The sequence below is a fragment of the Archocentrus centrarchus genome, chromosome 4, assembly GCF_007364275.1.
Source record: "Archocentrus centrarchus isolate MPI-CPG fArcCen1 chromosome 4, fArcCen1, whole genome shotgun sequence".
In the NCBI taxonomy this organism is placed as follows: Eukaryota; Metazoa; Chordata; class Actinopteri; order Cichliformes; family Cichlidae; genus Archocentrus; species Archocentrus centrarchus.
In genome coordinates this window covers 10,122,271-10,266,449 of record NC_044349.1, presented here as the reverse complement: position 1 = coordinate 10,266,449, position 144,179 = coordinate 10,122,271, and the positions used below count along the sequence as shown (strand labels likewise).

At 40.3% G+C, this 144,179-nt stretch overlaps 4 protein-coding genes across 20 annotated transcripts; 2 read left to right on the top strand and 2 right to left on the bottom strand.

Annotated features, from left to right (window-relative positions):
* Window positions 1–324: 324 nt before the first annotated feature.
* dock7 (dedicator of cytokinesis 7) lies at window positions 325–45,790 on the top strand. 13 transcript variants are annotated; one of them, XM_030727180.1, is made up of 52 exons: window positions 325–455; window positions 5,172–5,271; window positions 7,188–7,363; window positions 8,388–8,456; window positions 8,572–8,701; window positions 8,866–9,078; window positions 9,294–9,379; window positions 9,488–9,554; window positions 10,048–10,197; window positions 10,565–10,645; window positions 10,997–11,159; window positions 11,644–11,786; window positions 11,949–12,042; window positions 12,170–12,332; window positions 20,952–21,069; window positions 21,312–21,382; window positions 22,635–22,773; window positions 23,114–23,215; window positions 23,453–23,539; window positions 24,316–24,547; window positions 24,675–24,839; window positions 25,051–25,071; window positions 25,313–25,482; window positions 26,677–26,769; window positions 28,409–28,498; window positions 29,857–29,952; window positions 30,051–30,191; window positions 30,280–30,393; window positions 30,662–30,829; window positions 30,942–31,081; window positions 31,224–31,393; window positions 31,720–31,898; window positions 32,022–32,204; window positions 32,797–32,956; window positions 33,251–33,347; window positions 34,741–34,758; window positions 35,713–35,809; window positions 35,920–36,054; window positions 36,158–36,310; window positions 36,498–36,656; window positions 36,852–36,952; window positions 37,082–37,274; window positions 37,409–37,552; window positions 37,635–37,766; window positions 39,144–39,158; window positions 42,258–42,383; window positions 42,469–42,558; window positions 42,644–42,880; window positions 42,962–43,105; window positions 43,217–43,323; window positions 43,571–43,738; window positions 44,958–45,790. In XM_030727180.1, the coding sequence occupies exons 1-52, from the start codon at window positions 418–420 to the stop codon at window positions 44,998–45,000; spliced, it is 6,471 nt and encodes a 2,156-aa protein (XP_030583040.1). In that variant the 5' UTR covers window positions 325–417; the 3' UTR covers window positions 45,001–45,790. The 13 variants fall into 13 exon arrangements, 12 of the variants coding, with proteins under 12 accessions (XP_030583040.1, XP_030583041.1, XP_030583042.1 ...); XM_030727175.1 differs by lacking the exon at window positions 26,677–26,769 and having other exon boundaries at window positions 418–455; window positions 32,821–32,956; XM_030727181.1 differs by lacking the exons at window positions 25,051–25,071; window positions 34,741–34,758 and having other exon boundaries at window positions 32,821–32,956.
* angptl3 (angiopoietin-like 3) lies at window positions 13,037–17,007 on the bottom strand. 2 transcript variants are annotated; one of them, XM_030727185.1, is made up of 7 exons: window positions 16,397–17,007; window positions 16,051–16,161; window positions 15,802–15,913; window positions 15,579–15,692; window positions 15,295–15,390; window positions 14,363–14,635; window positions 13,037–14,196 (listed from the first exon to the last, which is right to left on the bottom strand). In XM_030727185.1, exons 1-7 carry the CDS (start codon window positions 16,925–16,927, stop codon window positions 14,009–14,011), a joined length of 1,425 nt encoding a protein of 474 aa, XP_030583045.1. In that variant the 5' UTR covers window positions 16,928–17,007; the 3' UTR covers window positions 13,037–14,008. The 2 variants fall into 2 exon arrangements, with proteins under 2 accessions (XP_030583045.1, XP_030583046.1); XM_030727186.1 differs by having other exon boundaries at window positions 13,037–14,193.
* Window positions 45,791–47,298: 1,508 nt separating the features above from the next.
* Window positions 47,299–54,242, bottom strand: usp1 (ubiquitin specific peptidase 1). Of its 2 annotated transcripts, none has more exons than XM_030727486.1 (9): window positions 54,059–54,242; window positions 53,313–53,561; window positions 52,908–53,049; window positions 51,803–51,904; window positions 50,814–50,995; window positions 49,890–50,608; window positions 49,442–49,600; window positions 49,015–49,216; window positions 47,299–48,783 (listed from the first exon to the last, which is right to left on the bottom strand). In XM_030727486.1, exons 2-9 carry the CDS (start codon window positions 53,480–53,482, stop codon window positions 47,964–47,966), a joined length of 2,496 nt encoding a protein of 831 aa, XP_030583346.1. In that variant the 5' UTR covers window positions 53,483–53,561; window positions 54,059–54,242; the 3' UTR covers window positions 47,299–47,963. The 2 variants fall into 2 exon arrangements, with proteins under 2 accessions (XP_030583346.1, XP_030583345.1); XM_030727485.1 differs by having other exon boundaries at window positions 52,908–53,052; window positions 54,059–54,241.
* A 4,352-nt stretch (window positions 54,243–58,594) lies between these two features.
* On the top strand, window positions 58,595–132,417 carry kank4 (KN motif and ankyrin repeat domains 4). Of its 3 annotated transcripts, none has more exons than XM_030726544.1 (10): window positions 58,595–58,641; window positions 112,942–113,015; window positions 113,591–117,028; window positions 122,195–122,288; window positions 126,171–126,434; window positions 128,015–128,099; window positions 128,442–128,661; window positions 128,770–128,912; window positions 129,357–129,557; window positions 130,932–132,417. In XM_030726544.1, exons 2-10 carry the CDS (start codon window positions 112,997–112,999, stop codon window positions 131,049–131,051), a joined length of 4,584 nt encoding a protein of 1,527 aa, XP_030582404.1. In that variant the 5' UTR covers window positions 58,595–58,641; window positions 112,942–112,996; the 3' UTR covers window positions 131,052–132,417. The 3 variants fall into 3 exon arrangements, with proteins under 3 accessions (XP_030582404.1, XP_030582406.1, XP_030582405.1); XM_030726546.1 differs by lacking the exon at window positions 58,595–58,641 and adding an exon at window positions 104,296–104,364; XM_030726545.1 differs by lacking the exon at window positions 58,595–58,641 and adding an exon at window positions 108,960–109,022.
* Window positions 132,418–144,179: the final 11,762 nt, after the last annotated feature.

The window sequence follows — 144,179 nt, the reverse complement described above, 5'->3', positions numbered from 1 at the left end:
TTGGAGTTCAGTACAAATGTGAAGTACTTTACGTCATTATTTTACTTTGTATTTTTACTCCAGTATCACTCAGAAGCAAATATCAAACAAATTTCTTCACTTTTTGTGATACATTTATCTATTCTGACAATGAAATGAATAATTCTTTAGTTAAGAAACATGCTCAGAACTACGGTATTTATTAATAGTATTTTATAAGTACTCTTACTTCATTACCGTATCTGAGTTCTTTTGAAAATGAGAATGCGCAAGGACTTTTCATTGGGTGTGTTCTGTCGCACAGCGTTACGGTCATTACGGTAATGATCCATTCTCCAGTTTTCCCGTTTTTCCCTGTGGCCGTATTGAGTGGAAAACGGAGTCTGCCTGCTGCCTGCCTGCCTGGGAATTCGCCTAAGCACATCAGCGGCCACTGCCATGGCTGAACGCCGCGCCTTCGCCCAAAAAATTAGCAGGTAACGACTTAACACACTGAAACGTGCTCACAAAATGCACACGGAGGACTTTGCGCCTCCCATGTAGGTCGCCCTCAGACCAAAGCTTAGGGAACCCTTAGAAGGAGGCCCAGCCGCCAGCGCAGCCTCGCTGCTCCGAGCTAGCCGCTTGTTAGCTGTAACGGCAAAGATGCTCAGACCCACCCAGACAGACAGCGACACTGCTAGCTGCTGCTGTTTATTTCCACGGAATACCAACAAAGCGATGATATCTTATTTTATGAATGCGTCTCAGATGGAGAGGAGTCAGGCTTTCAGTAATTATACAAACCGAAATGAACGTAGCTACTGTAAATTGATAATCGTTAATTTTGGTTATCTCGCTTACAGGAGCTAACGATGGGCAGCTAGGTACTACTGACACTGGGAGAGATGTGACTGAACTTTGTTTAGCTATGTTTGAAGATTGGCCTCACTGAAAGGAGACTACACATTTCTTACATGGAACAAAAGCCCCCCTGAGCTGATATCAAATACCGATATTATAATCTCTTCCCCGCCCCTCAGACAGATCAAAGTAATCTCTTTAACAAAGGGCTTTGTGCAGGCTGTCAGATGCCATCATCCCAGTCAGTGTTCAGATAGATGGATGGTAGAGATCAGCATAGACATGTTTAATTACTGTTATTGCTGATCAGTTAATGCCCGGACAGCCAAAACGTTATACAAATTGTTGAGCAAGTATGTGCCTGCATGCCTGCTGGTTCAGTTTTTCTCTGTGTGGTGCTGTGAGATGAAATAAGAATTTGCATCTCTCTGGAGAGCTTTTCACGATGATCCACTGTGAAGGGAAAGATGATTACATAAGACCACAGACATGCTCCTGAGTGTTTTTCTATTTTAAAAATCGATAATCTATTTGAAGCAAGTGTGTTTTCATTATTGAACTGTAGTAAGTTCACTATCAGTGCTACATTTTTATGTCGAAGTTGTTTATGTCACAGCTTAAAGAGAATGAACCTGTCATTAATCACATCCACAACAAATTAATGGGATTTGACATTAATTTATGCAGACTGGACATATTGCCTTATTGGATGGTCTGCAGATGATCATACACAGTAATAGTATTTACAGACTAGTGTCACTCATTAAGAAAACTGTGGCCTCCTAATGTTCTGAAATGATAAGGCAGCAGCATTCTGGGTCAGTTTAAATGGAAAAAATAGATTTTCTGTTGTATTTGATTGAGTTGTGTTGCAGTTGTGATATTGCTTGGCATGGCTGGCCTCAATAAAAGTTAAAATGGTTCCGTGTTTGAATGCTGTTTGCCATGCTAAAATTATTCGTCTAGCAAAGGAAAGCAGTTCTCACTGAACCTGTTTAGCTATGCTTGTTTTTTTAATGGAAGCTACTATCACATATTTTAAGTCAAATTTAGTTCCTTTAACAGCTACCTACAAGTTCAAATCTTGCCTCTGGTTTGTTTAAAACTATGATCTTCTTCTGCTTCCAGTTTCTATTTTGTTCATGGGAGAAGTTGTTGCTGTTACCATATTTGTCAGATAGCTTGTTTGGTTTATCAAGTTATTCCTCTGTGCAGTGACCAGTCCTAAGTAGAGATCTGTGGAATGTGTTTGTCAGTTCAGCTGAGCTACTTTTCTCCAGCCATGACAGCACTGCACTACAGAGACCTCCTGATTCCTTCCAGAGAACATTATCTTGTTCATCTTAAGCTGGAAAGTTGAATCATGCTGTTTTCATTTTTTCCTTCGTGCTTAAAATGATAACTGTGACCTTGTATTTGCAACCTTGTATAAGGCTCATGCAGCTCCTGTTTGTACAGCAACAGAGATGATCTTAGCGACCTCACTCACTGAATCACAACTCATGCTTACTCACTGTTACTGTAATTATGGGCCAGAGTCTAAAGTCACCTTCAAGCTAGTCACACTGATATTGCTTTTAGGATGAGGGTGGAGAGAAACTGAAACATTAGAGAGTTTGTTGCTTACCATCATAACCATGGGCACTCATAGACTGTGTTAGTGGTGCAACATAACCTTGGCTCTTTAGTTTGTAGCCTTTTTCCTTGGCTTTAATTTGTTTGTGTCACTTTGGGCTTCTTGCTCCATTGTTTTTCTGTTCAAGGCAAAAATCTCTAAGTGCCTTTGGTGGTTGCTGTGATTTAAGGGACCTTCGAATGTGTGTGGCTACAGCAGCAGCAGTTGAACACACAGAGCTTTGTGCTGACCACTGGGGTCCAGGGATTTTTTTTTCTCTGTGTTTTCATGCAATATATGGTGCTGTCTGAGCTAACACAGTGAAGCTCCTAGCAGAGACAGAACTATCGGCAATGCTTTAAAGTTACAGTGTGTAATATTTTCACTGCTGGATGTCAGTAGATTGCAGTCAGCTGAGTTCTGCTTTCTTACCCCTCCCAATTCAAGTGCATAATCATAGCTACGGTGGCCGCTGTAGGACAAACATGTTTTAGTCAGCCAAGAGAGCTCAAAAACATAAAATTTAGATGGTACCCTGTAACAGTTCTGACTGGCTGGTGTGTTTCTGCTAGTGCTTGGACTGGCTCCAGATCTGCCCCGGAATTTTTCCCCATCCGTGAAAGGCTGTCAGCCCACTGTTTACCTCAGCTGTCAGTCCAGAGTGAGAAGCATCCACATCTATTTACTCTGGAAGAGGCTGTAAAACTTTATGAAAGGAGTCTGATATGGGTCAGTGAGTCAGAGGAGCTCAGTGATGACAGCAATACTGAGGTGAGTTGTTGAGGAAATGCTGAACTTTTCTAGCAGTAAGACTGTGGTTTTTGCTGCTGTTAGGCAGTGTTAGTGAAACTGTCTTTGAAGTGGACTTTGTTGGACTCTTACGCATAGTGAATAAACTCTCATAAATGTGAAAATATAATCAAACTATTTATCAGAGGGAAAGTGTCATTTTTAGGCCTAAAATTAGCTGGCATAGTCTTAGCGTACAACCACTTGATGTTGTTACTTATCCGGCTCTTGTCAGCTGTCTGTAGGTGCAAGGGTTTTCACGTATTAGAGCCCCAACATCAGGAGATGAGGCTTGAGGTAAGGAGGAAGAGGATGACATTTTATTAAGATGCTGTTTGCATTGTCTCTTTCCTTTGTCTTTTCATTTCTTTGGTGGAGGACCCCTTCTCTGAAGATAAAACATAGTTGTGATGTTTGATGTCTTGATGGTGGGGGAACTTGGTGGCTTCCAGAAACCACAAACTCACTCCTTGTATTTATAGGGATTAATTCTAAGTTTATGAGAATGCATCAGTTTGTTTGAAGACATAATTACAAACTATTTTATGTATATTTACAAGTACAATGTGGTTTTTTTCCCTATTAAATAACCTTAAAAAAAATTACTGACTGCACATTAAATTGAAAAAAAAAACAAACATATTTTACTGCAACCTAATATATAGTGGAAATAATATCATGTATTAGATCCAGGCCTCTCACACCTCTTTATTTTACTTGGACCATGTTGTACGCTTTTAAAGTAGAACACTGACTATAACAGAGGGAGTCACTTATTATATATATATATATATATATATATATATATATATATATATATATATATATATATATTTTTTTTTTTTTTTTTTTTTTTTTTTTCTCTCAGAGAAAACTTCTAAAAAGTGCATGAATACGCATGCATGAATAGATTATCATATTTAAAAGTTCCACCTGTTATACTTCCGTGGTTGTAGTGCTGTATTCCCTCGGTGCATCCAGATATTTACGTTCTGTTTTTTTCACACATGCAGATGAACCTTCTGCCCACTGTCACTCACAGTTTGAATGAATCAGAGCTTGTACTGTGAAATCACATGACTTTAGATGTAGCAGCTCCCATTCATTTTGGCCTTATTTTGCACTTTTCTTTTTAATTTATGGGTTATTCCACAATATTTACAATTTAGCCACTTTTGCACTAAAATATTTGCATGCAAGAATAAATTTCATATGTTGGAGACCTTTGAGAATATGAGACACACTGTCATGCTTTGTTGTATCCCCTGCAGCCTATGTATGCTTGGGTGTTCTTTTGATTCTTAAGCCGCGTATACGCTGGAAGCTATTTGCCTGTCGTGCATCACTTTGAAGCTGCCAGCTGGTCGCTTGCAGACATTCCAGGCTTCGATTGCCTGGGTGACCTTCTGATGTATTTACTAGCAGGTCATATGTCAATCAACAGTATTTGTCACTCTCATTACTGCCGCCAAGGAGGTTATGTTTTTGGTAGCATTCGCGTGTGTGCGTGTCATTCTGTCTGTAAACGTGACAGCTCGAAAGGTTTTAAATGAATTCTGATGAAACTTTGCACATTTCTACCTGTGGTCACATTCTAAATCTGAAAAGGTCTCCAGATGAATTTGAACCTTTGACACAAACTACGGTTACATTATTTAGCTTTTTTAGGGGAAGGTGTGTTTTTTTTTTTGTCTTTTTTTTAATCACACCAATATTGGGATCTGTCATTCATGACTGCCTAACAATACTGATCATGAGATATTTTAGACTCACTGTATAAGGTTAATCCTATCTTTATTGTGGGAAGTATACTTAGACAGTATTTTACTATGATTCTAAATTCTATTAATCCTGCTGTATCTACTTAATGGATAACTAGAGAAACTTTTCATATTAGTCGTATTATTTCTTGTCTTCTCTCTACCTGTCATTCCTCTGTTTGCAGGACTGTGGCAGCAGAGGTTAGGAAACAGATAGCTGGACAGTATGGAGGCTCCCCACAGCTCTTTAAAAACCTCAACGTTGGAACCACAACAAGTAACACAGTGAGTACCCTGAAAGACCGCTGAGCATTCATTGTGTTTATATGTAAACAATTAACAGTTGGCTTTCTCTGGTCAGCTCATCATTACAGTCAGATACCTCTTTTCTGTAATCGGGGTTAGGGATGTTTTGTGTTGTTTTTTTTTTTTTTGGGTGGGTGAAAAGCTGCGCAACTGTCCAGCCAAATGCCATGAGGGATAATCATTGATTGTCCTGTTCACCACATCGAGCCTTTTACGCAGCCTGTTTAAGGTGTTGGTGTGGTACCATTATTATTATGCCTCTCTGTTTTGTGTCATTATTGTTCTGCTTTTGAGCTGACAGTTAAAGATACTCAGGGCCTAATCAATTATTGTGAAAAGGAATAGCAGGCAAGGCACGATACTATTATGCCTATAATTACACAACAGGTTCATAGTATCTAATATCACATGCTGTAGGTGGTACCATGCTGCCTTTGCTTGGTGCAGCATCTGTGTAAAAGTGGCTTATGTTTGTTAAAGGAGTCCTGCCAATTGACCCTGAGCACTCCTGAGCCTAAACACCAACACATGCCCCCCGCCCCCCTTCTCTCCTTAATTAGGCTACAGTTGGTCTTTAATTAAACTGTGAAAAATATTTCTGTTCAAATTCCTCAAGAGGGAGAAAAACAAACACACACACACACGCACGCACACAATGAAGCAGCTAAAACAGATTCTCCCGGGGTTCCACTTGTAGAAGCAGGCAAATACATTTTTCTTTTAAAACACAAAAACTCTTTAGTGTTTTAGTACTCTTTCCGAAATAATCTTCACCCGTACTAAGATGGGAAAAAGAATATGACGTCACTTTTTACATAAAACAGGCACTGATGCATTAGTGTTAAAAAGAAGTAGAGGACTGGTTGCTTAGCTATAGAAAATGCTGATGCGGAAGAACAGCGTTAGTGGAAAATAAGGCCAGAGATTTTTTGGGGGGGGGGGGGGGGGGGGCTTGATGACCATCGGCAGGGTGGAAATGCAGAATTAATGTGTGCAACAGCTTCTAGCTTAGCCAATAAGGTTAACAAAACCTGTAATTAATTGGAATTTGCCAATAATAGCCAAGAAAACGTTTACGCAACAGTAGTGTGACAAATCATAGTGACTTAGAATAACAATACAAAGTAATTAAAAAGATCTCTGTTTCTGTCATTACAGACTTGCGTGTAGCATCAGACATTTCAAACAAAAAATGGGGTTAGGAGAGGGTTAAACTCTCTGTTTTAGGAGCCCTGAATGGGCGCTAGGGAGAAAATCTAGGAGAGAATGCAGCCACGAGTCCTATTCACATATATAGCGATTGGCTCGTTGTGCATTGCTTTGCAGTTAGCAGTTGGTCCGTGTTGGCTCTGGTTGCATAAGTAACCCTCTTGTTTATTTTTATCACTCCTTCATATGTCCATCAGCAGTATTCTTTGCTTCATCAGGTCGTTGCTTAGCTCTGCACCAACCCACTTCTCATCACTCCAAGTCACAGAAGGAATTTCATTGACATTCATGGTCTCTGGTTGCCACATTGCTACTAGTCTCTTCCTCTGTGCAAGCCCCGTAAAACTCATGAAACCCCTAGTCTATGATAATCTGGCTCCTTGGATCAGCTTGAGGATATTTTCAAATCTCAGATGTAACTTTCTCAGGACTGATTTAAAATTTTTTTTTTTTTTTTAAGATATGGAATTAAAGCTGATCTGAAATCTAAAATTTTTGTTCCCCTTAAAAAAAATTACACAAATAACCTGGGGAATCTGTACCTTAAAGCATTTGCTAAAAAGTAGCGATGACTTTATTAAGACACTTATAGACAATAAAAATAAGTATTAGTGCAAGCAGCAGAGCTAATTAACTTCACCCATCCCTCTGATCTCTCCCTGTCACACTTTCTCATCTCCCACCAGGTTCCGCTCACAGAGGCGGTGGAGCCGGTGGATTTTGAGGAGTACCTTATCACTCACCCTCCCATCGTTGAGTCAGGTCCTCTGAGAGATCTGATTGAGTTTCCCCCAGATGACATTGAGGTCATCTACACACCCAGGGAGTGTCGCACAGTGGTACAAGCTGTACCTGAAGAAGGGTAAGGCTGCTGTGTGGCTGAAAGATGTGCAGCCTCACGCCATATTTTCTTTGGAAATTGTTCTTTGTTTATCTCATTTAATATCATTTGGAATATATATTGTCTTGATCTGGAGAGACTAGTAATTGTAATAATTTGTGTTAAATGTACAAACAAATGAGCTATAAAAGATTATAATATATAAAGGAGTCTGAATAATTAGGTGGATATAAATAAAGTTGGCACTCCATACTTCAAGTGGAAATTGGGACATTTTCAAATTAAGATTCAAGATTCTTTTATTGTCATTGCATATACAAGTATACACAATGAGATTGCGGTGCGCCACTTGAACAGTTGCTCTTGCAGTCAAAAACATAAGTGATAGATAAAGTAAGTAAAATAAGTATTTTAGGTGCAACAACAAAATAGTAAATAGTAAGATAAATATTAAATTAATGTGAAATCACAGGTTTTAATGAATAGTTTTTTTCTGTTTGCTTTTTGATTTAGCACTTGGTTCCATATTTAATTTTCCAAAAAACAATTATCATTTTCTCAGTGGCAATATATTTACATGTCAAGTCACTGTCTTTAAATTGTTTGCTACATTTAAATGAGGCTGTGTTAAGTCCTTGCTGCCTTGTACTGGATTCTGTACACAAAAAATGGAAATAGTAAAATATTAATAAGATAAGCTTACCTACAGTTCAGTAGTGGTACAAAAACTAAGAATGGGAATCAAACACCTACATAGTAGATGTCTGGGTAAACCGTGTGGTTAATAAAAGTTAATGAGTGCCTTGAAATCCTTCAAGCTGTGTGGGCTTGATGCCTTTACTTAATGTAGTGCTGGCTCTTTGTATTTCAGAAGAGATGGCACAAACATTACACGTGTGCTTCACTGTGTGATATGCCAGAAAGATCTAATTATTTCAACACATCCAATGGCCTGCCATCCATATCAGTTAGACTAATGCATTTAGAGTTTGACTCTGCTATTACAATAAAGCTTGTTTGATTGATTAAGCCTGTCTGGCTGCAGGGACACTGATCCTCATGTCAGAGACTGCGTCAGATCCTACACAGAAGACTGGGCAGTCGTCAATAGAAAGTAAGGCTTCACCATGTGAAAATGTTTTTAAGGTTATTTACTCTTAAAATATGCATTCTTGAAATATTATTATTAAATTAATGGAAGTGTTCTAAGTATTGGCTTGTTCCTTCAGATATCATAAGCTCGGTACTGGCTTTAATCCCAACACTCTGGACAAACAGAAGGAGCGTCAGAAAGGCCTCCCCAAACAGGTGTTTGAAGCTGATGAGATGCCAGAAAGCAGCAGTTACCAGGATGACCAGGTATCAGATTTTTCATTAGGAAAATAAATTGACATAAAGACCATAAACATTTTCATATTGAAAACAGTCCCAAAATGAATGTTTGTCTGCCTTTGACAGATGTTTTTTTTTTTTTTTTTTTTGTGCGTGTGTGTGTGTGTGTGTGTGTGTTGGTTGTCTTACAGGATGACCTGAAGCGACGGTCAATGTCTATAGATGACACCCCACGGGGCAGCTGGGCCTGTAGCATCTTTGACTTGAAGAATTCCCTCCCCGATGCCCTCCTCCCTCACCTCCTCGATCGTGCCCCCAATGAGGAGATTGACCGGCATAACGAAGAGCAGCGCAAGACCAACCGCCACCGCGAACTCTTTGCTCTGCACCCCGCCCTCGATGAGGTACAGTAAGCACCTTTCCCTGCCCTGAATACTTTTTTCTGCTAGTCTCCATTAAAGTTACAGTCAAAATGTTATAATGCCTGATAAAATTGTTGTGAAATTCAGCAAATAAAAATAAGACAATTGACCACCTGGTGCCAGTTTTAGATAGTAAAACTGGCACCAGGTGGTCAATTGTCTTATTTTTATTTGCCACACTTGGTGTGAATGTGTAGGAGGAGCCCATTGAGCGCCATTGTGTGCCTGAAGTACCTAAAGAACACTTTGGACAGAGGCTACTCGTCAAGTGCTTGTCCTTGAAGTAAGTGGTAGACAGCCTTTTTCCAGAAAAAAAAAAAAAAAGCCCTGTAGCTCTTTTATTTAACTGCTGCTTTCTGCTGATCCACTCCTTTTTCTCTCCACCTTGAAGGTTTGAGATCGAAATTGAACCCATATTTGCTAGTTTGGCCTTATATGATGTCAAGGAAAAGAAAAAGGTAAGCTGTTATGCTTTCCTCAGTGCCTCCTCAGCTCTGAGTTGTTGGGTCACTTCTGCAAACCGTTAAAATCGTTGAGAGGCCAAACGAATTTGATGAGTGGGCTATTAAATTTTATGTTGTGGGCCTGTTATGCTTTTGGGGATGCAGTTAAATCATACTCTGGAACTATGTATCTATCTGAACAAGCCCATCTAGTGCTGCTTCTTTGTGTTCTCTTTTAGCTAACAAACACTAGAGGGTAGCAGATGCCTTGATAAGTAGATCTCATATATATTGGCCTTCACAGGAGCCCCATTATTTCTCCGGTAGCGCGTTCATCACTGAAATGTTAACATGTTTGCCAGTCCCCATGAGAAAGAAGCCACGGTGCAGTAGTAGAGTCATGCACTCAAAAATTACAATTAAATAAAAATTGTTGTGGTTGTGTAGTGATATGATTTGTTTTGATCAAATAGTAATTACCTGTGTGTCTGTTTCATGTGTCCTTCAGATATCAGAGAACTTTTTCTTTGACCTAAACTCTGAGCAGACAAAAGCAATGCTGCGTCCCCACATTCAGACAGCAGCCATCTCCACGCTGGCTCGCTCTGCCATATTCTCCATCACCTACCCCTCCCAGGATGTCTTCCTAGTCATCAAGGTGAAACAGTCATGCTAGAATTTCATCTCTCTTGTTAATTTTTGTTTTGTAAATGTGTAAAGGAGTAATAATAGTGTGAGTAATTGTGTGTCAGAGATCCACGATTACGCAATGCCACCAGTCTCAGGCCTCGTGTTTTGCTTACAGAAATGACTTTCAGCAAGTCATGTTTTTACTTGTGGTTTATTGTCACTCATTAGATTTCTTTGGTAGCACCAAAATACATCACACAAATCAAAATAAACTTCAAACAAAGATAAAGCTCTGCTTAAAAAAAAAAAGCCTGCTACTCTTTGACATCCAGCTTCTGACCTGTTTGACGGCACGTGAGTGTAGTTGCTGAAAACTGTGTGTGCTTTGTCAACAGCTGGAAAAAGTACTGCAACAGGGTGATATTGGAGAGTGTGCAGAGCCCTATATGGTCTTCAAAGAGTCAGATGCCGCCAAGGTATGATGAGTGTAAATGAAATGATGAATGCTGTGAAAGCTCTGTCTCAGATGGAGTACAATTATATGTGATGTTATAATAAATGTATGCACTTATTAGTGTTACTACAGCTACTACTAGTATACATCTTCAGTTTTAAAAGTACATTCCTTTTTGTGGCCATCTACCAATTTTAGCATAAAATATGTTTCACAGTGAATAAACTCATACAAACTCATTATTAATATATCCTAGATATAATTATGCCTTGCTGTCTGTTTTTTTTTTTATGTGTGTGGACTACGAGTCTGTTAAATAAAATATCAATCAATCAGTCAATCAATAATTAACTTAACATTTCTGTTTATATAGAACAAGGAGAAGCTGGAGAAGCTTCGCAGCCAGTCAGAACAGTTCTGCCAGCGTCTGGGCCGCTACCGAATGCCTTTTGCTTGGACCGCCATCCATCTAATGAACATTGTTAACAGTGCTGGCAGCCTTGAGAGAGATACAGAGCTGGAGATGAGCCTCTCAGGTCTAACCATCCCTTTTAATGCACACTTTTTAACTGTAAATGTAAACATAGACCATGTATCTCGTTATGATACCAACAGTCACAGTGAGTAGAAAAAACATTGCCATGGTGTTTATGCCCACTTTCAGTGTCACATATAGTTATCTAGTTACACCATTACACCATCTAGACACCATAACGGATAATGGTAGTCATGCATAAGGCACATGCACATGTCAATAAATTGCCATGCTTGCAGATAGTACAAAGGACCAACTCAAACAGGGCAAAAGATCCAAACAAAGTAAACAGCCATATTGATCCCTGGCATGTTATTTTTAGTTTGATGCTTGGTGTTTATCTACCCTTTGACCCTTCTAGTTATCTTTGATGCTGACTGTGGCGGCAGCCTTTTGTTGCCGTGGAAGATAAGGAAAAAATGTCTAGTGTGAAAAATAAATGTAGAATTTAAAGTGTTGAATTTGTTTCTGTTTCCTGTGTGCAGAGAGAAAAGGCTCATGGTCAGAACGGAGGAACTCGAGCATCATGGGAAGGCGTTCTCTAGAGAGGACCACAAGTGGAGATGAATCATGTAGCCTGACGGGTTTTAGACCTGCAACTCTTACCATTACCAACTTCTTTAAGCAGGTCCATGTGAATGCACTTGCACATGTAATAATAAATGATAGCGCATGTATTTTAAGCACTGTGTGCAAAGCATATACACAGATAGTTTGCATTAGATTGCAGTAGGTATTTCTTCTCTTTGTTTGTGTTCTCATTTTTGTTTCTGTGCTGCATGTTTTTTAGGAGGGAGACAGGCTTAGTGATGAGGATTTGTATAAGTTCTTAGCTGATATGAGAAGACCATCTTCAGTGCTGAGGAGACTCAGACCTATCACAGGTACTTAAAACACTGGAATGAATGTCCTTTCATTTCACTGTTTGGAAATCTGAAGAAGTCCTCCCTTCTCTCTTTTTTTGTTTTAACATTTCCTTCCCCTTCTGTTCTCTGTGACTGTTCACCACAGCCCAGTTGAAACTCGACATTTCTCCAGCTCCAGAGAACCCCCACTACTGCTTGACCCCTGACCTCCTGCAGGTTAAACCTTACCCAGACAGCAGAGTGCGTCCCACCAGGGAGATCCTTGAGTTCCCTGCCAGGGACGTCTATGTGCCGAACACCATATACAGGTAGAGAAAAACCAATTGTAGTGTGAATGAATTACTCCTAGCTTCTATCTTCCATCCTTCTGCCAATGTGGGCACCTAGGCGGATGTATGCGATCATTGCAGTTTGTTTATCTGTTTGTTTGTTATTAAGATTACACCAAAAATGCTAAGCTCAATTTCATTAAACCTGGTGGAGAGGTAGGGCTTTGGTAAAGGAAGAGCCCATTAAATTTTGGTGTGGAATCATTCTTCCATCCATTTTCTTCTGCTTATTCAATGCAGGATTGCACGGGGGTTCTCAACAATTGTATATCAGTAACGATTTTCAACTTCAATATTTCATTCATGAGCCGATGTGTTCTTTTAATTTTCCTGAGCAGTATATTTTGATAGACAGGTAATGGCTGATTACATCTCTAACAGACATTACCAGACATAGGTGCTGACAGGGCCTCGCTGTCTGCAGATCTAATGGGCCCATGACTGACAGACAGCAGAACTGAGTTAAATGGATTTTATTGTTGTTGTTTGTTTGTTGATTTTTCTGGGATCACAGTCCATCTGTTTTTGCCAAGCAGTTTTATCATCTTTCCTACTTAGGAAAATTGGAAAGGTTACATCAGTTCCATTTCTTAATTTTTTGTTCATGTTTCATAATTTTCTCTTTATTTATTTAACTTTATTTGGTTCGACACAAAGTTATAAAAATAAATAGTACCATGTAATTATTTATACAGGTATATTTATTTTTGTCTTCATAAATATGATTTTTTTTTAGCACACAAAGCTACTTTTCACAGTGATGTGTTAGTATGAGGCACATTTACAGTACAGGTGGTTATGTTGAAATGATGAACAAAAGTCAATATGACTCAGTAATGTGGGAAATACACAGAAATTATCATTTTCTAACAATACCAGCATAAATCATATCATAACATGACCACAGTTTAAATACAGAATAAAAAAATATAAAAGACTAAGAAATAAATCATCAGTGCGCTGCAAAAGCTTTCTGTCTTTCATGTTTTGTACTGAATTTGAATGGTGACGTTGTACCCAATTTGTAGGGCACTTTTTCAGAAGCAGGAGATGATCTCTTTAACTTTGACTTACATAATTTGCATGCTTTATGTAACTGTTGCTATTTGTCCCTTTAGCCTCTGGGAACATGCAGTACATTTTCAAAGATAAAACATTTCAAAATAGCTTGTTTTGCTGTTGACATTAATGTGTCTAAGTTCATCTTAAAGGTTATTAAGCAATCTGGGCTTAAAAAGTGGCTTCTTAGAAACTTCATTTTCTGTCCTACTGCAGTATGTTACTTTCCAGCCAATCCTGAATTAGGTTGTCTATTTTGCAAGCAGTAGCAGATGTTGCATAATGACACTTCTACTGTCCTTGTTGGATCAGACACAGTAGGTTAACAACCTATGTGCCATGGTTGTTTCGTTGCAACAGCTCAGCAGTTGCTGACTTCTGACATTTTTTTGGTCCGCTATCTGATGGTCAGCACTAGCCTTTGACAGAATGCTGTTAGGGAGCAATCAGCTTAATGTTGTGGGTGAGTAAAGAATTAGCATATGTAAAGCCTGTGTTATGTCACTTCCTCGTTCTATTGAATTTTTTGGATATCGGTGTATTTGGGGGGAAAAAAAAGCCAGTAGTATTGTTCTAGAACATGTGGAAAGTGAGGCTTAGTTGGAGCTATCGGCAGTTGAAGCTTGTCGTATGGAGATTTTGGTCGTCTTGAGTGAGTACGAAGAACCTGTGCCATGCCTCCATTGAATACCCTTCCTCCTCATCGAGCGCCCCTTTGGTCTCAGCCACACGTACCTACCATTAAGGTTGTTTTCACCACAGGCATTGAGCCACCAGCCACCTGCTAGAAAGTCAAAATAGGAAACAAGTTATATCAACATTGTCCTTAGCTAAATTATTTTATTGTTTAGAAAAAAATTAATTCCTCCATCACAGGCCATTATTTACTTTATTGCTGTGGTGGTGAAAGATACTGTACTTGTGCTGAGTCAGCTTGCAAAACTTTGTACCTGTGGTATTGCGCGCACAGTTGGAGTTTTGGTGGTTGTCTGTATTTCTGTCTTTTGTGGCGAATCTCATGCCATTGGTGTTGGCCATGGTATCAGGCAGGTCACCCGAGAAATGGCTGACATGAAGAATATAGTCCTTGGAGGGACCTTCCAGTGAGAAGCGGTACTCAGCCCAGTGTTTTTCCTCCTTCCAGTCCTCCAAATCAACACGGAGGATGTAAACGCCCTCCTGTGTAAGGCTGTGAATCTTTTCTAGACCCAGCCAGAAGTCCTCTGCATGACAAATCAAATGTATTTTGTTTATATGTGGGGAAAAAAAAAAATCTCCGAAACGCTGAAGTCTCATTTTATCTTATAATGGATTAAAAGCTGTAATGAGCTTCCAACAGGCTTTGGGTCACCCATGTTACAAAAGGCATGCTGGTAGTAGCAAGTAGGTTGTAATAATTAGGCAGGTAGCTAAAAAAAAAGGGTTGCAACTAATCTTCATAGGTGAAGAGCCTTTTTGTTTTAAACAGATTATGGATGCTTGTCTGAGAATATCAAGTGCTGCAGGGAAGGCTGCCAAACTGGCTGTGTACTCAGATAATACAGGAAGTCGTTTTGTCAGTTCAGGGCTGATATTTAACAGGTACTGTTTACTGTGACCAGGGCTAAAGGAAGCACTTACAGATGCCCCCACAGCCAAGACAGTAGTCACGCCTAATGATACACCGCTGACATGGTAGATTTGTTAATTTAAAGAAAATAATTGGGAATTATTCTGATGAATTAATTGTGGTTTCAGATATTTTCAGTTTTTTTTTTTTGGGGGGGGGGTTAGAATATGGCACAACATTTTTGACAAATGAAATTTTATTATGAGTAAAGAACTGACTCTAAAATTAGGATATTTTATTAAAAAAATAAATAAATAAATAAAGTGTACTCACTTTCCAGATCTCCAAAACCCTTTTCAAATTTTTCCCACGTCTGATCAAAATCCACAGACCCATCAACCCTGCGCTGGATGACTGTTGATCCCCCTTCTATAAAAGAAATAAGAAATATATAAGGAGTTGTACAAAGTGCACACAACTTTATTCATGATTTGTCTAAATAATGTGAGGAGCATGCCATAAATGCCATTTCTCCAAAGCACTAATAAATGTCACTGCTTTTGAATACAGAAATGGTATTTAGACACCTTTGCTGAGAACTCAGAGCGCTCACCCACCTGAACTCATTTCACAGAAAACGTTGAATGGCTCTGATTGGTTTGGCTTGACAACATAGATGCCACTATTTGCTTCTCCTTTGTTAAACAGATCAGTGCAGTCCGTGGGAAAATCTGAAACAGAATGCAGAAAAGCCAAATTAATTTCTCGACTCTCCTTTTATCGAAATAAGTTTAATAGAAAAAAAATTTGGGCTCTTGGTTGTGTAGTTCAAGTAATTACCATTTGTGTCCAGGCCAGTTGAATTTACTGTCAGATATTCAAACATATCAGGAGCTGCATGGTCAGAGTCCATTGGTTTATTAGCTGTATCTTGAAAACTCTCATAGCTGAGCTGCAGGAGAATACAAATGAGTCGTTAATTTATATAATTTTAAATATATTCTTTAAGTAATTTAACAAATCAGATTCTCACAGATTTTAAGTTTTCCCTTTAAAGACACAAACTACAATGATCTCTTGTACAAGTACCTTTTCCTCCAGGTTTTTAATCTTGATTTTCTGGTAGTCAAGCTGATCATGCTGCTCCTTGACAGCTTTCAGAAGATTGGTGATTGTTTTATCTTGAGCTTCAATCACTTCCTGAAAATTACAATAATATTAGAGCTTCTTTGAGATTCATATATTGAACTCAAAGGTTTTCATGAAAAATGTACAAGAATTAAAGAAGTATTATTGTTTGTTATCCAGGTTAGCTCAGTTTATAAAATGCAGTTAAATCCATTTAACAAAAACACTGCAGCTTATCTGCTCCTCATTCAGTGGACATATCTTCTCTGCCTTATGTTGTAAAGTTTTAGCTACAGAAGCTTCTCACCTTGAGAGATGTGATTTCACCGAGCTGATCGGCAGGGGTCATGGTCTGCGACAAGCCCTTCAGCCTCTCTTCAAGGCTCCCCACCTTGCTCTGCAGTTGTGTCCGCTCCTGCAGGATGTTGTTGATCTTAGAGTTGATTTCCAATGACAAATTCTTGATTTCCTCATTGTTGGCCTTCAAGAAGTTGGTGGTCTTCTTCAACTCTTCCTCTTCTTCCTTAATCTCTGATGTGACAACTGAGAGCTGGTAAAAAGAGCGGTCAAAAATATTGAGTTTTTGGAAGATGTCGTTGATCTGTGCCTTGGTCTTATGGACGAACTCCCGTAAACTCTGGCCTAACTGAAGGAGGCCGTTTGCAAGTAGGCGAACATCGTCCAGCATGGCAAAGCGAGACCTGGTCTCAGGTTGGGTCATCGCTGTAGTGAAGGCCTGGGAAGGCTGGGTCGGATGCTCTTGTCTACCTGAGGCTTCCAAGGGGAAAGCAACAGTTGAACTGGCCAGAGCCAGCAACAGGCAAAATAGCTTTATCATGATTTTTCACTGCTTCAGCTTTACGCGTGTTTGCCTCTATGCTCTTCTCTCTACCTCTGCTGCTCAGCTAGACTTCCTAGCTGTTAAAGTGATATGAGAACAGCAGGCTGCCTCGTGTTATATACTGCCCTCTCAGTAGAGGAAGGGGGGGATTAGCCGATCATTAATTCCTACTATGTTTTTAGCTTTGTACCCCACCTCCTCCCAAATCCCCCATGACCCCTCCCTCTCCTGAACAAACAAATCACAGCAGTGAGCAAATGACATGTGTACCTCCCCCACTCTACTAACCATTTAACCCCAATCCCCTCTCCATACCACACCCTACCCCACTCTCCATCTGCGGTGCAGCACTTTAGCTGATCAGCAGAAAGCCAACAATGGCCATCGCTGTTTTGATGGATCGTCAGTCTGATCAATCTCAGACCATATAACCCTGCACTCCCTGGGCTCTGATTGATAATGCTGTGTGTAATTAATGCTCCTGGGTTTGATTTAACATCCTGCTGAATCAGCCTCACACTAGGCTCGCCCCCCCCCCCCCCCTCTCTGTTTTTGTATTGGGATGGGACTGAGTCTGTCATATGTGCCAGGGTCGACCTCTGGGGCATGAATAATTTCAGAGAGTTTGAATAGGATGTACTCACCACAGTTTTATTGCTCACTCTTGTCATTTTTTTTTCTCCAGGTGTGTCATGGCATGTGTGTGTCATGGCATGTATGTGTGTGTGTGTGTTTTGTTTTTTTCTTCTTTTTAATGACACTGGATGTGAAATGGGGGATATATATAGTTTTCTGATTAGCTTGCAGCTTTTAAAGAATTGCTCCTGTGCACTGAGTTCAGTCATAAAAGAAAACAGTCTTTATGGGAAACTCTTAGTAAGTTGTTTCACGCAGTCTTACAGTGGAAGTGAAATATGCTGACCTTCAACTGCAGTGGATGGTGGAACTAATCTGTAAAAATGTCTTGCTGTAATATTTTACTAGAGTATAAATATTGTAGTTTTGGCATAGTTATGCATTTCTGTGTTTAAAAAATAAAGCCAATAGTTTAATGCTTGAAATTGTCCATAAAAACATACATTTTTACATAGATTTAGTATTTGTCCCCGTTTTGCTTTTTAGCTTTTCTGTTAATTGGTGTTAGCTTAGACTGTTACATTAACTGTTACTGCACATTAAAATACCGCACAGTCATCATAATGAGCTTGCTAGTAATTTGTGGTTGTACGGATTTATTACCTCAGCTTGGAGTGATTGCTGCGGGTGGTGAGGAAATGAAGAACTGAGTAAACGGGCCAGAAATCTGCTTTATTGTCATAAAGTTGGTAACAATATTTAGTCTCCATTCCAGTACAGTGGTTAATGTTGTGGCTTGAGAGTTAACATCTAACCTCCCCTGCTGGAGCCATTCATTTTCATTCTAAACTAGTTAATTGCAGTTTTTATTTTAATATAAATCAGACTTATGCCCACACTAGCATCCTGTTGGATAACCTGCTGGACTGTCAAAGGATGGCCGTTACTGAGTGTTTGCTTTAAACAGTCAGAGTAATGCTTAAATCTTTCATCTGAATGCTTAAATCGTCAAATAATTGTTCAGGTGTTAAGTGTAAAGATTTTGCAGAAACATTACTAGAGCTACTGATGTCTTGGGTTTTTTTTTCTTGCCCACATCTGGTTCTGCGTTAGGGTCTTGTGTGTGATTTATGTTTTTATAGAGGGCAGAAGTGACATCTGATCTCAAATAGTCACTCAAGAGGCATGTAGAGACATATTCTGATGTACCTAAATATCTCACTGTATGTTGGCCTGTGGTTGACAGGACTGCTCTTCTGTATTGGTTAATTAGTAGTATGGGACCTTGGTGGTTAAGTGGAAATTGCCTCCATTTAATGCATTTGGGTTCATTTTTCACCTCTTGATGTTTGTCCACACATATTTTTTTTAACTTATAAAGACCAAGGTTGGGTTATACCAAGAGTAAAAAGGAAACTCTCAAACTAGTCTAGAACAGTTGATTTACTGCATGATTTTATTGTGTTATCAGTCCTGAAGCATATATGAAAGATCTATAAAAGCAATAGACACTGTCTAACAGAGTGAATGTTTGGGACTTGTGGAGTGTAATCTATTTCTACCAGGTCGTGTAGATCAATTTAGTAGCACTTAAGAGTGCTACTAAATTAAACATACTGTCTCTAAGGTGATTGATCTAATGTGCTTTTCATTTGCCAGGATGAAAAATGTCAAATTTGGGCTATTGTCAATATTTATGAATAATTATTCATAGCATAGTCACGTTTTCATGGAAGCTTTCCAAGCCATTGGGACATTTGTACATGCTGTTTTTGTTGGTTTTGCAAAGAAGTTTAAACTTTCTCTTTTTCTTTTGCCATAGCCAGATTTAACACAGCTTATAATGACTTCTTAATACTGCTTCTTTATTGTTACAGGTAAAAAAAAAAATTCTACATGTTGTGACATGTGAATTGTCATCTAGTTTGTTTATAAGAAAACTTCTTATTTTGAGTCTCTAAACAATGACAATTTTCCCTTATAGAGCCCCTCAGCTCAAAATAGCAACTGTGCATAAGTGCCATCTGCATTGTCAAGTTTGCTTGCATGTGTAATTATTAACTGAAGTTGAATCGGATGAGATAAACTGACCAATCAGGGATGCTTCCATTTGTGCTTCATATTTCAGGTTTGGCACAGACATGTTGGGGTCTATTTCAGTTCAGGTTCAGTAGTCTGCTCCAAAACAGCCATGACAATTGCTGTGACATGTTAGATGGATGTTAACAGAGGAAGAGATGGATTCAAATTTTAATCGTTAGACAAAGTTTCCCACGATTCCTTGTAACTTGTGGTTCCAGCTGTGGTCTCTGTGGGACCATCCCCCATAGAATCGACTACGTCATTGTGGTTTGTCAGCTGATCCCAGGTTACTTTACTCTTCCTATTCTGGGGCCTCCTCCCCAGTATGTAACTAGTGTAGTACACTCACTTTGGCAATAATGAATGGGATTGTGAAGTAAAACAACAGATTCATCAGGTGTCAATAGGTGTCATGCATATTAATTAATTGCACAAGACTTCGAATATAAACTGAAGCAGAGTCTCAATTATTGGCAGATTTTATGGTGCATTATATCACATGGAAGACATTCTTATGAAGTGGCAGTTTATAAAATTGCAAAAATAACACCTGAAATTGGAAAGTTTTGCCCAGGGCCCTCAACAGATTCTTCTGGTTTCTTTTTTTTTTTTTGCACTAAATTACTGAGAATAATGCCAAGCTCTCAGTACCCATCTTAAAGGGTTAGAAATAATTTCAGACAGTTAATCTCCTTCTATAGTGATTTATACACTTCTCATTCCCCTCTCATCTAACCCATTTTGAAAAGCAAAGTCTAGCTTTTACCTTCCATGGTTATTGACAGGCCAAGCCTCCCGTATGTACCAATCAGAATATGGTTTACCTACTATGGGTGCCTTGTCCCTTTTTAATTGATCAGTTCATGGAAGCTGATGTAACAGTGGTAGGTAAGTAGGTCAAGCACTTTTCGAGACACTTGGTTATTAAAGTAAAAGGTCATTAATCCTCTTGACTTAGTCAAATGATATGGCCATTGTTATTAGTCATTCTGGATTATTTTTTTAAAATCTGTATCTGATAAGGTGCTATGCAGTATTATAAGATGAGCCGCATTAAAGTTACCACTTTATTTAGATTTTTTTCTAAAATAGTTTACTTTTTAGTTTAATAGTTTAATGCTGCTCACTGAATACATTTTAAGGCCTGAAAAAAAAATGTTAAAAATAAGAGTCTGTATGTTTACATTGATTTCACTTGCAAAAAGATTGCATTATAAAGCTAAATTATTCTGAGATTTGTCATATAGATGATAATTTTTTTCTCTGATTTATTCCTGTCTCTTAATTGCAGTGTGACAACATCTCTGATGTGCCTTTTTTTTTCTTCTCTTTGTGTCTGTGCACTTGAATGTATATTTTTCAGAAATCTGCTGTATGTGAACCCTCAGAGTCTTAACTTTGCCAACCGCCAAGGCTCCGCCCGCAACATCACCGTGAAAGTGCAATTTATGAACGGAGAAGATCCAAGCAACGCAATGCCGGTACACAGCAACTTTCCAAAACATCAGGATTCTTGATTTTGAACTGATCTTAGTCAAATCAGTCATGCTATGAATGTTAGCTCTCAGCCAACGTCTTAGTGCTTTGGCAACTTTAGATTTTGACTATTTTCAGTTTTCTGTTGATGAATTAGGTGACACATATCAATAGGTTGCTAATTATAAGATGGCTTTTTTTTCTTTTTCTTTTTTTTACTGTAAAACTGTTGTTATTTATTCCTCAGGTAATATTTGGGAAGTCAAGTTGTGCAGATTTCTATAAAGAGGCCTACACTGCAGTGGTGTACCACAACAGGTGTGTTTTGGTTTAAACAATTTGCCTAGTGTGCTGTAGCAAAAGTATAATCAAAATCTACTGGAGCTGTACAAAAATGCTCAACATAAGCATAAAGTCTACTCTTTTTTTTTTTTTTTTTTTTTTTTTTTTTTTTTTTAAAGAAATGGGTTAAGTTAATTTTTAGATGGTGTCAAGTGGTGCTCCCTCTGTCTCTAAGGGGTCTTCATTTTATCACTAGTTTAAATAGGTTTTATGACAGTGAGTGGGCTGTCATTTATGACACCTTCAAGGCTAAAATTAATCAACCTATAAATAATGTACCAGTGTGATTAGTAAGTCATTTGCTATTGGCTTTGAGATTAGTAGATTGCCCAGCCAATAACTCATTATCATTTCCAATAAAAGTTTCTCCTGACGCTGTTCTTGTTCCAGGATTTTTCTTTTTCTGGTCCGTAACCAAATTGTTTCTTCCCATGGGAAGTAAGTTCCCTTCTGTGACCCTTTTAAGCAGTTTTGGTTATTTCCATCCTTGAGGCTATCTCGGTGGATCTGTTGATAGGCGTACTGTAGTTGTGGGCTGTTTGTTTCTGAGCAGGCAAAGTTTTCTCCCGAGAGACTCTAAAGAATCCAGCTGAAGTGAATAATGATGTGTTTATATAATTTATTTGTTTTTAGATCACTTGAACCCCTGCTTTGCCTTGAGATAAATATTCCCAAGTTAAAAATTGAGGGATGGAAATGGAATATGTTTACAAGTCAATTGATATAAATATTTGTAATCGCTGGGGTGAAAATTGAGTATGTAAGCCTGTTTAGTCAGTTTATTAAAACAAGGGGCTTACCGTATTCAATTAGCTCTCTAAAAGCCTTCTGGGAAAGCAATTTAAAAATCCTCTACATAATGCTGACTTGTTCTCTGTTCAGAAACATATCCTGGTTACCACTATTGAAGAGGTCTTAACCAATGAGCAGGCACTCAGCAGAGAAACGTACTTGATGCAATTAAGGAACTATTGAAGTGTTACCCATTACCCTTTGCCTAAGTTCTGCTTATATTACATGTTCAGACAGTGGCAGATCCATAGTTATAGTGGCTATAGCTAGAACCGTTAGGCAAGTAGCAGCCTGAACTGTATAACCTGCCTACACAGTTTGATAGATTGGTTGGCAGCCACTCAAAAGAGGTTTGTCCTTAATTATCTGGATATAAAGCAGTTTGTAACACTCATTAATTGTTTTTATGTTTTTTTTTCTTCAATAATTGATGCAGATCCCCCGACTTTCATGACGAGGTTAAGATCAAACTGCCTGCCTCTCTGTCAGACCACCACCACATTCTCTTCACCTTTTACCATGTCAGCTGCCAGCAGAAGCAGAACACACCGCTGGAGACCCCTGTGGGATACACGGTAGGTAAAATAATGATAATGCACAAGCCCACATAAAACCTCCATTTGTAAAAAATAAATAAATAATGAAAGAAATTGAAAAATACAGAATAGAATATTTTACAAATAATTTGAAAGTGTTATCTAACTGAAAATGGCACAAGTATAACATATCAAAGGGTAAAACTGATTTTCTTTTTTTTTTTTTTTTCTTTTTTTTTTTTTTTAAAGAAATTTTTCCACAACCTACAAATCTTTTTCAAAACAGGGTCACTCGCACTCTGGCTCTGGTGAGTTTAGGTGATGTATATGTAAATTTACATGTGTTTTCTTTCTTCTTCAATCTCGCTTTTTTGTGTAGTGGATTCCCATGTTGCAGAATGGCCGTCTGCGGACGGGACACTTCTGTCTGCCCGTGTCTCTCGAAAAACCACCCCAGTCCTACTCTGTTCTCTCCCCAGATGTAAGATGCAATTTTTAAGCTTCTGTTGAATGAAACAAGCATAATGCACAGAGATAATCTAAAAGGGAATTTGTAATAATCTTTTGAGAATCAAATGGAACTAGTGTGCTATACATGGGATTCCCAGAAATCATTATTATATAATACTATATTCGAAGCAAATCAGATTACCTGGCCTTTCCCTTTCGTTGTTATGCAACTGCTACTCAGATTTACTTGCCTGTTATTGTACTTCAGGTCCCTCTCCCAGGCATGAAGTGGGTGGACAACCATCGAGGAGTATTCAATGTGGAAGTGGTGGCTGTTTCAACCATCCACACACAGGTAATAGTACTCAATACAGCAGCTAACAGTGTTATGGACATTTTTCAGGTTTACCTTGTTAACCTGTCATCTGCCTTCATCTTAACCGTCTTTACTGTGATCATCTGTGTGTCCTGGATTGTAAATCCTTATATTACCAACATAACCTGTTATTTCGAAATAAAGAGACAGATTTATTATTGTAATGTGACTTAAAATGTTTAAAATGCTCACCTAAAGTTAAGAGAAACAACCCCACATCAATTTCACATTTAAACTGTAATTTCTTCCCAGCACCAGTTCATTAGGTGGTGACTCTTACCTTGCCAGTAATTTACTGAGGTCTACTCCATCTCTGATTCGACTGTGGCGTTTGGGGGGGGGGGGCTTGACCGTTGCCTCCAGGAACCCAGTTGGAACTAATGTGCTCATAAATCACTGTTCCTGGCACAGCTTAGACTTGCTGGATTCTCCTGTGTACTTGTAGTAATGTTCGCCTTGCGGTTTTTACTCAGTGAGCCAACTTGCTGGTTTAGCAAAGAATACAGACGACTAGATCCAAGCTTACTTTTATCAACTTTCTTCCCATGTAGCTTTTTCAACCTTCTACACGGTTGTTTTTTAATTCTTGCCCTCTTTTTTCTTTTTGTTAATTTTTGTTGCATTTCTCTCTTCTGTCGTTTTTCCATCCATTTCTCTGTGTTTGCCATTTCCATATTTTGGTGCCAACATTAATATTTTTACCCCAAAATTTCTGCATCGTCTGCAACCCCATTCCTCCAACTCTCCATCCTTAGGACCAGTACCTGGATAAGTTCTTTGCACTGGTACATGCCCTGGATGAGCACATGTTCCCAGTCAGGATCGGAGACATGCGCATCATGGAGAACAACCTGGAGGCCGAGCTCAAGTCTAGCATTGCAGCACTCAACTCCTCCCAGCTGGAACCAGTAGTTCGATTCCTTCACCTTCTGTTGGACAAGTTGGTGTTGCTGGTCGTGCGGCCACCAGTCATTGCTGGACAGATAGGTATGATAAAGGGCTGCACTAGATAAAAATGAAAAGCAACTCTTGAGTTATTTTTAGAGACGCTTGTAAGTGATCACCCACTGTATTCTGTGCAGTAGTACTACCAGAAAACTCTGTCTGTCTTTAGTGAATCTTGGGCAAGCATGTTTCGAGGTGATGGCCTCCATCGTGAACCGGCTTCATAAGTACCTGGACACCAGCCAGGACATGCACGGCCGCAACAGCCTGCTGTCCTCTTACATCCACTACGTCTTCCGCCTGCCCAGCACCGACCCCAACTCACCCTCACCAGGTATTTCACAGTGAATACAATCTCCCTCTATTTTTCTTTATTCTGCATCTTTTGTTTTCTCCTTTTAAGTTAACCCCTTTTAACCCCTCAGCTCACCCTCAGTGGGTATCTGTGACCAAATCTTCCTGCCATAATTTTATTTTTCAATTTCTTTTCATCTTTTACTTTTTTCCTCCCACATCCATTTTTGTCTTCTGCCTGCTCAACACAGACACCAACTCATCCTCATCAGGTAGATATGGTCAGCTGCTGTACATTGTTTCACCCTTTGAACAAAAAGTTCATGTATGTAAAGTCAAACGTGGTGGGTTGTACAGGCGTATTTTTTTTGCAGCATCTTTAGTTGTCAAACCATCCACTGCCACTGTATGAATGTGTTAAGAAACTACTCTTAATTAATGGGTTCACTAATGTATGGTTAGGTCTAGTGGCACATTCCAATCCCAGTTTTCTTCCTTTGTGTGTTGCCCAAGGCCCAGGAGGGTTGGGAGGTTCGGTTCACTATGCCACCATGGCTCGCTCAGCTGTTCGACCGGCCAGCCTTAATCTCAACCGCTCCCGTAGTCTTAGCAACAGTAACCCCGACATCTCCGGTACACCCACCTCTCCCGACGATGAGGTCCGCTCCATCATTGGCAGCAAGGTAAGGTCTTCAGTCATACATGAGCCTGTAACTTCTCTTTCTCTCAATGGTCCGTCAGTTTTCTGTTAAATCATTAATGAAGTGCTCAAATTTTTACGTGTGGTTCAAATGTGGGCAGATCCCACGCTCATATTTTTGAGCACTTTGCTCTGAATTTGGCTCATCCATACTCAACGTGAATGTCAGATATTGTAGTTAATTATTTAACATTGCTGTAATGTAGGTGCTCTTGCTTTGTGATGTATTTTTTAGACAGACTCTGAATCTGTATTTCTTAACCTACACAAGGTAGGGGCCTCCCTCTGCTCAGTGACCCAAAGTTTTATCAACATGTAAACCGCATGTGAATTGTGCAAACATGAGCTTGGACATCTTATCTCTCCAACCGCTGTACCAGCAACCTGTCTCACACACATAGACACAATCTCACAGGTTCATTTATACACAAATAATGCTTATTATGCATTGTGAAAAATGTACATTGTATTTAGCTTAAAGTCAAATCAGTCAAGAATATTAATATTAAATATTGTGTCAATAATCATCTTTTTTAAAAACTCTCTTTATTGGTTTTCCTTGTTCCTTTTTATTTCATTTTATTTATCTGATCTCATGTATTTTGTCTCATATAATTTGTGATTTCCCACTTCAAACATTTTTTTTTTTATTTAACCCCCTCAAAAAAAATGTGAACAGTGAGTGAATGATGTAATGTGCCTTTCTAATGGTTTTGCTGTACTTGTAACCATGACATGATGGATGCAGCCCCCTCTTTTTTTGAGGAATGTTCCCTTTTACTGCTAATACTTAACTAAACCTTTCTTCTCTTGTCTCTGAGGGAGGGGTAGTTTTATTTTTTATATATATATATATATATATATATATATATATATATATATATATATATATATATATATATATATATATATATATATATATATATATATTTATTTATTTATTTATTTTTACACAGAGAAAGAAAGGGAAGGAGAGAGAACTTTTGTGCTTTGCTCCTCTGTGGTGTTGATTTTTAATTTACTGACAGCTAACCTTTTTGAGGCCCTTGGCATCTTCCAGCTGTCCTGACCTCTGAACCTCTTTAACTTGTCATTATTCCTTCCCTCCCCCCCCGTGCTGCTCGCTTGTTCCCTTGCTTCCTGCCTGCCTTGTGTCCTTTGACCTTGGCACCCCTAGGGCTTAGACCGATCCAACTCGTGGGTGAACACCATGGGCTCTAAGAGTGCCCCCTGGGGATCCAGCCCTGGGTCCGCTCCAGAAACCATGCAGGTGGTTTTATGAATGCCCCGTCCTCCACTTTGCCTCACTACAAAAACAACCTACACTTAAGGGATACTGATATATTTGGAGTTTTGGCTTATTTGTGTGCTTTGCTGGAATCATTATTAGGGAGGTATATCAGGTACATTGGGCAGTTTTTATCCATTCTAAGGTTTTTCATTTTTATGTCTTTTTTTTTTTTTTTTTAAATTTGTTTGTTTCTTTTTGTCATGCTCACATCTTTCATTTATAGATTCAGCCTGTCCTTAAAGCTGTTTACAGTGGTTTTAAGTAACCTGACTGTGATGGCAACCACATTTTGCTTTATTTATCCAAAGTACAGAGATTTCTAAACCATGCACAAAGTGGCTAGTATCAAAGACACTAAAGACAAAGACAGAAAAGACCAAAACTTCAGAATATTACAGTATTCTGTTTAAACCTCAAGTCACAACCCTCCCATTAATCCCATACGTGGGAGTCACAGCCGCCTCCATGACCCTCCTGTCACGTTAGTCTCAGGTATCAATGCTCTTTGCTTATCACATCTAACACCTCTTTTTCTCTGTACCTGCATGAAAAGTAGTCTAAATCCAGATATTGCAATGCCAATTTTGAACTGAGGCCAGAGCAATCCATGGCAGCAATTTCTCAGAGATTGGTACCCTTCCATCTGGGTTTACAGTGGTCAGGTGTCCCTATACCTAAACCCAACACAGTCTTTCTGTGTGTATGAATTTCACAGAGAATTGTTGGGGTGGTAGAGAAAAAAAGAGTTGCGTTAGAAATCTATCAGCAGACTAGATGTTTTTTTATCTTTACCTTTGAAAACTTTTTATTTCCTTTTTTTTTTTTTTTTTTTTTTTTTTTTTTTTCTTCTTCTGGATTTCCTCTGCTCTCAGCTAGTTAACCTGCATGACCTTCTCCTAACACCCCCCTGCATTTCAACCACCATTCATTTATTTCTGGAGCATGGTATATCTGTGAGTGTGACTGTGTGTCTACATGTGTGCAGTCTTTGTCTGCTCCACTTTCCATCTTAATGTTAAGTCCTCTGTCACTTTACGTTGTCATAACATATTAATTTACACAAAGGTAAAACTAAATTGGCATACTGTAGCCATAGAAGCACACATAGCTTACCACATGAAATGTGGCACATAGAGCACATACATGATAAGCATTTAACATCAGATTTAGTTTTATTTTAATCTACCTATAATAAAACCTTTGATTGCATCTGTAAGGTCTTGTATTTACCTGGAGGGATGCAGAATGGCTCATCATTAAGCAATTAGCTATACTGTGAACAAAAGGATTATTAATGTCGGGACTTCACCTGATCACACTTTATGCAGCCATTTTGCATCTCTACCATAAGATGCTCAAACTATTGACGTATCAACTGTGTTAGATTACGGGTACAACACTTTTCAAGTGTTGCAGCCCTGTCCTGTGTCTGTTGTTTTGTGTCTTCATGTATGAAAATGTCCAACAGTTCACAAAAGTGTGACGTGTGTGGGTGTGTGGGGGTGTGTTACTCAGCGCGCACACGTTTGCCTGTGTGCTGAGAAAAAAGGTGCAACCCCACTCTCTCGTTGCTCCTCCACTAACCTTGCTGTCACCGTTCCATTCATCCCACTCATAGGCCATGGAGCGCTGTGGCAATCGCATGTCTTCGCACACTGAGAGCGCCAGTTTCTTGCAAACTTTAACAGGACGGTTGCCCACAAAAAAGGTAGAGCCACTTGCACTGGGGGAGGAGCCGACCCTCAGCCACCTCTTGTCCTCCTCACCTGTCTTGTCTGTGGATGTGTGCCTCTGGGTTGATTGATGTTGTATTTGGTTGTTGTGGAGTCTTGTTGAATGCTGTATGTCACCGATCTGCCTCTTGTTCTGAATATGTTGGGGAATTTTTGATGTAATGTGAATGTTGGTTGTAATCTGGCTAACACTGACTGTTGTGCAGTGAGCTGTAGTCTCGGAAGTCTTTGTCCACTCAGTCAGAGAGTGCAAATGGTATTTGGTTTTCATTTAAGAAAATCCAATACTGTTTGATTTTCAGTCAGGTGCTATGGTGCCATAGGAGATATTATACCAGCAAACACACAGACAGGTGGGTTGTTTAGTATTTATCAGCATAAATCAAAATATTTCATATTTACTTTGGTTGGAAAAAGTAGATTCAGAAAAAGAGCTTTTAAACCTGGTCTAGTTTAATTGGTGGTTTATACCAAGCAGTTTTCAGATTATACTGACTAATGTGCAGAAGTAAAAACAGATTGTGTCTACTGTAATGACTTTAAACGTTTAAGAAAATGTTTCTTTTCAGTAGGCAGTATGATACACGTTTAAAATGATATGTTTAAAGTTTGACTGTAAGTCAGATCATGCCCCTTTCAAGACTTGCCAGTCTGGTCAAAAGTCAGTATGTTAGCCAGACTTGTGGTGGATGTTAGTGTTGCATTAAACACACAGCTCGATCAATGTTACTTACGCACAATAAGAAGAAGAAGAAAGGGGGGGAACATGTCATCTTTTTTTTTTCTCTTTAAAAGAGAAAAAATGTATTTTAACATACACATTAGGTCAGAAGGTCACACTTCAAAATACTGTATATTTTAGTGGTCCGTGGTGAAAAGAGTGCATCACTTATTAAAAATAAAAATGGTTGCACACATGGAAAAGTTATTTTTTGACTATCTCATTTTGTCTACAATGAAGTTCATTTTCAGCTTTGGGAGAGCAGAAGTTTTACTGGACGCTGCTGTTCTTTCACATAGAGAACGTGGTATCCGTGTTATTATTTGTACTATATTTCTGGTCACAACAGTGGAGACCTGCTAGCAGGTTATGTTAAATTTAGGAATGTTATTTTGTAAGTCATATAAGTTTTTATTTTATGTCATAACCCACAAAAATAAATACATTTCTAAATCTGCCTGACCAAGTGAGCTACGTATAGATTATGCTTGGTTACTTTTTCTGGTGCCTCACATTGTCTCTTTCTGGCTTTATTGCTTTCTATTTCCCTCTCCTTCTCTGTCCATCCCGCTTTCTTTGTCTCTGTTTCGATTTTTTATTTTTTTTACTCAGCTCTTCCATGAAGAGTTGGCTCTCCAGTGGGTGGTGAGCAGTGGAAGCGTGCGGGAGGGCGCTCTGCAGCAAGCCTGGTTTTTCTTCGAACTCATGGTAAGAAACCGAAATTCTTTTTGTGTTAAATAAATAAATAATGATCATAAAACATGTCCACAGCTTATATTTTCTCCCAATAAACACCTTTACCACAGGTGAAGAGTATTATCCACCACCTTTACTTCACCGACCGCTTAGAGTCACCCAGGAAGAACCGTTTCCCAGAACGCTTCATGGATGACATCACAGCCTTGGTCAGCACCATCGCTGGTGACATTGTGTCTCGCTTCCAAAAGGTGAATAATGACCCAGTTAAGTGTCTTTATGAATTGTTGAAACTGTAAAAGTGTAGTCATGTAAAGCATATTTTTTTCATTTATTCAGGATCTGGAGCTGGTGGAGAGGCTTAACATGAGCCTGGCCTTCTTTCTCAATGACTTGCTGTCAGTTATGGACCGAGGATTTGTCTTCACGCTAATTAGAGCATTCTGGAAACAGGTATATTACTTAATTTGCTTTTCTCTGCTTTTTATTTTGTATTTTTGAAATGTCATCGCTATCAGGATCAGTATGACTGAAGAAAAAGCTGATGGAATCCAGTTTCTGATTAGGCTTACAACATAACACTATGACTATAACAAAGACTAATATGTGATGATATTTCAAGACTTATTTTTACTGCACACACGCTCCTTTTTTCTTTAAATAAAGCATCTCAAAATGTTTAAAAACATGTACATCGGTGTTGACTGTTTTCTCTTTTTAGGTGTCCACAAAGCTTTACGCTTTGCAGAACCCAACCCTGGAGTCTTTGCGGCTTGATTTCTTAAGAATTGTTTGCAGCCATGAACACTACGTTACCCTCAATCTGCCCTGCAGCCTGCTCACCCCACCTGCCTCTCCTTCCCCCTCTGTGTCCTCAGCAACATCACAGGTCAGTTTTCCCCCTTAAAATGAAGACACTCTAAAAAATCTCATCATAGAGGTTAGATTTAAGTATTAATGTAATGACAGAAGATATTAATGGTGTCTCTTATTTCTCACAGAGCTCTGGCTTCTCCACACATGTCCAGGACCAAAAGATAGCCAACATGTTTGAGCTCTCTGTGCCCTTCAGAGAACAGCATTATCTAGCTGGACTCGTGCTGTCTGAACTGTCGGTAATACTGGACCCAGACAATGAGGGGTGAGCATGTTTGCAAAAATGTTTTAATTGAGAAAGATTCTGTGTATTAGTGTCCGAATCTTCTTGTAATTGAGGTGAAATAATCCTTTTTCTTCCCCCTTTCTTTTAAAAATGTTTGCATCCTATGTATTATCTACTGTAGGATGTTTGGTCTGCATAAAAAAGTAGTGAGCGTCGTTCACAATCTCCTGTCCAGCCACGACTCTGATCCTCGCTACGCAGATCCTGAAGTCAAGGCCCGTGTTGCCATGCTTTACCTGCCTCTCATTGGCATCGTCATGGAGGCGCTGCCACAACTCCACGATTTTACAGGTATAGATGACAGTAATTTTTAATATGTAGCAGTTTAAAAGAAAACTGATTTATCTTCTAAAATAGAAACAAAATGTCTTCTCAAATGAACAGGCTTTCCAACAGTAGATATTTATTGCCACGAAGCATTGTTACAACAAAGAAATAATCGACTAAACACAAATTCCCTTACTACTTGTGCTAAGTTCACAATTTTGTCCTGATAATTTCACTTTCAAATGGCACACACTTTTTGATTTTTACAGTACAAAAGGAAATGTATTGTTCTCCATTGTTCCATGTCTAATTACTTGGCGGTTTATATTCTTTCCTTTTTGCTTTACTAGAGTCACATAATCAGTGGGGTCGACCGGGCGGCCCTCAGGGGGCAGCAGTAGGCAGCAGCGGAGAAGAGGCAGAGGGAGAAGGTAACAGCATGATCAGTCAGACTGTCGCCATGGCGATAGCAGGCACCTCAACCGCATCTCCAATGTCCCGACCAAGCAGCTTCTTGCTCAACTCGCAGGTAATTTCCCGCAAGACACAGTGACTGTAATATCAGTTAATCGTCAATTAATGGAAATATCTCAGTGCTGTATGCTGCTACCTCGGTTTGTGTTCCTACATTCCTCTTGGTTCGTCTCTCCAGGCGAGTCGCCAGCATGGGAGCTTCTCAGCGGAGTCCAGTCGCAGTCTGCTGATCTGCCTGCTGTGGGTGCTAAAGAACGCCGATGAGCTGGTGTTACAGAAATGGTTCACAGACCTGTCGGTGTCCCAGCTCAACCGCCTGCTGGATCTCCTCTACCTCTGCGTCTCCTGCTTTGAATACAAGGTAACATCAACAATCACAGACTAACAGTTTGAACTAATTAAGCATTAATTAATTGCCTAAGAGCAGACCATGTGTTGCGGGATCTGCATTATGAGGTACGTCCACCTCTTCTGTTTATCGTCTATATTAACGTCCAGCCAACAGGGAACCTCACGAGCCTGTGTGATATTGCTGGCTTATACTCGCTTATACTCAACTACAATACATAACTTTTGCATGTGCTCTAGTACTAACTTAACTAAAAATATTTTCAGGTTCTCCGTATATGTTTGCATTTTGTTTGAAAAGGTGATTCTTCTTTGTGATTAATATGCATTTGCTACTTGAGGGATAAAATGATGAAAGTAGACATTCTTCACACTTTCTATGCTATAATCATCTGTTTCCTTCTGTGTATTTCAAGCTCTTTATGCTATGCTGTATGTTTGGAGTTTGCTCTTCTGCCCTTGCATATTTGCTTTTCATGCTACTAATCCGCTTTGCTTGCTTGGTGCTGCGCTGCAAGTAACTTCCCTGCTGTGTGTGTGTGTGTGTGTGTGTGTGTGTGTGTGTTCTCTGTCCTTCCACTCACCCTCTACCTCATGGATACAAGGCCCATGTTGTGTTCACCATGCAGGGGAAGAAGGCGTTTGAACGCATGAACAGCCTAACCTTTAAGAAGTCCAAAGATATGAAGGCCAAGCTGGAGGAAGCCATACTGGGCAGCATCGGGGCCAGACAGGAAATGGTGCGACGCAGCCGGGGGCAACTAGGTGAGATTGCACCTCAGGTGTGCGCACACAGATGCAGGTAGGAAGAAATAGGAAAGGCTGAACTAAGAAGGAGAATTTGGGAATTACACAAACATTTAGTTACACCTAATTACTGCATTCTGCTTTTTCTCCTGCACACACACCTGTAGGCGCATGCATATATTTGCTTTCAGCTGTATCTTTTGAAAGGACTGTAAAGACAGCTACAACCAGTTAGTCACGTTTTCTGTGTGCAGGTGCCCTCTTTATCACATTTAAAAAAAAAAAAGTAAATAATGTTTCCCCATCATTTAGAACGGAGTCCATCTGGCAGTGCTTTTGGCAGCCAGGAAAACCTTCGATGGAGAAAGGACATGACCCACTGGCGGCAAAACAGTGAAAAGATGGACAAGTACGTTCTTTCGGCCTCTTGAAGTTCACTTTTCTGATTATTGTTTCAGTCACAAAAAATGTTAAAACTTTTTTAAAAATTAAATAAACAGCATTCTGGGACTTTATTCTCTCAAGGAGCACATGCAAAAATCTGGTTTCTTTCCAATTATATTTGAAATTTTTTGTGTTTTTGTGTGCTGCATATTTTCTGCCTTGAAGTTTGAGTAACAAGGTCATAGGCTTCATGGACACAATCATTTATTTGTGAAGTCAGTTTGTCTATACATTATTCCAACTTGATTTGTTTTGATTTAACAACAGTGTAAATTGTTTATGTTTATCCCCTTAACAGGATATCTTTGCTAAGGTATGGTTAGGTACATAAGTTTTTGGACAATGCCTCTGTACGCCACCACAGTGGATTTTAAATCAAGCCGTCAATATGTGATTGAGGTGCAGGCTTTCAGTTTTAATTCAAGGGGTTTAACAAAAAATTTTGTATTAATTGTTTGTGTAAAAATTGCATTATTCCTATAGTTCCCCGTTTTTAGAGGCTTAAAAGGAGTTGACTGACAAGGAGTTCCATAGCCACATGAGAGCAGATAAAAGATCTGGAGGTGATTCCAAGTGTTAAACTTGCATTTGGTAGCTGTTTACTGGAACACTTAATGTACGGTCCAAGGAGATGTTGATACAAGTGAAAGAGGCATCATTAGGCTGAAAAAACAAAATAAACTTATCAGCGAGAGAGAGAGAGAGAGAGAGAGAGAGATCCAGAGAGAGATCCAGAATGACGGGAAGCGAAGTGTATGGAGGAGGAGAGAAACAGCTTATGATCTGACGCATGATATTTTCTGTCACATGTGATGGAGGCAGTGTTTATACGTAGACCCCAATTGATTGGGGACCATGTGTAAAATAATTCCTAAAAAGTTGATGCAGTACTTTTGTTAAACTCTTTGAATTAAAGCTGAAAGTCAGCACTTCAATCAGGTGTTGATTGTTTGATTTAAAATCCAAGGTGGTTGTGTACGGATGCAAAATTATAAGAAATGCATCTGAAAACTAACTGTTAATGTAAGAATACTTGTCCACTGCAAACACATTGTTATTTTGTCACGTGCTTTGGTGAATTTACAAAGGATCAGAATCAGATTGTACGACCATACTAATGTTGCCGTGTTTGACCAGCATCTATGCATCTGTGCAACATGGGAGCTTAAAGCTTGAGGGTTTTGCATCTTTTTGCCAATATTTCTTTGTCAGATAATGACAAAAAATATGGCATTATGCCTTTTTTTCTTTTTTGGTTTAGCATTTTATTTTAATTCCTGTTTTATTTGTCATTTCTGCTCCAGCATTTGTTTTCTGTTAATTTGCATTTGTTCTCTCATGTCACTGTGTTTATGTAGGAGTCACAGATCAGTCAGGTATTGTATGGTCCACATTTGCTGTGTGCTCCTTTAAATTCCTCCCTGCTTTAGTGCCTTTTTGAAGGTGTACTGTCATGCATGTGGGAAGTCAGACAGGTGAAGTGGATGCAAACTGAATTCATTAGTTTGTAATTGATTCAGAGCTGTCACCAAGTCATCATGTTTTTTTCTAATCAGCATAATTTTGAGTGAGATAGCTTAACACTTTAGCAACTAATGCAGTCAGTGATTTGTTAGCAGTAATTTCCTTTCCATTTTAACTTCTTAAGTTCACACATGCACATCAGAGCACCAGCAGAGACCCCCTGACCCTCAAATCCCCTGCCCCATCAGTCCCTCTGTCCTGGTAACAACAAACTCTGTCTCGGGGTTGGTAGTGGTTGCAGTGGGCTTGTTCTGCTTTTTAACCAGTGTGCTTGTTGTTCTGGGGTTCTGACTGATACCTCTCCCTGGCTGCTGTTGGGGGGGGACAAATATGGCAAAAGCTTTTTTGTTACCAATTACTTATTCAGTCCTTTATTATTTCATATGCTCAAAAATAGGCATTTTATTTCAATGTAGATTAATAAAAAAGTACTCCTTGTGTTCCACCTGTAGATCAGGACTGAATTCCTTAGCTGTTCCCTTAGGTAACAGTAAAGAATAGCCTTCTTCAAACCTCAAGGCAGTAAGGAGCATATAGGCTTAGGCTAACTGTCTCTTAGTGTGGGCTGTCTTGGATTTTTACCAGAAATAAAACAAACATTCTGTTTTGTATTTTAGCAATACAGCTGTCTGAGCATCCACACAGCACATAACATGGTTTTCCTCCAAATTGTCTTCATTGTTTATGATTCTGTGCAGTGGATTAATGTGGTGACTGGAAGCTCATGCAACACTCAGTGGTACATCATCGACACCACAATGTAAAAGTTCACTTTGTGACGCCGTCTCCTTGTGTCCTGATTGCAGGACAAGAGCAGAGCTGGAACACGAAGCCCTTATTGATGGTAACCTGGCAACAGAGGCCAACTTAATAATTCTTGATACTCTGGAGATTGTTGTACAGGTATGAAAACGAAGAAGACTTGGAAACTGGCATATAGTCACAGTCATGCTGTGTTCTGTATGCACATGCTTGCTCTTATTACAGCTGCTTGTGTGTCCCTTTCCCTCCAGACGGCATCGGTGACCGAGTCCAAGGAGAGTATCCTGGGTGGAGTGTTGAAGGTGCTGCTCCACAGTATGGCGTGCAACCAGAGTGCCCTCTACCTTCAGCATTGTTTTGCAACACAGAGAGCCCTCGTATCTAAGGTTAGACTATTGGGCTTTCGTTGTGTGCTAAGCATGCTTAATTTTATCTTATCTTTACAGTTTCTTGCAGGGTTACATAGCTTTTTCCTCTCTGCCTGTGTAGTTTCCTGAACTGCTCTTTGAGGAGGAAACAGAGCAGTGTGCTGATCTGTGTTTGCGACTGCTGAGGAGCTGCAGCAGCAGCATAAGCACCATCAGGTCCCATGCCAGTGCCTCCCTCTACCTCCTCATGAGGCAAAACTTTGAGATTGGCAATGTAAGTACTGGGGTGATGGGTTTAAAAATGTTAGACTCCCTGGAATGTAGCTCTGTTATTACAGTAAAAAATTTTGTTGACTTTGATTGCCCTGATTTAGCTTAAAACCAACCTCTGCAACTTTAGTTCAGGTACTGATGAATGCATCATTTGCTTTGTTGCATTTTCTTTTTGTTTGCACTTTTAGAACTTTGCAAGAGTGAAGATGCAGGTGACTATGTCCCTTTCTTCGCTGGTTGGAACATCTCAGAATTTCAATGAAGAGTTCCTCCGTCGTTCTCTGAAGACCATCCTTACCTATGCAGAGGAGGATCTGGAACTGAGGGAGACCACGTTCCCTGATCAGGTACTCATTTATCCATCAAGTTGTTTTCCGTCACTGCACAAGAATTTAGGTTATCCAGTTTATCGGATCTTATTTATCAAATTAGCTTTTTACTTGACACTCCAGTACACCTTGTAGTGCTCAAGCATGTCATCATGACATCTTGGTGTTGGAGAAGCAGCTTTTTCATTCTGAGCTGTATTTTATTCCTTTCAGGTCCAGGACCTTGTTTTTAATCTGCACATGATCCTGTCTGATACAGTGAAGATGAAGGAGCACCAGGAAGATCCTGAGATGTTAATAGATCTCATGTACAGGTATAGAACCATGTGCAATCAAGTAGCTTCTTCTGATTACTTACAAGGGTATTCATTCATTGTAGTCCTCAATATCTTGTCAGTGTGATTTCCTGTATTGTCTGTGTGCGCATTTGTGTCCACTTCCAGGATTGCAAAAGGTTACCAGACATCTCCAGACCTGCGGCTGACGTGGCTCCAGAACATGGCCGGAAAGCACTCTGAGAGGAACAACCACGCCGAGGCTGCTCAGTGTCTGGTGCACAGTGCTGCCTTAGTAGCAGAATACCTAAGCATGCTGGAGGACCGTAAATATCTCCCTGTAGGCTGCGTCACCTTCCAGGTAGGAATGTTCTAGTGGTATTGTTTGTGTATGTCTTTCCTCTACAGTAATCAAGCATCAGAAACACATTTCTGACAGTGACTACGCTTGCACCATCGCTTTCATTTTTTAATGTGTGTGTTTATGCGCTCCAGAATATTTCTTCAAATGTGCTGGAGGAATCTGCGGTTTCTGATGATGTGGTGTCACCAGACGAGGAGGGAATCTGCTCAGGGAAATACTTCACTGAGATCGGTCTCGTGGGTCTCCTAGAGCAGGCTGCTGCCTCTTTTTCCATGGTGAGAGATGGGAGAACGGACGGAGGCGTATTTATTTATTTTTTGACTAATTATTATTTAAACTAATTGTTCATCCTTTCAGGCCGGCATGTATGAGGCTGTGAACGAAGTGTACAAGGTACTGATCCCAATCCACGAAGCCAACAGGGATGCAAAGAAGCTAGCCACCATTCATGGTAAACTACAGGAAGCCTTTGGCAAAATTGTTCATCAGGTAAACACACACACAAAGCAGACTTCTTCTTTCAAACACAACTCCAATCGCTTACGGTGCCAATCTGGCACTGAATTTATGCAGTTCAGCTTAAAGATGAATATTATATACCTCAGTGTGACCCAGATTTATTGCATGCATTGTCAGTCTTCTGCTATGAGGGGATTACATTTGGGATACACAAGATTACATTTTTTTTTTTTTTGTCCTTATGTAAATCCACTAAAGCTGTTTTTACACATGAATTCCAGACAGTGTCAGGAGAATCAGGCCAGGAAATTGTCTGGAGCAGTCCGGGTCAGATACAGTCTCACTGTAGGAGATCCTCACATTTGGTTTTTGTGTGAGGTGACACCTGGGTAGAGCGTGCAGGAGGCAGGGCTTAAAGCAGTTCTTCAGACAGCCATGGGCTCCCTTCAAACATAGGCTCAATTGGACATTGATGGCAAAGACCATCTAAAATTCACGATGCAGACTTTGTGTTTGTTCTCACATACAGCTCATCCAAGGGATTCTAGAAAGGTTCAGGCCCGTGATGTGTGAGTGAAAACAATTCAAGACTTGTGCAGTTGAATTATAGTTGAATAATTACTGAACAGTATCAAGGTCAGCACTTACAGTGAAAACAGAAATTTTTTTGTCACTGTCGTGAAGTTTTGCCCAAGTGCACTTTTCCCACACTGATTAACTGTCACATTAAACAGCCGGTATCAGGGACAAGTACCAAAAAGGGTGTAAGGAGCAAAGCTTCTCATCTGCAGGACCTCTGAAATTTACATTAACCACAGTCTTGACATGAGTCACTACACCGATCAGGAAAAACGGTGGATTTCTGTTAATGTTGCGAACACACCAGCCGTCACGGACACAGCTTTGCATGATCTTATCATTTGGCAATTAAATGCTAGTATATTTATTTATGTATGTCTTGATACCCGCCATGCTTTACTTTCCTGTGAAGTATGAAATTAAGGATGCATGACGTGTTGGACTTCAGTTGATTTTTTTTTTTTGTTTTTTCTCTTGGGTTAAAGGCCAGTTGTGTGACACAGTCGGGTTACAGTTGTCTGGCGTGCAGAGCAACTGCTCTTACAAAGCTTATTTTTTTAATAGTGACAAACACAGTCGTTGTGTGAAGAAAGTATCCCTGTTTTATTAAAAACACTGTTTTTGTCACGCGCTCTGTTCTCCAGCTCGACAACTTGGTAACCTGGATTAGTTTCAAAGCGTTCATTCTCCTTGTTGTAACATCCTCTGTGTGTGTGTGTGTGTGTGTGTGTGTGTGTGTGTGTGTGTGTGTGTGTGTGTGTGTGTGTGTGTGTCTGAGGGCGTATGTGTCTTGTCGTTCACATGTCTTGTATTCTCTTTGTTATGCAGAGTACTGGCTGGGAGGTAGGTGACTAAACAGTTCCTGCTTGGCCCTGCTCATGTTGTTTTTTATTTATTTATTTAATTATTTCTTCTTATTTACTCTCATCTTTTTATTTGCTAGCTGTGGGCATTCTTCTTTGTTACATACATCCAAATCCATTAACATCTGCAGACAATGTCAACTGTCTGCCCCCGCTGGGGACACTTGCTCTCTAAGCAGCGACACCCTCACCGTATTCCTCTCTCCGCACTCCTCTTACACTGCAAGAGGAGCTTGTGTGTGTGTGCCTTCTTTTTTTTTTTTTTCTTTCTTTCTTTATACATGACAGTGGTGACAGGCTGTGCATGGGAGCCACAATGTGTGACACTAATGACAAAAGTCTCAGCGAATGCGTCACCTGCACCCCCCCCCCCCCCCCCCCCCCCCCCCCCCCATCCTTATCTTCTGTCTGTCTGTCTGCTGGTGTGTCAGTCAGCACAAATGCATCAACTGGCACCATCTGCTGTCACACTTCATCTCATCTTCAACCACAGGGCTCGATTTCAGTGCAGTCTTTTGACATGAAAGGTGTCTGTTAGCTGTGGGTCATTCTTGCCACACACAATTAAAGGAGCCTTTAAACACACAAGGTGTTGCAGACTTTGGGTTGAGGCTGGAACCAAATTCCTAAGGCAGTCTGGTGTTTTCCAAGAGGGTTCAACTCACAGTAATCTCAGGATTACTTGATTTATCCCTTTTGATTTCGATTCGTTATTCTTGCCCTTTCTTTTAATAGTTTAAACTAAATCGACCCCTGATTTTTTTTAATTTCATCCATTCTGTTCCTTTGTTAACAGTATTAACCTCTGAGTTCTCATGGTTTGTTGCATGACAGAGCACAGGAAACACACTGAGCGTGCATGGTGTGTTTCTGAGGGTTGTGGATCTTTTTTTCCCCTCACCTTTTTTTTTTTTTTTTTTTTTTTTTTGCTCGTCACTGTCTGCCTTTGCATGGTCTGGATCCTCCACAATGAGTTTCTGTTCTCTCAAAATCAATGGAGATATTTTTGCTGTTGTGTGTTAGTTTGTGTTGTTTTAAAAATTCTCTGGAGGAACCCAATCCTGATTAAAATTTGTTCTGTTTTTTTTCCTTTTTTGATTTCCCCGGTTGCCGACCCTTCCTTCCTACTTTACTTAATTGTGTCTTGTGGTAAGTTTCTTAGTTTACAGGGCTTCCTTAATTACTGCTTTAAAACATTTTTAAATCAGTGGTTGAAGTAGTAATACCTGACTTATGTCTGTTTAGATATTCCCTTAAGTTACCCTGATGCTTTATCTAAACATCTCGTACATTAACTACGAATTATTTGCCTCAAAGTTTCACATGATCTTCCTGTTTCCTGCATACATGCACTTATACACTTTATAACACACCGGGTTATGCCTGCTGTACCTGCTTCCCTCTGGATGTTCTTCCCAAGTAGAAGTCTGAGCAAAAAAAAAAAAAAATCTGGAGTTTCTGGAGCTGATAGATGTTTTTTCTGTTACCAAACTTCAAAGGATTTAACAGGGTGGTTGAGGTTGTTATGCAGAGTCTTTATTTTATCTGTCTCCACTCATGACTCCTCTCTATGACTCCATCTAAAGCTTGTATTTAGAAAACTTTGTGCTGCTTTGATCTATGAGCTTGAGCTGTTATTATTCTTAAAATGGGCAAAAACTGCACACATGAAGAAAACAAGCATTTACAAGCTGGGTGCAAAGGAGATGTCGGAGTTGATGTTAATATGCAGATAGTGCAGGGTATTTCCTGGCTCAGACTGGGTCTTCGGGAGGTGTTGCAACACCAAGCTTATTTGTAAAGCACAAATGTTCTGCAGTGTTCCTCTTATTTGTTATAATTCTGTACATTTTCTAGTTATTTCTGGCTCTTTTATAAATCTAAATGTCTACTATATTTGGTTGAAGTGGATCTAATATGCATTTCCTTATTTGTTGGCATATATACTGTTGAATAATAATTAAACATGACCTAAATTTCAAATAATGGGAAGCTAATAATATGAAAGTAATTCCCCTGAGCCAAAGCTCAGGCTTCAGAAGGATTTTTCCCCCCTCCTCTGCACAGCTCTGGCTGTTCAAACCTTCGGTTTGCAAGAGGCAGCCAGTCAGAAGAAAGTTGACTTAAAGGGAGCGACTTTAAAAGGAGAGGAGCTAACACTGCTGGTTTCAGACAGTGGGTGAACTGAGGGGTTGCACCGAGGCCCAGTATAGGATTAATAATAATAATAGAATCCTGTAAAGCTGCCCTAGAATACTGAGGACTAAAAATGAGCATTATAGGTCCCATTTAAATGAAACTCCAATTAAAAAAAAACCCACACTTGATACAGTGCTGGTGGGGGAGGTCAAAAAGTCCCCTGCAGGACACCCCCTGATAATGTTGAATGAAAACCGGCTCTTGTTTCTTGCTGATCTTTGGCCCACTTTGCTTGCTAATAGAGCCAGACTGATTTATTAGCAGGCCAATATTATTGGCTGATATTAACCATTTGACAATCTATCTGTATCAGTGTTTATAATAACTACGTAATGAAAATGAAAGCTGTAAAGAACAGATGGGAGAAACACCCCTCAGCCATGTTATGTTCACACTGACGGGGCTCTACTTGCGACCCTGCACCTGCCTGTCCTCCGTCAGGTCTGTGACTGAGGTGGAAAAGCTGCTGAACAACAGTGTTTAAAAAACTGGAGGTTGTTGAACTCGACTCCTTTCTGACACTGACCTCCACACTTACATACAGCTCTACTGGTTGCAACATATTACAAAACAAACAGATATAATCACATATTGCATGAAACTGCTAATAGTCGTGGTGTTATATGTAGCTATCTGTAGTTACATATAACATGATGCAGGTATATCTTGATGTTCACCTCTCTCAATGAACTACAACCTTTTCCTGTCTTTTTTACTCCGTGAAGAGAACTGAAAAATATAATAAATTAAAAATACAAATGCTTACTGTTCCACAGTGCATTACCATATGCACCAGCAGGGTGATGGTGTTCTGCCTCTTTTTTTTTTTTTTTTTAAACCCATTTTTCATTGTTTCCCTCTGCTTGTTCAGGATGGAAAGCGGATGTTTGGTACTTACTTCAGAGTGGGATTTTACGGTACGAAGTTTGGCGACTTGGATGAGCAAGAGTTTGTGTACAAAGAGCCTGCCATCACAAAGCTGGCTGAAATCTCTCACAGGCTAGAGGTAAATTGTGCTGCGCGCACTCCCACATGCTCTCAAAATCGTTTTCTGTGGAGAAGTGAAAAGTTCTGTTTGTCTTTTCTGGTAGGGTTTCTATGGGGAGCGATTTGGAGAGGACCAGGTAGAAGTCATTAAGGACTCCAACCCTGTGGATAAGTGCAAGCTGGACCCAAATAAGGTTTAAAGTTGATAAATTAAATGGACTTAAGTTAAATAGATGCAAATGGTATTATCTAAAAAACAAAAACCACTTCTTTCTGTAGGCATTCATCCAGATCACATACGTGGAGCCGTACTTTGACACTTATGAAATGAAAGACCGCATCACATACTTTGACAAGAACTACAACTTGAGACGCTTTGTCTACTGCACTCCTTTCACCCTGGATGGGCGGGCGCACGGGGACCTGCACGAACAGTTCAAACGCAAGACCATCCTCACCACCTCCCACGCCTTCCCGTACATCAAGACACGGATCAACATCATCCACAAAGAGGAAGTAGGTCTACAGTCTGCTGGCACTTCACAAGCAAATTCCACAATGTTTCAGCCTTTTTATGCAGAACTGTCACTTTTCCAGATTATATCCACACCAATAGAGGTGGCAATAGAGGACATGCAGAAGAAGACTCAGGAGTTGGCGTTCGCCACCCACCAGGATCCTGCCGATGCCAAGATGCTGCAGATGGTCCTTCAGGGATCAGTGGGCACAACTGTAAACCAGGTGAGGCTGGTTAGCATGCAAAAACCGTTAGTACAGCATTAATAATTCATAAAACTCAAAATAAGTTGATATTTATAACATTTTATTTATTTGTTTATTTATTTTTCTAAGGGTCCTTTGGAGGTGGCTCAGGTGTTCCTGTCAGAGATCCCCAGTGACCCAAAACTGTACAGACACCACAATAAGCTTCGGCTCTGCTTTAAAGACTTCACAAAAAGGTATGCATGGTGGCTGATCAGTCACATTACTGTGAACAGAATGGTGGAAATTCAGATTTAAATACCTCGGCAGAGGTTGAAACCCTCTCCACTCACCCTGTACAACCTATAAAATTGATACGTGATAACTGATGGTTACCATGATGCTATAAAACTTGGCTATACCGCCTGAAGCAGTTTTCTTTGACATTTGGACGTGCTGTGTAGAGTTTACATGCCAGTATTGCACTATATTTCCCTGCCTAAGGTGTGAGGATGCCCTGCGCAAGAACAAGAGCCTAATTGGTCCAGACCAGAAGGAGTACCAGAGGGAGCTGGAGAGGAATTACCACCGGCTGAAGGAGGCGCTGCAGCCGCTGATTAACCGGAAGATCCCCCAGCTTTATAAGCCTGTACTGCAGGTCAACTCGCACAGGTAGGACCAAGCTGGCTTTCTGTCTGTGTATGTATATTAGTGAGTGTAGATAGTAATTTTGGGTTGTTAAATTAAATTAGTCTTTCTTTTAATTTTTGTTTTGTTTTTTTGCTTCTGTAAAAATCATGCAGCAAACGGACAGCTTGACCAGGTGAAATTTTCAGACTGCATTTTTCGTTGTTTTTTGTTTTCATTTGCATGTTTCTCACTGTTCACTTTAGCAGTAAATGTTCTTAGAGGTGTAATTCTGAAATTAAAAATAAATTGGAACCATACAAATCATACTTTTGTTTTGCAACTTTGTATTTATTTTTTTAATCATTTAAAAATTTACCCGTTCAATTATGTTGCAACCAAAGAAATGACAGAATCTTTGAGCTTTGCATCCATTTGGCTAGGCAACATGGTTATGCTGCCAATGGACAAAAATTATATTTAAAAATGTATTCTTTAAATAGTTTGACTCCTGCACATCCTCTGGGCTTTATTCAGGTTTTAGAAAATCTATCCTGCGACTGAAGACTTTGACCAATCACAGGCAGTGGGCTAAGTGGAAGAGAGCACAGTTCAAATACTACATTACATAACTGAGTCACACAGGCCAAGAGACCAGTTGGCAACTGCCTGGCAACCTCCAGTCACTAGGGGAAAATGTGTTTTCCCTGATCAGTTGGCATGGGAAGCTGCTTGCTGTTGCTAGGTGAAATTGGTTGCAAAGAGGTTGCTGTACCAAAAACCACCTTGTGAGTGTAGATTGCTTTGGTCCCCAGCAGGTTGCCGCAGTCACCTATAGTTTGTATGGAAAACAGTAATTTGTCTGCCACCAGTTGCCATTTGCTCTCCCAGCTGTAGTACATCCTGAAAAAGTGCAGTGCAAAGCAGAAAAAGGAAAACTGCTAACAACCTTGAGAAACCACTTGCCAGTTTCAGAATACACTTTTCCTTTTGCAACCACTGGTTGCCAAATGGTTGCTGACCAGTCTCTAGGCCTGTGATAGGGGTGAGCATTGATTTGTAGCATGCATGAAGCACGTGCGTAATGCTTGTGCTTATCTTGTGAGAGGGGAGAGCTTACAGGACAGCTATCCATTTTCAGATGATATACTTTTCTAAATTTCTGTCTACTGCAGCTTTAAGGTTTCAGGTCAGCTTCTTCTGAGACTTCAAAGTCAGTTTTTTTTGGGTCCCTGTAAATGTCTTTTTTGTCTTTAATTTACAGAGATTCCTTCAGCAGAATGAGTCTTCGCAAGCTTGACATTTGAAGATGAAGAAAATACACACAAACGCACACCTGCACAAACATTTAACCGAAACTGCAATATTAATTTATTCTCCAGTGTAAATAGGAGTGTCTCTTGAAAGTTGATCAGTGTTTGGAAAAGCGTGTTTAAAGAAAAGGCTAAAGAGTTGCAGCTTGGTACGTCATTCCAGTGTCTTAATTTGTTTACAGGCAAACTGTTACACAATCAGAGGAACAAACAAGTGGAACGCAAGATTAAAGAGATACCTTGGCATTTAGAATTTCTCTTTGCTAGTCATTTCAGTAGGTAAGTGCTTATGTTGTCCCCACGATACCTTAAAATAAAAAGCTCATGTTAGCACTCACTCTTGGAACAAACAGAAATGGCTAACTGCATATTAAAGCTAACAAGCCATTTAATATGAAAAATGCTCCGAGATTCCTTTATTTCAATAAAGTGCCAAAACTTTTTTTCTGCCAAATTTTTACAACTTTAAAAGTCAAGGTGTCTTTTTAATTATGTACGATGTGTCAGAGTATCTGTACTTAATTTTCATGTGTGCACTTTTTTTTATTATGGTGTAGCATTGCATTTGACAACTTGAAAGTTTATGTAATGCAAAATGTGGGAAGGGGGGGGAGGAAAACCTGAAAACATGCAAAAAATTGTACCAGTATTTATCACGATGCTTTATTATTGTTTTTAGTTGAGGCGCCAATGTTTTAAAGTTAGGTACTTTAAACCTCATTGTATAATTTTATGTAGTTTTGTTTCTTTTAAATATTTTACTAAATAAATATTTTAATGTTCAGGTGGTGTAATGTCATTTTCTTGCTCTCCTAATGTCTTATTCTTGTGTTTATGCTGGAGTTGAGGCAAGTCAGGCAGAAACCAAGACAACAAAAAGCTTTACAATGTTGCTTGGTGTGAAAAGGATGCAAGAGTAAAAACTTTATTGCTTGCTCACTGGACCCCCCTTCAGCATAATGAGAGCTGGAATGGTACAATTCAAAAGGATATAAAAACATATCAAGGGTGCTTTTAACCAACTGTGCACACATTTAAATTTAAATACAAACTCATCTTTGAAAGCTTACTCCGAAACCATCGCTAGACCTGAGATAAACAAAGTTACCTTTACTGAGTTTATAAAGCTATCAATGTAATACCCAAATCTATGAGCCAGTACGCATGACTATTCAGTGAACTGCCACAAAACATTCAGTCCATCATAAACAGGAACGTCACCTTGAACACACATGGGGACGCGTCCTTTATCAAGTTAAAATGTTTTGTGTCTAGGTCATTTTATCAGATACAGAACATGTTAATGCAAAGGAGGAAAAGCTTAAGTCTGTCATTTGAGACAAAAAGCCTGACATCGGTCTAAACGCAGAAGGATGGTGATTTATTTCAGTATATAGATATGTATATACATATAGACAGCAATATGCAGCTGCAAAACTGAATATTCACTGCTTCAGAGAATTTTAATCAGACCACTTTTAGCCTTAACTCTGTTACTTTAATCAACAATGAACTGGTTCTTGCTCTTGGAAGAGCAAGCATAAAAGCAGAAGTGGAGGTAGGTCGCTTACTGTGGGAGTCAGGGTCTCAGTGGCCAGTTTTTCTTCCCATTTTAACCATAAAATGTATATAAAAAGATGTTTAAACGGGGGTTTTGGACCCTCCTCTCTCCTCACGGCATAAAACTAAACTGCAGCTTAAATCGAGTTAAGGAGTTTTCAATAACAGACCTCAAAATCCTGATTTGTGCAAATATCTGACTTGATCATTGGACATTAAATTAGAGCCCGACCGATACAGGATTTTTAAGACAGATATTTGACGATTTAAAATTCTGGTATTCCAATATTAGTCGACAATTTTTTTTCCTCTCTCATATACACAAACCAAACCGTTCTCTAACATCTGTTAAGTGTACTTTATTATTTACGCTCTGCCCAACTCTGTTTGGATCAGCTGGTGGTTGTATTTGTGGTGTTTGTTGACAGAAGTTGCAGTGCCCTCTGATGGACAGACTATGTCAACATCAGCACTGTGAAGGCCATCTCTCCCGTCTCTTTAAATTTTCCGCCAGGCATTATAAATGTCACACCAGTAGATCAGAAAACAGTTAATATCAGCCTGCCAATAAATTCACTGGACTCCACACAAAAATAGCAAATAGGCATATATATATATATATATATATATATATATATATATATATATATATATATATATATATATATATATATATATATATATATATATATATATATATATATATATATATATATATATAAAATCTGATGGCTGAGTGATTTTCATAAATATCTGCTGTATTTAAACTAGTTTCTGAGAGTCCAAAACCATTGGTTTCACTGTATAAATGGCATCAGTTTGAGGTTTCAGATATACAAATAAATTGCCTGTACAAGTTTCTATGTAAAACCTTCACAAATCAAGGGGTCAGTTCAGAGGTATAGCTTTCAGGGGTGGGTGGGTAAAGGCTTTTCTGACTAACTGGAGCAGATATGATGAGGAACCTTTCAAATATAAACACAGCCTCCAGTAAATAAACAGAATACAGACTGTTAGCTCAAAAAAAACCAAAAAAAAACTCAGTTTTCAATATTTTGATGATTCAATTTTAGTTCAAAGTGCTTTGACATTTTGTAAAAAGAAAAAAAAATGCAAAGTTAATAATGGAGAAAGGCAAAAAAAACCCCCAACGACAAATAATCCCTGACACAGAAAATCCAATCATTCAAAAAAAAAAGTACCTGCATACCAGTATCAGAAGGCAGAAACGGCCGTGATCCCACAATGAGACGAGACTGTTGCAGGTTCAGTTTTCCGTGGCTGAAAAGTAACTTCAGTGTAAGTGGAAGCCACAGTATGTTTGGCACTGCTTGAAGTATTGCAAAAATACATTTGTCTTTTGTCTGAGCTCAGCTTCCTGTAGGTCTGTGTCTATCTTAGTGTCCAGCTTCAGTCATCCTCCTGTAGAACAGCAGGTAAGGTGTTGATGAGCAGCTCCTCTCGGGAGAGCAGGCTCGCAGGAAATCCTCCTCCTCAAACAAGCGCACCTCAGAGTCATCAAACAGCAGCCATTTACCTTCATATTCTAAGAGCTTATTTAAAGCCTGCTGCTCTTTGGCCTCCATGCTGCCACAGGAAGCCTGTGATACCTCCTCTCCTGCCTCAGGCTCCTTTTTAAGTCCAGCCTCACGCTCCTTTTTAAGTCCAGCCTCAGTGTTTTGGCTCAAGGTGTTGTTGGTTCTTCTCTTATTACATCCCTCTGTTGCTCCACTGCTGGCTGCTTTCTCTGTGTGCATACTGCTGCTGTTTCCTAGGTCATAACTGGACAAACTCCTCTGGCCTCCCAAGAGTCCAACACCCCCCTCTGACAGCTTTTTGTTCCCTGATTTGTTGCCAGCCAAACTCTCACGCCGCTGTCCTCTTGTATTCAGGCTGAAAGACACCTCTCCATCATCATAGTCCAGCACTTTCTCCTTCACCTGCACCCCCTCTTTGTTTTCCGTCACCCCATCTTCCTCCTCCTCTTCAGTTTTTGTGTCCTGCAGCCAGAGCTTTGCATCTTTTAGATCAGACATTCGGACGTAGGCAGTGTAGTGGCCACTGCTGATGGTGACACCACTATGCATGACCACAGCAAACAGCTGATAATTCTGACCGTTACTGGATGAGGGCTGGGTACACCACTCCTCCAGGGATAAAGTCAAAGGAGTCTGCAAGGGAGTGTTCACTTTAGAAAGGCCAGCATACGGGTCCAGTCTGAAAAGAAAAACAGAACGTAAAGTCGATAAACTTGGGATCAATACGGCAACTGTAGAGGAGTGATTCTGTTTCATTAATTAAACTGACACTGGGGAGAATTAATGATCATAACTTTTTTAGTGTAAATATGTGGTAGAGTGGTCACTTTTTCAAACACTACTTCAAATTTATACCAACAGAATATACATATAGTGCAGCAGTGCAGAACTCGAACTTTGGTGGACTCACTCTAAGCCGTTGGCAGAGAAGCGTTTCAGGTGAATAGTGATGACTTCAGGAGTTTTGTCAAACAGAAGACTCCTCTCAGCCTCTGTGTAATGATGGCAGGTCTCACAGAAGTACTTATCCTCCCCAAAGATGCGCTCCACTGAAGCAAACTGAGATATGGCCCATTTCAGAGTCTTCAACTCTGGTTTAGGGTCTGGAGAGACTGAGAAGAACAAGAGAATGATCAGCCATTTGCTTTAGTTGTTATAATGTTTATGAGAGTTCATCTGCTTTGAGGTGTGGATAAAAGAGGAAAATAAATAAAAAATATAACCAACATGAATAATTTTTCTGATTTTTTACAGACAACTGTCTCTCAATTTTACTCTCAAGCATTTCAGGATTGGGGGGAAGGGGAAAACCTACTAATAGTTATAAAAATCCTCACCCTCAGAGAGGTCGTCAGGGCTGCTGGGTTGGTCATCGAGCACAGGGACACTGATGTCCTGGAAGTCCTCTCTTCTCTCTGTGAAGCTCTCACACTCCAGACATCGAGTCCTCAGAACCAGCCGACCTAGGAACAAACGCTCCATAAGGCCCAGGCCCTCTGAACAAAAAAAAACAAACAAAAAAACAGAGGTCAGGTGATCCACTGAGAGTAACATCCACAGTCAAATGTGGGTTTGTAATGCACGTTAAACCCCAGAGCAGAGGTTAAAGTGAAGGCCCAAACATCCAATCTGTCTCAGCTTTCCAACAGTTTTAAATAGAGTGCCTTTATTGTCATTATACAGAATGTACAATGAGACTGGATAAATCAATTTAAAATAAGTAATTTCTTCCTTGACCAAAAGTTTTCTGCATGTTCCCTGTCTCTTACAGTTATCACTTCATACCTTGATGTTTGGGAGCCTTGCCATCTCTGGCTGCGTTTTGGGTAGATGGCTGTTGAAGGTTTTCCTCAGTTTGGTCATGTGTCAGTCCACTTTCCTGCTCCGTTTTGTTTTGGTTTTTCACAGTTGTGGAGCTGATCTTTCCCACACTGCGGAACTTCGAGAAAATACTTGGCTGTTTTCCAGATGGCCTTAGCCAGCTCAGCTTAGCTCTCTTCTTCCTCTTCCCATCCGTCTCTTTGCACACCTTTCCCCCTTTCCCCTCATCATCACTCCCTACTTCTCCATTCAGTTTTGTCATCTCTTCCTCCGCCATCTCCCCATCACCTTTATTCTGGGTGCTATCCATGCTGATTTCATTGGTGGACTTCCTTTTGGAGCGAGTGAGAGGTCTATTTCTACTGAGGTCTTCCTCTACAGTGTCTGATTTCTTAGACTTGAGGGATTTGGACTTTTTCTTGGCATTTCCCACTTCCGTGTCACTCTTTCTTTTGCCGTTGACTTGACCGTCCTCTTCTGGGGAAGATTTGTATTCTGTCACAGAGCCACTGGAACCCAAATCAAGACCATTCTCAATTTTGACTTCTGATGCATCATCCTCCCTTTCTAACTTCAGCTCTTTCCTGATTGTATCACAGGCCTCCTGGATATATCCCAGGATGCACTGCAGAACTTCCTGAGCATCATGTTGGAGATAGCCTTCATACATGGGGTTCAGCTGCCTGCGACACAAAAAAAACCCCACATCTCATGTAAAACTGACATAAAACTGTAATTTTGATGGAAAAAAAAAAATCAACTGTTCAAAAACAAAAAAAACCCAAAGTTGTCAGTTTGTAGTTTAAACAACGCAGCATGCTTACATTTAAATATGAGTGTATGATTTAACTGGCAAACAAATAGGTTTCAAAATTGCCATATCTTTACCTGAGCGTGTGCAGAACTTTGCGAGGCGGTGTGGCTAGCTCTCCGTCGCTGAAGGTGTCGGGGTTGAGCAGGAAGCTAGACTGCAGCTGCTCGACTGCAGTTATCAGATTGTTGAAGCTCCCAAGAAGCTCGATGTGAGCTGGCAGAGCCTCCGACACACCGTCTGACTGCTGACACTGTGGCTAAAAAAATATGACACGCAAAATAAAAGGTTATTGAATTATACCTTCATATGAGGCAGTCAAACAGTAAGTGTACAGTAAGTCTGAATGGAATAACTGGAGCACTTGTATCTGAGCGCACCAGGGCTGTACAAACTGGCTGAAACTTATTTTAGAATATTAAAAATAAGAAAAAAAGTTCTACTGAAATGTTTTTGTGCATTATGTCCACAAGAGGGCAAATCAATACACAGATATTGCTGCTAGTGTAGGTAGATAAACATGCATTTTAAAAAACATAACTACACGTCACAAAATAAAATAATTGTGTTTAAGGTGCACAGACTAGACACTTGACCCCCTGGGTGTGCTTTACTGTGAAAAGCATGGGACAATTATCTTCTCCATGAAAGAGTTGATCATTTGCTTATTCATTATTCAGTCAGCACAGTAAATGTTTTGCTGTCAAGTGACCAAAAATTATTTTTGAGTGGAACGCAGAGCCATTTACATTTAGATATTCTGATACTTTCCATCCACTTATCTTCTCTCATTACAGTAGGCTACATCATTCACCTCTCCCTGTACCAGCAGCAGTGTATTCTAAGTCTGAAGCTGGGAAAGCTGCACCGAGACCACATAGCGCATAATATTTCATGTGGAGAGTGCTCCATTTACTCTGTCAGCAGTGCTTGGTCTAACAGCTTTTCTGATGGAAACCCAACTTTATACAGAATGTCAAGTTGGGTCCCATGTATTTAATTACAAGTCTACTGTATTGTACAACAGCTGTAAAATGAAGCGTGCAACAACATCAACAACACATACCTCTTCGCTTTTATCAGTTTCTTCCTTGGGTTTCTCTTTTCGGATGGACAGATCGTACAGCTTCTTTACGCCTTCTTTGAAGCCTGGGCAGTGATAAAGAACCTGCGGACCCAACCAGGCAGCAATATACGATTATTATTTTTAGCCGGTTGTTAACAAGAAATCCACATGTATAGGAAAACTCAAAACATCTTCAAGTACTCGGGTGGCCAAGTAGGATGTTAAATGCTGGTGATATAATGACAAAAATAAGTGAGACAAATGTGTCCGTGACCTTTACACTCATTCATGCTTCAGTACTTAAAGGATACAAATTCCCATTAAAGGCCACAGTGATCAAAGTGATAAATATACTAACAAAAATCTATTGAAAATTCTGGCTCTGTTCAAGTATGAAGCAAAAGCATCCTCCTTTTTTAGTCAGTCACATAGGGCTACTCACTTTTTGATCACACCTTGTATGCACTTAAGATAGATTCAAGAATTATTGTAGTTATTACAATGACTTCTATGCATCAGAAGACCCAAGAATCTAAATGTGTCAAATTTTCATGCAAGTCTGGTTTAGAAACAAATTCAAAAGAGGGAAAAAAAAAAAAAAAAAAAAGATTAAATTGAGGGGAAAAAAAAAATTCTGATTTGGCACTAGGCCTGCAAAGATCAAATAAAATACAGCACGAAAACTACAAACAGTGGTTGCAGTGGATACTTTTCATTGTTTTTAACACTTGTAAGAGCCCACAAACCGGTTGTACCACATATCTTGGACACTACCTCCATCTGACAACAGGTAGAGGGGCAGTCCAACGCTACCACCACTGCCCATAATTCCCCCATCAGAAAGCCAAACATCTCTGATATCACAAGAACATCCTAACATTGTCCGTTCTGGGTGGGATAACATGGGTGAAGAGATTTGTGGATTCCAGTTGTTAAATCACAAGACAACAAACTGAATCCATTATGAAATTTGTGTTCCTTTTTCAACCTACTCAATATATTTAAGCTGGTCCTATTATTTGTAATAAAACACTTTAGAGAGGAAAAAAAAAAAACATCCCTCCAATAAAGATAGAAATCAACCCCATTTCTGGTAACAGCCCACCTGTAAGATGCTGTTCAAATAGCAGGTATTGCCCAGATTGTTGAGCCCAACAAATGGCACCAAGTTCTCTCTTTTCTCACATGACAGGAGGAGGCTGGGTGAGGACGGACACTGAGAAGGACCAGGGACCACCTGATCGCAGCTGCTGAGTTACGAAGGAAGCAAAAGAAAGTCATCAGCTAGTAGTTGCTTGAAAATTTTCACACAGCAGTTATTTTATATTTTTAAAAATGGTTATATTGAGATTAATACTGTAGTTTGACCCCCAGCTTTAGTTCTCTTTTGATCAGCATGAAGGCATGCATTTCAAGATAAATATCGAAATTTAAGGCATTCCCATCTACATGTCCATTATCCTGCCCTCACAAATCCAGTACCTGAATTAAATTGTGCACACACACTCACCTTGCCTCAGGCTCCTCTGCTTCACATGTTTTGGCTTCTTCTGTCTGAGATTCAGAGAAATCCAGAGCACGTTTGGTTTCCTTCTTCTGGAAGAACTTCAGAGACAGTTTACTCTTTTTCACGGGGCTCCCCGGCGCCGCCACAACACTTTCACCCTGCAGACCAGGCATCTTTCCTCCCCCGGTACCTTGAGGGTGATTTTTTTTCCCCCCGACTTTTATTCCTACTGAGACGCAAGAGCGCACCTCACTGGCAAAACATGGAAAGGAAAGAGTTTAATTTCAGCGGGCGCCATAAGAGTTCAGCGAGAACAAACGTAGCTGCGCACTAAAGTTTAATGTGCGCGGTTATGTAACTACACGCGAGCAGGTTGTTTAATCAATGCAGACACTTCTGACTAGGAAAGTCGAACCAGTTACTGACCGAGCCGTGCATTATGTAACACGTTAGCTGGCTAACGCTAACTTAACGGCGGTTCTCTTGTTTCAGTCCCACCCACAAACAACTGGACTAGAACGGCTTTATGTTGGTAACAGTTTTTAGCTTTACGGAGTAGCGACAACGCTTAAATAGCGCACGAAACTCGATGTTTTAAGCACGTTGCGCACAACACAGCGACAAACTGGATGGAGAAGGTGCTGCGAAGAAAGTGGGAGGAGAAAACAGAAAAGCACGCCGTTTCAAACTGCTCCAAAAACGGCTTCTTTGAAATCCCGGCAGCGTCGACATTTTAAAAAATATTTTACCTGAATGAGTCATTCCAGATTTAAGTTTGATATTTTCCACCAGAAATCCTGTCTCTGAATGCTTTACAGAGTGCTTAACGATTCAGACGGTGCAACAGAAGTTGGCGCTTTTTCCTGCTTGAAGATTTGCTGGCCGCTACTTCGCCGGCGACGCTCAGATATCGTATCAAAACATTCGGCCACAATGTCGAATAAACCGCTAAATTTAAAAAGATTCCAGGCGTAGACGTAACATTTGCAAATGTGCGCAGAACTCTGGAAAATTCTATACACTCAAAAATTTACATTCCAGAATTTAGGCTAATATTAGGACACCTATTTCGACCTGGGCCCAACCGGTCGGCTCCAGACGCCATTCTTGTAGTCATTTTCTCCAGCGCCTTCAAATTAAAAGTGGAGCTGTTAACTGAAATGGATCCCGAACAGGTATTTCTCAGAACATAACTCTCTTTGTAGTACTTAGATTTTTAATACAGGACATTTAAAAAGAAAAGAAAATATCTGTCTTTAGTAAATGAATTTTTAAAAAGCACTGTATACTACTGATCAGCTGGTCTTTTGGGACACTGCTATATATTTCTTAAAACCTCTTCACCTATCTGACTCATCACCTAATTGTGATTTACAGGGAAAAAGCTGTTTAAAAGAACATAGACTGTTATGTGTAAGATAAAGTATATTAAAAATCCTTAACTAGAAACAAAATAAATCTGGTCTAACAACAAAAAATATGTATTTATAAACAATTACCAGGAAACAGGCCCAGAGGATATGTATAGTATAGTATAGTATAGTATAGTATAGTATAGTATAGTATAGTATTATGATAGTGAGTTACGATGCATGCTCTTACCATGACATCCAGTTAATGAAATCCCAGAAAGATGATTCTGTTCATCTGCACACAGCGTTTTCAGTGGGAGAAACTTTTCGACACTCATCCAAGTGACTTCCTCAGTCTCAGTCAGCAGACTTCAACAGGTTTCCACAACCATATAAGCAGTGCATTCACATAATGACCGAAACTAGCATTATTTGACTAACAATGGGCTGTAGATCAGTGATAAATGGATCACTGATCAACAGCCATGAGTACCATTTACAGAGAGTTGGGAAATAGCTGCAATCACATCACTGTAAGATGGTGAAATATGTACTCTAAGGCCAACACAAAGAACACCCCACAAACAGTGGTCAAGGAAGCTGAACATCATATCAAAAAAGGGCATGAGTAAATGTGGTTATCCCAGCTGGACATTTGTCAAAGCTGGGGAGGCACCTAAAGACCAGTCCAGACTATCCAGGAGAGAAGAAGAAGGACAAACCACTGCCTAAGTGAAAACCTTTGATGATCCCTGAAGCGTCCCTGTGGCTTTCAAACCCCCAAAACACGCTACTCAAAAGGAAGGGGTCACCAAGGACAAACACAGTCATTAAGTGCATGCAGTTACGTGCCAAGACCAGGACTCCGCAGTCTATTTACACCTACAGGCCGGTGGCCACTCTTTGACTGATGAGGATGTGCAGCCTGGACAGGGAGACTGGTTAAAGGTCATTTATCTGTTATTGGAGCCATTCCCCAATTCTCTCTGTATTCATAGCCATTGATAAGTGGTCATGTCAATTTGCATACTAAGGATCTTTGAAATGGAACTCACAGCCTATTGTTAGTCACTGGTGCTAGTTTCATTCATTGGGCAAATATACTGTTTATAAGGTGGTGGAAACCTCCAGCTCCCACTGAAACCACTGCGCACAAACTTTCCAGGAATAGTGAGTTAGTTTAGCTTGAATGGTGACAATTTTTTTGCACGTAAATCTTAAAGTCTTATGTAATGCTAAACCAGGCAAGTTTTCTGCAAAAACCCTAACATGGTAACCTCAGACTGAATAGCTCGCTATTCCTTTATTTTGAAAAAAAAAAAAAGTAAACGGAAGTTCATTCTTTCCAGCTGTCACAATTAAAATAATAAAAATCTTTTTCACGGAACCAAACCTGGTAAACGTAGATTTGTTGATATATTAATAATAAAGGTCGTCCCACACCGGTTGCTCTTAATTATACGTAAGGAAGCCGTTTTTCTATATTTTAAAAGCGAGATAAACCCGCTCACTGTACAGGCGCTGCCCGCTTTAAACCGAGGGGGGGCGACATTGTCCAGGCCAGCGGAGGTTGAACTGTCCAGCAGTATCATTGCCTCCTCCAGGGGAGCATCTCCTCATTTGACAGTCTCCCAGGCTCTCCCTCCGCGACTGTAACGGTAAGACGCTGTTTACCTTTGCCCCGCTTCCAGCCTCACTTGATAAACCTGATAAATCTGCTTTGAATGGCCGGCCCGCGAGAGCATCTTGTTTAATCTTCTTTGCGGCTTATTTGTATCAGTTGCACTGTTCTGATTTATTAGCGTTACAGTGTTGTTGCTGGCGTGCGTTATTTATTTATTTATTTTTTTTTTACGACACGTAGAGGATCGTATCACCTGAAAGCGGCTCAAAAATGGGCAGGTGTGCCGTTTCATCCATGCATTCAGCCAGTGCAGGCATTTGTCAGTACGACGGTATGGAGGCTGGACGATCCGCTGCTGGTGCTGCTACAGCTGCTGCTGCTGCTGCAGAGTGGTTGCTTGGTCAGCAGCAACGTACCGATGGGCATTGAGCTGCTGTGCCTCAGCTTCCAGAAAATCTTTGTGGTTTTCTGGCTTGGTGATGAAGAGAGGATGCTGGTGCAGTAGTGGATGGGAGTACTTTAGGGTTACGAGACTTCCTGTGGGACTGTAGATGACGTTGTCATCGCCATCCTCAGTCTAATGGCTCTGAATACTCTTCAGTGTCCAGCTCTCAGGTGGCTTTAGCAGCAAATGTCTTAATTAACTTACTGTAGCCTACCGGAGTCCCACACTTCATTTAAAGTGGGATCAGTTTATCCTGAATCATGCTTATGGTGTTCAGTAAATTACTTAGTGAAAATGACTTCATTACAGATCAAACAACCAGCTTGTGATCTCTTTAGATTGTAGAAGGAGGGCTGAGGGGGAGGGAGGTGTTAGATATGCTCTCTCTCTCACTCACCATCTAAATCCTAACCAGGAGATTCACATAAAGGAGGATTACTATGTTTCGCTTCCCTCGTCACCTCCTGATAACATAATTTTTTAAAGAAGGCATAGCCGGGTCACCCGTGTCTGAAACTATATACTAACACGTCAAATCCACACAAGGCCTTATTTTCCAGTATTTCCAGACACTGAATGTGATAACTGGAGAGCTCTGTGCAGTGTAACGTTGGTGGCAATACTCTCTCTCTGGGGACTTTCTCCATTTTTAGCAGGCATAAAACCACTGACTTGTGGACAAGAGGAAAAACGTTCACTTTCACCTGAATGTAAACGATTCAGAGATACTGCCGCCTGTTTACCGGCCAATTTCACAAGAACTTGAGTAATGAGGTGCTTGATTTATGGAAGTGGCCTTTATCAAGGTAGGCTTTGTCCCATGAGGCCCAAAGCTCTCGTGGCCGGGGCAGTAGAGGTGGGTGGTGTGGCAGCCCATGAGACTTTAAACCTCCTGCAGCTTCCTTCTCTCGCAAGAAGAGAGCATTGGAAGGAAAATGAAAGCATGTTGAGCGAAGGACAATGGTGAACTCAAAGGATGAGAAGCATGTCCAAGTCTGCTACATTTCTGTACACACACGCATTCGGAGATTTAATGAAAAGCAGAGATGTTCCTTTCAAATCTGGGCAGCTGGAACAAGGGCACAATGGAGCATTTTAATATGAACTGAAATGATGAATTTATTAATCGAATAATTTAAAAATAATACTCCCCCCCCCCCCCCCCCCCCCCCAAAAAAAAGCAACAACAGCTCAACTGAACAGTTATGCTTCTCACGTTTGACATGTTTTTCATCCGCTCTGGGGGTATATAAGACTATACTATGAGCATGTGCTTTGCTTTGCTTTAACATCAGTGCTTTATTTATTGTCAGTGACATTTATCACAGGCCTCAGCTGAGAAAGGAGTTTTGTGTGTGAGCATGTCAGTAAATGTAAGCTAAAGGGATCTTTTATAAGTATGCATGTGTGCATAACCCTGCATGGATATTTGCATATATCAGATCAGATCAGATCTCAGGCCGCACATAGGATTCCTCTCTCTCTCTCTCTCTGTGCACACTTGAAAGCATCTGAGCGAATCCCGTTTGATGTATGCTGAGGAGGTGGGTGTATCCAGCCCAGCCGCTCTGATGTTGGGAGGCAATAACTTCCATCCTACTCAGTCTGCTCTGTACTCTCACTGCTCTCCTGTTTCAGCCAGTCTGTCTGCCTTCTAGCGTAGTACTCTCCTTTCACTCACCATTATTCATCACCATCTAGGGTATATATTTACACTAACCCACATAGGTAGACAGAGCACCTTCCTAGTGGACTCAGGACTTTTTGGCTGATAGAGATATAAATTTACACCAGCCTGCAAAGACGTAGAAAGTGGGGCTCTTTTGTAGTTCTTCTCAAACTGACTTTTAATTCCCCACTACTACATTTTTTTTTTTTTTGTCACAAAGGATATCACAAGCAGCTGCTGAGGTAAGGGAAAGATAGATTCTCTCCATTTGAATGTCTTTCACTAATTCTCTGTGCTTTTTTTTAAATTTCTTGTTTATTATCTTCTGTCCATTATAGGTTTTACACATGCATTCATCTTCCTTCCACTTTTCATCCTGGTCCTCCAGATTCTGTGCTTTTCAACTCAAGAACATTTTTAGCATCTTCTGTTTAATCAAGTGATTAAAGTTTCCACGCTGTGGAGACCCCAGCTTTTATCATCTTTCTCACTATTTTTTTTCCTCACTTTTTTTTTTTTTTTTTTTTTTTTGCCCTGAGCTTTTGGATAGCATCTGTTTTGTAATCCGATACTGTAATGCGGGCATGCGTGCATTAAGAGCAAACATGCTAACAAATGATATCTTTTTGTTTATCATTACTGCCCTCTCTCGCTTCTTGTCTCTGTTTTTCATGTCTCTCAATAACTGCTGATTCTTCCTCTGAAGCAAATTTATTTATTTATTTTTAGCTAGGACAGGTATCAGGAAAACTCACTGCTGGTCTGACTGACGTCTTTCAGGTGGAGCCTGACATGTGCACATATACATACGGTTACAATGCTGGCATACTGTAGTAAAGTATCCAGTCAGGGGCTGGTGAGAAGGAGTAAAAATGGTTGGATGGTTGTTGTTCAGAGTGATCATATATGCAACTTCTGCTTGGTTGCCTCTGCTTTTACTGTGCCTCTCTTTGCTTTTCCCTCCTCTGTCCTCTCCCTCCCTCTCTCTGCTCTCTTATGGTCTGCTTGTATTCACAGTCTTGGTCACTGCTCTCCTTGCCTGCCACAGACCATTGGCCATGGTTGGATGGCTAACCGTAGCTACACAACATTAAAAAGGCAAAAAGTTCCTATTACATGGGGTATTTTCACAGGGTACCACTTTGTGTGTGTGTGTGTGTGAGTGTGTGTGTGTGTGTGTGTGTGTGTGTGTGTGTGTGTGTGTGTGTGTGTGTGTGTGTGTGTGTGTGTTGCATGCTGCTTTTACTGACTTTTGGATTTCTACCCCGCCGCTCAGGTGAAAGGGTGCGCCGTTGTTCAAGTATAACACACATGGTCCTCAGAGATACAGCTGACCTGCATTCGGTCTGTGTGTGTTCTGTGTTTATGTTTGTGAGTGTGTGTGTGTCAGTGTGATTTCCTTGGAGGTGCAGAGAGGTGAGTCATACCAGCTCAGAGGCTGGTGGCTGTAAGAGTCATTTGTTGTAACGATGCCTTGATGTGTGATTTGCAAATCGACACTGTCTGATGGAACCGTGTATCTGTGAAATGCCAACTTTTCAGGAAATGAAAGCGAGCAGAACGGCCTTTTTAAGCTCAGGCTTCATTCATTTTTAAGCCTTTCTGGTACGACTGGAAATGGTTTTGTGATCTAATAGAAATCCAATAGAACTTCCTCAACACTCCGAGGAGTTTGTAATGTTTTCAAGTTAGCTAAGAGACTGTTCAGTGACAACAAAACACTAACAGCACATAGTGTGGTTCTTTGATTGGGAGTGGCTGTTTGTTGGTTGGTCTAGAACATCATCAAGAACTATTTGTTGGATTTCCATGAAATCTTGGACAAACATTCATGGTACCCAGAGCAAGGATCCTACCAACTTTGATCATCACAGTCACAGTGATGATCAGTGTTTTCCCTATGAGGCTGATGTGACACTGTGTAAACTGTGGATAAAAAGAGAATGCAGTGATTTGCAAATCTCATAGACCCGTATTTTATTCACAATAGAACATAGAAAACATATCAAATGTTTAAACTGAGAAAATGCACCATTTTAAGAAAAATATTGGCTCATTTTTAATTTGATGGCAGCAACACATAGCAAACAAGTTGTGCACCCCCTCTTCGTCAGTCTCTAAAAATCTGGGAACTGTGGAGAGCAGCTGCTGGACTTTTGGGAGAGGAATATTGTCCCATTTTTGTCTGAAAGAGGATTCTAGATGCTCAACAGTCCTGGGCCTTCTTTGTCGTATTTTTTGTTACATGATGTTGATGTTTTCAGCTGGTGAAATGTCTGGACTGCAGGCAGGCCAGTTCAACACTCTTCTACGATGAAGCTGTGCTGTTGCTGAGAAAGCTTTGTCTGGATGGGAGCATATGTTGCTCTAAAACCTGTAAATACTTTTCAGCATTGATGGTGCCTTTCCAGATACACAAGGTACCAATTCCACAGGAACTAATGCATCCCCGTACCATCAGAGATGCACTGAACTGAACACTGGATAGTCTCTCTCTCCTCTTTAGTCCAGAGGACACGGCCTCCATGTTTTACACAAAGAATTTCAGTTCATCTGACCTCAGAACAGTTTTTCATCTTTCCTCAGTCCGTTTTAAATGAGCTTTGGCTCAGAGAAGACGGCGGTGTTTTTGGATCTTGTTCACATATGTTTTCCTCTTTGGATGATAGAGCTTTAACCCGCAGTTGTGGATGGCACGGTGTTCACAGACAGTCATTTGTAGAAGTGTTCCTGAGCCGATGCAGTGATTTCTATGACAGAATCATGCCTGTATTTAATACAGTGCTGCCCGAGGGCCTGAAGATCACAGGCATGTAATATTGATTTTTGGCCTTGTCCTTTGCGCAGAGATTGATGATATTATGTACTGTAGATGATGAGATATTCAGAGTTGAGGAACATTATCCCGAAACTGTTCCATAATTTGTAGATAGTTTTTTGCAGATTGATGAAGCCCTCTGTGTTTTTGATAAATTCTGCCTCTTTTTTTTATAGCCAATCATGTTCCTGACTTGCTGCCAATGAACCTAATTACTTGCAAAATGTTCCTTCAGTTGTTCCTTTTTCAGTACCACTCACTTTTCCAACCTTTTCTTGCCACCATCCCAACTTTTGAGACATGTTGCTGCCATCAAATTCCAAACGAGCAAATATTTTCCATGAAACTTGCTTGAAAGTTTAAACATTTGAGATGCTTTCTGTGTTGTGAAGAAGATTTGCAAATCATTGCATTCTGTTTTTATTTACATTTTTTTAATTTCTTTTTTGGAATTGAGGTTGTTCATTGTCTGGGGTGAACTAAACAGCATGACGGGTAAACTAGTCAAGTTTGGTCTTGCAGTGGAAACCAGACTCATTAGGGACCGAGCCTTAGGTAGAACTGTAAAGGAAAGGTTCAGCAGCTTAATCTGATGGAAAGTCTATTGAAGCACTAAATCTGACACACACACACACACACACACCCTAGGCCCACCCAGAATCTGTAGCCACTTCAGTGAGCATCTTAGCATGGCAGAGCAAAAACACAGAACTGGGAACAAAATCAGGCTACGCTTTTCTTTCCTCTGCAGTTCTGTCGTGTTTTCTGGTCCTGTGTATGTGATGGTCGTGATGATAATCGTTCCAGTTTATTCTTCCGAAGATAGCTTTCAGCAAAGAAGCAGCTCAAAAACACTCCACATGGCACACGGCACGAGGCCCTCGCACCATCATCGCAGTGATGTGTGTGCGTCTGGCATGTTTAGAGGAGCATGCGTAGCGCTGTGATGGGCAGTAACGTGCATGGTGGGAGTGTGCCAGTAGATGCCAGTCTGTGCTCTGTCTCAACTGGCTGAGCGCCCGGCGCTCCCATGTGGTTTATATTCTCCAGACTTTCACATCCAGTGACTTTTCCTCAGACTTCACTGAACCTATAAATGCCTTTGTTGGCCCACACAGCGTGAGCATGTTTGTGTACAAGTGTGTGTGCTAAGTTGATTGCTTAAAGGGATAAAGGTGTCTAATTTCACACTGTAGCAAACAATCCAATGCAAAGATAAAACAGAGCCAGGAAAAAAAAAATCTGTGTGTGTGAGCTGTCAAATACACTTCCTTGTTTGAGGTTGAGCCATGCAGGGGGACACAGAGTTCATTTTTTAAAAATGTTTTATCTCCACAGTATTCAAAGTTTTTAAAAAAAGATGTGTTTTTATCAAACAAGTGGCAGAGTTGTGGGTAAGAAGCTTTAGGGCTTCTTAGCACTGCTGTGGGAGGGAGAGAGACTCCTAAACAGTCAAAGAAGCCAAAAGCCCCGTGCTGAGAACGCACACATATACAGTACATGAGCACCAGAAATCAGAACACACACACACACACACACACACACACACACACACACACACACACACACACACACACACACACACCAGCTGAGCGAACGCCCAGGGACAGCACTACTAATCTCATTCTCTGTTGACATACTATTTCTCAGCTGTGCCACGCTTTCTGAGCTCCTTCTCGCAGCACGTTGATATCCTGACGCTGGAGGTGTATTCCCTGCTATCAGAGTCAGCAGAAGGTAAAGTTCACAGTGGGCCAGCGGTGTGCACACACGTTGTACCCTCAGCACTTCTGATTTGCAAACCACAGCTGTGCACAGACTGCACAATTTTAAAAACAATAACTCTTTGCAAAAGTTTTGATGCATTTGCACTCCAGCCCTCTTAGGAACAGAGTTCATCTGAAACACTGCTGTGAGCAGATTAAGAACAAATGTATTTAAAATTCAGACTTGTCCATAAAAAAAGAGATAAAAGAAGGGGAAAAAAACATCAAAGATTTAGAAGTAAAGAAAAAAATAGAAAAGCACAATTCCATGAAAAATGCACAACTTTATCAACTTTGAAAATGGAGACGTTTGTAGAAATCAGCACGTTGGCCCCAGACGGTTCCTGAGTTTCTTGTGGCTGAGGTGGATTCAGCTCATTTTTGGACACAAGCCAGTTCTGAAGTCAGTGCCAAGGTAGGCAGATTTCTTTCTTTGCCCTGAAAGCACGTTTTGTGTTTAAAGGAATGTTAGCTGGTCTAGATCTGTGGGCAGTCCAGTCTAACTACAGACTGAAATGATTTTCTCCATCAGTGAAGGTCTTTTGGCAAACTAATTGAAGGCATTCAGATCAGTGTTATTCATATCAACATCTGATTACAGACATGACTCATTGGTCACCATCACTCCATCACAGAGTATCACATCTCTAAATAAATCTACTGTTAGCTATTTTATGCTTTATTGGGATATTGTACGGATACAGATTATTTGTGATTAAAGCCCAACACGCATAATTGCCAAAAGTATTTACTCACCCATCCAAATAATTGAATTCAGGTCTTCCAATCACTTCCATGGACACAGGTGTATAAACCCAAGCAGCTAGGCATGCATGTTACAAGCATTTGTGAAAGAATGGGTCGCTCTCAGATGCCACCTGTGCAACAAGTCCAGTTGTGAAATTTCCTCGCTGCTAATTATTCCACAGTCAACTGTTATAACAAAGTGGAAGTGATTGGGGATGACAGCAAGTCAGCCATGGAGTGGTAGATGCTGAGGCTCATAGTGCGCAGAGGTCATTACCGTTCTACAGTCAGTCACTACAGACCTCCAAACTTCATGTGGCCTTCAGATTAGCTCAAGAACAGTGTGTAGAGAGTTTCATGGAATGGGTTTCCATGGCCGAGCAGTTGCATCCTAACCTTACGTCACCAAGTACAATGCAAAGTGTTGGATGCAGTGGTGTAAAGCACACCACCAGTGGACTCTAGAGCTGTGGAGATGTGTTCTCTGGAGTGATGAATCACGCTTCTCCCTCTGGCAATTCAATAGATGAGTCTGCATTTGGTAGTTTCCAGGAGAACGGTACTTGTCTGACTGCACTGTGCCAAGTGTAAAGTTTGGTGGAGGGGGGATTATGGTGTGGGGTGGTTTTTCAGGAGTTGGGCTCGGCCCCTTAGTTTCAGTGAAAGGAACTCTTAATGCTTCAGCATACCAAGATATTTTGGACAATTTCCCAACTTTGTGGGAACAGTTTGTGGATGGCTTCTTCCTGTTCCAACATGACTGCGCACCAGTGCACAAAGCAAGGACCATAAAGACATGGATGAATGAGTTTGGTGTGGAAGAACTTGACCGGCCTGCACAGAGTCCTGAGTTCAACCTGATAGAACACCTTTAGGTTAGAATTAGAGTGGAGACTGTGAGCCAGGCCTTCTTGTCCAGCATCCGTGTCTGACCTCACAAACTCGCTTCTGGAAAAATGGTCAAAAAGTCCCATAAACACTCCTAAACCTTGTGGAAAGCCTTCCTAGAAGAGTTGAAGCTATTATAGCTGTAAAGGGTGGGTTGACATCATATTGAACCCTATGGCAGTGGTAAAGTTTGTGTCCCAGTGGCAAGTGGGTTGGCATTAGCAATTTATATATGACTGGGCAGCATTAATAATTTATAGGCAACAGCCTGTGTTGTTTATGGGTTTTTTTAAAATAATGTTTTCAAAGAAATACACCACTTTCTCTTGTATTCTGATTAGAATGAAGATTTAAGATTGAGTGGGCCTCATGGGATTTTCTGTTTTTTCAGTGGGCCAAGCACTCTTGACTTTGGGAATGGCTGCCATATCGCTTAAGAATGGGATGTCACTCAAGTTCATATGCGTGTGTGAAAGCAGGCAAGTGAATACCTTTAGTAATATAGTGTATTTCTAATTCCAGTGCAACTACTTGTGCACATTGCACCATCTTTAACGCAATACAGAAGAGCCTCTTTTGATGATCGAGGCAATCTGCAATAAATTCAGTGTGTTGCTGATAGGGTTGCAGCAGTAACCGGTTTCACGGTATACCATGGTTTTAAAATGCACGGTTATCATATGTGGGTGTTTGATTATTACCGGTAATAAGGGAAAAAGGTAAGCCAGCTGAGAATCTCGCACACGCAGCTCCGCTCCGTTTCGGCTGCCCCTTGGTCAGTGGCGCCGCTCTCAGGCACACAGCAGATTTAACCTGTCTCCATCCCCCTAAAAAAAATGCTAAACTAAAATCAGCAGTGTGGGACTACTTCGGATACCCACCAAACGTGCGTGAGGATGGTTATCCCTTTTGCAAACTGTGGAATAAAAGTGGCCGCTAAAGGAGGGAATACTTCAAACTTGTTCTCATATCTACTACAACACCATCCCTCCGTGCAGATTAAAGTAGGTATCTCGTTAATACCTGTCTCTCTAACAAAAAAGTGTAAAATGTTAACTATAAACCCCGTCTATGTTTCCTCGTGCTCGTTTCACACGCTAACCACCAGCAAAAGTGCTGAGTCATCCGAACTATGGACACGCCGGTCCCCGTGGCCGTGAAGCGCGCGCTGTGCTGTATGCGCATGTCTGTGTTAAGGGCCTTTTGAAAGACGGCATATTTACGTGCATTTATTTTAAATCTTTGGTGTGTCTATTTTTCATCCCTGAATATCAGGCGCGGCATGAAAGCCTTAAGAGTGAAATCATGTCAGAAATAATCCCCTCTGTCTGCAGTATCTGGTTATTACCCACTAACTTAACAGCACAACGCGTGTTATAAAGCAGTCAACAGTAGTTGATCAGACACTGACCCAGGCTCAGTTTCTCAGATATTAAATGTGTTTTTATGGTGATACATAATTTTACTGAACATTTTAAATGCAGGATGTTTAATTCTAAGAGTACATATAAAGTGTGTGTGTGTGTATATACACCATTTAAATTGTATTCAGTATTATGTATTATTATTATATTATTATTATAAAAATGATTATAAAAATCTGATCTCAGGAAAACTCCTGCACTTTTTCTCACATTTGTTTACAAAGACAAAGAATTTTTTCTTTCTAAAGAGACTCAGAAACTAAAGAGATTCATTTTTATTTAAAGATTTGGCTTTTTCCGCATTCTAATATTGCAATTTTTGCAAATAAAAACAAGAGGTGTATAGCTTTTTTTTTTCTTTTTTTTTTTTTTTAAAAAAAGGAGTCGTTTTAAACAAAACTCATTAAAAATGGTTCCAAGTACAATAAAAATAATTTGTTAAACAAAAAACAGTGTAACTTATAATGATATGTGAAATACAGTGATAACCGTGATACCGCGATATTTTCTGAGAAGATTATCATACCGTGAAAATCTCATACCTTTGCAACAATAGTTGCAGAAAGCCAGGGATTCATCAAACATCTAACGTTTATGCTTTGCTTTCTTTTGTGCTGCCAGTCATACCTAACCACCCCTTCCTATGCATGCTGTATCTGCTCCTTCTTTTACATCTTTGCCATGACAATGTCAGTTTCAAACTGAGATCTGAAAGGGTTTCAAACTGCTGTTAAAATTTTAAATAATACTATTCCTAGAAAATCTTTGTTTTTTTTTAAATATATTATTTTCATAGAGACGGCAATGGTCCAGTCCTGGGAAAACAATGGGTTATGTGAACATTGTTACTGAGCTTCACAATGGTGCGTGTGTTTTTCTGGAGTTTCCATTGTGGATGCCTGAGTGGGTGAGTTTAGCTGGACAGGGGTCAGTGAGGTGGGCTGCAGTTCATTGCTGAATGTGACTGTGGTGATCAGAGGAACAATACAGCAAAGCTCATTCTTGCTCTTTGGTTCCGGGTGGGTGGGGGACACGGGCCATGGTTTTCATTTTCGAGCAAGATGACACATTCAAAACATTTCACAGTGCTGCTGCTTTCCAAAGCAAGTTCCTTCACCCACCACCTGCTAAAGACTTACCCATCTTTTTAATTACATTGTACTTGGACTGTGAACAAGCCCAGGGATAAGGTTTCTAATGTTATCAGAAAGGAAGCAGAAGTTTTAAAGTCATTAGAACACTGTTGGCACCAATAAGAGCTTTCTAAACAATGTGATGATAACATAAGTAAATGCTTAAAGGGATTATCTATGATATGCACTAGCATTTTAGATCTATTACATCAGACATGGCGATGTCAAGAACAAGCCCTAAAAGTTAAGGGTGATGCTGTAGTTACCAAAAAGGCATACAGACAGATTTTCAGGTAAAGATTCAAGGTAAAGTAAGCCATCTGGACATTTCTCAAGGAGCAATACTGACCAACAATGGCTTTGTCCATCCTTGCATTGTTTCCCCCCCAAGTATCCCCACCACTGCTTCTTAATGGGTTCCTGGCATTGGCAGGCAGGAAAAAACAGAGTCTGTCGTGAAGTCAAGAGTGCTGAAGGGAACGTGGGACTTCCTTAATGGAAATTTCATCTCCAAATACTGTGTTTTAATTGGCTGGATGCTGGAGGCAGGAACTTCCTGTTTGAGTGTTGTGAGAAGTGACCACTCCCTGAGAAAAGCCAAAATTTTGTGTGTGCATGCCTTTTTGTTCATGTGTGTTCTAATCCAGAGTTAACCTTTTGTTGTTCAGAATATTTTCATATAAGATATCTTTGTGTAGAAATCTGAGATGCGTTGTGAAGTTCTTAGGAGGATTGTGTTTTTGGTGTGCACAGCAGAGACTGTGAAATAGAGCAACACTTTCCAGCCATTGAAGTTCAGCGGCTATACTCACGTGACACATTCTACTCACTGAAACATGAATTGCCCTTTGATTGCACTGCATAATTTGCAGTACAGTGCTCTGTCTGTGCAGTGCACATGCTGCTTTACTGTTCACTTTACAATTATTGATACCACCACATTACACTGTAATTGGCCGGGTATGCAGGAGGGGCCTGAAAGTGTACATTATCTGCATTTGCACGGTTCATCTTGCTTCACCCCACAGCAGGCTTATTTCAGTTAAGTTTTCCTTTCATTTGTTGCAGTTGCTTTTACCTGTGGCTGGACAACACTTACGAACAAGTTTATTTACAGCCTACCCTGAACCTTTACAGCATGTCATGGGTCTCAGTTCCTCCCCATCAGCCACCTGAAGGTTCTGATTATATTTTTCCTCAAATGGAAGGTCATTGCAGTCACTTCACAGCCTTCACTGTGCTGCACTTCATGTACGCTTACACTGAGTGATGCGGCTAGATTTTAGACTTCACTTATCAGCAGTGTGTATACTCTGCATGCACAAGTTTGCTCCACGTGAGCTTGCTAACTGAATTGCAGTGACTCTTACTGCTCTTGTTGACAGCATGGATGATGGGCAAACCACAGCTATGCAGTGGAAGATTATATGAAAGGATATATGATTGGAATATATGGAAATGTATTAGATCATGTGATTGCCACACTGGTCTCTGGACATTTTTGCAGTTTTAAATATGACTTAGTATGCAAATAACCATTAGTTGTGATACATTCCATAATTATTCCAGTATCTACAGGTGGCTTAAAACTGTGACCAGTGGCAAGCATCTTAATACAGCCAACTGGACGGGTAAAAAGAACAACTAAAAATGTCTTGAGATGCATTTCACAGGTGAGTGAGTTCTTGGAGAAAACCACTCTCTCTCACACGCACACGCACACGCACACACACGCACACACACACACACACACACACACACACACACACACACACACACACACACACACACACACACACACACGCGTCTTTGCAGGCACTTTAAACTAGGCACCACTAGTATCTTCCATTTGCAGAATTGCAGTGGCAGCAGACCCATGCTTCCTGTTGGCAAGAAAAGAAGCAACAGTAGCAGCAGCAGTGTTGTAGCACTGCAGATGGAGACATGTTAGTCGTCATGTATTTTCCTCAGTATATGCATGTTTGATGAACAAATCCGCATCTAAGATATCTCACAGATTATACAGTGTATCACATAAGTGAGTACACCCCTCACATTTCTGCAGATATTTGAGTATATCTTTTCATGGGACAACACTGACAAAATGACACTTTGACACAATGAAAAGTAGTCTGTGTGCAGCTTATTTAACAGTGTAAATTTATTCTTCCCTCAAAATAACTCAATATACAGCCATTAATGTCTAAACCAGCGGCAACAAAAGTGAGTACACCCCTAAGAGACTACACCCGTAAATGTCCAAATTATGCACTGCTTGTCATTTCCCCTCCAAAATGTCATGTGACTCGTTAGTGTTACTAGGTCTCAGGTGTGCATAGGGAGCAGGTGTGTTCAATTTTGTAGTACAGCTCTCACACTTTCTCATACTGGTCACTGAAAGTTCCAACATGGCACCTCATGTCAAAGAACTCTCTGAGGATCTTAAAAGACGAGTTGTTGCTTTACATGAAGACTATATAAGCTATAAGTTATATAAGCTGCACACAGCTCATTGTTGTCAGTGTTGTCCCATGAAAAGGTATACTTAAATACCTGCAGACATGTGAGGGGTGTACTCACTTTTGTGATCCACTGTATATAGGTTCCGTTTGCATGCAAATAACCTTTACATATGTGTTAAAGGTTATTTGATTTTGTTTGCTGCTCCTGTTGTGTCTTCTGCTATTTTCATCCATCATGCCTGCAGGTGTGTTTTTTTCTGACTTTTTTTTTTTTTTTGCTTTCTTGCAGAAATCTTTGAATGGCAAATGTGAAGTTGCCTGAAGTTGAGTGTTTGTGTGTCTCTATGAACCTTTGAGAACTGAGTGATGGTTTTTATGTCTGTCTTGTGCTCGAAATCCCCAACACCACTCTCAGGACAACCACAACACATGCTTTCTCTATCTAACAACTCGTTTTTCTAATGAAAGTTTTATGTCCTCTGTCTGCAAGCCAAAGGGAAAATTGTCTTTATGGCTTCTTCTCGCTGTTCTCTATCCTCTGGTTCTATCTATCCCACACATGCACACATTACAAATGCAGACTCACCTCTGCTGTTTCTAATGTACATATTGCTTTCCCCGGGGTTAAAAACTGACACATTTGAGGTTATAGGAGTAAAGATGAAAGGCATAGATGAAACAAAGATTGGGAAAAAAGAAGCAAGATGATGGGCACCAGGTAAGATTGAAGAATATTTTCTGTGTAAAAGAATCCAGTGTGTGCGTGTGTGTGTTTAAAACAGTTGTTTGATGTTCTTCCCACCTTCCCATCCCGTAATAAGTTGCATGAATCTTAGGAATGTAGATCAACAGATGAATGCCTCACTGCTGCACATGTGTGACTATTTTGGTTGTGTCTGAGCATGTGAAATCACACTGCTCACATATGCAGTGTTAATTTGCAGACACACATGCATAAGCTGTTAGAGGTGTGTTTGTGTGGACGCGTTCGTTGCAGTCAGAACATTTCTCGTGTGAGTTGCAGAGTGTTTGGCCTCAGTGGAGCTGCTGCCTGAGTGGGATCTAATGAGCCCTGACCTCGGTTATCTCCCCCACCTTTGAGCGCCTGTTTGCGCATTTCAGCTTCTTGCCGGAGCTGCTAAAACACTTATTTCCCCATCGCATATAACAAGCGGATGCTTTTGTTCAAAAAAGTGTTTACTCAGGGTTCTGATCCCACATAGCATTGACTGTTTGGGCCAAATGTGGCCCACATCAGCAGTTTTTCTGTAGGCCACATTTGACCTTGATTGATTGTGTTGACTCACAATGAGTCTGGCTTCTGCAGCTTGACCACAGGTTCACCTGTTATAGGCCAGATGTCAGGTGATTTGTCACATTTAGGCCACACCTAGGTCAAGTCTGGCTCATGTTTTTGGGGCCACATCTGGCTCACACATTTACCGGTGCTGTAAGTGAGTTGTAAGTGCCAAAGGTAGTCCATATTAGGCCAAAACCGTGTCTGCTATCAGAAGACACAGTTGTGGACAGCATCATTTGAGCCATAATGCAAAGAGCTCCCATGGTATTCTGACTGAATATTGAGAAAACCAAGATTGCATCCAACTTATGTCATTCTGATATACAAAATTGATATAATAGTCAGGAATGACAATGTTTAGGAAATAAAAACTGACAAAAAAAAAGGCTATTCAAATGTTTCCATATACCAGTTCAATCAATGGAAAGATTTATGTTAGATGCAAGCGTGTTTCTATGTACACAGAGGTAGAATACCCTGTCACTTTAACTCAGAAATAGTGGCAGTTCATAGTGAGTAACACTTTGATTCAGCGACAGGCGGGAGGATCAGGCTAAAAAACACAGCAGGCTTGGCAGGCAGAGCATCAACAGCTGGCAGGCAACAGGTAAGAGGCAGGGAAACCGAAACTACCTTGAATCAAAAGAAACCTGCCGCTGTAGCGACATTAAGCTTATCAAAAATATTTGTAGAAAACTGTGTTGAGAATTCTTAAGCCTCCTGATGCCTGATGTATAGATTGCAACAGGCTGAGAAAGCACTCCCTTTCCAAAGGCCGCAGAGAAATGGAAATTTAAATGAGTGTCATTTACTGCCCTCGCTATCCCCAAATTCATTTAATGCCCCTGATACCCGGATCCTCTACACAGACTCCGAAAAGCAAGTCAGCAGTGTGAGAAGAGCGAGAGCGGGAAGGCACAGGTGTCACCGTGACACAATCAGGCTAGATTGCAGCACTTGAACGGGCACACCCACCATGAATGACTCTAATCAGCAGGACTGCATAAGAGAGGGCCTTTTCTGGCTGTCAGTCAGGGCCAAGAGTTTGAAACCACTTTTCATTTTTAAAGCTAGCTCCTCCAAATATACTAGCAGTAAAACTGAATCCTTTAAAAATATTTTGGCAGCAAACAAAATCAAGGGATAAAGGGATTAAGGACAGGCTAAAATTAGTGGTTAGTTAACAGCTCTTCATGAAGGCACAGAGGTTGCCAGCAACAGATAATTACAGCTTTAGTTAAACATTTGAAAGGCAAATTATTTTATTATAAGTTGCAAGACAAAATAGTGATCTGCAGAGCGCATTGGTGCACTCTCAGCTGTGGCTGCTCAGACACAAGCCAGGACAACTACAGTTGAAAGATATGAAGAGCTCTCTCATCCACCACTGAGGATGATAGGGGCTGTAGCTGTGATTCTGACCAAGTGATAGCAATCACTGTGACTGTTGCTGTAGCCATGGGATAGGTTTTAATACAGTACAGGTAGAGATATGCACAACACCAACGATTCAACCACAAAGGCACACCAAATGTTCATATGCATCACTTAAAATAACTCTCTAATGTAATCTTGATAAATCTGTACAGCAATCATACAAGTTTCCTGCCAACTCTCAACATGACACTTGCAGAAACTGGATGCATTCATTTTCCAGTGTGTTAGAGACTGAAATTCAAATTTCACTTTCCTAAATCTCCAAAAAGTCTCTATAAACACTCACAAGTTTGACTAGCTGTCTTTTTCCATTTTCTCCTGGCCCCCGGAATGCCAGAAGTTGCTGACACAGTGCCATTATCTCCCTGTTCTCCCCGGTAACTAAAATCCACACAGACAGCATAGCCAATCAGATAACAGATAGCCCCTGATTTCAAATCAGCACTGCACGCCTTTCATCCTGCTGCTAGAAAGCATTTTGCCTGACAGATAGGTTCCCGCTGAGTGTTTACTGTAAGCAGCATCTGAAAAACGGACATAACGAGAAAGAAGACAGGGGAAAGGAGAGACAGATGTGTGATAGTGTGCTCGTGTTAAAGATGCGGAAACAACGAAGGGAGGGGAGGAAAGAGCAAGGAAACAGAGGAAGGGTGGGGGGAGAAATAGAAAGCAAAGAGTGAATAGAATGAGGAAGAGGTGATGAGAGGAGGGAGACTAAATCTGTCTTTCAGCTCACCTCACATGTCAGCTGGGTAGAGAGACATTAAAGCAAGGAATGGGTTAAAAAAAAAGAAAAAGAAGGAGAGAGATTGTCATTACTGCATTCCAGAGCCCATGTTTCCCTCTGACTGCCTGTATGTATGTCTCCAAATCAGATATTTCCATCAGTCAGCCATGGGTTCCTGAAACACTGAGGTACCTTTTTTCCTTCTTTTTTTTTTAATCCAGCAAATCAGATGTAGAGAGATAACGGAAGGGAAGCAGGCTGAAAGAGAGACCGAGGATAAACAGAGGAAGGAGATTGGAAGGCGCCAGTGACGGCTGAAAAGAGGAGTGAGTGAGAGAGGAGAATCTGCATCTTTGATATATTTGGATTCTTTAATGAGGGTTCATGTCTCGCCAGTACACGACTCTATGATGTGCATTTCATCGCTCCACAGTCGTATTTCCTTGGTGACATTAATGAAACTCTCATCTGAGCCCGGACCAAACCTCAGAGTAAATTGGTTTCCTCGCCACTGTGATCACTGGTTGCACCGCACATTTGCAGTGGATGGAGGAGACCTTCCTGTTCAAATTAAGCAGCTTGGCCAGCTGTCAGTGTGAATTAGTGCAACCATAAAGTGGAATAAATGTTTCAGACTTTCACGACCAGGGTGCAGACTGACAACCTGCAGTTTAATAGTCCATACAGATGCATGGAGAATTTGCAGGTATAGTGCACGTCATCGTTCACTCCACAAATAGTAAATAGAAAAAATACTTGAAACAATATTTCAACTTTAATCTTGAAATAGTGCTTTGAGATTATCTCAATTTCAACTTTATTCTCAAAGTGAACAATAATAAAAAACAGATCCTTCTAATATTTTTTCTTTAATGTGTTCCTAATATTCTGTCACAATCTTGCCTTACAAGGAAGTCAGAATTTACAGTAAACTTAACACTAGTGTGAGAATGTTAGCCAGCTGTTACCATCAACCCAAAAGCCCCACTGTTTTGCAGTGCCATATGGAGGTTTTTGTACTGACTCTCAAATCACTGTGAGGTTAAAAAAAAAGGCAATATTTGCTTTATAAGTTTGAAAAATTAATTTAACAAATAGTCTTCTCTCACACATAATTAAGGCTGGAACAAAGCCGCTGTTCCACCAAATGACACAAATTTCAAACTCTAGAGATTATTGCATTATACACAGCACATATCAGCAGCAAAACCGGGAAAAAAAAAAAATTGCCACAATTATAGAACGGCTGCTACTGCCATGAGGCCTGAGTACATGACAGTTTGTTCCTGCTGTGTGGCCATGCAGTTTCCCCGTAGACTGCTAAAGTCAACACATGCTTTTCCAGCCTGCATCATGGCACAAAGGAAAGACCAAGAGTGACCCACTGACGCTTTGTTTTTCTGTGTCATGATGCGAGCACTGTGCATTGTCTGCAGCTGACTAAGCCTCTTCAAATCATTCATTGCAGTGCGGCACTTTGGCCACAACCCAGAGCCCCAGATTTAGGCCTAAACATTTCAGCTGGGACACGCTGTGGCTTAATACGGGGAGAAGTAACTAGCCTGAATAATAAACCCAATTTGCCACCAGGAACAAGCAGATGGGTAATATTTAGTATGTCTGTTCGATCCGGTCCTGAAGCGTCTTTATCGGAGCATCTTGCTGTTTTCCACGCTTATCTGGACAATCTTTGTGCTTGCCATCTGTTTGTTTACTGTGTAAAGATATAGACTGCCTAGATAACCTGCACCTCTCTGTCTTTTATCTGCCAGTAGATTTATGGTTGGCTTGCATCTTCTGTATGAGGCATTGGTGTACAGCATGCGTGCGCTTGCACTCATCTGCCTTCTTTATCGACATTGAAAACATGACCCCCCCCCCCCATCCTCCCTGTGAGCTTTAATACCATGCAGACACACATACATAAACACACATGCATGCATACGCAAATGGATGGAGAAAGGTCTGCTGAAAAAAAGCACAAGATTTTCTCTCTCTTCCTGGCTCTTAGGTTATTTTTATCTTGAATGCTCGTAAGCTCGTAAGTCTTTCTTTTTACGTAGCCCTCAGTGGCGTCTATCTTCCTTTCACATCTCTCTCTCTTTCACCCTCTACTTCTTTTCTCTTTCTTTCCATCCATTCATTAGGGCTGTGTGAGAGTGAAGCTGCCAGTGAGGAGATGAAAGACACCAGAGAGGGGTTTTCATCACAGATACACATGAACACACAGGCTGTTCTACTAGTGCCGTGTGCATGTACTGTATGCATGTGCATTGAACTGAATGCATGCATTTAGGTTCATTTCTCCAGCATTCTGCCAGTGTTTTTAGCTTTTAATTCAGGTATATCACTTTGTGTGGTGCTGAGCTGCCTGCGTGTTCAGTAGTACAATTTGGTTGGGCCATTTGTCAAATTCTCTGTTTGTGTGTGCCTCAAAAATAACCAGGATAAGTCAGTTACCATAAAACCGTGAAAGGGAGTATGTGCATCTCGCTCTGATCTGTGTGTGGGTGAGTATGCAGTTACATGAATATAGCTTGTTGGGAATAAATGCTATCCATTTTGTGCTCTCACACACAAATATGCAAGGACTATATTATTAGAGCTGTAACTTTAAAATATTTTCAGTTGTGATCAATCTGTTTTAGCCCAAAAATCCAGAGCTTATCAACTTATACTGATACAAAAAACAAAAACTAGTGGGGGATTCTCATATCTGAGTAGCTCAAGCCAGCAAATGTTTGACCTTTTTATGAATAAATATCAATGCACTATTAAATACTGGTCAATTGCTTTTCTGTCAGTTGATTGGTTGATCAAGTGCACGACATCACTACATCACCTTGTCTACAGTTAAATAAGAGTCAATTAAACTGCCAATCTCATGACTTTATTAAAGGTTTTTGAGCACTATCATGAAGGTAAATGCTGTTTTTATATGAAATTGCATTGCAACAATTAATTTGCCTCAGCAATGTGGAAATCCTGTCTTTATCATCTTGTATGAATTGTTGGTGGATTGGATACACTGTTGCTCGGCTGGGTCCTGACGTCTCCATGCTGAAGCCCAGTTGACTCTTGACATGCAGCTTTATGGGGTGTTCAACATGGTGGTGAATGGGAAGAGGATAAGCTGACAGGCAGAAAGAGCCCTCCTTTGATGGGATTAGTACAGTGGCAGACAGGGACTAGTGCTTTAGATTGATTAAAGTGTAATCCCGGTGGATAATCATGCCTCCTAATGTGGCATGTGTGGCCAGCACCCTCATGCAGCACCCCCCAACCTCTGTCACACACCTATTTTCACAAACAATGTCTTAAATATCATTTGAGCTGTCACTCTCTCTGTCTTATTCAATTTTTAAATTCCTTTTTTTATGGTGTTCCTTGACTTTTGCTTCTTCATAAAGGTCAAGAGGAGATGAGATGGCAAAAAATAGGAAGCACACATAGTGACCACCAGCTGTGAGGTCCTCCATCACTCATCTTAGAGCATTTAAAGGATGGTGTCTATCTTCATTTCATCATTCTGTTTTTGCACATGTTTTGGGAGTTAGTGACTCCCTGACTTGGATAGGTGCACTCCTACCAGGAAAATGCAGCTTTCACAAATTGGAACCGTGTTTCCTTCACTCAAAAAAATAAAATGGTTTCCAAAAATAGCACTACCTGAAGCACAGACTGGAATGAGATATGTAGTGGACATGTATTCTTTAAAGAAAAAAAAAAAGCTATGTAATAAAGAAGGAAAAATGAAGCATTTTACATACTGCTGCACATGCATATTCATGATTAAACTTGTCCTCTAATCACAATCACAATATCAGTGTTTTGTTCCTATATGAGTGTTTCCAAAATGAGCTCCCCTACAGGTGACAGGAGACAACGCAACCTGATATTGTGCAAACTACAGGCCACTTTTTAAAATAACGTTTCATGTTTCATGTCAGCATGTAATGTGGCTGTAGCTCACAAGATAGAGCAGGACACCTACAAGTCAGAAGGTTGGTAGTTCAAACCTTTGGTTTTCCTTGACCTACAGGAGCTGCAAAGAAAGAAATCTGAAGTCAATTTGTGAAAATGGATGCTAGTGGAGCTCTGCATGGTTCCATGCTTTGAGATTGGAACTGGTTCTTCAACCAGAACTTTTCAGTGTGTCCAGAACATTCGTCTCTTTACTCTTTCTTCACATGACCAACAGGCAACCAGGGATGTTTCCAGGATTTTTTAATGGGTTGGCTCAGGTGAGGAATCAAGAACACAGGAAATCTGAATATTTAATCAGAAATAAAATCAGTGTAGAAAACTGGCAGAGAAAACACGATTTTCAGGCTCATGCGCAGCCCCGTGTCCTGTTGCAGATTAATTTTGTGAAAAGTGGTGCTGTATGAGAAAAATACTTGGAACTTTTACTTAATTAAAAGTTATAATCTTACTTAAGTAGTTTAATAGTGCACAAATTGCAAGTTCAAAATATATTTAGAGTACCTAAAGTAAATGTACTCATGTGGAATGACACTTTACGTGATATTATTGGATCATAAGTATTGATCATTGATATCTCTGCAATGTTGCAACTGCTGCTGATTATCCATCCATCCATCCATCCATCCATCTAGGGGTTTGAGCCTATCCCAGCTGTCATAGGGCAAGAGGCATGGTACACCTTGTACAGGTTGCCAGCCTGTCGCAGGGCCAACACAGGGAGACAGACAACCATTCACACTCACATGTGCACCTATGGGCAATTTAGAATCACCACTTAACCTAATTACTTATATATTATGAAGGTAAAATGGTTCTCTTTTATTTTCATATTTAACAACAACATTATATGTTGTTGCATGCACCTCTGTGTGCAACAACTTATAATAGGTATAGCATTTTTTTTAAGCATCACTGTCTACCATATAAAGGCAGTAAAGGCAAAGCACTGTGGGATTTATTATTTTTTTTAATGAAAACAAGCACATGTAGCATGTAGTAGTTGTTAAAGGGAATTATACAGTGCATTCTGCTGTCATGGTGTAAGCACTCTGTTGAACATCTGCAAATTTCAGTTTCAGAATTGAGGTTGTTGGTCCAAGTCTGACCCATCAAAGCGACTGTCAGCACTCACACAGAAATGCCAGATAAATTTCAGTTGTTTGTTGTTAATCTGGAGATTTTGTTATCCTGTCGCAGACCTCTAAACTGCTGCACACATCTCATCACTAGATTATCAGATTAGACTGATTTTTGAAGTCCTGCTTAACAACATAGATGTTAGAAGCTCCAATCAGTCAAAACAGGTTGAGTATTTTATTAATTTATCAGAAAAAAAAGCCGCCAAGTTATGGATGGCTTCTCAAATATGAGGAAATGTGCAAGAGCACTCAGGATCAGAAGTCCTGCTGTTGCTGTTCTATAACATTATAACGAACACACTGAGTTCTTCACAGTTCTAATAATGAATGGCATGATAGAAAAAGTATAACCACATGTGAACTGATAATATACTTAAATAAGCCCTAGGAGACAATAAATGACCATTTTACTGTATGCCTCAAAATGTGCCTTTCATGTGCCTTCTGTCAGCACTGTCAGAGTGCGCTGGGAATTGCTATCGTCTATAGTCACAGAAAATTCTGTCCATTTTTTTCCAGGCATCAGTCCCAGTATGTGATTAATGGGAACACTGTGCATAAGGGGCACTGACAGTATGTAAGAGAGTGGTTACTCAGGCATTATCGTGATGGGAAAGAAAAGCTGTAAGCTCTGGAGAGTCTCTGTGTGGAATGGGGAATGGGAACTTGTCTGCAGCCCAGCAGAAGAGGTACGCTTTATATTTAACAAAGCCACAGTCTGGATAAAGTCATCTTATTTGTATGTGATATTTGGATGAGATTAAAATGTTATTATAGTGTTTTTTTTGGGGGGTGGGGGTGGGGGGTTTTTATTTGGTATGTCTGGAGTCTATAAAAACTAGGTCTTTTATTCATACTCTCAACTATTTATTGTGGCATTTGTAGGTTTTATAAGAAAAAGGAGCCAATAGAAGCATTTGTAACAAATTGGATAGTTGGGGAATGATAAGAACAAAGAACCAGTGCACACTGGCAATTAGGAGGGGGAAAGCAAGGCTGAAAAATAATGACAACTCTTAGGCAACCGCATTACAACAGTCAGGCTATTTATTTTCGTTTCACACAACAATCACACAGACGTACTGGGCGATTTTGCAGACTTAGTCTTGTTCATATCTCCCCCCTAGTCCATTTTTCTCACTTGCACATGCTGTACATTTTTCTCCTTTCTTTTTGCTCAGTGATTTCATTATATCAATGCAACTCAAGTAGTGACATCTTATCCTGGCAGACAAAGCGGGGAACAGGAAAGGAAATCAATTTTGAGAGACTAGATAAGATGCCTACTGTTATGTGGTGAGATGAAAGAATAGAGATGTGGTTGACAGAGATCCTGCAGCTAGTCATAATAAAACCTTGCAGTGTTTTTTTATTTTATTTTGAATGTAACTGAGAGTATTATGAACCTATATATTTAAATTTTACAGACGCATGTAAAGCCAGTTCAGTATTTTGCCAAATGACACTTCAACATGCGGACATCAGAGGATCCAGGGATCAAACTACTGACCTCCTGATTGATAAACTGCCAGCTGAAGCTGTTCTCACGTTGGCATGAAAATGCAAAATCAGAATTTACACAGACTTTTTACCAGGAAGCTGATAAATATAGTGCAAGGACTGAATTGACTGCACTACACATTTGCATTTTCATATCCACCAAAGTTGGGTAATATCTGGGGCTGCAGTGCATGTGTGAAAATGGCTTAAGCCATCTGTACTGTATGTTTCTGGCCATCTGTTCTCTCTACAGTGGTCTAAATGTCAATGCTTTTGATGGCAAGGTGACCAGATTAAAGATTTTGACTTCCCCCTCATTACTAAGCTTGTGACCATGAACTAGTTACTAAGTAACAGATGGTTACTAAGTAACTGACCCTAAGCAACACCAGCAGGTACTTTATTGGTTTGTGAATCAATTACATTCTCTTCTATATCTGAAATATAGGAAAGTTCTGACTTGATTCTGATTAATTCTGGGAAATAAGGACAGCGTGATAGACTGATGATCTATCCACAGTATCCACCGCCTCCTGTTCGGGAAAGCCCAAGCCCAGTGACCTTAAGCAGCGTGAAAGGGCGTAGATGATGGATGGATGGGTGGATCGATGTGTTATATTGCCGTATATTTTATTACCCATGTGCCAAATAGAACAGCTGTAAAGCAGATTAATGTTGTTCCCATTTCTGCATCGGTTATTCTTATTAGCACTTTGCAGGTCTGCATTATCGTAGAGGGATAGCATCTTGCATGTTGTTGATCATTTACGTTTTTGGGAAAACACTTTGAGCAACAAACTCATTTGCATTCTTTCCAAGAGTTATAGGGAGTTGGTGCCACTCTTAGAGATAATCAAGGCCAAGACCTCCAGGAGTCTTGTGGTCAAAATGAGGTTGCCAGATTTGTACAATTATGCCTCTCTCAAAGTTAAACTTGTGGTCATTATCCAAATTTTAAAAGAAGCACTGAAGTCAGAGATCCAAGATGCAGGAGGTACTACAGTAGGTGGTGTAACACCCGCTATGTGTAAAATGCTTTAGAAGTGTCAGTAGTTTCACTTCTAACTGTGCTTTTTAAATCCAAACCATCATTTCCTAAACCTAAGCAACTCATTTTGGTGTCTGTACCCAACCACAAAGTTAGCACAAACTAAACTATACAATGGATGAACTGCTGAAAACTGGCCACTTGAAGCCGTTTCCAAAAGTGAGTCAGTCCTCGTAGATGTCTGTGTTAAAATTCCTAAATAATCAGCATGAAAAAGCAGTCTTACAGCCTAGTAAAAAAAAAGCAAAAGAAAAGGTTTTACTCCTATGAATAGTTTCCTCCTTCATAAAAGCTTTATGAGGGGTGAATTTGTATATGACTCAAACATTTAGATTGTGCAAAGAGTTAAAATTAGGGATGTGGATCCTTTTATTGACAAATGTGCTGACTTACAGTGCATCCAGAAAGTATTCACAGTGCTTCACCTAGGAATGGGGCAAAGTTTCATCTTCCAACAGGACATGACCCTAAGCACACAGTCAAGATAACAAAGGAGTGGCTTTGGGACCACTCTGTGAATGTCCCTGAGTGGCCCAGACTTGAACCCAGGTGAACATCTCCGGAGAGATCTGAAAATAGCTGTGCACCGACGCTCCACATCCAACCTGATGGAGCTTGAGAGGTTCTGCAAAGAAGAATGGGAGAAACTGCCCAAAAATAAGTGTGCCAGATTTGTAGCATCCATCCATCCATCCATCCATCCATCCATTCTCTTCCGTTTATCCTGTTCAGGGTCGCGGGGGGGCTGGAGCCTATCCCAGCTGATATAGGGCAAGAGGCAGGATACACCCTGTACAGGTCGCCAGCCTGTCGCAGGGCCAGATTTGTAGCATCATACTCAAAAAAGATTTGAGACTGTTACAGCTGCCAAAGGTGCTTCAACAAAGTATTGAACAAAGGCTGTGAATACTTATGTACGTGTTATATTTTTGTTTTTTACTTTTAATAAATTTGCAAGAATTTCAAGCAAACTTCTTCAATTTATGGGGTACTGTGTGTAGAATTTTAAGGTGAAAAATAAATTTAATCCATTTTGGAATGAGGCTGTAACATGACAAAATGTGGATCAAGTGAAGCGCTGTGAATAATTTCCAGATGCACTGTAGGAAGCTGCATCTGATCGCTGTCTGCTCACCCCCACCTCTATTAATTTAACTCTAGCTTCAGCTTTATAGTAGCCATGCAACAGTGTTTATAGATGCACTACACAGGAATTATTCACCTCTTCAAATGTTTTATAAGCATCAGTTGCAACTTTACAATAATCATCAAAATGAGGTTCTTAGATGGTTTACAAACCATCTAAGAACCTCATTTATTACTTATTTAACAGCTGCTGGGCTATCAATTTACCTTTTATTAATGATGTTTATTATACCAAAAAGACCTGGTCATTTGCATGCCACAGGTTCTCAAACTTTTAAATAGATTAACTTGCTTCTAATAATTCATGTCATTGTAAATTAAATAATAGTTCTGCAAAATAATTGGAAGATATTGCTCTGGGCTTCTAGGAGGTGGTGGGCATTTATCTTTGTTTGGCATTTTATAGGCTAAGTGATCTATCAATTAATTTCTTGCTGTACAGCCTGATTAAAATGTGGTTAATGTGACACTACAGCTATTTTGGGACATAATTTATTCAAGATTGTTTTATTTCTGCCCCTTGCCATTTGAAATCCAGCCTCTTCTGATTCTCATGTTCCCCTCACTTCTATCCTTCACCGTAGCAAGTGAGAAGATCCAGTAAAGGTACTAAACACAGCCATTGCATATGTTTCCTAGGTCAGTTGCCCAAAGCTGTGGGGGGGGGCATGAAATGTTATGGTTTTGTGGTCACAGATGTGAGAGTGTGTGGAGTGGTAGGAGAAAAGGAGCTGAGGCAGAAAGCAGAAACAAGTCAGAGGAATCAAGGCCAAGCCTGCACTCATCACTCTGAAGCTAAAAGAAGAGCGGCAGGAACAAACATGGCTTTATTCCATCTACTGAAGAAAGAGATAAAGGTGGTGTGTGTGTGTGTGTGTGTGTGTGTGTGTGTGTGTGTGTGTGTGTGTGTGTGTGTGTGTGTGTGTGTGTGTGTGTGTGTGTGTGTGTGTGTGTGTGTTTGCAGCAATGGCCCTTTGAAGAGCAAGGGAATCCCATTGAGGTGACCAGCTCCCAGAATCCTTTGTTCTGCCTGTTTCCTTTAAGTGGTTTCATATAATCAGAAGCTTACTGCTGCCCTCTGACAGACAGAAACCATCTAGAATATACTTCTATGGTTATAATGCAGCAGGTCCAGTATTGTTTTGGGATACAACTAAAGCTATCTCCTTCCTTAACAACTGCTCTTCAGCTAGGAACTTAAACCCCAGCAGCACCAGCTGGCCCTTTATCACAGGGTAGTGAACTGTGGGTTTACTGGAGAGCCCCAGGTCATATATCTGGAAACTGTGTAAAGAAAAAAACAAATCACATTCAATAAAATTCTTCCCTGCATTATGAATTTAAAATGAATTTCATATCCTGCTTTATTTTTTTCCACCTAAATGCACTTTTCTCCTGCACTCTTGGAACTTTAAAATCACATTAAATCCATTCCAGATAAAATGAAATCATCATTAGTGGGAGATAAAGCGATTTTTGCCCATTTGAATTATCTTGATCTTTGGCAAAACAATGTAATGCGGGGCAAAACTGTGCTCCTCGCCAGCACAGAGGGTTGCCTAAATGCAGCCAGGTTTTCACAGAACATGCATGGCCTGTTCTTTTCCCATTTGAGTGCCTTCTGCTACTGCCCGTATTGGAAAGCAGTAAGACTTCATCACTTGGATTTTTGGTTGCCAGAATTCTGTCATTAAAATTTTAAAATTGCCTGTCCTTTGCTCATGGAAATTTGTGTTTCAGTACAGGCTGTCACTGTTGAAGCAGTTACTTTGTGTCCCTGTCTGTTGTCCTCTCTGTGCTGGCACTGGGAAGTATATTAAGGGATCAGCAAAATATGCTACACTTTGTCTCCTATGCTTCGTGTATAACATATATTTTTATTTGCTCTGTATTTACCTCAGTGTACAGTTTGTATATTTGTGTGCTTCCTCGCATCCGTTTCCCTCTTCTTTCATGTGCATCTTTCATAAACATCAAAACTGCCTCTGAGCATTGTGTGTGCCGCGAGTCAGTCAGCTAGCCAGCTAGCCTCTTGTTTTAGAGTCCTCTGTGCTGCCCGAACAAAGTCTGTGTTTCTAAATGAGCTCCCTTCAGGCCAAACCATATTGTGTTTTCTCCATTTGGTTGTTCTGGCCACGACTGCGTGTGAGTGTGCAGTTGAATGACCCAGTACCCATCTGTCCTTATCTGACTGTGGCGCTACTTTTATAGACTGTTACTGTCTTAAACTGCGATTCAGTTAGAGGCTACTAGATTATGGTTCCAGTGAAAAATCTGACTGCACTTGAAGTGACTTATAAAAGTAAAAAAATTGTTTTTTTTCTCTTCCAGAATGAAACCAGAAAGCTTTCAATATTGACAGTTCTTGTCCCTTCCTACAGATTCTGCATATCCCTGTGCGGGTATCTGTTTATACACATTAAGAAGTGGTTTAATCCCAGACCACAATTTTATTAAGAGTTTCCATCCAAGGAGGAAAGAAGTTCAGCATCTGTGTGCGTAAATGTGCTGTAAGGTGTAACGGTGTGTGTGCATCTGTACCACTTTTGAGTCTCCTCCCTTTGTCCTGAAGTGAACCCAAGTACACACATTTCATCTCACCAGAGTGCAGTTTGAGTCTATTTCAAGAAGATGGTAATTTGGGATGCTCTGGAAACAAAACAATGCTGGAAGAGGAGTGTTTTACTCTGTCTGCGTGCTCTCTCGCTCTCTCTCTCTCTCGGCTGGCTAATGTGAGAGGAGATGCTGGAGGAGGCTGCAGTCTTTTACTTCAAATGGAGAAAAATACGGTCTGTGGAGCAGTGTGGGATTTATTAAGCTTCAAAAGACAGAGTAGAAAGTGTTTTTCATAGCCTTCAAAATACTGATACTTTCACATCCTGGCTCCATCATATGCAACTTTGTTTCCACTAACCTTTAACCTGTGCTCTTTCGAACTTCCCATGCTTTGTGATTGTACTGTCTGCTGCGTGTATTCTCAGGTGATTAATGTGCGGGTGGTGTGTGCATGCTGTATGCACTCATGTGTTTATCTTCCAACAGAACTGATCTATATTTATCCTGACAGTAATGAGACACTGCAAACAGTTGAAACTCAACTTTTCTCTTTCCATTTTTCCTTCGCTCGCTGTTTCTTATTTCTATCAATCTGGTCATGTGTGTGCAATTTTACAAGTTTTGCTCTATTTAGGTCTTTGTGGTTAAGTAAAACTAAGCATTTGGTCTGATCTTTTGATCAAGTAAATTTTGACCTGATGCTGTCACCTACAGTATAATTCAGTCTTCATAACAGTCGTCAAAAATGGCAAAAATGTTAACCTTATGGTGGCCCTAGATTAGGTAACTAGTTCACCACGTTTAGAAGATGTTGTGTTTTGGGAAATATGAATGTGTGTTTAACATTGAATTACAAATCCATTGTATATCTGTTACGGTACCTATAAGGAATTTAGAAGAAAACCCAACAATAAACACAATAAGCCTGCAGCAAAAGGGTCTGTAACCTGACAGCAGTGGTTGTCTGAGCACACTCTTCACAGCATGCATATATATATATATATATATATATCCTAATACCCTTTTGATACTATTATAATGATTTCAATGATTTCATACATGCCAGTCGACAGGACTGATGGATAAAATGCTTGACAAGTGCTCACTTGTGTATGTTGCAGTCACATGACTGCTGCGGTGAATAATTGAGCAGTAATCCCAGAACGGAAATGGTATCTATCTCGTCTTATGTGTCTGTGTGTGTGTGTGTGTGTGTGTGTGTGTGTGTGTCGTATGAAAGGGAGCGAGAGAGTAAAAGAGAATGAAAGTGACCTTGGCAACCCTTTCTTTCTCTCTGTGATTTCTCCTTGTAGGAAAGTGTGTGTGTGTGTGTGTGGGGGGGGGGGGGGGGGGGGGGGGGCAGATTTCATTTGATATTGTTACTTTGCTCAGGGAATACTCCCTCCTTCCTCTCTCATGCTGCCTATGTGTGTTTCTTTCTTTGGTTTTACAGCTGAATAAAAGCTGCCCTTGGAATTAATGGCTTGGCTCTTCATAACCATTAACATGGAATTCACACACGATCTGCTTAGGGATCATGGAATAATTTCGTGTTTATTGACTATCAGTGTGTCTGACCTCTGTTAGGATTAAGCTGAGACTAGGGCACCTTGTCTATCTTGTTAAACTGGGCTCTCCACTTGTGTATTGTTGTTGTTTACACCAATTAGCTAAATATTTCAAGGAGACTTTCAAACCTTCCAAATTTTTTAATGCCAAATTCAGAGTTATGTTTGAATTTTCACCAGCTATCTAACATGCTGGCATTAAGAAGGTACTGATCCATGTTTCCCTTCTCTTCATGTACCTGTGACTGGGAGATAAATTGGCTAGAAGCTAAGCCAGCCTGAACGCAATTAATTTGGACTTCTCAGTAGTATAATGGCACTGTGTGCTTGTAGTGCTGTATGCTACACACTGACATACCTAAACAATAGCACCGATTGGATGCACAGTTTTTAAATTCCAGAAGAAATAATTTGATCTGATTGAAGATGATTTAGTAGGAATTGATGTTTACATGTACTGATAAATTTAATTAGTGTGAAATACAGAAAAGTGATAAATAAGCCAAGCATTCCTTTTCCTCAGGAGCTAAAGACAAGTTTATCTTGAAAGCTGCTATTTTTAGAAAGAGGAGAAGTGTACATGGCTGCACAGTGGTGCAGTAGTTTGCACTGTCACCTCACATCAGGAGGGTCCTAGGTTTGAATCTGTCAGCCACCTGGGGCCTTTGCATGTTCCCTGTTTTTCCTCACAAAAACACACATGTTAGGTTTTCGGTAATTTTAAATTGGTCATAGCTGTGAATGTGAGGGTGGATGGTCTACTGTCTCTATGTGGTGGCCCGTTGTCTGCTTTGTAATGGACAGGTGATCTGTCTGTCCTTCCTCTTGCACAAAGAAAAGCTGGAACTGGCTCCAGGCCTGCGTGACCTTGAATTGGATAAAGCAATCAAGAAAAGCAAACGTGCCCATGTATTTGCATCAGTTGAAGGCATGCACAGGAAGAAAACAATTAGATTAAATAATTTACCTGGTGAGACATTACTATTGAATGTAAGTCTGTATTACTGAATACAGCTAAAAAATGTCATGGGTTATATTTTCCCCAGAAATGTAGAAAATGTACCTTTTAATGTTGCCAGTTTCACTTCAAACCTTGCACATTTCTAACCCTTAATAGGTTTTTGTGCAAAAAATCTATTTAAGCTCGAAAGGAGCCGGTTGAGGTGGTTCGGGCGTCTGACTAGGATGCCTCCTGGGTGCCACTTGGGTGAGGTGTTCTGGGCATGTCCTACTGGGAGGAGGCCCTGGGGCAGACCCAGGACATGCTGGAGAGATTATATCTCTCTTGGCTGGCCTGGGAATGCCTTGGGGTTCCCCCGGATGAGCTGGAGGAGGTGGCTGGGGAGGCCAAGGCTTCTCTTCTTAGGCTGCTGTCTGCGTGACCTGACTACCCGACCCGATTACAGCTGGATTACAGCAGAATCCAGATCGACTCCAGACATCCACTACAGTCCACGTCACACCGAAACAGTGATCCTTGATTAGAAATATGATAACAACCTTTTTGCCAGCTAGGAGGTGGAGACGGCCCCTCCTGGCCCTTAACTATGGGTCTGATAATCGTTGAGAACGTGCATTTAATGGACTGATAACATTCGACTCACAATATTCAGGAATAAATTGGAGCAACAAACCATAACAAAACTAAAAATCAAATTCAAACTCAAAACATTGGGGCCACCCAGGGATATTGGGCTTTCTGACCAGCATACCCCAGCAGGTCAACAACACCACTTCAACCATCATTCTGAACACCAGCATGCCCCAAGGCCATGTGCTGAGCCCCTTCCTCTACTCCCTCTTCACCCACAGCTGTAAGCTTATATATGGTTCAAACACCATATGGGGGTGGGACTTTAACGCGTTAATTTCGATTAATTAATTACAGGGAAATTAACGCGTTAAAAATTTTAACGCATTTTAATCGCACTTTGCACCGTGGAACGTTTCTCAGTGCGCGAGTTCCCGGCATACAGATTATATCGACGCACAATGTCCAAATTAGGGGCCGCATCCTGCGAAGGACCAGGTGTTACACCAAATTCTGCGACCCATCATATTCTGCGACCACAGGGGGCGATAGCGTACATCCCTCTGCATGTACGTACTGAATGAGAGCTGAGCTGGGTGGCAGAAAATCTTATTAATCGTAATAGTGTCCTTCTCGCTCGTATTCAGCACGTACATGCAGAGGGATGTACGCTATCGCCCCCTGTGGTCGCCGAATATGATGGGTCGCAGAATTTGGTGTAACACCTGCCGACGTCTTTCGCAGCCCACGAACACCACAAAGGCCGGAAGTGAGCGGCTAGCCTTCATATCAGCTGCCGTCACCTCTGCGTAGCTCATGTCGCCTAGCAACCGTGAGTGCGAAGCACAGCTGTGTAAAAACAGCTGGTTAAACGGAGAACGAACTTTTTCTCCTTTTTGTGGTTTAATTTTAAGTCTTTAATTCAAAATAAGCTGTTAAAACAAGCATAACACATTTCAACATCAAGGAATACAGCTGAGAGAATGATTAATTTCCAACTATAACAAGTGAGACATTAATGTTGAATAAAACTATCCAGTTATGATGCTTAACTTTAATTTCAGGTGTTTGCTTATCACAGGAGCACTTCCACCCTTCATTGGTCTGTGTAGTAGACTGGTGGGAAAATAAACAAAATTTTGAAGTTTAAGCTTATGTATATTGATTTATTCATCAACTAAACTTAAATTAATATTTATCATGTCAAATATTGAAATGCCATTAAAATGCGATTAATTTCGATTAATTAATTACAAAGCTTGTAATTAATTCGATTAATTTTTTTAATCGAGTCCCACCCCTAATATATATATATATATATATATATATATATATATATATATATATATATATATATATATATATATATCCCAAATCAAGCACCCTGAGACTGTACGCTAGGTGGAAGGAAGGAGTCTGAGGACTAGTGAGTGTTAGAACCACTATTAGATGAAACAACAAAGATTCATGAATACATCAAGAAGATGGCCACAAAAGATCATGTGTTTAGTGAGTACCTCAGGCAGCAGAAACCCGAGAAAGAAGAGGACGAAGAACAGGAACCATCACTGAAGGACAGGCCTCTGCACGGCATGTACCACCGGCAGATCAAAGAAGTGGTGGATATAGAAAAAGCCTACCAATGGCTGGACAAAGCTGGACTGTCAGACAGCACAGAGGCACAAATCATGGCAGCACAGGAACAAGCTCTGAGCACAAGATTGATAGAGGTTGGGGTCTACCACACCAGGCAAGACCCCAGGTGCAGGCTGTGCAGAGATGCCCCTGAGACAATCCAGCACATAACAGCAGGGAGGGCATACATGGACTGCCATAACCAAGTGGCTGGCATAGTATACAGGAACACCTGTGCCGAGTATGACCTGGAAGTCCCGAGGTCAAAATGGGATATGCCCCATAGGTGGTTGAGAATAACAGAGCTAAGATCCTGTGGGACTTCCAGATACAGATGGACAAACTTGTGATGCCTAACCAGCTGGGCATCATAGTGGTGGGCAAACAAAGAAAGAAAGCCGTAGTGATAGACATTGCAATACCAAGTGACGGCAACATCAGAAAGAAGGAACATGACAAGCTTGACAAATACCAAGGGCTCAGAGAAGAGCTAGAAAGGATGTGGGAGGTGAAGGTAACAGTGGTCCCCGTGTAATCAGACCACTCGGGGCAGTGACTCCCAAACTGGGAGAATTGCTCCAGCAGATTCCAGGAACAACATCCGAGATATTTGCCGCAACAGAGCGCAATTAAGATACTGCGCAGGACCCTCAAGCTCCCAGACCTGAGCTTGCAGGACAAAGACCGCCTCAACTCATTTGCATAGCCATGTATATAACTTGTAATTATCCATAGTTATTGTTTATTCCCCATATTATTACTATTATTTGGATTTATTTCTCACATTGTGTATATAGTATTATACTCATATTTGTATTATATTCATATGTCCTGTGCATTTTGCAAATGTTTTATGCATCTACTGGTCCTGCAGTTTCTGGTTAGAGGCTGACTGCATTTCGTTGCCTTGTGCTGCAACTTGCGCAATGAAAATGAAGTTAAATCTAATCGTGCCAGTTTGTTTATATTAAAATTATGTTCAGTAAAAGGAACAATGTAAAGAGCTGCAAAGAGCTTGCCATTTGCAGCTCTGGTTCTGTTAAATTAACTTTCACAGTGGACACTGTGCGTGTCAGATGTGTTAGCAAAGGTAAAACAGTTGAAGTAGATAATTTTCTAAAAACTTTTATTTCCTATTGTGGTGTTTTTCCTCAAATCAACATTTTCACACTTAACCACAAATCTTCTAGCTGGTGTTTGGCTTAATTTTCTTATTCTAGTTTGATTATTTCACTCTCTCTGCTTTTTTGAAACATCATCAATTATCCTGATCTCAGTGCTGTTTCTTCCTTGATTAATATAGGTCTTTCTGCCGTTGGCCTGGTGTTTGTTGGTGTTTTTCCAGCCTGTTACTAATATTCTTAAGCAATGAGGGAGCGGACTTACACATCTGCTGCCCACCCATCATCACTTTTTGTCCCAAACCCTTCACACCCACATGACAGATGGCAGCCTATCGCTTTCACCCTTTTTTTTAAACTATACATTAGCATGCTTAATCTTCCTAACAGGCCTAAATATTAACACTTTAAAACAGAAATGAATACCATATCAAAAAATATAAGATATAGGAAAGCCCTAATGCAGTTAGGACCCTCTGACTGACACTTTCTTTATCTCAGTTCAGCAAGAGGGATGGATCATGCCACAGTGGGAAAATCAATTTCCCTTGAGAAAACTTTTTCTTATTTACATTATCATATTTCACGCTGTGTGACGCAGACTGAAATGTTTTATTTTGAGATTTTCGATTTTGCTCACGGCAAAGCAGAAATGGTCTGGTGATTAAAATAGTTGGAGTTAACGAGGTGGGGAAAAATAGTACTTCAAAGCCGGAGTCGGGTGGTACAGAGCTGTTTTTTTTTTGATCTTAGAAATATCTCCAAACTGACACACACAATCTCCGATTACGAAGAAAATGAGAACTTTGGAAATTTTCTTTAATCAGTGGACGGAGATTTTAAAATCAATAAAATAAATGAGTGCAACTTTGGCACAAGAAAAACAATCTTTGAGTTTTAAAAATGGTTGAGAATATACAAAGAATACACACACATTATTATTAATGTATAGTAATAATACATTATTATTAACATTAAAACCAGCTCCCTAATATTGTGAAGCTGTGTTGCCAATACATCTGACTCATTGGGGCATGGACACAGGAGAGTCAATACACTTCAGTGACTATGATATAAAATGTACCCACAATCTAATAAATGGACTCTTTCCAGTAGAATTTATTTATTTAGGTGTCTCAGTAGTGAATCATCTGCCTCCATCTCACCAACTCTGCATGTCCTCCTTCACTACATTTATGAATCTCCTCTATGCCCTTTCCTTTCCTTTCCTTTCCTTTCCTTTCCTTTCCTTTCCTTTCCTTTCCTTTCCTTTCCTTTCCTTTCCTTTCCTTTCCTTTCCAGATCCATATTCAACATCCTTTGACCTTTGTCCAACCCATCTGAACTTTTTCTCCAAACAGCTCAACCTGAGATTTCTATTCCTGCCCGTTCTGGTCACTCCCAGTGAAAATCTCAGCATCTTCAGCTCTGCCGCCTCCACCTCCACCTCCAGCTCGGCCTCCTGTCTCTTTGTCAGTGCCACCGTCTGCAAACCATACATCATAGCAGGTCTCACTACCACTTTGTAAACCTTCCCTTTCACTTTTGCTGCTATCCTTCTCTTACAAATCACCCTTTACACTTGTCACCACCTGCTCCACCCTGCCTGCACTCACTTCTTCACCACTCTCATGCACGGTCTGTTGCTTTGGATGGTATTTAAACTCATCCACCTTCACTACCTCTGCTCCTTGTAAAGCTCTTAAATTCACAAAATGAAAAATTGCCATAGCCTATTTTAACACTAAAAGTCATTAAAGTTAATACATAAAATATGGAAAGTTATAGATATGTAACAAAGCCACTGATGCTGTTTCATTTTCACTTCTGTGTAGCTGGACAGTTCTGGAAATACTGCCACATTATCAAGTCTGTCAGGAAAAAAAAGTGAATGATGAAATGCACAGCCCTTGTTTTTCTAACAGACTGAAATTATAAAAATTAAGTGACTCTCTTACATGGTTACAATGTTTTTTTTTTTTGTTTTTTTTTGCTTGAAATTGGGTCCTTTTGTTCCCTTGCTTTACAATGACAAAAAGAATACATTTCATACAAAAAAAATTTCTGACTTTGAAAGAAACTTTTTTTTTCCAGTAAAAAATGCTGAAGCTTGACATCAGCATCAGATAAACTGTGGGCTGCATCTTTGCTAACAGCAAGAACTGACTTTTTTTTTTTTAACATTGAAAATGATTTTGTAATAGCTTTTCTGAACCAGAATGGTTGCAGTGAGTAAAGCGTGTTTCAGTGTTTGTTTTCAGCTCACTTTAATTTGTGGTCATTTTCAAATACATTCTACAGCTGCTGTGAAGGGTGTGGTCTCAGTAACTGTAGTATTCTGAATGTGCTACAGCTCTGATTACTGCAATTTGGCAGCTTTTTTGGGGTAGTGGGGCAGGGTGGGGGGGGCACTCAACAGAACTATAAACAATTCTAAAACTTTTTACCCCGTATTTGCACTCTTGTCTGTTGAGATCTGCTGGGGTCTGTTATGCTCCTCACAGTTCACAGATCTGCTTTGTAAACTCTGTCCTTTGTACTTTGCACTCCTATCACATTTCAGATTGTGAACTTTATCTAACAGGATAGGCTGGCCTGTTCGTGACCACACAGATGGCGAGCCATTGTCTCAGACCTTTGTATCTGCTGTGAAATATTTACTTTGGCATAAGAAAACTGGGAGTGTTGGCAGTTTTCCAAATAAACATGTAGATGTCTTTATTACAGCATTGTCTCTCACTTCCACTCCACCCCTCTGCATGTCTTTAAGAAGGGATAAAGCCTTTTTTTTTTCCTCTAGCAGTAATTTCATGTTCATTCCCGGTTCACCCCATGGCACTGCAGAGATAGACAACTTCTGTTAGACAGGGAGAGACAGAATGAGGCGAGCCGCGCGGGGGTTTAGCTACAGAGAAGCAGGTACCCCTGTAGGACACATTGTTTTGATAGATTTGGGGTTGATGATATTTTGGGATTCAGCTGCAGGGGACTGTGAGGTGAAATGATGTCCCCATTGTTTGACTGTGGCTCAGATCCTCAGCATCTGTGAGTTTGTTCCTCTTATTTATACACGTACCGCTTGCTCTCAAGCAGCTGTTTGTTTTGGTTTATGATGGTGTGCTTCTTTTTTTTTTTGTTTTTTGTTTTTTTTGAAAACCCGCACACAGCTAACAGACAGATGGATGGTGCAGCATTTTAAAATCAAGTTGCTACATTTTGCCGCAGGGGCCGAATGAGGGTCGGTCAGGACCCACTGAAAGTGCTTACAGCGCAAGATCAAAAGCACTTACAAAAACTTTGGTTAATTAAAACGATTGCATGGACGTGATCAGAGAGACAAAAGTGGAGAGAAGCAGTACATCCCTCACAGAAATTAATAAATTAAAAAAGTGTGCTCAGAAGTCCCTTTGAGATGCTCTAGAAAATTCAAAACACACCATGCTGTCGCCCCACCATTATCTCGGTTGGCAGTGAGAGGGGAAGAAAATTAAAAGCTCTGCTGTCAAAATGAGTCCAATCTGTGCATTACAGGCATGGCCAATAATCAGTATCCCCTCATCTCCAGCTTGTCAGTCTGTCATTTTATTTCTTCCTTTCCCTATTTAGCATGTGGTTTCATTTCCCTTCTATGCTGTGGTTAATTTCTGTTCTTGTTGAACCGTGCTTGCACGTTCTGTTTCAGTTTGATAACTACTGATTTTGAGAATAAGTTCAGAGAAGAAGCATTTGCACCATTAACTCCTGTCTTATGAATGTGTGCTTCTCATATGCAGTAGTTGATACACCAGTGGAGGGTGCTTACAGTGATTCCCTACTTCAGAAAATAGTATTATTCAATTTGATGACAATTCCACTACTTTACCCTACTGGACATTTAGGGTTGTAGAAGGGTACGCTACCATCAGATTTACAGACATTTGAGGTCAATCAGTGTCTGTTAGTCTGTGGTTTCAGATAAATTAACATCTTTTAGAAAGCTTTAGTAGCATTTAGGGTAGTAGTAGGGTACCCTACTACCATGAAAGCACCCTACTGCTACCCAACTACTACCTTAGGATTTAGGGTAGTAGCAAGGTTCCCTAGCTTTAGTAGCATTTAGGGTAGTAGTAGGGTACCCTAGGGTAGTTGTAGGGTAACCTACGACTACCCTAGGTGTTAATTTATCTGAAGCCATTGACTAACAGACACTGATGGATCCCAAATGTCTGTAAATCTGATGGCAGGGAAGGTACTTCTGGCTAGCTAGATGAAAGTTAGCTCTGCTACTTCATCAGCTGGTGTTTATGTCCATCTGCATAACCCTTTGGCTGCTATGAAGACAAAGTCCTCCAAAAAAAGCACTGTGTTGCCCATTGATGATGATGCTTTGGATGTGGTAAAATGCTGATTAAAAGTTGGCTTGAACAAGAAAGGGAACAATAATGAAGTGTACTGCAGAGTCAGAAGCCTGAAAAGAAAACATGGATGAGAAGCACAAAAAATGGTGGCAATGGATGGTTTTACTCATTTTCACTCCACTCCAAAGAGGTTCTTTGCCTATTATGACTTCTGTCTTCTCCACTGTGTGGTGCCCCCTTGTTCCTAACTCCTGTCAAATATCTTGCTGTTGCTCTTTGTGCAGCCCCTCTGCCTGCAGCGTTCGGCTGTACTTAGTGTGCTTCCCTGTGTGGCGAGACATATAATGGAAAAAGAGAAGAAAAGCACAGAAAGAAACACAGGTGGAGAAAGAATGAGGTTGAAGAAATAGAAGGGTTCGGCGCTGACTCAGTGTTTTATAGCTGTTGGCAGCTGTTTCTCTACAATGCCAATAAACAAAACCTCTCCCCTTGGTTGCACTTCATCTTCCAGATTAGTTTGACACTCAGGCGTTTTAAGATAGGGAACCATGGAGAGTGTCAGGAACGATAAGAGAGCGGGTATGACACGCGAAAAGGGCTGTGAGCCAGACTTGAACCCTTGAAGTACATGGTGGAAAGCTCAAACAAGCTTAGTCACCAGCACTGCCCCCTTCAACATTCTTGTTTTTTCTAGAGTTTCCTCATCTTGACTGAAAAATTTCTCCCTTACTCTCCTCTCCTCTCCTCTCCTCTCCTCTCCTCTCCTCTCCTCTCCTCTCAGCGATAAAAAAACCGTGAGTGGGAGTAAAACGCCCGAGTCCACGTTCTTCTTGTTTGCATGTAACTGGAACCAGACCAGAAATAAATTCCCAGAAAAGACATTTCATTTACTCAAAGAAATTACTCCCATTGTTATCAACAATTATGCAAATCCCCAAAGTCATCCCAACATGTGGCCTCAGTTTTTTTTAATACAAAGCATTTTGTTTGAATTAGAGATTTATGTGCATGCTATCTCAGGGTTTTTCCCTTTTTAACTCAAAGGAAAACATTACATTCACACAAAGGATTCCCTTAGGGCAGATAAAAATGGCTCTGCTTTGTGTGAGCGGTACTCAGTGGTCTGAAGCAGAGAGATGCTGACTGTGAGATGAGTATATGTTGTATAACATGATGTTTGTCTTTATAATCGTTTGGCCTGATTACTCTGTGATTAAGTGCCACATCTTGTTTTGTTGAAACCTTTTGATGACGATCATGACATTTAGTCATCCTATTTGTAAAATCTTAGCACATAACATGTTACTCTTACAGAATGAAGACCAACCAGATAGATTTAACCCCTTTGGCATCAGCACACCATTGACCCACACATAACTCAGCCCCCCATTTTCGCTTATGTAAGGAGAGATTCCTGGGAACTGTGGAGACAAGTTTGTGACCCCGTGTAGCTTCCCATCAGACTCAACAACAAATTGCATGTGCTGAGAGAGTTGCTGCAGCCTCCTGGTTAGGAGCACTGGTTTCCACATGTACAGTGTGGCACAGCGTGAGCTCAGATGAGCTTGGTAGCAGTTGGATGAATAGAAAAAAGGAATTAGCAGCAAATAGTGAACAGTGATTTTTATATTGAATATAATTTCATTTATGGATGTTTTTGATTGAGGGGCATTAATCGTGTTTTTGTCCATTGTTACCTGTGGTTAGTATACCATTATAACACTTCTTCTCTTAAGCTGCAAACAGGCATCACGAACTGGCTCGTACGATAAATGCTGTGGCGTGGGATGGTTCATATAACAACTTAACCCTATGAAATAAAACTAATAATAAATAAGTAATAATATAGATTTAGTTAAGTCAGTTAAGTCATCATAAATGTATATGATACATTCACTACAATATGAAATTATACCTTTCATACTTATCATCAAATTACTCACCTTACTTTCAGGCTTCATGGACTTTAGTGAGAACAACATTACACGGGGCAAATTTTTATATAATACAATAATCTTACTTCTTGTCTTCTTGTCACAAAGCCCTTTTTACAGAAGTAGTTGCTATAATGGGAGCAGAGGAGGATTTGTTTATGCAGCAACAACATCCACATTGTAGGAGGTTTAAGTGGATGGATGATTTTCTTTTGAATTGAACCATACCGAGTCTTTATAACTCAACCTTAAACATACTGTCAAAAAAAATAGATTTAGAACAGTTTTGGAAGGCATGGGCAAATTGTGTCCCTCTAATACGGGGGTGTCAGACTAAGAAAAAAACAAACTTAAATAGCTTTAATGTGCCGTTCTAGACAGCGTGGACAAACAACATATTTTGCTGTTTTCTTTGGAGGGCTTGCTGCAGATCAGCCTGCCAAATCATTTCCCAGATCTCTGCAACATTTAAACCACGAACGGGTGAAGTGAATAGTGTTCATCATCTTGTTTCAATGTAATGTTCTGCTGAAAAACCTTGGGTGCTGGCATTCATGTGGTTGTTACTTTTTTCATGTACCACCCACCTTTATTGTTGCAGATCTAACACATTCCCCATCGCAATGGCACGCATTCAAGGAATGCCACTGCAGGATGCTGAGGAGTGCCGTAACAGGTGCTGCATCCTGCCACACTGGCAGTGGCTCTATAACCATGACCTGAACTGGCTTCCTAACTCCCCTCATCCCAACAGAATTCCGTACGCCGCTTGATGTGCCAGAATAATCCTGATCCACAGAGACCCCACTCCACAACTCAAAGGGCCCAACAGGATAGCTTGCTAATGCCCAGTGCCAGACAACCCAGGACAACCCTGAGGTTCACTGTCCGTTCCCCAATGGGTCAGAGCTCTTTGGCTGTATTTTTGTGATTCAACTGATTCCCAGTCATTATTCTGTGTGTTTTTAGGCTGATAACATCACTGCAAAGCATTCTTCAAAGCATATGTTCCTAAATTGATTTCCTACTTTCCCAGCAGCTTTTGGTTTCTGTCCATCTCATAATGAGCTGAAAATCAACATGGAAAGACTTGAAACCTGCTTTGATTTATTCCTGAAAATAAATCTAAGTGCAGACTGAGACTGATTTGCTGTTATACAATCACCATGTGTTAATATTGTCCACAGCACAGACTGTTTTCATCTCTACTGCAGGTTCACCCCTAACTGTTATCATATCATTGCATTTGTGTACGTTCGTACATAACCTACAGCTTTCCGGTGATGTGCTGGCTGTCAGTTCTGATTATTGTTTAAGTTTTTGTGGCTTTGACACTGATCCATGGTCAGGAATACATTTGGCTAGATACCAAGAAAGAGAAATACAAAACGCACTGTGATTCTACAGAGAAATACAGATGAACACATAAACTACTGCATAACTGTACTTTTTCTATCATCCTTTTGTGCTCCTTAGATTTGCTTTCTTGGATGTAATGCTAATTAGCGATATTAGAGGCCAGCATGTAGTTTGTATAGTCCTTCACCCACACAGGTCGGCAGAGTTCAGGCCTTTAGAAGAGACTGTCTGTGGGAAGCAATCAGCTTCTTGCTCGGCCATGCTTCACCCACACTTCTGTTTCTCTCCTTTTTTTGTTTCTCTTCTTTTTTTTTGGCTTATGCTTTTCTTTTTTCATTTTTCACAGTTTTAGACAGATTTCCTTAGTCCTTTCAAATCAGAAAACCATCTCAAAAAGTCATAGAGAAGAACTGAGTGACACTGGGTGATAATTCAAAAAAAAAAAAAAAAAAGTTGTTTTTTTTATGGCAGGGAGAGAGACAACAAGAAACTAATGTTGAAGTTTCACTGTTGCCAGCAATCACTGGAGAGTGCCTCCTCAAAAATCACTGAAAGCTGGACATGTAGCGGGCGAGCTGATGGAAACATGTGAGCTCATAAACTGCCCATGTTAAGTTTATGATTACCAATAAATACTGTGTATTGCACTGGAAAAAAATGATTTGGGTGATTTGTGGTTTATTAAGGATCATAAAATGAATTGAAATGAAGCTATTATCCTCACTTATATGTACAGTAACACAATAAAAGGACTACAGTCCTTTTAAAGTAAACATAATCCAAAAATAAAGTTATTTTAAATGCCTGACTGTAGTTTGTTGCTTCGGCTCAGTTGTTTAGCATTTACAGACAGTTAAAAAACACTAAAGCTGTTGTTATGCACTTGTTTGACTTTAGTACTTGTGCATATGCTTCCCCAATTTATTTGTTCTAAACAAGCCTCTATGTGGCAGCCAGAAAGGATTATGGATTTAGCAAAAACTCTGGATTGTAGTAACTCTTTTGAGGCTCTGATGAGAGTGTGAAATGAATGGGCAAACCATGGAAATATGTTCTTATGGCATACAAAGAAAAGCATCTGGGCAAATCTAAATGAATGAGAAAGTATGTCAGTGATGCTCAACCTGTTGTCACTGTTAGCTGGCATATTAACATAGCAACCACAGCTACATGAAATGGTGAAGAAGATGAAGACTGAAGTAAGGCATGCAATATTTCTCTATCATATTTTGTATTCTCTCAGTATTCTCACCATATTTTATTGGAAGGTCAAGAAAAGAGTGATAGTGATTGATTTTAGTCTGCAGTCTTTATTATTTTAGGACTCTCGTTCGCTCTCATACACACACAGTGTTCAAGATAGCTCAGATCATTTCCAGTTGAGCAGTGATGTGTGTTCTGTGGTCAGTTGTGTGGGTGCCTGTTACAATATATAAACAGTTTTTTCCCCGCCTAACGGCCTTATCAGAAACTGGCCTTCCTCAGGATGTCTGTCTGCTAAGCATAGCCCAGCAACACAAACACACGCACGCGCACACTTGTTTAAAGTGTAAAACCCTGGTCATGGTCGTTTCACTCTTTTTATGGATATTTGCTGCTACTCCTGAACCAACAGAATTTGCTCACATATTGCTTCAGTCAGGGAACGACCTGCATGATTCAGCCTAGAACTGATCACATTATTGCAAATGCTTCATATGGCATGACTCGTTTTGCATCCCGACCTGTAGGCGTAACACTTGCTTTTGGTTTACTTTGTGTCTTTTTAACTTAGGTTGGCAGAAGAATTCAGATTTCCGAATGTCAAGAGCGCTGCTCTGAATGATTTTTGTCTAGATTTTGAAATTTTTAGTGTTCATGAATTTAGATGCCTCTCTAGACTCCTCCTTGTAATACACAAAGTAACGCACACTCACCTACACACAGAGCTGAATTTATGACAAGGAAGATGTTTTGTGGGGCTAAAAAGGGTGCACTAGTAGGATCTTCCTGCAACACTTCTCAAAGTGTTTATCTTGGGTGTTATTCTTGTGTGTGTCTGCATGTGTGATTTCCATGAAAGAATGAGAAAACAGAACAATGAAAACAACGCACACATTCTTTTTGGTGGGGGTCACCACCTTTAATGTCATCAGCTGGTGCTGCAAGGTTAGTCTAGACTATATATGGACTGGAGCTTCATACTGTGTGTGCACTGAAGCACACTGAGTATAAATTAAAATGTGTTTGAATGTTCTGGTGAGCCAAGATATTTGCTAAATACTGTAACTCCTTCTTTGAATGATGAGGGATACTCAAAAGAACTGCAAGCCTACCCATGATGCATTGATGCAAAATAATATTTATCACGTATAAGCAAAGCAAGGCTTCATGAATAGTTACATTAACTGGATGGAACCTCCCCTGACAAAACAAATGTCTTCGGACATTTGAGCAAACTGGATTTGTTTTTTAATAAATCATGCATGTGTCTTCAGTTTCTTATGCATACTCTTTGATTTCTTGATTTGCTCCCAGGTTACATTTAATAATTTAGAATTTATCTTCTTGCATGTCAGCTCCACTTTTCAATGTAAAAACTGGAATCAGACTTCCAGACCCTGGAGCCAAAGTATAGTATATGAATAAAAACTGAAAAATTTGTGAGTAGATGACATCTTTTTTCTTTTTCTTTTTTTTTTAGTTTAGTTTTAGTTTATTTTGAGAAGAAAACTTTTATTTCCAGAAGGCTTCAAGCTGCTGGAAGTAATGTGGTTTGAGAACTGTGAGCTTTGCCAGTGAAAACTGTTTTCGGGTTTTTCACACTTGAACCCACTCAGACGCATGCATGCACATACTGCAGACGGCACTTGCACGGATAATTGTGTATTGCAAGACTTGGCCTAAATCCCAGGCTGCCAGTTTGCTAAAACTGTAACAATATTATACAAAATTATGTTGCGAGACATAGCAGGCATTTAAAGTGATTAGCAGGAATGTTCCTAACAGTATAATACAAATATTTTAATTGCTGTTCCCAGAACTGAGATGATGAAAAAAAAAAATCAACACTAAGTCAAAATATTTGACAGCGTAACCCAATCAGAGGTGAGCTGAAGACTTGCATGAGTCTTAGGTAACGGTGAATGATGACTTCAGTGCCTGGTGGTGACCACTAACCATTAGATATAATTAGATGCTGCACATTACAAGTACTTTTGTTTGCAGAGTTTGTTATTTTTTTCTTTATAACTCCCACAGTTGTGAAAACATTCTGTATATGACTCCAAGCTGTTAATGCTGAACAGCGGAGTGCAGCAGTTCAAACATTTTTATGTTCTCACACTTACACACAGCCGTACATATTTAAACATATACATTTGCAGATTCCTGGGGTGTCAGACTTTACATAATGCTGCCTGCTGTTATTTTAACATTTTAACTGTGTGTTTTTGCCTGAGCTGGAATACTGAGGCTGTTGATATACAAAAGACTTTGTCGCAAAATGGCCCACACATGAATGTTGGCAGCTGAATTAAAACGGTCCACGCCAGATTCTGTAGCTTTATTATTGCAGGATTTTAAATGACTGCTCAAACCCTCAAACTGACTTTAGTTTTTTTGTTTGTGTGTGTGTGTGTGTGTGTGTGTGTGTGTGTGTGTGTGTGTGTGTGTGTGTGTGTGTGTGTGTGTGTGTGTGTGTGTGTGTGAGAGAGAGAGAGAGGGCCCAGCATCTTTACCAGAAACTTTATTTCCCAACTTGTCTTCAGGTATGAATAATGTGCACTTCATTTATGAGGGTGCTGCACATATCCACTTGTTGATGTTAGGCAACAGCTCACTCCCAACTGTTGTCTGCTTCACTACACAGCGCTTTGAGTTACATTTTTCTTTTTTTTAAACGCGAGGAAACAAGATGGACAGACAATATCTATCTGCAACATACAAGGAAAAGACAAGAGAGGAGTGATTCTCGAGAAGTCCTTAGGGTCTGAGGTGGGATCTGATACCTCCTGACAGGAGAGGTTCATGTGATTGGGAAGAGAGAAGCTTAAACCCCCCCAGGCCACATCACACCCTCTTTCAGTCCGCTGCTTTGGATGAAAGGATGTGAGCTGATTGTGTGCAGTGTGTTAGACATATAGCGAGAGGGGAGGATTTAGCCACAGAAGCTGTAAACATTGTTTGAGATTATGTCTGACAAAGGTTCCTTGTGCAAGTCAACACCTTTAAGGAAGGTGAGGAAAAGGAAAAAAAAAAACATTAACTACACTATCAACAAAAAATGATACAAATCATCTCCCATGTTGTGCTTCTCTTAAATCCATGTATTCATTTCAAACAGCATTGTCAAAACAAAGTGGTTCAAAGTCCACATTAGCATTTTACGTGTCCAGAATTTAAAAATTGCCCTTTTGGCCTGAGAAAAGTTTGCACCGACACATGCAGGGTGGTGTAATTTAGAGCCCTAGTGTTGCTACTCCTGTGCTATATATCCCCATTAAGATTATGGAGCTCTCAATACCTTTGTGTACTCTTGTGCAACGTTAGGGTCATTACTTTAAAAAAAAAAGTAATATATTTCACAATACTAGTTACCATTTTAAAAAAAATAACACATTAAATTACTCAAAGTAATAAGAAAGTAATTTATGATGATGAATTAATGAGGATACCGAAAAGATCTCAATTTTAGTGTTTAAGTTTTTATCACCAAGCCAGCAGCAGAGTTGGGGGGAAACTACCCAAAGAGTATTTCGCAGAAGGATGTTGTAATCACAGCGATTCTTACTTCAGAAACAGGTTCAGGCAGAAATAACGGCCGCAATGCTGAAAACCTGACTGCTCATCACTGCTTTTGTCACCTGCTGAAAATCGAGCTTCGGCTGCTTGTTGGAAAGTAATATTGATTTCTCCACTCCTGGAAAGGTGTAGCCTTTTGTCTCCGCACTCCACACCAGCTGAAGCCAGCTGATTGTTGCACGAGTGTGCAGGAACAGGTCACATTTGATGATATTTTATTTTATAGATAATTGATAAACTTATGTAGATCAAGTGACAACATAATCGTTTGACTTAGGATTTATTATCCTAATTACATTTATTATAAACGCTGTGTTTCTCTGAGTTACAAAATAAATGTAATCTGATTACTTTGTAACACAATACACTCAACATTGCTCATATGACATGTCATTTGAAGGTGTGGAGGCTGTTTTTTTTGCATGTGCTGTAATTAGAACTGCTCTCGATTAGGAGTTTGCTTTCGAAATGTTATATACACTTGCTTAGAGGGGAATTAGCATTGTTGGTCTGAGGTCTGAGGAATCGGTGCCGGAGTGAGATAAGAGATAGGACCCATTAGCCTGGGCAGTTAGACTATTTAAAGGCAGTTAATTATTTACCTCATTTACACTACAGAGCCAGCTGGGCTAGCCTGGGTTTACTCATTAGACTGCTTTCTGTTATTGAGCCAGACTGAGATAACTTGGGGGTTTACTCAATAAATTTCACAGATATAATACCTCAGCACCACCAGTCTGCGGAATCTAAAAAATCTAAAAAGTATTTTGATCCAGTGTAAAGCCCAACCTGGTCAAAGCCAGTCTTGTGTGACCCTTTGGCAGCATTGTGGGGGGTCATTTTAAGTCCTCCGGTAAATATTATAGTAGTACACAGTGGGTGATCACTGCAGGGTAGGCCTTTGGCCAACAGGCAGAGCACACAGACACTACTGCACATGCACACAGCCCAGAACTACACATGTGTGCGCGCAACAATAGATGCATGAATGAATACAAACCTGTACATAAAAAGCTGCATAAATTAAAAAACAGACAAGACTACTCTGCTGTTCTGTTGTGTTCATTTGCGCTCTAGGAAATCCCGAGCTTTACGAGCAAGCGTCTCTATGCCCACTTGACATTGCTGCACTATCAACACAGGCTGTGGTGGTTGATTAGCATGTACTTGTGTGTCTGTATGTGTGCTTTCTGCTGGGCCCATTTATCTGTTAGGGTGTTATTTTTTTCTGGGCCAGTTGGTTGCACCAGGGAGGCTGGTGAATCTATCACACTGAGACAACTGATCTTCTCTTCTCTTCTCTTCTCTTCTCTTCTCTTCTCTTCTCTTCTCTTCTCTTCTCTTCTCTTCTCTTTCTCTTCTCTTCTCTTCTCTTCTCTTCTCTTCTCTTCTCTTCTCTTCTCTTCTCTTCTTCTCTTCTCTTCTCTTCTCTTCCTCTACCGCTACCGCTACCTCTCAGCACCTGACACATATGCCAACACATCCACTCTTTCCCACCCATCCTCCCCTCCTTTTTTTTTGTGTTTTTTCTCTTTCTTTTTCTGCTGATATTAAGAGAGACAGGGTCAGTAGCATTCATAGAAACAGGAAGGACAGGAGGTGAGAAGAACTCCATGGCAGGTGAGAGGAAAAATGCTCCCCTGTGAATTAACTCCTTTTTTTTCCTGACTTATCCTTTAATAACTTTTTTTTTCTTGCTGCTCTTTATTTTTTCTTCTTCTCAGCTTTTATGTCTCATGAACAATTTGCCATTATTCACTATTGTTTGCCTTGCTTTTTTCGTTCCATTTGAACTGCAGCACCTCACCTTCTTCCTCCTTCTCTCCCAGTCTATTTTTACAGTAGAACACAGGTCACATGTGTTTGAGCCGGGGATGTGTGAGAAAGAAAGCGTGGAAAAGGGAAAGGGGGAGTGCGAATGTGTTTGCATGTAAAGAATGTGCATGTGTGTAACAGAGAGAGAGGTAGTATTGTTCTGGTCAAAGAATGCCAGCACTCCACCACACAGCATTGACACATGCACACAGTTAAATAAGCAATGAGTTACTCAGCCTATGTGTGTTTTTCTGTATGTGCAAGGGGAAGCAAATCTGGAAGGTTTACCTCATGTTAAGACTGATAGGGTGCAAATTTGTAAGTGTTGATTTCTTTCCAGAGACCTCCTGCTTGTGCTGCAGAATGTACTGCTATACCAAACTCAGTTGCTTTCTTGCACTTATATTCTGCTGGTATCAGGCAGACTCTTCCTCGCTGGCAGAATTGTGTGTTTGCACGCATGTTTGCATGTGATTCCATGCACCACTCGCTTATTTCATGATCGCCAGACTGTGTTAGAATTTCCTGATTACACTGCATGTGTGCTTGTGTGTGCGTGCCTTATGTATTTCTGTGTAAGTAGAAAGCCATGATTATTGAGCATAGGGACCCATATTTATTTATAACTCATGTTAACACACTCACAGAAATGCATCTCACACTGCTTACACTGTCACTAGAGTATTTTACGCATGTTGTGCTGTGTGTGTGTGTGTGTGTGTGTGTGTGTGTGTGTTTGAGAGAGAGAGAGTTTACCTTTTACCTGTCAAAGGGAGGGGAAGAGGATGTAATGTGACATGACATCATTGTAAGTGATCTCCTCTATGGCAATACACAGCACACCGTTTTTAAAATTTTATTTATTTATTTTATTTAACCTTTATTCGTACAGCTAGTCTCATTGAGATTCCATTTTCTGCATAGCTCTCTCTTTCTGCCTTTTTTGTCCTGTTGAGCAACTGTTGACATAGCAATAATCAGATGGCCCAAATGCTAATTAGCTTCACCACCATCATTAACATCCATGGGCGGAAGTAACCATAATTCTAACGTATCTCCAACTAGAATGAATAATAGATGGTACGGCACCTCCTTTATCGCTAATGAAAGCCTGCAGCTGTTCCTCGCTTTGGAATACCACTACAAGATGTGAGGAGAGCTGTGTTAAAAGAGAAGCTGCTGTCAGTATGTATATGGAAGCATACAGAGCTCCTAAAATAAGAGACAGAACAAATATGGAGATAGAAGAGATAAAAAGCGGTTGCATTGAAGGCGTGGTGTAAGCGTTATCTGTCCTTTGACAGACAACGCAGAAGCGGGAGCAGAGGTGGTTGCAGTAAGGTCATGTCCACATACAGATAAAATACTCTGTAAGCCCCTAACTCTATCTGTATATGAAAACAACTAAGTATGTTGTAGACTAGAGTCATAAGACTGAGTAAAAATGGAACCTTGTTTCAGGGCCTTGATACCATTTATTACAAATGGTTAAACTGCAGTTGTACTCTTAAGTAATTAAGAAACTTAAGAAGGACATTGCATCATGGGCTACAGTATCCATGGGCTACAGTATCCATTGGCTACAGTACATGTATCTGAAAATACATTTATTACATCTAGAAAGGGCTGCATGTGAGTGGACCTGTTTCCAGGACATTAAAACAGTCCACTTACTCAATCCGTGCCCAATAATTGCACCAGTAAAAACAAACAGTTTTTTCTCAGATCATTTTATTAGACTGTAAATTATGCGATTTGCACGTTTTTCAGGAAACCAGATGATCAGGTATGCTAAGACTTCTTAGAATTTCATTTAGTTTATTTACATGGTACAAAGCAGCAAGGCAGTAACATCTGGCAGATTGGACAGAAAGATCATTTGGAGGTCTCCTTCAGTATGTGTCAAATACATCCTGACTGATCTTTGTAAATAATAATACTTGGAGTCTGCAGTATTTGATGCTTTTTAAACAAATTTATGTGGAGCCCTAAAAACTGGCAAATGTAAAAAAAAAAAAAGACATAAAAAACATTGCTTTGTGCCTTTTGGTCTTTTTTGTGTAAAAAGCAATTTCTGTTGTTTGCCCAGAGCTTAGAAAATATGCATTATTATTATTATTATTATTATTCTGTGAATAACTGATAACAAAGACGTTGCAAGGACTTTGTTGATAACCAGCCAACAACTGGAGGTAACTATTCTACTCACTATTGTACAGACATCTGCTTATTACGGATACATTAAAATTCATGCTCCATTCAAAGATGGATTCTTATTAAACGCCCAATAAAGCCCATATCCTGAATTTGCAGTTCTTCCACAGAAAAAAGCACTTTTAACTGACCTATAATAGCTTGCTCACTGCAGCCCTTTGGGAAAATTTTGCCACTGTTTAATGAAGGCCATAGACAGAAACTCCCTCTCTCATTTTCTCTCTGGAGTTGAAAGCCAGATGTTGTTTAGCACAAGGGGAACAATTTGGTCCCTGCTGAATGCAGACACTGTTAAACTGAACTTGACTAGATCACACAGGATTAGGACTGAAGATGAACTAGAATGGACCCAAAAGCCCGGAGTGAAGTAAATTAAAGACAAAGATCTAGTGGGATGGCCCAGACTGTACTCAAATAGCTCTTGTAGAGCAGAAAGATTGATCTGTTTCTGCAGAGCACAGACAGACAAAGCTCTGCAATATCAGATAAAGATCTCCCAATTCACTCTTTATAATCTGGATGATAACTGTATCCTTTGATCTGGTTCGGAAAGCCTAAACTTTACAGTTCCCAGTTGACTTGTCAGTGAAATTTGTCAATTTTCTCCCTTTGTTGCACAGTGGCATCTTCGTTCTGTAGTGTGTCATTATGCAAATGTGTTATCCACACCTGCAATTCACCAGATTGAACTAATTGCACCATCAGCTGCGTCCTTCGCTCACATAGGGAATGTATCTGTGATGTGCCACAGATGAGCACAAAATGGGTAACATCAGATTTAATGAAACCTCCTGAAAAAAAAAAAAGCAGCATACCTGATGACAGCTTTCATAACAGCAAGACGAACACTGGATTTCCAACAGAGATGAGACAGAGTGTCAGTGAAATAACTTGGCGATGCCAGGTATCAAACCAAAGTGAAATTAGCTATGATAAGCTGCTGGTCAGACCAGAGAAGTTAAAGTGACATGTATGTTTTTTTTCTAGTTACCCCTGTGTTACATGATGCAAAACCATGGGCCATGCCATGGGCACTTAATTTTAGTCCAAATATGGAAAAGAATATGTATCTCTTATTTTCTGTGTATACAACTTCTTTAAACTCATATTATAACTAGAAAAACTAGCTGGTCATGTACAGGGCACCTCTCTTTCCACACTAAATAATACAGCTCACAACGATTTAATATTTGATTAGTATTCATGTGATATGACTCCGTGAGTGAGAGAGGAAGATTAACAGCATACATGCTGATGTGCATATGTGCCATTAAATGCGGCTTTTAAGCAAAACACATTTTTAACTGAGTTATACACTGAGGCGTAAATGGTGCTTCAGTGTATAACTCGCTATAAATCCTCTCTAATCAGAGCCTGATTCTCTTTTAATGATTATTTGGAATCCTTTTCAGCAGCCTGATGGTAAAGTCAGCTTTATTCAGTTCTAATTACATTTCTCATGCTTTCCCTGTATTGTAATAGTGATATCAGTGGAACATACAGACATATGAACGGTTGTCAATATTGATGAAGAACAGACAGACACACAGGAAGTTATTGATATATTTGTGAAATTCAAATAAATGTTCTAATGTCAACGTTGGAGCCTCTTAAATCTTATCTACTTCAGTTTGTTTATCCTGTTAGGAGAACAAAACCAGAGCAAATGCATTTGTGGTTGAAATTAAAAACCACAGCTAGATTTTTACTTTAAATAGTAAACTCATTTTCCAGTAACCTTGAACGATAATATGGCACTTTTAAACATCTAAATAGGGTTGCAAATTCATCTCTGGGTGTTTCCCCCGTGGGTTCCTTCCCCTGGCTATATACTTGTTGAAACTGCGCTCTGGCAGCCTTGTGCTGCAATAAGCTTTTAACAGAACAAGTTTGTATGTGCACGTCTTTATCTCCGTCCCCGTGTTTGTCTGCACATGTGCTCTTGCTCAAATTTGTTTCCATCTCAGGCTGAGAGTTGGCATATTAAGCTGGACAGTCCTGCTTGCGTTCTCAGGGTAGTTAGTACAAGGGTAAACAGAGATAGCTGGTCCCGTGCATGCCAGGGCTGTGATAAGACCTTGGGACCTGTGTTACTGTTGCTCAGCCTGCCCGTTATTCTTCCATCTGCTGCCGCTTGCAGTTTCTTTATTGCCACTTTCTCACAGCTGATGAACACTTGTGCTTGACGCGGCAGCCGCAGTCAGTGCACAACGCTTCAGACTATATGAGAGATTGTAATGAATTCATGGGTGAGTTTTTTTTTCTTTTTCCTTTTTTAATGAGATAGAGTTTGAGACAGAAAATGAGAGAAGGGACGCTGGGAGAGCTAGAAGAGCGGGAAACATAAGAGTAAAGCTGCTCTGCCTGTATGAGATACGAGCACAGCTGCCACTCCCATCCTCTGCCTCTTTTTCACCCTCTCACCCCCTTTCTCTCTCTCCCCTCCGCCCACCTCTTGCCTCCTGCTCACTCCCTCCAATCTCATTTCCTGCTGTTCTGTCTTCTATCCAGTCCTGCTGTGTGTCAGTGTATCCGACTAATTCAATCTCCAGTACGCAGGCACTCCAGTGTAATGACCCATGACATTCAATTAATGCTTCTTGGTAGGTTAAGTCACCAGTAATTGTATGTGTGTTTGCCTGATGTGCACGTGTGAATCCCTCAGTCAGTGCTGTGTTCATAATTGGACAGGGACGGCAGTCAGCGTCCACGTATTTGATGGTCCCACGTGAAGTAGTTGTAAAAACTTTGATATCACTAAATAAACTTTGGTGTGTTTTGTTTTTTTTTTTCCCTTTATTTTACAATTTTGCATTTGTAAGCATTTGTTTGCTCTTCTGGGTCTGTGCAGAGAAACCCAACTATCTCAGTGTGATTGGGGGTTTCCATACTGATATAAAAACCCCCAGCTGTCAGTACGGGCTTATTTACTGTACTGCCATTACTCTTTGTATTACCGGCGTCGCTGCCTCTCGGCCAGCTGTCACGCTTATTGAATTGGTGTTGAGAGATTGCAGCGCGTCCTTTAAAGGGTTACACGCATGTGAGAGACATGGAGTATTCAAACACAGTGACTCAACCAGACACACATGTGAACCTACACGCTGAAAGGAGTGCTAGCGCACACACATAAATAAACACCGACAAAGAGAGTGACTAAATTGGTGCTGACACACACAAACAGTTTTGAACGCTCATACCCGTGGCCTCCTTTTAGCTTTGTGCAGCCTCTAGCAAATACTTTCAATTTAGATTAGCATAGCCTTTTGGAGCTTTCAGCTCATACTCATTGTGACTGTAATCCAGTGTGTATTGTGCATCATCAGTGTCACGGTGGTGTGTGTGTGGGGGGGTCTGATATTTAATTACTAGTCTAACCTGGATAATCTTCTAGTTATGCTGAAATAGCAGTGTCTGCAATTTATAAACTTATGCATTAAACACCATAGATAGTTATTATGGCTTATCATTTATGGTAATCATCCTTAGTACACTGCTTAATGCAACACGATTCTTCTGTTGCTCTGAGACCTGCATTAACCACACACATTAGGAATGACTTTAATCAGAAGAGGAAACTTTAAAAATCCTCTCAACTCCACTGTAGGGAAGGTCAGGCAGACTCTGTCTCATTAGGGAAAACCGTTGAAGTTCTTTAAAGTCTTTTTTTCCCCCACATCGGCCCTCTCCTCATCCCATCTTGTCAAACCTGTCTGACATTTTGAAGCTTTTATTTTTCTTCTTTCTCCTTGTATACTTCATCCTAACTCGCCCTCCTTTATTTTCTTCCACTCTAACTCAGTCTCTCTGTAATGATCTAATTAAGGCGGGTTTTGTTGCCTGCCCACTGTGTATAATTGCCACTGGGGTGTGCCTGTACTTCACTCAGCAATTATGAGCATCATTCTTTTGCTCCCAAATCAGCTAATTAAGCCTTATGGACAGAGAGGTGATCGTAGCCGCGTTAAGCATCACGAGGAGTCGGGAATGCTTATGCTGTTTTCTCACTCCTGGGACACAGACAGAAATAGTGGATTTGTAATGGTTGCCATGGTAGCCATCATCCTGTCAGATCGTGCGCAGCGGCTGTCAGTCAGATGATCAGTGTTTCTGTTTGCGCGTGTGTGTTTATCTGTTCATCTGTAACTGAGACAACAACTTTGCTCTAGGTCACCTATTCTTTTCATTATTAAGGCTCAGTCTGCAAAGAGGGGACAGGAGGCCAAATAGAGCTTGTCACAGTTCCTGTTCGGGTCCCCGGGTGGACTGGCTGTCATTTTGATTGATTATATTGCCATCTCGTGTAATGCTTGCCTTGCAGTATGTCCCCACACAACACTGCATAACATACAGCTTTTTCCCATAGAAAAGAGCATGCACTTACTTCAAAATAATCTTAGCACTTGGTGGTGCCAACATTTAATTTGGTACAAGGTTACTTGAAAAATGTGATAAGCTAAAAAAAAAGAAAAAGAAAGAAATAATTTGATTTGCTGCAGCAAAAATGACAACTGGTTATTCAGTACTGGGATTCTTTGAGTGTGTGTGTGTGTGTGTGTGTGTTTTGTTTTTTAATATCATGGGTTCTCATCCACACATCAAAGCCATCACAAATGGGAAAACTGCCTCTTAAATTACAACATTTCCATATTCCCACTAGATTATTATCTTCTTTGAGTCTAAGCACAGCTTCAAAACAAGAAAAAGTACATAGTGTTGCACTGTTGTAACGGTTTCCATTGAATCAGTTACAGATCTGCAGCAACATGAAACTCAGGGCCAGGAGTATTAGACAATACAGTGCATTAGTGAGGGGTATAAAACACTTATCTGTAGCATCCGCTCTAATACATATACTACATATAATGTTGTGGATCTCCTAAATATAATGAAAATGCTAATTTGAGCCTCTCAAGCTACCTCACATGTTGATGTTTGAACTCCAGTGCTTATTAAACCACAGCCTCAAGCACTTTTGTGCTATATGTCTCCTACATAGCAGGTATTCTCTGCAGTGCTGTAAATTTGCATGGAAATTGGGTGAATAATGTGTGCCTATTTGCTAAATAGCCTTAGAGCTGATATTTGGCTGGAAGGGCTTAAGTGTTCATTTAATATGGATTTGAACTGTGCAGCTCACTCAAAGTTGAGCAAATTGCCTGGATTTTTACTGTAAGTATTGGATATTTTATTAGGAAGATTTAAGCCCTTAAAAGTTTTGACTCCACATTCTGAATTGTTTTCCTTTTCATTTAGGTCGACTCTGCAATAGACTAATTGTTAAAAAAAAAAAAAAAAAAAAAAGATCTCAGGTTTCTTGGCTTCTCCATGTGGAACAAATGATGCAAAGTGGCCACATTTGTGGGCCTGTCCTCAAGGGTGATGACCTAAAGCTCTCCTAAAGGTTGAAAAGGCAGATTAAGCTTATGGACATAGTCGCACTGCAATTAACTTCACTGTGCTATTATTTTTTTGCTTTTTCTTGGTATACATAAGTGTGATTTTTGTCTTCAACAGAATACCCAAGACTGTACAAATTTGATGGCATATTTCTTTTTAAACATGCAATGTTTCAATAAGTGGCTTTACCTATTTCCTATTTTCCTAGCAAAGTATCATGAAATGAGGCACAGTACTGTAGGAATTAAGGAATTTTTCCATTTTACAAAACATGGGTTTTTTTTGTTTTCCCTTTCACATATCTGACTGTAGTTACAAACATGCCCATTCAGCTGGACGTCATGCATTTGACTTCTGAACCAGAAAAATATGTATTTAAAAAAAAACAATAACACAAAATGATATTGCATCTTCGGATCCACTGTCGCTACTGTTAGTATTGACTAATCCTGATCCTGTTAATTACATCCAAACAACAAATAAAAATAACAAAAACAACTTCCAATGACTGGCCAATATGTAGCAGTGTATGGGATGATGCACAAGCAATCCACTGTGTTGGCTGATATGCAACTATAACAACAAACTGCATGCATAGTGGTGGTAGTGACCACTGAAATGCATGAAAGGATTTTCCTGATGTTAAAAATTATGCAGGCATGGTGTAAATGCCATAAATTTTACTCTTGTAGAATTTTCTTCTAATCACATGATAATGATGGGCAGTATTTCACTTTCTCACGTTGCTTCCATTTCTGTTTTTTCCAGGCTGCTAGGTCCAACTGTAGCAAACACAAATAGATGACTGAGGACTCTGCCTCCCATGATGGACAAGAAAAGTGGTGAGTTTCACCAAGCCTGTATTTAAACAAACAGTCCCCTTTGCTTCTAACACGTGCAGCAGCTTTTTTTTTTTTTTTTACTACTGTGAAAAGTGCAGCAAGACTCCAACTCAGGTTTTTTTCAATATATAATCTAGTTCCTGACGTAAAAGGTGAAATCTTTAGCTTGCTCCTTTTATGTGGCCAAAAACAGCTGAGGACTTATTTCCTTCAGGTGATAACCACTTCCTATCTTATACTGCATTCACAAGTTGACACAGCATGAGCAGCATTTTACATGCTGATTAGTTTGTTTTGGCGCAATCACTGCATGATAATTACTTCCCAGTAAGTGATCAGGTTTTGCATAATGAAGCACTGTGTGTTCAGCACAGTACAGCCTGCTTGCACAAGGGGGTGAAAAGAATTAATAATGCTGATGATGTGTGATTTGGTTCATATTTTTATTGTCAACTCATTGGACATTTTTAGTTCTCTCATATCAGCTACTATGACTATTACTTGTAGCTGCAGTATGAAAATCAGCGCCAGCTAATGACTTATTTAATAAATCATTTCATGTTAATTCTTTACAGCCAATGGCTTTCAGTCCAAGGCCAGTGAGGGTGGTGTTCAGAGGAAGCAGCTGCCCTACTCAGTGGAGACTCCCTATGGCTTCCACCTGGATCTTGATTTCCTCAAGTATGTTGATGATATTGAAAAAGGCAACACAATCAAAAGGGTCCACATTCAGCGCAGGGTAAAGGGCCCACCTAAATTCAGCACTCTACCTAGAAATTTTAGCCTTCCTGGGCATGGAGTAAGGCCTACCCCGAAGGAAAAGGACAGTACATGGTCTGGGACATCTACCCTGGGTCCCAAGCCTAAATCAAGAGTGTCAGAGGTTCAACAGATCTTTGACTTCCGAGCAAACGAAGGAGTGATTTCCAGCCAGAGCAGCAGGGGGAGCACCAGTCAAGGAGCTGGCTATGTTTCAACTAAACCCAGAGATGACGTAGGCACAGGGGCTCGTGGTGTTGAAGATAAAACTGGAGGGATTCAGAGTCGGCCAAATCTGCTCAGAGCATCAAGCATGCCCATCACTCTACAGCAGCGTAAAAGTTCAGATTCAAGCAGTCCAGATCGTATCGTGGGAACACCAGAAAACGGCTCAACAGAAAACATGTTCAGGGCTTCACCAGATGTAACAGAAAGACGCTGTGTCCCCCAAGATCGGGCAGGTCTTCACCAGCAGATTACTGTTGCACTGAAGCGGGTTCGAGAGCTAGAAGAACAAGTCAAAACCATCCCAGAACTAAAAGCTCAGATCTGCTCTTTGAGGGAGGAGAGGGAGCAGCTGCTTCTTCAACTACAAGCCCAAGCCCAAGCCCAGGTTTCCAAATCCTCCACCACAGTACCAACAGGTTATGATCCTAGGACAAATAATCAGTCACAAGAACAGAGACCTTCAGAGGAGCTCAAGTTAGTTCTAAAGACTCAACCTACTGGAGGTTTAGAAGATTCAAGGCTTGGGCCATCAAAGCAAGTAACAGGCAAGGAGGAACAAAATGGGGCAAAGAAAACTAAAGTGTTATCGTCAGAGGTGGAGAGCTCAGCACAAGGAGAAATTGGTGTGTCGTCAGCACAAGAATTGGAGCGACACTCACTGGAAAAATCAGACAAGCAAAAAGACACAGAGAGTCCTCTGGGGCAGGCAGTGGAAAAACTGGCACAGGACATTGCAGGGGATGAATTAATATCACTTACCATGGCTTTAAAAGAAACAGAGGCTGCAGCAAAAAAAGGAAAACCTGAGGATCTGGATGGTATGCAGAAGCTGCAGGAGAGGCTAATGATACTGGAAGGTAACCTTATTCAGGCTAGCCAAGAGCTGGAGAGAACAAATGCGCTTTTAAAACAACAAATAGAGGAGAACAAGCTAAAAGAGGAGAGAATACTACAATTGAGCGAAGGAATGAGAGTTGAGGTTTGTACCTCAGAAGCACACAGACATCCAAGAAGAGAGAGCATTGACACAGGGACGGTGACAGAAAGAATAGACTGTGCCAACCAAGAAACAGAGACAGAATCACCTGGTACCATTGATCAGGGGACAGACACTGATAAAATCTGCATTGAAGTGTGTGTACCCAAACCACAGACTGAAAGTGTAGCTCAAGGACCAGTGACTAGAAATGTTGACGTGCATGACCAGGTGACAGAGGCAGAGATAACAGCAGTGAGTCCACCAAGGCCCAGAGCCAACAGCATGGAACGGGGCACATTAACAGAGAGCATCATCACTCAGGATCAGATGACCGAGACATCAACGGCCGAAAGGGTAAACCAAGTCACAGAAACAGAAGGCGAAATGGTGACAGACCATCCGCAGAGGCCGAGGGCCAGCAGTGTGGACAGAGGGACTGAGACAGAAAGGGTGGACACTGTGGACAGAGTAACAGAGACAGAGGTAGCCCAGAGAGCAGACCAGCAGACTGAGACGGAGACAGAAAGACGTCACGACAACAACCCAGCGAGAGGCGCAGAAGCAGAGAGTCAAGTGAGTGAAAACTCAGGCAGCCAAAGAGAAGAAGTAGCGGTGAGCGAAAGAACAGAAGACAGGGTAACATATGAAAGAATTCAAAGAGAGAGTGAACGTTTGGTTGTTGAAGTTTTAACAGAGAGCGCAGCTGCAGTTGTAGAAAGCACACAAACTTTAGATGTAAGGAAGGATGAAGAGTGTGCCAGTTCAGTTGCTAAAGCGGGAGAAAATGAGATTAAAGTGAGTCCTGGACACGATGACTCAGAAACAGAAAAAGTTACAGAAGTTGTTGAAACAAGACCGGCTGCCCCTGAGACTACAGAGAAGAAAGAAACAGGAGAAGGAGAAATTGTGTGTGCAACAATCAAAGAAACTGTAGCCGCTGACACTGTTGCAGTGACAGCTGAGAATACAGCTGTGAAGACAGCAGCTCCTGTAAGACCACAGAGAGGCAAGAAACCCTCAGTGGAGCAAGCACAGCCCGCACCTCTTCAACTTCAGGTGGTGCCTGTGCGTCCTCGTAGGGGATCTAGTGAAAGTCAAGTCCAGCAGACCCAGCCCCAGGCAAAAACCCAGCCCCTGGTGCAGGAACAGAGTGCTGGTCAGCTTGCGGCTCGGTCACCAGAACAGCTCTCTGAAACACAGGTAAAACATCAAACACCATCTGTGCCTGAGGTTGAGGACCACACCATAGCAAAGAAGCTTCCTGGGGAGTCTGGTGAGAAGCAATCTGAAGCTCAGCTTCAGGCTGAGACTCAGAGTGTGTCTCCAGGCTCTAGTGAAGTCCAAGTTAGGCCTAAATCAATTCAAGCCCAGTCTCAAACTTCTGCAGCCCAACGTGACTCAAAAGAACTGAAAGCACCACAGAGGGTGTCTGGTGCCTCACACACTCCTAGACGTGGATCAGGAGAAGCCCAGACCCACCCAACTCGCCAAGGGTCAAGTGATGTTCAAACTCAACCTCAGGGTTCACGTAGAAGCTCCAGTGAGGCTCAGGCCCCTCACAAAGATGCCAGTGAGACACAGTCACTGCGCAGAGGCTCCAGTGAAGCAGGTCAACGTCGTGGCTCAAGTGAAGCCCAAGGCTCACGTCGTGACACTGGTGAGGGCCAGCCTCCTCGTAGAGGCTCCAGTGAGTCACCAACATCGCCTGCAGCATTGGGTCAAGTTGTAACTCGTCTAACAGGGCTACTAGGAGAGCAGTGGGCACATCTTGGAAGCAGCTCTGGTGCTCAACAAACAGCCAGCCAGCAGGAGATCCCCAGCGCACAGAAAAAGACGACAGGGAAACGAGCAGAGCCTGGAAAGGCAACATCAGCCAAGCCTGCAGGGAAAGCAGCCCCAGCAGCAGCAACAGGGAAACCAACAGGGAAACCTGGTCCTTCCAAAATGAGCTCCATTCAGAGCCAACTGGTCAGCTCCCTCAGCGTCCTCTCTGCCTTCTACTCCCCAAGCCAGAAAGCGGCTGCTGCCAGCAAACAGCAAGAACAAGGTAGGCCTGTGGTTCATTTGTCTGTCTGAAAGCTGCTCACCTACTTGTATTAGACTCAGTGAGCTGAAGCCATTTCTCTCTGATAGTCACTAAATGGATCCCTTTACAAAGCAAAAACGATGTATTAGCCATGCCACTTAATTACAACATGTCCCTTATGATCTCCAATTGTCATGAAGTATTATTAATGTGTACAGCTCAGTAGCTTGGAACATTGATTTCCCATCCTTACTTCTCTCCCTTGAAGGAAATCCTACAGGAACAGCCAAACATCTTCAGTGTGGTTAGACACATTTCCATGCTTTCACTCGTATAGGTGGAGATCTTACAAGCAGCGTGTTCACAGCATGCAGATCTCTCTCTTATCGTCTCGCTTAGAGTTTTTTTTTTCCATTGCAACTTGAAACCATACTGCTCCTATTCTTCTGCTTCTATGAATAGCACTATAATAGTACCACAAAAGTTTTAGTGTGCCTCAATTTTTAGATACGCAGTACTGGGATTGAGATAGAAATAAATGATATTGCATGACTTCTTTCAATGATAACACCTTGAAATTGATGTGCCTTTTCTTTCTGGAGAGCACAGACATTCTTAATATAAGACATATTGCGCAGAACACAAAACACACTAAGCACTGCCAGTACAGTAAATGTCAGTTTTACTCTGAAGTGTAATGATGAGGGGTGGGGGGTGGGGGGGGGGGGGGGGGGGGGTAGGCTTTTTTCTGTCATATTATAAGGTTGGAAAAAAAACACATTACTAAAAACTGGCAAAATGACATGGTTCAGTGACCTCCACAGCACATCAAACACATTTTTTGTTCCACATATTATATGCATAGACAATCATACAGCAAAGTTCACACGTGTATCTGCACATAAGCACCAGTCCTCACACATATATCAAACTGATGGTGACTCTCTCCCCTAAAATATTTCCTCTCCTGTTTCTGGCCATGATACACATTCACTCTACTATCACACACATATTTTAGTTTCAAAGTTCACGTAGAGTTCAGTGCTGGGAGCACAGTATGGTACAAGAGTGTTTTTAAGTGTGGTTTGAGGTGTGTTTCTGTGTGTGTGTGTGTGCGTGCGTGCGTGCGTCTGTCTGGTGTCAGACTTATACTGTTTATGAGGTTCCTATGGCTGACACAAAATTTCCCAACCTGGCTTTTTTAACCTCATGTTACTCCAGCCATCGTCTTCTTTGTATGTTAAAAAAAGAAGAGAAGTTCTCTCATTTCAGTCCTCCGTGACTCAAGTGAAACTTTGGAGATATGCAAAAATTTGCAAACTATCTCTGACAAAGTGAAGGAAGGTTAAGTCACACAACTGTTTTATTTATTAGGAATTAGCAAGAGGATATTTTCAAATTCCAAATATGTGCCCAGCCTCCCTCTTTGTTGTTGTCTTCTGGGACAGATTTAAAAGATCTATTGAGATCATCAGTCTTCTTAGATGGTGGTCTCTAGGACTTTTTTTTTTAACTGGTGTTTTTTGGCTCAAAGCTATGGTCTTATGTCCTTGCATAAAACATTACAGATGCTCTGCACCATGTCTGCTGTCACGCACAACTAAGACAGCTATACTGGGCTCAGAGCCAAGGGGAGTCAGCATAGGAGCCCACACAGAATCAATTCTTTGTACAGTTACATACATTAAGTAGGCCTGACAAAGGCAAGGTTGGATATTGTCAATAAGGTGTGTACTCTCGACCGGTGTATATTTCCATGGAGAATACTTTGAGGCCCTCATGTGTACTTGGAGAACTTGAAATAAGTTGAATCTCTTATAAACTGAAATATGTGCTTGAGATTTCAATTCAAGAGTCTTAATTGTTTTAAGTTTCATCATGCAAGCAATGTTGTTACATTAACAAATTCATTTTGTCATGCACTTCAAATAACAAAAGTCATCTTTCTCCCCAGTGTGATACTGTTCTCTCACATTATACAAGGACAACAACAAAACTAGAGTATAACCTGCAAATGGAGCTCTAGATTTTCTGTTCTGTGTTAACACAAGGTTTCCACATCATTTGATGATCTGCACTTGCTCATTGCATCCAGAGTTATTTTTTTTTCAGTATCTTCCAGGCTCAAAATCACTGACATTCACATAGAGACACAAAAGACTGACATATAGATAACACTGGCCCAAAGAAATCCACTCAGCTTTTGTAAATTATTGTTGTCTGTAGGCTAATGAGCTACCACTCAGTTACAACCCCAATTCCTGACACATTTGACTATTCCAAGAAAAATATTAACTCATTTTGAATTTGATGGCAAAAAAGGTTGAAATGGGAGCAACAAAAGGTTAGAAAAGTGGTACTAAAGAGAAACAGCTGGAGGAACATTTTGCAACTAATTATGTTAACTGGCAGCAGGTCAGTACAATGATTGGGGTCTAAAAAGAGGATCTTAGAGAGGCAGAGTTTCTTAGAAGTAAAGATGGGCAGAGGTTTGCCAATTTGAGATTTCAGAATAATGTTCTTCAATGTAAAATTGTGAGGCCATCATCTACAGTGCATGACATCATCAAAAGATTCAGACAATCTGGAGAAATCTCTGTGCACAAGGGACAAGGATGAAAATTAATATTGGATGCTGGTGATCTTCAGGCCCTCAAGTGGCACTGCTTTAAAAATAGGCATGATTCTGTCATAGAAATCACTGCATGGGCTCAGGAACACGTCCAGATATGACTCTCTGTGAACACAGTTCACCGTGTCATCCACAAATGCACACATTAAAGCTCTATGACGCAAAGAAGAAGCCATATGTAAACATGAATCAGAAACACCAGTCTTCTCTGTGCTAAAGCTCATTTAAAATAGACCAAGGCTAAATGGAAAACTGTTCTGTGGTTAGACAAATTGAAATTTGATATTCTCTTTGGAAAACGTGGACGCTGCATCATCTGGACTAAAGAAGAGAGGTACCACCCTGCTTGTTATCGGCATTCAATTCAAAAGCCTGCTTCTCTGATGGTATGGGAGGGCAGAATTAGCAGCTTAGGGCACCCCATCAATGCTGAGAGGTAGATGCAAGTTTTAGAGAAACATATGGTTCCATTCAGATGATGTCTTTTTCAGGAAAGGCCTTACATATTTCAGCAAGATAATGCTAAACCACATACTGCAGCTATTTCAAAAGCATGGGTTGGTAGCAGAAGCGTCCGGGTGCTGAGCTGGCCTGCCTTTCTCCAATTTAAAACATTCGACACATCATGAAACAAAAAATCCAACAAAGAAGACACATGACTGTTGAGCAGCTAGAATCCTATGTCAGACAAGAATGAAGATTTCAGCAACTGGTCTCCTCAGTTCACTATTAAAAGAAGAGGGGATGCTACACAGTGGTAAACACGGACCTGTCCCAACTGTGTTGCTGCCGTCAGATTCAAAATGAGCTAATATTTTACATGCAGTAGTGCAATGTCTCAGTTTAAACATTTTATATGTTTTCTATTTTTGATTGTGAATGAAATACGAGTTTATGAGATTTGCAAATCATTGCACTCTGTTTTTATTAGCAACATTTTTGGAATTGGGGTTGTAGAATTATCGCTTTTATGAAACTTTGGACTTTAACCCCACAGTGCCAGGATCCGGTGATTCTGCCATGCTTTGTGGTAGTCACCCATGATCCAGTGATCAAACATCTCCATCCTGAGGGGACTGGTCTCTTCCAGAGCCCGGTCACCAGACCTCAACTCAACTGAATATTAGTAGGAGATTTTGGTCTAATGTAGTGGCTGAATACCTTGCAGTGATGCTTCATGTTAGTACCTCCTTTAGTCTGTTCTCTAACTGAAGACAGTTGAAATGGTAACAATCTTATTGTGTCTTCAGACATCTTTTGGAATAGTATGACTAAGCGAGGGATATGAAATGCTTATGAAATGTTACTCTGTATCAGAAGAGTCAAATTATTGGCCCACATCAAGCAAAGAAAACAAGTGAGGAGAATGCTGAAACTACTAAAATTAGGCTAAGAACTATCCAATGCATTATTAGAGCTTGGAAGGATAGTGATGCGAGTTCATCTTTGAGGAAAAAGAATGCATTTGGGAAAAAAATCTTTGTGTAAATCTTGAATGACTGTGATCAGAGATCATTTAAACAGTTGGTGAAATCAAATTGTAAAATAGTCACAGTAGCGCTCAGAGCTAGGTCAAATAAGAGCATTTCTGATGCACGGTGTGAAGAGAGCTCACGGGATTAGAACAAAACAACTGTGTAGCCTTAAGAAATCCACTTATTAGAGAGACTAATTGAAAAAAAAAGCCTTCAGTTTGCTAGATGGCATCACAATTGAACTGTGGTTACTGGAAAAACATCCTGTAGTCTGATGTGTCCAGATTTACCCACATCAGGGTAAGAAGAGAGGTGGATGGAGTGATATACACTATACAAGCCTGTGGGGGCAGTGTTGTGATCTGGGGTTGCTTCAGCTGGTCATGCCCAAAAAATGAGGTCAGCTGACTACCTGAATATACTGAATGACCGTTTTTTTTTCCGTCAATAGATGTTTTTTCTTCCCTGATGGCATGGGCAGGGCATATTCCAGGATGACAGTGCCAAGATTCATCTGGCTCAGACTGTAAAAGAGTGCTTCAGTGAGCATGAGAAATCATTTTCCCTCATGAATTGGCGACCACAGAGTCAAGACCAATGAGAATCTTTGGGATGTGCTGGAGAAGACTTTACACAGTGGTCTGTTTCTCCCATCCATCAGTACAAGTAAAAAATGAATGCAAATGTTGTGAAATTATACGAGTTTATTCAAACACTGCCACGGAGAATGCCTGCCATCATCAAAGCTAAAGGCAGTCCAGCGAAATAAGAGAGCGTGTCTTTTGTGTTTTTTTTTAATAGTCCGTCACTATTAGATTCTTTAAATTTGAAAGCTTTATTTAATTTAAAACTAATCATAAGCTTGTAAAGTGACAGATCTTAAAATAAGACACTACAAGGTCCTTACTAACATACTGTTTAGTTGAGAGGGCATTTCAGATCACTTGAACTTCAATATACACACACAGAAAACATGCATACAGACTCCCAAATTCCACAGAAACCTAATTAATTTTTGCTTTCCTCATTTTTAATTTTCAACTTCCCCTCTGCCTCTCCCTCTGTCCTCCTCTTCACCAGGTCTCAAATCCATCATGAAGAAAAATGGTGCAGCTGGCAAGCCGGGGAACAAGGGAGCCAAGAAAAACCTGAAGTTTGTCGGGGTGAATGGAGGGTAAAATCTTCCTTTTAATCATCGTCCAATCTTTGTGATTTATATCTTTGTGTGGGCTGAGGTGTGTTTTGTGCACTTGTATTTGTAGGCTTTTGCCAGTCTTCATCCTTACAGAAGTATTAATGCGTCACCGTTTCTGATTGATGTCAAATAATATTCCCTTTTATCTTGATTTAGTTTATAAAAAAAAGTATTGGTTATTAGGTTAAAATTGTTACTGTATGCAAATGAGCTTCAGTTTGATGTATTACTCACAAAAATCAAAAAGTTTTGTGTGTAATCCACATAACCCCGCATTATGTGAAACGTGCTTTGATCCAGAAAGACCAAAAGATGCAGGACTGTCTGAGAAATTGACTTCAATTTGAATATTTGTGATAATGATATCTCAAGTCTCAAATGCTTAAGAATAGTACGATAAGCTTTTCATTTAAATATAAGGTATGTCTAGTTCATCTTGGAAATTTTGCTGAGTTAGTCGGCTTGATTTATTTTATTGTATTTGTTCATCCTTATGTGTAGAAATCCACAGGCTGCAGTTTGGATTTTTAGGCAGCTGTATCTCAGGCTACGTAAGGTCCATTCATAACAAAGGCTCTATTCATTCAAGATAAAAACTGTCTGTGCAGCAGTGTTACTCTAAATTATTTGTCATTTAGCCATGTATGAAAGCTTTGTCATTGTTCACTCGATTTTAAACTTGTACGTCAAGCTGTGCTTCAAACATCTGCTTCTTGCTGTGAGTCACTGAGGCTCACTAAAGACAGACTGACCTGAGTCTGACCTCGCTGCTGCTTCTGCTACTGTGCAAATGTGCCTGCATTACTCTGTGTTTGAAATTATTTGATATGTAGGCATAGTTTCTGTTGATGGCACCTCAGTGATTTGTGCTAGCGTGCTTATGTCAGCATTTGCTGATGCTGGATGCAGTGGGTGTCTGTGTGAGTTTGTGTGTATGTGTGCTGATGAATTTTAAGTAAAGGGGTGGCAGTGGTTCTCAAACTTTTTCTGGCACGCCCCGCACCCTTCAGTTTCCAGTCATTAAATCTGAGAAAGGAACTGAAGTTTAATAGAATAAAGCTCAGAAGGCTAACGTCAGTTTTTCAAATCCGTATATCTTACTATAATGATCATAGTGTATGTATGTATGTATATATGTATGTACCCTTTCTCCTCCTTAACAGGTGGGCCAGTCTCAACAAAACATGAGCATCTTCACACATTATTAACATCCGTATGTTTTTTAAAATTTGTTATCATCCAATTCTTTGTATTTTCATACATATTATATTCATTTCATCATCTCCCTGCGAATGCAATGCTATGTTTTCTGTTTGCGTTTGCTTCATGTGTCACATTCAGTGTACGACACACGTAAGTAACTTAATGGCCACAAAAAATTGGTATCCATGATGGAATTTTGTTCGACTCACCAGTAAATGTGTAATGAAGAATTTGAAAAATGCCACGGGCCTAAGTTAAATGAACTATCTTAGCTTCACTTTACATTCATCCACCTGTCACCCACGCCCTCCTGCAGTGGCCTCATGCCCCCCTCATGTTTGAGAATTACTGCTTTAAGTGCTTAAATAACATGATAAAAAGCAAAATGATTTTTTTTTATATTTCTGCGATTGGTAATTCACCAGTATGCTCAAGCTCTTTAATCGGAGTGATATTTTCAATGCTAAAATATAACTGTCATTATCCATGAATTTTCTAATTTAATTTTTCTAATTAATGTGTTAGAAAAAAATGCAGGAAAAATAGTAAAGCTTTTCTTGATTAAGATACCAAATTACAGTCATTTACTTGCGTTCCTCAGCAGAAAAATTAGTTTTAGTGGTTGAATGTTATACTTAAATTTTATGCTCCATGTGTCATCTCTAGTTTTTTTGACAGATTTCTAAAATATTTGTGTTATCTTGTTTTTATGATCAGAGGTGGTGAGATAGGCTGCCGCTGTTTCTGTGCTGTTGCTGGAAGACTTTTCTCAGTATCAATCTGGGACTTTGAGAGAAACAAAACACTTTTTAGACACAAATAATTGTGTTATCCTGTTGGGATGCATGTTGGGTCAACTTTTGCTACCACTTTACATTATTGTTTATTATTAGCCACAGCCATGATGACTTTAAAGACAGCTAATGTGGGTAATTGCTAATAGTTGAATGGCTAACACGTGCCAGCCAGATTAAAGTTTATGATAATTGTTTAATACTTAATTGTTGTTGAAACAGGAGTTTTACTCACTTCATGAAATTCTTCATAAATAGCCGGGTGTCGGCTGCTGTTCACATGATCAGCTGCTTGTGTTCCTGTGCTGCTGTGTGAAGTTGTGTCAGCTGGATTGTTGATATTAGTACTGTTGCAAATATGTATTTAATCCAGTATCAATAAGAATCTGAATATACATTTTTTGACAACCCTACACGGCCCGACTGTGGTATCTACAGTACCCACAGTACTGAAGAGTACTATTACATTTTCAGAATTTTGGTAGCGAAAGGTACCAGGGGTATCAGTTCCTGTGACGTCCCTAATAATGAGGCAGACGATGACAAAACAGGGAAAAGAGCAGGAAGTAAAACTACAACAATGCGAAAGCTAAATTTCAAAGTAAAACAGGAAGTAATCAAGACCACACTGAGACACTCCATAAGATTATAAATCTTTTTTTTTTTTTTTTTTTTTTGTTGATGCTCACGCCATAACTTTACATCCTGTTTTGGCCATTTACAGTATTTCTGGTTAAAATTCCTGGCTATTTTAATCTCCTGCATAAAAAGGAAATAGCTGCCATCATGTGTACCACTTGTTTGATTCCTGCATTCCTGTTCTTACATTCCTGGGCTTAACTGTTTTATGACCTGCTCACCTTGGCTGTGTTTTTCCAGACTGTTGTGGTGTAGTCTATTCCTTCCTCCCTTTAACACAATGATCTGCAAACATACCCGTGGCATTACAAGAATCTACTCCTCATAAACATAAACTTTAATATATTATATTAAACTTGTTGACATCTAGTCTATCTTGCTGCAGCTTATATTTCAACCCTTGTTCTTTCCTATAAATATTCGACCATCTCCATGTTCCACCACCTAATTCTGAAATATGCAGACATGTCAGACAACAATATTTTCTCTGACTATCTTTAGACTCCTGCCCACACCAGGAAGTGGTGTGCTGTTTATACTTCATCCCTTTGGATAGTCTAACCTATCTTTGCTCTGTCTTGAACTCCTCTGGAATCTAGAGAATGCTGTGGCCCCTGAACGTCTCTTGTGGTGTGTCTGTGTGTCTACAAATAAGTATAAATCAGTGGTATTCAGTATAACCTTATCCGATCAGCGGCCTCGCAGATGTGGCTCGATGATGCGCCCCACTAATCACATTTATATACATGCTACTCCAGCAGCCTCCCCCAGCACATCATTGGCCTTTTCTCACCGAACAAGGTTGTGTTTTGTCCAAGGTTGCTTATGTTTGTGTGCAAACATGTCTGTGGCTTTTTATGTATGTTTAAATTCTTTTTTGGGATATGAGGGCCAAGGCTGCATTAGAAAAACATCTTTTTCATCTCACGTGTGAAGTCTGGGGGGGAATAACCTGTTAGTATTTACCTAACATCGGCTGGAGTTGACTTAACTTTAGTTTTACCAGCTTAGATGCTCCGTTGGTCTGGCTGCTAATGTATGCACGAACTTAGATTTGCAGCAGATTCTGTGAATATTTCTAAACACGTAACAGACAAAATGTTTTGCGTGGATTTCTGTTAGTGGGGAGTGTTGGAAAGCTTTAGCATCTGGGATGATCTGAATGATTTTGCTGTGTAGCTCTCATACAGTGTGTTGTCGTCTTCTTGATTGTGTTCTCTTTAAGCTATGAGACGACGTCCAGTGAGGAGTCCAGTGGAGATGAGAAGTCAAAGGTGGAGGTGGAGGAGGAAGACAGCTCAGAACCAGAAGCAGAGAAGGAAAAGGAGAAGGAGCCTGAGAAGGAGCCCGAGGAGGGAGCAGAGGCTCAGGGAAAAGATGCAGAGGTCCCGGCTGAGGGAGGAGGTGCTGTGGCTGAAGAGAAGGAGGCTGAAAGAGGTCTGCTTGATCCAGAAAGCAGTCAGGAGCTCCTGGAAGAGCAGGCTGAAGGGTGAGACAGGCAGCTGAGCTTAAATGATCTACTGCTGGGTTATGGTGTTGCACTGTAGGTGTTCCTCGTCAGAAATGTAACTAAAGTTTGGCCCTACTGTGATGCCAAATGGTTTCTCCAAAAACTGCTACTATATTGGGTGTTTTCTCCTACAAATTTTGAAATGAGAATATTTATGAAGCAGCCAGGAAAAAAAACAAAAAAAACACAGACATTTGCAGAATTTTCTAGAAGTTTGTTCTGTGATAATAACTGTCAGCGTATTCAGACTGTAGGGAGTAAAGTTTATCAATGTTCACTCATTTCATTCATTTTGTCACTCAAGCTAACACAAATACACAAGATTTATTGAGCTTGGATTTTTTTTTTTTTATTCTACTTAGTTTTCACAGACATTGTGTGCAGTGTGAACCATACAATATTTGCTTTACACAGAGAAAGAAAAAAAACACATTCAGAGCATTTAAATGAATAAAGTAATTATCAATAAATCAAGCTATGTAGAGGGTTGTTGTTAATTATAAAAAAGAAGTGATGTTTTAACATTTCTGAAGGAGCATAAATCTTTAAATTGATGACGCTATACTCAGTATTTACTTTGGCATTGAAAATTTTGGAAGGTCTGTTAAACACCTTATCAGCAACTTGATCAAAATACTCATGTTCAAACTGTAGAAGATGGTTTTCAGTGTTAAATATTAGCAAATATTCATGTAGGTAACTGTGGAGACTCTCTGCTCAGGGTTGCGTAAAACCAGATGCAAATATTAGAACGATCATTTGTGCACTGCTTTATCTGAGTACATTGTCTGGGACAGGTGCTGAAAAAAGCTTCACACACATTTATACCTACCTGGAATTTTGTACAACCACACTGACATCTTTTTTAAATCTTGTACACACTCATCGCCATATATACATTAAACTTGTTGCCGCACATATACTTTAATTGTAAACTTCACACATATAACTTGCAACTAAACATATGAGGTGCTCTGCTGCAGTAGGCACACAGACACACTTTGTTCCAGGACAAAGCAAATAACCAGCAGTGTTGTCTTCCCTGTCACTTATCAGTCTCAGGTATGCGAACAGGGCTGATGACCATGGGGCCAGGCAGTGGGGAGAAGGCAGGGCTTATATTAACTCATCATTCAGCACCTGTCTGATCATTTCTGTGGGTATGTGTGGGTGTGCTTGTACGTGTGTGCGTGCGTATGCATTATAGCTGGAACGTTGGTACAGGTCACATTGTGGCCCACTCAGGCTTGATGCCACCTGAGATGCTCAGTTTGCATGATGGATGGCCAGTTTGAGCACTCTCTGGATATTAATGGGCAGTGAATCAGAGCAAACTGTAAGTGTTGAGGTTTGCGCGTGCTATCAATGTGTCAGACTGTTGAGTGATGTGAGTAAGCCACGGAGGCGTGCGAGGCATTTAAAAAAAAAAAAAAAAAAAATTCTCGTTATTATCTCTGACAGAATTTAGACAGGAACCACAGAAGCAAACTCTTGGCCATATTTAATCCAGGCTTACCACAATGACTCTGCTTGCTGTGTCGTCTGGTTTTGGTTTTCAGGGGAAAAGTCGACAAGGGGTTTATAGATGCATGCCTTTATGTAAAGGACCGCATGGAGGAGGTTTCATCCCCAGATAAAGAAATGGTAAGGATTTCGTTCACTGGAGTTAATAAAAATCTAAGCTGACTTAACTGCAGAGTTGTTATACATGGTTGTCCATCTATCAGGCTTTTATTATGTACCATTTGATGCTAGGGAAATGAATGCAATTTTTCTTTACAAAATCAGGTTTAAAATAGTGCTCAATGCTCTGAAAGTCCTTGTTAATGCCTGTTTGATTTAGAGGAATGTGAAATCATTACTTTTATAGTGTTGTTACTTAGACTGAGAATGCAAACTGCTCCTGTGCTTGAAGAATAAACATTTTTTATGTTTTTTTTTTTTTTTATGAAAGTGTTTCACTTTCTTTTCTGTCTCTCTCCTCAGCGTCAGGTTTTAGTTGTGCTCTACCAGGAGTGGTTCAGAGTCTCCAGTCAAAAAGACTCACAGGCAGATACTGTCAGATTATACCTGCGACAAGTGGGACTGACCACACCCACTCTCCTGCCATATGTTGTTAACTTGACAGACGGCAATGGGAATATGGCTCTGCACTACAGTGTGTCACACTCCAACTTCCCCGTGGTCAAACTGCTGCTGGATACCGGTGAGATGCAATAACACCTGAGCACAGAATGCAAATCTTACTAAAGGAAGGATAACCGTGTATAAAGTTTAGTCTCATCTCTTTTGTTCACTTTCCGTGTATGTTCAGGCTTGTGCGAAACAGACAATCTCAATAAGGCAGGCTATACTCCAGTGATGCTGGCTGCACTGACGGCTGCTGAGAGCCCCGATGATCTTGAAGTGGCACAACAACTGCTGAAATTGGGGGATGTCAATGCACGCTCCAGACAGGTGTGTATACAGGCAGCAATTGCACTTATACATTGGGTGCACCTAAAAATAAAATGTATGTCAGACAGTTTGTTGTGGTGTGTACATGGTGTTATCGTGGATAAAAATAAATAAATAGGAAAACCAAGTCTGGGAATTAAATAGATTCCCTAAGGAAATCAGGGGGTGTTAGAAAATGTAGGTCATTTTACAGGAGGACATGTTTATTTTTTCTCAGCCGCAAGATTTTCTTTAGTGGAAACTATACAGAAATCATAAAAAAGGAAATGGATAATATTTAAGACTGCAGGAGCAACTCAATGTCACCAGAATGCATGTGTGTGTTTGTATAACAAGTTAATGTACTATTTAACTCCCTCTCCTTCCTTATCCAGCATATCTTCCCCTCATTCCTGCCCTCTCACTGTTTAATTCTAATCTCTGTTTTTCTCACTCTTTCTCCAGGCGGGCCAGACAGCTCTCATGCTTGCGGTGAGCCATGGCCGCGTTGCCATGGTGAAGCTGCTCCTGAGCTGCGGTGTGGATGTAAATGCCCAGGACCATGAGGGATCTACGGCCCTGATGTGCGCCAGCGAGCACGGGCACACGCGCATCGCTCGCCTGCTGCTGGAGACAGGTCGCTGTGATACCAGCCTCACAGATAAGGTAAACTCTTAGATTGTAAAGGTGAAATTAGGCTGACTTGTTATAAACTTGCGGATGTTTTACCTCTCATTTACAAGAGTTTCACCGATTCATTTTGACACCTAATTATTTGCTGACCATTCCACTAATGGTCACATGGCTTCTACCGCCTGGGTCATACAAAAATGCAAACTCAGTAAGGTTATAGTGATACAGGTGCTGATGGCTGGCCTATCACAAAGAAGATTGATTGTTCAGGCTAGTGCACTGATTTCTCCAGCTTGTAAATTCCCCTTTGCAATATGAGGTGCCCAGTCAGAGAGTGATTGTGTTGAATGGGGAGTGAAGACAGTAGTGTCCTGTGGGAAAAGCATGGATGCAGGTGCATGGAGGAGAAGCTTATTAAATCCCACAGGAGCAGTAGAAACAGTGTTGCAACAAACACTGTACTGCATCTCATTCAGTCAACCTTAAAACAACATTAAAAGTCTTGTTTATTCTACATCTCTCTGGTATATTACAGTAACTACAGTGTGACTACATGACAGGACAAAGACACATTATATATGTGTGTATACACACACACACACACACACACACACACACACTTGCAGAGTCATGATCTTGCAGCTTTGTCAGCTATATTAGTTGACTGACATCACAGTGTCAAGCACATTTCTTCAAGTGTAAGGAGATGTGCTTGCACTTTGAAGAGCGTTTGTAGTGGCAGGTTGGGGAGATTGTTATCCATAAGGACACAAGCACAGTTAGGCGTTCTTATATTTGATAATTGCTGGTAAAGCATGACTTGAGTGCTTGCTATAAATCCTTGCAAGGTACATAATTTGGTACATAATGACTTTATTTCACCTTGTTGCATTAAAAAGTAATCTGTGCATATTCATTTTAAACAAATGCTTGAAAGTAAAATTAATTTAACAGAATAATTAAATACTCCAGGTAACGGGGAAGTGATTAGATAAATGAGTGCTTTTGGGTAAGTTTCCAACAACGGATTCATTAACCTTCTGGTCACAATGTCTTACCCCAGACATTACTTTATGATATCGCCTGCCATAAATGGGTTTTATAATAAGCAACAACACAAAATGAAGGCATTTTCTCATGTATGTTTCATAGCTTGTGTATTTTTCTTGTATTTTGCTTTCATTAGAATCATACAAAACATCCCAGGCTTAAGACCTCTATTATTTCAGAGAAAATGACTGTAGGATTTAAAAAGGATTGTCAGTATACCACATCAGGACAGGCTCACTGTGCACTCTATTTCTGATGCCTAGTTACTCAAGAATGTTTAGACCAACACAACACTGCCACTGTGTGGCTCAGAAAAGTCACTGCAGTGTGTTTGAAATTCTGTCTGTTTTTCCCCAGAACGGTCAGACAGCTCTGTCGGTGGCAGAGGGAGCCTCTCACCAAGACATCATTGACCTCCTGAAGGCCAATCCTGAGGCCCAAACCTCTGAGTCCACGGGTACCGCAGATCTCCTCTGAGCCAGAGTTCTCCAAACCATCCCAGCTCGCCGTTCAACCACTCAACCGTTCTATTTCCGTGAACTTCAGGCCACCAACATAGAGAGAAAATGCTGAAATAAATACATGGTGGCACCACACAACACATACGTCATAAGACACGGCAGGAGGTTTTCCTTTCACGTCTCTGCCAGTAATGCTAGTGGGTGTCAGTGGATATGTTGCCTCAACCGCTCAGGTGGACAGGCCACAAAGGTGGCCCGATGGATGATAAGACATTTCCATAGTGTCAGGTATGACTGACGGGATATTAAGTAGGACACAGGGTGAGAATATAAAGCAGGACAAGACATGGGCAGCATAGCAAGTGGACGGAGAGATACTCTGAACTGCTGCTTTCTATCATCAGCTAACTCTCAAAGCAAAATACTAAGCACATGATCTACCTTTGCAAATATATAATATTAAATAATACATTATTTCTATTTTTTTCTTTCATAACATTAAGATCATTCTTTACATATTTGGACATAAGCCATTATTGAGGACATAGTATATGTAGAATGTTATTCTAACAGATTATAATCATAGAAATCACAAAAACTGTATTTTCTACTGCACTTTTTTTTTTTTAAATTGTGTTTTGTAAATAGTCCTCTCTAATATTGGTGTCCAGATAAAATTAAATATCTCCAAAAGTATTAGGAATTTAAATATAGAATATAACTTCTTGTCAAGTGTCCTCATAATTCCGTGAATATTTGACATTTAATGCATCATTTTTTGTTGTAGTACTCATACTTTTCGCATATGGGACATGGGTGATCGTCATCTGTGTATTAATGAAAAACAAATGCTTTCTGTGGGACATAAAGCTATTTTTTTATAACCACAACATTACAGCACTGAAGAAAGACAAAGTTCTTCTCATAAGAAGATTGTACTGCATGCTAATACATTTACTCCCCCTGCTGGCTGTCTTATAGTACTAAACAGCAGTATGTTGTAATACTGTCTGTTCTCATAGAGTTTCTCTCTCTCTCTCTCTCTCCCTCTCCCTCTCTCCCGCCTTCAGTTCAAATATAATGTATGCCTTGTTCGCCTGCTCGTTTGAAATCAAATCACGTATGCAACGGCTACAAAATGCACAATGAATGTCAGGCTGGCTGCGACACATTCCAAGAAAATAATGTAGCAAGTTTAAATACACTGGCATGGGTTATACGACTAACAGACGCAGACCGTCAATGGATGTGGCGGACATTGGAACGAGTCTGGTTATTTATAGTATGTGTGACAAGACACAGTTAATCGCTCGATATCTGACCATCATCCTCTTCTGGCTTTCATGAATTCTCATTTCAAAACAGTAAGACAACATGGTAAATCTGACCGGGGGTGGGTTGAGGGTGGGGTTGGGAGTTGAGAGTGGGGGGGGGTTGCGTGTTAAAAAGCAATAGCAGTTAAATACTACCTTACTGTCAGTCATGAAGAAGGTAGGGTGAGTGACCTTGGTTGAGCCTTAATCAGACAACATCCCAGAGATAAGATGCTTTCCACAAACTTACATTCATATTCATGAGGTAATATAAAGCAGGAGTAGTGGTTTGATTAAAAAAAAAAAGTTTACAGTTTCCCACTCAGTGACCGCTGCAGATGTCAAATAGTTCAGTATGTTTACAGTAAAATGAAGTGATAAAATGATAGAACAGAGGGGCATAAAATGATCTCTAATGTAACAATAAATACAGACAATTATTTGTTTTAGATAATTTATGTAGTTCATGGACTGGCTAGCTGTCCTGGTTACCCCGCCTATCGCCCAGTGTCAGTTGCGATAGGTCACAGTCACCCCGACTCTAGCTGGATAAGCAAATAGGGGAGTGAGCCAAAGTCAGATAAGAAAATTGACATATGAATGGATGAAGTTCATTGTGAGCCTCTCCCTCCTCCTGATTATGATTTTGATTTTGACTTCTTTTTTTTTAAGAGCTGTTCTTTGAATGAGGTAAAGCTGGTTTGCTAGGGGTCACTGGACGTGGGATTTAAAGGGAAAATACCACTTACTTTAACAACTGCCATATCTGTGATCTGTGACCATGATCCAGTCTGAATTTACAGTAAGAAGAGAAAAAAAAAAAAAACGACTCCAGACAGCTAATCAAACCCTGGAGACTTTCTAGCATACAGACAAATCAAACATCTCAGCTGTTGTTATCATTTATCAATAAAACTCCAGCTGAATGATTTGTGTCTATAGTGATGAAGCACGTTATCGAAGCAGATTCCCATTTTGATTCTGTCTTGTTTGGTATTAAAATTTTTTTGCAGTGTGATTTGACCACTGATCCTGCACCAGTGCTCAGTCATTCCAAGAAACTTTTTTGGGCACAAATATAGAAATATGTAGACCAACCATGAAGTGAGACTAATTATAAATGAAGCATATTATCCAGATCTGGATATTTTGTCTTATATACATTTAAAGCAACTTTTTTCACACTGACTTAGTAATCAGATAAGTATTTGTGGGGGTCACAAAGTAGCACAGATTTTCTCCATAATGATGCTGCGTTCACACAATATCAATTTTGCGGCACATCTGATCATCACTGACTGTCTGTGTATTAAGAAATAAAAATAAGAGTCTCTGTACAGCCGTAGCTGCACCCCCCCATCCCAGACAGCCAAAGATGATCAGGACTGCGCCGCGAGAAGTATCTGGTGAATCTGGTCTTCCGTGCCTGTGTATAAGTCTCTATGAAAATCAGATCTATATGTTTAATCCTGTGTGACCCAGATGTAATAAGATTTCACATCTGGCTGAACACCAAAGAACTGAAATCACATCTGTTTCACATGGGACTAAATATGTATTTTATTCTGTTCCTGTAAATCCAGCCAAATATATGTACATACAGTATTGTGAAAATTATATAACAAGTATTGTCTGACAGTTTGCTCTAAGATAATAGTATTTATTCCAAATGCTATATTTTTTATCGTATAATATACGTATGTATGCATGGACAAATATTCAAGTGATACTGCTCAGTGGGAATTCTGAATGACTGAAAATTATACTCGTGTACCCTGATGATGTGATCATTTGACTTATCTTTGATCGGTTGGGTGGTTATTATTACATTTGATGAGGTTGTGAACTGTCATGTGTCCTTTAATGCTACTCTTGACATCTCAGATCTGACACCGACTTAAGCTATGAGGGCAACGTCTCCCTTGTTTGAATACCAATGTGGGAATCCCAGCCGATGTACATGACAGAGTCAAAAATTAAAACTTGTACCTCTCTGTAATATTCCTTGTACAACAGGCTCGTATGTTAAAACCAGAGAACTACTTCTAAATAAATAAAGTTTTAAAAATGAATTAAATGCTTAATTTATGTTGCCACACATGATTAGCTACACATTCGCAACATTCAGGCGAGAGAATCTTAACGCTGTTTGATGGAGCATGAAAAAGGAAGTACATCCCAGTGGGAACTGTTATCTTTTTTCTTTATGTATTTTAACCAAGACAATGAGAACTGCTAAAAACAAACAAACAAACAAAAAACTGCAGTTCTTCTAGAGGCAGGCTCCAAAATCAAGTAAATCTTTATGGATTTCCATTTTAAAATGCCAAAATTCAGGTGCTGATATAGCTCACTGTAGGCTACTGTAGGGCCTGGGATTGATTCCACCCCATGTCCTATGTGTCATTACCCCCAATCTCTGTCTACTTTCCTATCTGCTCTACTGTCATGTAAAACAAATAAAATGGCCAGCTTTACATAATTAAAAAAATAGGTTTAGAGCCTGGTTTGACAAAAGGTTTGAGCTTATATCTTTAGTTTCCTCCTTCATAACTATGGAGGTAAATTTATTTATTTTTACAACTCATCAACCTGGATAACTGCTTTGATTGACAGCCAAATTTCAGCCAAGTTTTAGCCATCGGACAGACAACTTCCCTTTTGACTCTCAAATACTTTGGTAATACAGAGGAGTCCATGGTCAACTGCAAGGTGCCCAGGTATCTGCAAAACAAGCCCAAATCATCACCCCTCCACCACCGTGCTTGACAGTTGTATGAGGTGTTATGGACAAACATCTCCACTTTGGTCTGGTCTGTCCAAAGGACATTGTTCCTGAAGTTTTGTGGTTTATTCAGACATAAATTTGCAAACCTAAGCTGTGCTACTGCTTTTTAGAAAGAACATGCTTTCTTCCATCAACCCTTCCAAACAAGTCTTACTTGTTCAGTCCTTTTCTGATTATACTGTCATGAACTTCTACATTAAACCTGCTAACTGAGGCCTGTAGAGTAAAATGTAGCTCTTGGGATTTTTGCAGTTTCTCTGACCCTGAGGTGAATTTGCTGGGACATCCACTCCTGGGAAAATTGTGGCAATTCTTTATTGCATTTATCAAGGTGTTTGCACTTGGTGCATTTGATTTGCGGCACCTGGCTACTAATCAATTTCTGTGGAAGCAGTAAGGGTGTACTTAGTTTTACATAGGACTGCACGGACTCCTGTGAAAACTTTCTTTTTCACAGGACTTTAAAGGAGGAAATGAGGACAACTGTGAAGATAATGAAGAGTGAGGCATTTGGACCAGATGATGTACCTGTGGAGGTATCTTGAAATTATTAAAATTATAGTCAGGCATTTCACATCAGGTTGTGATTATTACCTGAGGATGTAACTTTCCTTTTCTTATTTAACTCTGAAGCTCTGAGTGTGTGGCGTCTAAGAAAAAATACCTACAAATGGGATACATATATGTACAAACAATGACTGATGAATGGGGTATTATTCTAGTTAAAAAACTTAAGGTGGATGAGCAGCATTACAAAAACCATTGTGTTGTGCCATGGTTCCTATTTAATTCACTCTCATTTAACAGGGAAAACAGACCCAACACTTTAGTTGCTATTTACTTAACAAAAACATACAATATGCAAAAATATGAGAACTTACACAGACATAAACAATACATAAAACTTTGAAAGAATGTCCTGATATGCATAAGATGAAATAAGATTGAGATATGCTTTTTTTTTTTTTTTTTTAATTCTTGCTGAAACACAGTCTGCTCATATTCCCATTAATTTTTCCAACACCCCACACTGGATGCAGATGTAGGAGCTTCAGCTCCAACACCGTTTAGCGTGACCAGCAGATGGTGGTATAACTATACAGTACAATCACAGAGCCTGAAAGAGAGCAACTGAGGTCCTTTCCTGGTGCTTTATCATCCAGCAACAAACAATTGTTTTTGTGGATTTTTTGAAGATAATATGTATTTCATCTTTAAAGAATCAACAGGTTATTATTTATTTAATGTTAATCTTTAAATATAGGGTGTGGTGGTGGTGGTGGTTGTTTTTGTTTGGCCCACCTGTTGGTTGGTGTTCAGGGTCTGAACTGGTTAGCCAGCTGAGTTTACATTTCTTATGACCTTCATGATTGAAAATGACCTCAGATTTTCCTTCTCCTCTTGGATTAGTATTATGTCAACACCAAAACCTTGTGTTTGTGAGGTGCAGCCAATCAGAAGAAAGTGGGCTTAAAAGGATGGTGGTCCCAAAGGCAGAGGTGCTAAATGGGGTGGTTTTCAGACAGTGGACAACCTGGGGGGGGAGGGGCACAAAAGTGTTGGTAGAAGATAAATAAGGATTATTTTAAACTGTGAACTGCAAACCACTTTATTAGAGTCTAGAATAAAAAAATAAAAAATGGAGCTGGAGATGGTTATAGAAGGTACAGAATTATAAGCTGTGGGTATCTCTGTAAAATTTAACATAATATGTTACTACTAGCTAAGACTGTTAAAACTAATAATTCAGATCAGAGCTTCAACTGGAGCATCATTACAGTATAGGAACAGTACAGCAGATAGATAGGTAGAAATATTATAACAGGCAGCACATTTTCCCTATATTAATGTTGTGTATCCACCAGAATAAGATCAGCTGATGATTTTGATGAGACAAACATCAGATATTTCCACCTATGAGTACAGCCACTGCTTTAAGACACGAGTCTCCTCTGAAGCACTGAGTTCTTTGCTTCCACTACTGGAAGCAAACATAATAATGAACAATTAGGAGTGCCAATCATTGGATAACCTTGATGATAAGCCATGTTAACGCCTGATTTCCTCAGGGGCAACGTCTGTGTGGAAACACCTGCTATCATTCAGCATTGGATCGCTCTTTTTTTGAAACATTTCCTTTGTTCTGGCAGTTGCCCGAGCTTTCCTCATCTTTGATTTCATTAATGCTGTAAATGTTCTCCCCTATCGATTTGTTAGATTATAAAGTCACTCTAGGCAAAATATTTTTATGAAAAATACAGCTATTATAATCACTCTATATTAAAAGTGGGCCTGCAGTACAGAAAATGGTCTCATCTATACTAATGGAGTAGGCAGGCATGCTCTTTTAAAGTGTCAGTTTCATGGATATTAAAAGAAATTAAGATCAAGACTGCAGAGGAAAATGCGAGTGATAAACTCACTCAAAGTGCATTCCCTTTTATGGCTTAAGCTGACATTAAAACAAGACAGCTACAAAGCATAACAAATGAAAGACTCTGACTTTCAAGCCCTAAATGCTCTTTCTTTAATCTTCCTTTACCATTCATGTTGAGTAGAACAAACCCAAATGCAGCAACAACAATGAGACAGCGAGAGAATAAACCTGAGCTGGACCACTTACTGTATACTAGTGTAAAAATATATATATATGCATACTGATTTCAAATCTATTGCTATTCGTTTTCTTAATATACCAACAACTGACACGTGAAAAAAATATTCACATCAATAAAAATACTTTAATGGGCTGATTTGATTACAACAGGCTGTAGATTTATTTTTACAGGAAACAGATGGCTGTTTCACAAAGCGAGAGGAGGAGAGTGATAAAGCTCTTAGCTGAAGTGGATGATGTGTCAGTGCTGTGTTTGAGTTGTTCCCCTTGCAATAAATTTATACAAACACTTTTTTGCCTGTGCGCACGCATACACACACACACACACACATACACACACATAAAAAAAAAAAAAAAAAAAAAAAAAAAAAAAAAAATCATCTGGTCCTCAGCAGGTCTTAGAAAACATGACATTATACACTGCATTATTATTTATTTAACAAAACTCAGCCAAAATGTAGAAACAGTGTGTGAGCAGCTATGTCCACCCTTACTGCTACTACAGGAGGGTAAGTATCAGCCAGGAGCTGCTAATCAAATGCACTCCATTAACTGATCATCAGCACATGTGAGCACCTTTATAAAAGCAGAAATTTGGGCAGTTTGCTGGTCCAGTGCATTCAGGTGTGTTTTAACACAGTGCCAAGGAGGAGTGACCTCAGCCAATGATCTTAGAGAAGCAATTGTTGTTGCTCATCTGGGGTGGGGTATAAGATAATTTCCAAACAATCTGAAGTCCATCAGTTTTAAAAAGAGTATTCACAAGTGGGAAACATTCATAGCAGAGTTTCTCTGTGTGTTGCCCCAGTAAATACACAGAGAAACTGCAGAAAACCCAAGAGCTTCATCTCAGAATCTGCAGGCCTCAGTTAGCATGTTAAATGTTAAAGTTCATGACAGCACAGTTACAAAAAGATTGAACAATTATGGCTTGTTTGGAAGAGTAGCCAGGAGAAAGCCTCTTCTCTCTAAAAAGAACATAACAGCATGGCTTATTTGTAAAGCTCCATCTGAACAAACCACAAGGAACAATATCCTTTGGACAGATGAGACCAAAGTGGAGATGTTTGGTCATAATGCAAAGCTCCACATTTGGAGAAAAGCAAACACCCCATACCAACTGTCAAGGGGTGATGATTTGGGCTTGTTTTGCAGCCACAGGACCCAAGTACCTTGAGTTGACCATGAACTCCTCTGTATACCAAATTATTCTAGAGTCAAATGTGAGGCCATCTGTCCAACAGCTAAAGCTTGGCCCAAATTAGGTCATGCAACAGGACAATGATCCCAAAGTCCAGACCTCAACCTGACTCAAATGCTGTGGTGGAACCGGAAGAGAGCTGTGCATAAATGAATGCCTGCAAGCCTCAATGAACTGAAGCAATATTATAAAGAAGAATGGGCCAAAATTCCTCCACAATGATGTGAGAGACCGATAAAGTCATACGGAAAACAATTACTTCAAGTTATTTCTTCTGAAGGCGGTTTTACAAGCTACTAAATCATGTGACATGTTTAGTTTTTCACACACTGCTTCTAAATTTGAGCTTAGATTTTGAGCTTTGTTCTTTTTATGTACCTGTATCTTACAAATGTATGATGCGGCACACACCAGCAGCTGCTGCTGCTGACTGCTGGTGTGTGCCACAGATCACATTTAGAAGGAGGATAAGCCCATCACAGGGAGTGACGAGTGAGCCCATTACAGACATTGCTGTATAGAGTAAAGATGCCCGGAAACTCAACTCACACAGAGGCCCCTTACCAGCCAATTAAACTGATGTACAGTGTTCATATTTGTGCGTCTTGCACCCTCACACATGCAAATGCACTCTAAGAGGCTGTTTTTTATTTTTTATTTAAAATGTGAATCTGTCGAATGGACAGGACAAAAGGAAGAGAGAACAACAGAGAAGGCGAATGTTGAATGCACACACATAAACTGAACGTGCAAGTGCTCCTAATCTGAATTGCAGATGTTTTTTGTGGCCTCTCTGTCTGCCAGCACCATCATGATGAGCTGTCCTCGTTAGAGACTTTTAGCTGTAATTATCTGGTAATGGCACTTAGCCCATCAACTCCTCCTCTCGCGTGTCCCACTGCAGGCACAGTAGCTCTCTCTCTCTCTCTCTCTCTCTCTCTCTCTCTCTCTCTCTCTCACACACACACACACACGCACACGCACACACATCCTTGCATGTACTTAGGCAGACAGACACATGTGCACATCTCTGTGCTCATGGGGAGACATCCATGAGCACAGAGATGGAAAAGACAAATACTGATTGCTGCACACACGGTTAATCAGAAATCCACAAATACAATCACAAAACACACACATGCACACACATACTGTGCCACATCCCTGCTCCTCTGTCTGCCCGCATGGCTAATCTGTGCAACTTATTATCCAGGAGATAATAGAAACTGTCATCCATGAGGCAGAGGGAGGAGGGAGACAGAGGCAGAAGGGCGGCTGTGTGTTCACTGCATTTTTAAACAGAAACAGACTTCACTGCAATAACTTTATGAGGCCAGATGTGGCACATTAAAAGCAACCTTCACAAAGCAGAAATACCTTACTGCTGCAACAAACGATGCCACAATGGGAACGTGTTACATGGGAAGGAGCAAAAGTGCTGATAGAGGTAAAATCAAATGGACCAAGTGAGACAGGGGCAAGAGAGGGAAGGTGCAGGGAAGAATATGAGGGGATAAGCTGAAGCAAATGGAAAGGGCTGAAAAGCTAGATTCCTTACAATTAAGTTTTACTGCAATGGCTGTGAAACACTTCAATTGTTAATTTTGGGAAATTATTCTCACGCAGGAGCACCATAAACCTCCTTCTCAGGGGCAATACGGAACCAAAGGAAGGGAAGATGGTAATGAGAGGAGAAGAAATAATGGAAGTGTGAAAGAGGAGGCCATAATGTAGAATGATGAAAAGAGAGTTACTGTAGCAAAATGTAAGCACACAAATTCAGCGGTGTGTCGCCATGCTTTACAGAAAGTGCGTGTTCTGAAAATAAAACGGCAGATTAGTTTTCTTGGTTTAAAAGAGGCACGCACATTAGCAGCCTGGGTATTGTTGTGTTGCTGCCATCTGTGTCAAATGCTGCTGTTTTGTCAAAACTTTATCCAAGGTATGCACAATGCGTCATACATTAGTGGAGCCAGTAGGGGCAGCAGAGCATACAGCCTGTCTATTAGAACCAATTAATTTTATTATTTCTTACACTGCTGAAATGCACAACCCCTCTGTTTGTTAATGACACACAGCTAACCCTCACAAGCCAGTCATTATTTCCTTAGTTAGTGCAACAAGCACTAGTGTTTCCAGAAATGTTTGCACAGTGATGCATTTTCACCATGATGGATTTCAAAATAAAACAATCAGGATGCAGTCAAAGTGCAGAATTTCACATTTGATTCACTGAAACTGTTTTTATGGAGTACCCAGAACAGAACATCATCATAAATAAAAATAAATGCTCATTTTTGGGACTTTGAGAATCTTTTGCAGGAAATGGCCACCCAAAGTCCAAATCTCAGTGAAATCACCATAATTTGCTGGACCTTTACTAAATCTTTCTTTAGTTTTACTGTGTTTTCTGGAGTCTGTTTGTGCATTTAGTTTTAGGAAGACAAATGCATGCTTCAGGTACAGCCAAGTTGGGATCAGGTGACTGACTTAGCCACTGGAGAATCTTGCTTACCTTCAAACGCACCTGGCTTGCCCTGGTTTGGATCACTCTCCACCTGTACTGCAAAACTTTTGCCTAACTTCTGGAGAGTGCTTTCGATGTTCTGAAAGGGTTTTCCTTTACCTCTTTCGTAGATGTCTTGGCCTTTATTTCTTGGCCAAAATAAAGCTCACAAATGTGTGTTTTATTTTGTCGTATATGTACCAATGTGCTCATCTGGCCACTCCTAGTGTTTCTGCTATCCTATTGATGTTTTGTTTTTGCAGTGTGAAGATGGTCTTTCTGATATACAATAAAGGGTCCTTTGACTGCCCCCGTGGTTGAACAGCCAACTGCACAATCAGCTCCGGATTATCTATCTGCAATAATTTATAACTGACAAAACAGCCTACACCTGTTCGTAAAATAGCTTTGCCTGATGTGTCCACTTAGATTTACAAAACATGTGAGCAAATACCCTTTGCACATTCAGCAAATGTTAAAGCACATCAAAATTTACTGGAAGCATGTTCCTGCTGCCTGATCAATGTGTAAGCGTTCAGCTTTGTTTTTGTCTTCTGAGGGAAATATCTGGCTCTATATCTGCAAAATGCTCCACTGTCTTCACCAGTGGCATGCTCCATAAGACCTTTCATCTTTTGGTAATCTAATGACCCTTAGAGCAGCTGTTTGCAGGTACAAATATTGCAGCCTCTTATGCTTATTTTTATTGCACCCAAATGACAGAAAACTGAAAAAATGATACATGCAATACTTAATTCTGACACTTAACTTGATACAGTACTCTAGTAGCAGTAGTCTAGAATTATGGTGTAAAATAATGCAAAGTCCTAAAACATATTTTCAGTGTGTACCTAAAAATTTGCCAAAATGTCAGACAAAAACAATCCCCTGGAGACGGGGAAGGTGAGATGTGGAGGTCAGCTCTGCTACTTCCAAATCATCTTCATAAGCAGAGGTGTCATTCCAGGCACCGCAAATATTTTATTCATTTTAAGTGACAGGCGGAGAGAGAAGATTTTCACACTCAGACACCTGGATGCCCTACTAACTCCAAATGTTAGCTAATAGAGTCCGACATGAGCTCCGTTTAGCAGAGGAGAGGAAAATAGTTGGAGATAGAGAGGAGAAATGAGAGCGGAAGAGAGAGCTTGCAGGTGTGGAGTGAGGCTGGATTGCCACATCACTGTGAAAGTAGACTGCTCGAGGGATTCTATCAGGCTGAATAGAGAAAATTAATATGCTGTATAGTAATGCGAATAGCGTGAAAGGTTCGCATTTTCTCTCAGTGTTTTCATGTCTGTTTCTTTCCCACTGTTTTTTTTTTCCACAGTGCAAACAGGCTGACTGCTTTCAGGTGGATGAATATAAAGGTCTAAATTCCCCACATGCATTGATGTGTCAGTCAGTGCTCGATTTGTGACAGACTGTCTAATTGTTTGAGGCATTTTCCCACTTTCTGCCCCTTACCGGAAATGGCGCCCGTCTCGGGTGACCATGGGAAGCTTTAGCTGTGAAATGACTGTTTTATCTTAGCGAGGTGCCTCTGACATATTTTATAATAAAGGCCTCAGAGACACCAAGCGCATTAGTAAAAAAAAAAACCATCAATAGAGAAATCTTGTTTTGTGTTCCTGAATCAGTTTTGCATAGTCTCTTTATTTAGGGGACATGACAGGGCCCTCTCTGGTGAGGTGTCTGATTGCAAAAACCAAAGAAGGGAAAGCTGAAAAGTCATAATGCAACTGCTATTTTCTGCCAAATGAAGATCTAGAAATGAAAGGTCTCAGCATGCTGTGGTTTTCAAGGTAACAGTCAATAGTTCTAACTATCAAGGACAGTTGTTTTAAATCAGTCTTCTCAAGGCAAATAACTGACTTTGGCAAAGTTATAAGTTACAGAGGCCATCCAAAATCTCTTTCCCTGATGAGTACCAGCCTGAAACAGAGCAACTTTATTCCTTGCTTTTATACTATAACCACAGTACAGTACATTTTCCTATCACACTCACTCCTTTGGCTGCAGCAAATGTGTTGGATTGAGCCTGCTGTGTATTCAACTGCTTGCATTTTGTATTATATACAGTTTTCTCATGGTTGAATATGAGAAAACTATAATATAAAATGCACTCACCGGCCGCTCATTAACAGAAATATCTAAACAGTCAATCACATGGCAACAACTCAGTGCACTCAGTCATGATCAACACAACCTGCTGAAGTTCAAACCAAGGATAAGAATGGAGAAGAAATGTAATTCAAGTGACTTTGAATGTGGTACAGTTGTTGGTGCCAGATGGGCTGGTCTGAATATTTCAGAAAGTGCTGACTTACTGGGATTTTCACGCACAACCATCTCTAGAGTTTACAGAGAATGGTCTCTGGAGCTTGAAAAAGGGCGACTGGACTTCTATAAGTTTCTTGAAGCCGTTTCACTTCTCATCCAAAAGGCTTCTTCAGTTCTCAAACCAAAAGGTGTAGACACCCAGGTGTTTCACCCCCAGTGGGCGTTGTCCCCTGGAGATCGTTGTGACCCACCTTGTTCATGTGCAGAATCACATGCGCCAAGGTGTGAAAGAAGGCATGGGTCACCCCAAGTAGTGGTTTTGTTTGATACCAGTTTTGAACGTCGGCCTATTCTATCAAGCGACCTAATGAGGTCATCTGAGAAAAGGTGTGAATGTGGGGTTGAGGAGCCTGGGGTGGGACCTCAGGACTGCATT

What these genes read in the sequence shown, in the direction of transcription:
- angptl3 (XM_030727185.1), bottom strand. Translation starts at nt 16,927, where the DNA reads ATGATAAAGCTATTTTGCCTGTTGCTGGCTCTGGCCAGTTCAACTGTT. An exon ending in GTGAAATCACATCTCTCAAG is followed by an intron (nt 16,162 to 16,396) that starts GTGAGAAGCTTC and finishes TGTAATTTTCAG; the next exon opens with GAAGTGATTGAAGCTCAAGA. An exon ending in CTGTGCGCGCAATACCACAG is followed by an intron (nt 14,197 to 14,362) that starts GTACAAAGTTTT and finishes TTGACTTTCTAG; the next exon opens with CAGGTGGCTGGTGGCTCAAT.
- dock7 (XM_030727180.1), top strand. Translation starts at nt 418, where the DNA reads ATGGCTGAACGCCGCGCCTTCGCCCAAAAAATTAGCAG. An exon ending in GACGGTTGCCCACAAAAAAG is followed by an intron (nt 28,499 to 29,856) that starts GTAGAGCCACTT and finishes TTTTTTACTCAG; the next exon opens with CTCTTCCATGAAGAGTTGGC. An exon ending in TTAGAGCATTCTGGAAACAG is followed by an intron (nt 30,394 to 30,661) that starts GTATATTACTTA and finishes TTCTCTTTTTAG; the next exon opens with GTGTCCACAAAGCTTTACGC.
- usp1 (XM_030727485.1), bottom strand. Translation starts at nt 53,482, where the DNA reads ATGCCTGGTCTGCAGGGTGAAAGTGTTGTGGCGGCGCCGGGGAGCCCC. An exon ending in GCAGAGGAGCCTGAGGCAAG is followed by an intron (nt 53,053 to 53,312) that starts GTGAGTGTGTGT and finishes TTCGTAACTCAG; the next exon opens with CAGCTGCGATCAGGTGGTCC. An exon ending in ATTTGAACAGCATCTTACAG is followed by an intron (nt 51,905 to 52,907) that starts GTGGGCTGTTAC and finishes TTGGGTCCGCAG; the next exon opens with GTTCTTTATCACTGCCCAGG.
- kank4 (XM_030726544.1), top strand. An exon ending in CTGGAAGAGCAGGCTGAAGG is followed by an intron (nt 126,435 to 128,014) that starts GTGAGACAGGCA and finishes TTTGGTTTTCAG; the next exon opens with GGGAAAAGTCGACAAGGGGT. An exon ending in TCAATGCACGCTCCAGACAG is followed by an intron (nt 128,913 to 129,356) that starts GTGTGTATACAG and finishes CTCTTTCTCCAG; the next exon opens with GCGGGCCAGACAGCTCTCAT.